The sequence below is a fragment of the Leguminivora glycinivorella genome, chromosome 22 (assembly GCF_023078275.1).
Source record: "Leguminivora glycinivorella isolate SPB_JAAS2020 chromosome 22, LegGlyc_1.1, whole genome shotgun sequence".
Lineage (NCBI taxonomy): Eukaryota > Metazoa > Arthropoda > Insecta > Lepidoptera > Tortricidae > Leguminivora > Leguminivora glycinivorella.
In genome coordinates, this window is record NC_062992.1 from 4,499,362 (window position 1) to 4,643,540 (window position 144,179).

The following is a 144,179-nucleotide window of genomic DNA, read 5'->3' on the forward strand; positions in this document are numbered from 1 at the left end:
AAAATAAAGAAATATGTCATTTGTTATTATAAAAAATAAAAACACGCATAAATACGCTGCGAAACAGCGCCATCTAGTTCTTAGCCTAAAAATCATTTCAGTGGTACAAGCTTGTTACGCGTTCACCTACACGAGCTTAAATAGAATGTGTGTTAGGAACGCGCCTCTTTCATACTATAAGTATTCGATCGCCAGTGTCCGAGATGATTCTGTACCAGATCAAAAGCACAAACAAAATAAAAACAAAAAGATAGCTGTCAGGATCGAACCTGAGAACATCGGCATACGAAGCCAGCCCACTACCACAGGACTACGTCTTGACTTGCTTAGTTCGACGAAATTATGGTATAAACTACGAAGTTACTAAGTATTCTGATAAATTCTCGTTCTCGAGAACATTCTCAGAAGTTACCGAAAATTCTCATGAGGAATGTTCTGCAACTTTGGAAACTTCTCGACCGTGCATTGCTAGTACCAGACTGCATTTCAGTCACCACGTAGCGGCAAGGATTGTCTCATCGGCTCGGTCGTGCCAAGACGTGCGAAGTGAAGCTCAAGGGCTCTGAATATTTACAGGCCTTCTCTCGAATCGTTTCTTCGTTTTTTGAACGCTCACAACTTGGATTCTTGACATGATAAACAAAAATACTTTAGAATCTCGTTACGCTAATTCAATTACGAATTCAATTATAGAATCTTTTTCTTCGTTCAGGATTCAATCAATAATTTAACTCCTTTGTTTTGTTTTATCCTTATTGAACTCGATTCTCCACTTTGTAAAACGTTTGAAGACTCGTTTCTGTGACTTTAACCTATGTGAAAGACCGTAGCGTATCCAATACTAATATAATAAATGGGAAAGCGTGTGTCTCTTTGCTTGTCCGTCTTTCAGCAAAACGGAGCGACGAATAGACGTGATTTTTTAAGTGGAGATAGTTGAAGGGGTGGAGAGTAACATAGGCTACTTTTTGTCTCTTTCTAACCCCCTGCATCCCTAAAATGGGGGGAGGAAATTTGAATTTAATACAAGCGAAGCGAATTTAATACAAGGTGGACTGATGACCTGGTGAAGGTCGCAGGAGTCCGCTGGATGCGGGTGGCGCAGGATACGTCGTTGTGGCAATCTTTGGGGGAGGCCTATGTCCAGCAGTTGACGTCTTTCGCCTGATATGATAACGTTGATGACAAGCGAAGCCGCGGGTAAAAGCTAGTAATAGATAAAACTAACTACACATGAAAGGCACTCGCGGCAAACCTCACTTAAATTGCCTCGTCTAGACTCGACGCGGCGTGCCGACACTCGCAACTTAGTTCCGCCACTATGCTCCGGTAACTTTGTACCTTAATGTTTGATATTAATTAGTAACGAAACAGGTTCATTTAATTAAGATACTATTTGTATTTAGCTTTGCTACACTATGACTTTATCACGTGTAAACCGTGGCGACCGGTCTGGCGTAGTTGGTAGTGGCTCGATAACGGCAATTATTTGTGTGATAAACACAGATGTTTGTCCCTGAGTCATGGATGTTTTCTATGTACGTACGTATAAGCAATCTTAATAAAACATCTAGACACGCGGTAGCGTGTCAAGCCAAGTTCAAGGTAAAAGAACAAAACACACCAATTACACACTTACAAACTAACACAAAACTACACAAAGCAAACAAAAAAAACCTACAATCTACTCATATAAGCCTATTAACTTTGCGTGAGGCATTGTTCTCAGGACAATTCAGTATGTATTTATCTATATAAGTATGTATATCGTCGCCTAACTAGAACCCATAGTACAAGCTTTGCTTAGTTTGGGGCTAGGTTGATCTGTGTAAGGTGTCCCCCGATATTTATTAAGCAAATGTTTGAGCTATTCCCTAATACTGTTTCTCTTTCTTTACAGATTAACGTGTGATGAGTACAGTGATCCAGTGGTAAATAATGGCTGTGAACAGCCCCGGTGGTTACCCCCCCATCTCCCCCAAGCCCCACACTCCTAAAAGTCCCCGTCACTTTGTCTTCCCCCAAAAGAGCCCCTCGGTCGCATCAAGCACTTCCTCTTCTGGTTATTACACCCCCCAGTCTGGATGCAGCTACGACAAGCACAATCAGCCCCCAAAGTCGCCGCTAGCGCATGGACATCGCAGCCCTATGAGCCCTAGACACTTCAATTTCCCCCAAAAGTCTCCATCAGGACGCTCGAGCCCTTGCAACCCCAGCTTCGACAGGCAAAGCCTACACTACTCTGCATCTTTGAAGCACTGTCGCCGTGAGAAATCCCGGTCGCCGAAACCGCCGCCTGTCCATATACACACTAACCCTGGCTATGTCTCTCCCAATCGCACGAGAAAATTGTACGGCTCGACATCCACTGTCGGTTCTCCTAGGCTAGTGACGTCACCCAGCATTGTCTCCAGTCATACTGACGATTCGATGGATGCCATGCCTGGCACGCCTTCCGCAATGCTTAACGACGCTGATGACGAAGCGACAACAACTTCCTCGAGGATCTGCCGCAAATCTACTTCAGACCTCACAGATATAACTGATGAGACACCTCAGACCAGATCCACCAGTATTAGTAGGCCCTGCTCACCTATGCGGAGAGGCTCCATGAAGGGCGGTCTTGCGTATCTAGCCAGTAGAAGGGGCTCAAGGGAGTCGACGATGTCAAATTGTGATTCGGTCGAGGATATCGGGCCTTTAAATTTCCAAAATACGATGCGTGGTAGACAACGGCGGACTTCGAATTTCTTAGAATTGCCAGGTGAGTTGAGTATAATTATGCAACCCATCTTACAAGAAAGGTACAAAAACAACATTTCAAAGTTTTTCCAAAAAAAGTAGGTATATATACAGTTTTATTCAAGATTGGGATCAGAAAAATTATAAATAGGTACAAAAAAGTTAGTAACATCACATGTCATTTTTATAATTGATTTCAAACTCAGATCAGACTACATCTGTAAAACACAATTGTATTATTTTTATTGCATACAATTGTATTTTACAGAAGGTAATAGGTTAAATATTTTTTACAGTAGGTACTCTTCAGCTCTTCAATTTGACTATGGTTTAAATGTCATCAATGTCATGAAAATAAGTACATGATCCACTATACTAGAATTCAAAATTAGAGTTGTACATTTAACTAGCATAAATTGAAACACTTAGTCGATTACAGTTAAAGTAATTAAACAGATTCCTCTCCTCTCGAATCACGCCAATCAACATTTTAATCGAGTTTAATATTCCTGTGTGTACGTATCCTGTTGTTGTTGACTTTGACTTGATTGGAATGATTTAACATTGATTCTAAAAGTTGTTCAAAAGGTGGCCTTATTCAACTCGCATTAACTGTCAAAGTAGCATCATTGTAAAATCAACATGTTGATTCGATTTATACCAATAAAACTATTTATTTAAGAAATAATGTAAAGAGAAACCAAGTACTTACTTTTGTTTTATTTCTACTTTACGGTTTATAATACTTTGGTTTGGCTGTCACTCACCGTCACCTATCTGTCTAATTTTGACAGGTGAATGTACCTATTTGAAAGTTTGCGATTTTATCCACATCAACGGGAAATCAACACGAAATGTCAAACTATAAACAATCAAACAAATCTAGCTTGCCACTAAAACTCGGCAAATTTTAAAAATGTAAGGGCGAATGTTTATCTTCTCATTGAAAATATGAATTTTGCGCCTTTTTGGTATTAAGATTTTTTTTAATGCCTGTAGCATACTACGTCACGTTCGGTTAAACACATTATTATCCTAGATTTACCTATAATTTTTTTCTCATTTAGTGGCACTATATTTTAATTAGAATTAGAATTATTAATTGTAATTCCAAATGTAATGTTGACATTAAGTGCCCCTGCGGTCTATATGCTGAATGTTTTTTTTTTTTTTTATTGGCACCACTGAGTTAGTTGCGTTTCGATCGCCACGTAGTCATAGATTGTCACTTCATGACAGTTTTGGCAAGTATAATAAGGTTCCATTAAATTGGTAGCTATAAGTTCATAACACTGGCGGCAACTTTTCTCATCATTTAACGAAGTTCTCGAACCTAATGCGAGAACTTTTTTAACTACTTGTCCGTTACTCTCAATATGAGTAATTTTGTGAGATTTCGTAGTTCCCTGCGCCATAATGAAGCTTTTAGATTTCGCAAGTTACTTTTAGTTTAACTTTTATAATTAGCTGAATGGCGAACTTAACTGTAGGTACTTAAAATAAAATATTTTTTCTACTCCCGAACTGTTATTCATCATTTCAGCAATTCCCGTCAACTTTGTACAATGACACGTCAGCAAATTTTAATTGATCCTATTTTGTTACCAACATTTAGTAATATAATTCGACTTTCGTAAGATATATACAGGATAATTGTTATAATTAAGAAAATATAGATACTAGAGAACCTTAATGACGAAATAAAACTTAATAAAATCTCAATTCATCAACAAAATCTTGGTAACAAAATAGGAATTAATAAAAACAAATTTAACTTTTCCCTTAATTTTTGTACAAACTTTTCGAGAACTGCTGATTTACAGGGTTGTGCATAGATCTTTAAAACCCTACATAAAAGTCTATTCCCCAAAGCCAGCGTCCGCCGGCTTTCCGCGCATGCGCGCAGTACCGAAAAAACTGAAAACCCATTGTTTGGCTCTGTAACTGTAACCATGGCAACGCATTGTTATATCGATACTGCGCACGTGAGCGTGAAGGCGTTGGGCAGCTGAGCTGACAGTGCAAACCTTTGCGTCAAAATATAAGAAAACTATTAAAAACTAAGTGCATGGTCGTAGAAAAACTATTGTAGTCAAAAAATACTCGTGGCGTCTTAATAACAATTCCTCCTTTAGACGCCAGTTGCATAAAATACTATTGTACCTTGAACGAAATAAAGTTTCATAATTATAATTTTGAAAAAATATGGACAGTAGTAGTTTATAAATCCAATTTTTATTTTAATAAGACTGATAGCAATATGTAAAGTAAATGAGTTGAGCGTAAGTGCGCTTTCCCATTATCCGATCCGATATCGGATGTCGGACCGATATCCCATATATTTACGCCACCATCTTTGATTTTCTTTCCTTTGAAATCATTCCTACTTCCGATATCGGATCGGATCATGTGGAAAAGCTCTAACGTCACTCAACTCGAATTCATATAACCTAGTTCCATAGCAAATAGGTTTCATTTTCGCTTTGATAGTTCTTAAAATGAAGCTGATCCGACTAGAAAGAAAGTACGGATTTTATATTTTTCAGTTCATAGTGGGGCTAAGAATTACGTCATTGAAGCTCCGCCAGTCAGGTTTAAGTATGTTTTGAAGCGTACATTTTCATATTTTTAACTGTTTGCGCTAAAATTCGAATTATTATTAGTATTAGATGTAATATTTTTCTCTCAAATTCAGGATTTGAATCGATTCCTGAGAAAAGCTTCAAAGTTACAAATTATTATGGCAGCCATATCCAAAAAGCGCTACGAATTAAAATATATTCATTTTTATAGCCTGACTTTCAAAATGAAGAGACCTGTCTGTCTGTCTGAATTTAATTGAGTTACAGATTTAAGTAGGTATTTATGCGATGTAGGTCAATATACATGCTGGCCTTTTTTCTCCGCAGCCATTAGCACAAATGAGCGTCAAGGATTTAATTAATTTTTCTTCATCCACATAAAACAAAAGGTCGTAAGTTCAAATATTATGTACCGGGCTGTCCCATAAGTAATGTCGGTTTGTACATGTCGTGACTTGTACTCAGGTATTTCATACTAGACTAACACTTATTTGAGTTGTGTGGCAGTAAACTACTTGTGCTGCTAGCGTCTTTAATTTTATCTAAAAAAAGTTTAAGAAGCTTTTATAACTTAAGTATAAACTAATTACAATGAGTTCGGAGAAAAGTGCAATTCGTGTGCTATTACGTCATTACTGGAAACAAAAATACGCAGCAGCCGCAGCAGCCAGAAAAATATGCGAAATAGAAGGGGAAGGATTGGTAAATGAACGTACAGCACAGCGTTGGTTTAAACGGTTTTCTAGTGGAAATTTAAGTCTTGAAGACGAAGAGCGTCCTGGGCGGCCGACGGTGTGGGATATCGTGGAAACAAAAAATGCTGTCGAGAGCGAATCGGGTACTAGTACACGTCAGTTATCGAACACTCTTGGCCCTTCAAAATCCACAGTACATCGTCATCTTATCACCTTGGGAAAAATATATAAAAGTTGCAGAGTTGTACCCCATGACTTGAGTGAGGAACAAGCGCAGCGTCGGTTTGAAGTGTGTCGGCAGTTGCTTAATCTTCCCAAAGATCATCGCTTTTTAAAAAATATCATTACCTGCGATGAAAAGTGGATCTATTTACATAATCCTAATATGAAAAAGCAATGGTTGCCTAAACCAGTGCCTAAAAGAGAACGCTTCGAAAAAAGGTTATGTTATGTGTTTGGTGGAATTTTGAGGGCCTAATTTATTATGAGCTGATTCCTGATGGTCGCACGATTAATGCCGACATATACTGTGAACAATTAGAAAAAGTTTATGAAATTTTAAAACAAAAATACCCCTCACTTATAAACCGGAAGACAGCAGTGCTGCAACAAGATAACGCCCGGCCTCATACCGCAAGAAAGACCATGGAAAAAATTAAAGAACTCGAAGCATTTGAACTGCTACCACACCCTGCGTTTAGTCCCGACCTAGCACCTTCGGATTATTACCTTTTTCGATCGATGGCACAATTCTTTCGAGGGAGAAATTTTCAAAGTATGGAAGAAGTCGAAACCGGGGTTACTGAATTTTTCGCATCCAAAAATAAGGACTGGTTCTATCAAGGTTTCCGAGAATTAGCTGACAGGTGGACTAAGGTTATAGAACATCGAGGATTATATTTTGAGTATTAAAAGACTTTTCCTTATTTTGTTTTTTATTGAATATATTTTTGTTAACTAACCGACATTATTTATGGGACAGCCTCTGTATTTCAACACTTGATGGTTATTGGTTAGGTTTAATAATTCAAGTTAGGCAAGAAGCATTGACATTGGGTCGTTTCCGACTGATCAAAATTCGTTCATAAACTCATTAAAATTAGTAAAATTAGTAGGTCGGTCAACTTAATGATTACAGGGTTTTAAACAAGTTGAAACTTTAAAAACTGGCAATATTTTCTGAATATTATGAGTTATGAGAAAAGCGCTTTGTGTATATTCAAGGACTTTAATTGTTGCGCAAAATTGATGTTACTTGCGCAGATTTTTAAGACAAACTATTAGTTTTAGTAAGGCAAGTAAATTATATGTTATTATTCGTTATATTTCAACGAACATAGCCGTACTCGATACACGATTTAATGAAATCGGCTCGATAGAAAAAAATTGCAAAGATTGGTCTCGAGTTCGTCGTTAAACGGTTCTATGTCGTTCAATTATTCACTTAGTTGTCTTTAATTAAAACTACAATAACAAAAATATACATATCTAAAACACTAACGTAACATATTGCACAAATAATGCATATTTCTATTTTATTTTAATATTTTTCCGTACTTTTCGTACCTAGCCGCCCTCTTTTAGTGACATCGCGATCTCACTTACTCCCATACGAATAGACAGTGTACGCTAGCGTCAAGGTCATTGGGTGTTGTCAGCGTCTTAAGGCCCCAACAATTTTGTTATGTCATAGTTAAGCTATGACTGTCCAGTATAAAATGAGCTAGAAGTGGATCAACAATCAAAGTCCGTGGCCGTGCGAATATAGTTCATGTAAATTAAAGAAAATAATGAGTAATATAAAAACATAGTTTTACTGTTTTAGTTTCTGCATCAATTACTTACATGAAAACGACCTAACCTGTTACCGGTTATAAAATTTACACATTGTGTAGGTTAAGAATTGAGCGTATCTTCGTTTCTTTGATTCGATGGAATCCACAACTTACAAAAGTTTATTCTTGCAGTGGTGGAACATTCCCGACCGCGCGTCTGCTCGCTACCAGAGAAGCCGTACAACCCTCGCATATCAGACGACCTGTACCGGCTCAGGACCTTCTCCATCACCACCAAGGGTGGCGTGGTGAACTGTGGTGATTCCATCTGCAACCGCCGCTCGCGGTCTAACACCTCCGTCAATTCTACCAATAGCAGGCAAGTGTACCTGATGACCTGGACCCAAGAGTAGAATCATTGACGCTCAATATGCAACTGGTTCTATGAGGAGATAACTATGGTACGCTGTGGAGCGTCAAAGATTGTACCCTTGGTTAGAAGACCTGTACCGGCTGCAGACTCCATCACCACTGAGAGTGGTGTGGTAAATTGTGGTGACTCCATCTGTAACCGCCGCTTGCGGTTCAATACCTCCGTCAATTCTACTAATAGCAGGCAAGTAGACAACCCTAGAGTTCTGGAAGACCTGGGACTCAAGCCAAATAGTACAATCGTTGAAGTTCCGTGGGCACCTGGTTCTGTTGCGCCAATACGGAAGAACTAGAGATAACTGTTATAGGCCACGGACCGTCAAAGATACCTACCCTTGGTTAGAAGACCTGTATTGGCTGAGAACCTCCATCACCACCAAGGGTAACTTGGTGAACTGTTGTGACTCCATTCGCGGTCCAACATCTCCGTCAATTCTACCATTAGCAGGCAAGTCTACCCTTGAATATCTGATGACCAGGGGCCCGTTTCTCGAAAGGTACAAGCCTTGTATTACAAGTGCGCGAACTGTCAAATCGTATGGGTTGTCATGGAAACACACTTGTAATACAAGGCTACTGGGGCCCATTTCTCGAAGCTTCATGTTACAATTTTACAAGCGGTAGTCAATGTCTAATATGACAAGTTGGAAAGAGACTTCCACTTCTAACTTGTAACTTTTAGTTTTGGGAAATGGGCCCTTGGAATGGACCTGTAATAGAGAGTAGAATCTTTGAGGCTTAGTAGCGAACGATGCGTAACTGGGTATGTCGCACCAAATGCACAAGAGCTATAGAAATATTACTAAGATATGCTGTAGAGCGTCAAAGATTCTACCCTTGGTTAGAAGACCTATACGCTGCGGATCTTTTCTATCACCACCAAGGGTGGAGTGGTGGCGAAACGCCGCAGAAATGTAGTGCTCTGTCGCTCCAATACACAAGAGCGATAGAGATAGATAGCTACGAAAGAGTATCGTAAGCATTTGTGCATTCGAGTAAGCACACAATTCCCCCAGATGTAAACAGAGCCATATAGACAATGATCTGTAAAATATTATTAGCTCAACAGTCCCTAAGTCACTTTCCTAATTCAACTTCCCCAAGAAATAAACAGAGCCATAGACAATGATCTGACACAGCACAGTCAACTAATCAGATTAGGGTAGATTTGTGAGCGATGTCCGACTCGCGTGACGCTCTGACCCACATACCAAGATGAATGAAGCCGTTAGTAGCACCTCGAAGGAAAATGTCTCCGCATTTACATTAAGAAATGCTTCAGCGAAAAACAGCTTTAGGAAGTAGTCGTGAAGTCGAAAGTTTTAATGCAGTGTTATGTGGGTTGGGCTGGGGGTAATTTGAGGTGAAACGTAATTTTGTCGTTACAACCCTGTAGGTTGGCCCAAAATGTTGACATAATTATCAATAATATCTTTGTAATCTTCTACAGTCGAAACTGTACAAATACAGTGTTATGTTGGTTTGGCTGTAGATTGACGGAGTCATTTGAGGTAAAAAGTGATTTCGTCATTACAAGCTCTTACAGGGTGGCTCTAAAATTCCTTGACAATGTCTTTGTAGCCGCCCACAAACTATACTATTTATAAGTAGGTATATGCAATAAAAACAATATGAGACAATATCAATATTTGCCTATATAAATAAATTGTTGTCTTTACAAACACTTTATAAACAGTTTGGAGTTCTTATAATGTCTATTTTTTATGTTTAGACGACAGGTCAGGTTCTAAAGATTGATAATAACATTAAATCCACAGATGTAAGTACCTCCTTTAGATTAAGTTGAGTAAGCTGAATGTGTTTGTTGTACATAAATCTTAAAAAAAAGTGCCACTTTTATTGAACTAGATACAGTATCTTTTGAAAAAAAAAAGCGCTGGTAGCCTAGTGGTAAGAGCGTGCGACTTTCGATCCGGAGGTCACGGGTTCGAATCCCGGCTCGTACCAATGAGTTTTTCGGAACTTATGTTCGAAATTTCATTTATACTTGCCAGTCGCTTTTCGGTGAAGGAAAACATCCTGAAAAACCGAACTAATTCCAATAAGGCCTAGTTACCCTTCGGGTTGGAAGGTCAGATGGCAGTCGCTTTCGTAAAACTAGTACCTACGCCAAATCTTGGGATTAGTTGTCAAAGCGGACCCCAGGCTTCCATGAGCCGTTGCAAATGCCGGGATAACGCAAGGATGATGATGATGATGATACAATATCTTGTGAAATGAAGACTACAGCCGAAATATTCACGGAGGTTGCAAAAAACATCCAAGTTCCTACAGACTTAATGAACATAATTTCAGTATAAGGTACTTTGATTAATTTCGTTATTTTACTATTTATGTCAACGTATTATGGGCCACCCTGTAGTAGAATGATAATCTGGCGGCCTAGCCTAAATGACAACAGTTGTGACGCTAGACACCGATCAAACAAAACGCAGTCTGGCTCTATCGCGCCAATACGGAAGGGCGACAGAGATAGCTACAATATCGATATTATCGTGAGCGTCTGTGCATTTTGGCTACGTACCGTGAATATCGTTATGCGTGGCTACTCAAAGCTTATATCGGGATTTTTGATTAAATGAATTCCTTACATTGTTCTGTTCAAAGACACTTGTGTAAAAAATGATATTCAAACATATCGCATACGCGGGTCAAAGTGAAAACATTATACACCCTGTTTTTATTGATTTCCGTTTAAGGTTAGAGGAGTATAATTCTCTCTCTTAGCTCTGACTGTTATCACACCTCGGACACTGGCGATCAAATATATGAAAGAGGCGCGTTCCTAGCACACAGTCTAAGCTCGTGTAGGTGAACGCGTACTATGTTTGTATGAGTGAAATTTGACAGTTCGAATTTTGACAGGCGGTAACTGTGAGGTAACCGAGAGGGGGTGGGCATCACTTTCAGCGGGGAGCGGGAGTGGCCATACTGTACGATAGTATTCTTTATTATACTGTGCTGTTATTGAGTTATTTAAAAAACCCTCCCCCCTCCTTAGAACTTGTACACTCCTTTTTGCTGTGTACTTAACACGGCAAAGGTGAGTGTACTTCGGTGACCGCTTTCCATCAGGCGGACCGTATGCTTATTTGCCACCGACGTAGTATTAAAAAAAAAGGTATTTTCACAACTTTTTTATTTAATTATTAAATAGATAATCCTGTATATATGTTAAATATGTGTAATTCATTAATCGACATCGTACATTTTCTAGCACTTTTGGTACTGTATTATCGCAATAAAAGCAAACGTATGTTCGAATCTTAGTATAAGTAATAGTTAATTAGGATACAATATTATAAATGGGAAAGTGTATGTATGTGTGTTTGATTGTCCGTCTTTCAAGGCAAAACGGAGTGAGGAATTGTGTGATTTTGGAGATAAAGTCTCTTCGGAAAGTCAAGAGACCGAAGAGACTAGTTGAAGGAATGGGGAGTGTCATACGCTATTTTTTGTCTTTTTCTAACCCCCCACTTCCCTATAATGGGGGGTGGAAATTTGTATGCAGCATTCTGCGATTTACAAACTTAACGCAAGTGAAGCCGTGGACTAAATATTTTTTTTTAAGCTTTGTATTAACCTAAATTCATCATCTACCTTCTAAGGGCCTACGCTAGCTTACGCGGATTACCCGCAACGGACGCCCGCCTCAAAGAAATTGTATAGACACCGCTAACTGGTGCGGGCGCGTGCGACGGACGTTCATCCGCGCGGCGGGCGGCGGGTGTCCGCTCCGTGCGCACGCGGCGGGCACACGATCGCGGACTTGTTTCTTGAATTCAGTCGAGCGCCGCATCGTGCCGCGGATACACGCGCCGGACAGTACAGTTGAGACAATATAATGATCGACACGGAGCGCGTAATATTAGAAGTGCAAGCTCGACCAGTATTATGGAATATGAGAAATGAATTATATAAAGACAGACATGACCGAAACTCATAAGCACACTAAGCAACAATCCATACTGAATCCACACATGTGCAGTAGTAATTATCAATTTCGTTTATTTTACTTGGTTACCAAAACCTTTATGTGCTTGGAAGTACATGTGTATTTATTTTTGGGGACAAAATCACAAATGTGTTTAGTTAAAACATGATCCAAGGAGAATTTGCGTATGCTGGTTTTTGCATTAAACGTGAAATACAATTTTAAAGGCAAATCTGCAAAAAACGAAAAATCGAAAAAATGCACATAACGGAATTGGCAATCTCAACGACGAGATATGCATTCACTCGGGCTCCAACTCTTACTCTATCTGTAAAATGCTTTCTCATCTTCTCTCAAAAGCGAAAATTTGGTTACAAATTCACTATTCAGCAACCTATTTTTCAGGAACACGGAGATCTGTCGACGTTTCTGTTTCTGCCGACGTTTTTTCGCCAAATATTAAATTATTAAAAAATCCATTATCTAGCGGACACGTCTGTACACACTGCGAACCAAAATTATACTGGTAGCGCTAAGTTAGGCGTGCACCCGTCGCGGGCGCCCGTCGCGGCCTCGCTGGCCCGCGGCGGGTGTCCGGAGCGGGACCCGCGAGCGTGCGCACGCAGCGGGCGTCCGCGTAAGCTAGCGTAGGCCCTAAACGTTTGTATTATGTTACGTATTGACTTATTTCTACCATGCTGCTCCGAAATTGCTAGAAAATTTTCTGTCTGTTAGTTATAAATAAATAAATATTATACGACATTCTTACACAGATCGACTGAGTCCCACGGTAACCTCAAGAAGGCTTGTGTTGTGGGTACTCAGACAACGATTTAATATACAAATACTTATATACTTACATAGAAAACATCCATGACTCAGGAACAAATATCTGTGCTCATCACACAAATAAATTCCCTTACCGGGATTCGAACCCGGGACCGCGGCTTAGCAGGTAGGGTCACCACCCGCTAGGAAAGACCGGTCGTCAGTTACAGGGTAACCTAATGAAAACGTGTTGTCGTGTGTAAACTTCGGTATTTAACCCCCGACGCAAAAACGACGGGGTGTTATAAGTTTGACGTGTGTGTATGTCTGTCTGTTTGCCTGCCTGTGTGTATCTGTCTGTGGAATCGTAGCTCCTGAAAGGATGAATTATTTAGATTTCGTTTTTTTGTTAAAGCTGAGTTAGTCTGTGTTCTTAACCATGTTTTATGAAAATCGGCCCACTATGTGGGGTTTTTTATTTTTTTATAGGAAGTGTCTCTTCTGTGCGTAAATTTTATTCCGTGGTAGAAGCTCCTAAGTTGTTTACAAATTCAGGAGTGGTGCGAAAGTTTATTTCATTTCGGGACAATCAGTCAACGTCAGATGTTTCGGTTTTAATAAAAGAGCACTATTTGGCTGCCTCTGTATGTAAATTTGAGTTTTTGTTCAAGTTCGCGACAAAAGCGCCGGGGGTATTTCTGCTAATAAATTTACATATGGTATGAATTTTTCATTAAGGTGTCGAGTCAAATGTGCTATTAAGTTTAATAATGAATGGTTTCATGGTGACATTTTCTATTGAAATTAATTTGCGATTCATTCCTTCTCCCGTTCTTCAGTATGGTAAGGGCATTTATTTGTGCGATGAGCACAGATATTTTTTCCTGACTCATGGATGTTGTCTATGTACATAAGTATATATTTATCTATATAAGTAAGTATATCGTCGCCTAGCACCCATAGTACAAGTTTTGCTTAGTTTGGGGCTGGGTTGATCTGTGTAAGGTGTCCACCAATATTTATTTTATTTATTTTTATTCTACATATATTCACAATATAGGTATACTGGTACAGTCACCAGCAATAACATCGTACAAAAAGAAGGCTGCAAAGGCTAAATATCTGACACACTTTAATGGCTAGAAATGAGATTGTGTCAGATATTTTTGCGGCCTACCTTTTGTACTATGTTATTACCGGTGACTATACTTTTGAGAAAGAATAATGACAATCTTGTATTAAATTATTCAAGTTTCAGTTTTTTATGACATCATTAAGGTTTATACCATAGTCAAGTGGAAAAGGCGATGGAAGATCTTTTCTCAGCAGTGGGGCACTTAAAAAAATAGTCCAATAATAGTATTTTATGCAACTGGTGGTTAAAAGAGGTCAAAAAAGGTGAGTGACGTGGGTAACAATTTGAGGCGAAGCCGAAAATTGTTAATAAAGACGCCACGAGCATTTTTTGACTCAGTTAAACACCGTTGCATACAATACTTTTTCTACGACCAAGCACTTATTTTGAAAGAAAATTATAAATTCAACAAATACCTACTTTCAGTCATCTTAGTTATCTAGGTGGACCGCCTACCATTTTGAATATGCAGTTTGAGTGCAAACATGAAAATAAAACTGTCTATGGTATGGTTCTTTGAAGCCTAGCCACTAAGACGAATCGAGCCGAGTTGAATCGAGTTCTCATACATTTGAATGCGATTCGACGCGTCGCCAATGAACGCAGCAGAAAACGAAGCAGTCTCGACTCTGCGAATTGGTTTGTTAAGTTGGTAGCAATGTATTTACTGAACTGTAACAGCTATATCGTGCTACTTCTACTAAATGTTTTCAGGGTATAGACTAGATAGACTTGTCCTGACATCTTTTATGTAGGGTTTTTAAGTTCTATGCACGACCTTGTAACTCACGAATAACAGTACGGGAGTAGAAAAAATATATTTTAACATCAGGAAATACCTGTTGAAAATTTCAATAAAATGTAATAGCTAGCTTAAATCTAAAAAATTAGGCATTGTACCATGGATGCTGGCGAGGAAATATCGCTGTAGGTATCATCACATACTTATGTACATTTTTAACCCCCGACGCAAAAACGACGGGGTGTTATAAGTTTGACGTGTCTGTCTGTCTGTCTGTTTGTCTGTCTGTGTGTGTGTCTGTCTGTGGCATCGTAGCTCCCGAACGGATGAACCGATTTCGAGTTTTTTTTATTTTAAAGCTGTGTTAGTCGGGAGTGTTCTTAGCCATGTTTCATGAAAATCGGTCCACTAGGTCGCGGTCGGGGGTTTTTTCAAAATTTTAATTTTTATTATATAAACTTTTCCAGCATAATAACAAGCTCAGTTACAAAAAAAAATATCCATTTATAAACGAATCTGAATAAAAGCCGTGTAAATTTAACAAAGCACATCAAAATATTAATAAAGGGAAATTTCACAATTTTATTACAGTATATTAGGCACCTAATAAGCTTTATGAGATTTAATTTGAATAAATAAAATGAATGTGGTCAGAAAATCTTTGTAACAAGATTTACTTTCATTTTACTTTGAAAACATTCATTTTAGTCGCCTTTTAATAGGGAACATTCCGGCAAAAACCATAGAGTAAATTATGCATTTTATGTCTCAAATATAATATCGTTAATTTCGTTAATTAGGAGTGACAGGGGATAATACGTTTCGTAATAGTCCAACAGATTGTACCTTGGTTTACTTATTATAGATATGAATAAATAAATAGTAGAGGATATTCTTACACAGATTCATATTTTAGTCCCACAGTAAGATTTTTTCGCCAATTTTTTTTGTGTATTTTATTTTAGTTTTATTGGATGTATTTTCACATTGGGTAAAAGTAAATTTTATTCCTAAAACTGCCACATAAAACGATCATTTTCAATTTTTTTCTAAAAAAAGACTTTTTTACAATGAGTCACTAGTTACTTTTTATAAATACGAGGATAGTTAGATTATGCGGCATCATTGCCATCAGAACAGCGTTTTGTTCTGTAAAAATAAGAAATTGTTAATTTTTTAATGTAACTCTGAAAGTAGGCAAAATCCAGAAATGTTTATATGACATTTTACTCTTCTAATAGGGATCATCCACATATTACGTCACACCAAATTTCAGGTTTTTGGACCCCCCCCCCCCCTATGTCACGCTTTTTTGTATCCCTTTAACAGGGATTGTCACATTTAGTATGACCCCCCCCCCCCCTTACACTGTGACGTAATATATGGATGACGCCTATGATGAGGAAAACGCTGTTAAAATTATTCAGTGTCCTCATGCTACACCGCGTACTTAGTACTATTTTTTTGCTACACGCACGTTCTACAAGTATGCAAATGGTATAAGGCACTGGTCCCACCGCGAGCTAGCAAGCTATGAGCTATCGGCTATAAAAACGAACAAAAGATAATCACTCCCGTGTCAAAGAGACACGGCGATGTGTATAGCTACTCGCCCAGCGGTGAGCTATTAATATCGCCATGTCTCTTTTACTTACACGGGAGTGCTCATCTTTTGTTCGTTTTTATAGCCGATAGCTCATAGCTTACTAGCTCGCGGTGGGACGAGTGCCTAAAATCTGTCAGAAAAATAGAAACCCTAGATTTTTTCCTCTATAATTAACCCATTACCTGCGACCATATCGTGACTCCGCTAATGACAATTTAATTATATTACTCATAATGTGACGCATTACAGAGCAGCATAAAAATGAGTGGCAGAACTAATTAATATTAATTACCTATACAAAACCGACCTTTTAAGCAGAAACGTCTGCGAGTGAAACTATATAAGGCACAGCGGGGCAAATCTCGACTGGGGGGCAATTGTAAATGATCCATTTTTACAAGCTTTTATTCAACTTGCCTTGTTGGTATGTTAGTGTGCGTCAAAACGTTAGAAATAATAGTGACTAAAAAGTTACTATAATAGTGTCTAAAAAGTGAAGCGCCGTGCCGGACACCCAACGCTGAGCTTCAAAACCCGGCGAAGGTCGAAGGCCGATCTCCGCGTACGGCCGAAGGCCCGGAGCGTCTCTGAGCTGAGAGGCTCCCAAGCACGCCAGGCCGCAGGCCGAGCTGCGGATAGACAGTGCTCCATCGTAGAACAATAGAAGAATCATAGATAACCTAACCACAAAATTAAAATTTTGAAAAAACCCCCGACTGCGACATAGTAGACCGATTTTCATGAAACATGGCTAAGAACACTCCCGACCAACTCAGCTTTCAGGCAAAAAAAACTAACTCAAAATCGGTTCACCCGTCCGGGAGCTACGATGCCACAGACAGACACACACACAGACAGACAGACAGACAGACAGACAGACAGACAGACAGACAGACAGACAGACAGACACGTCAAACTTATAACACCCCGTCGTTTTTGCGTCGGGGGTTAAAAATAGCTTGACAGACTTTATCTCTCTTTACACCGTGTTTTTATTGAATTCCGAACTTTAAGGTAAGATTCTTTAGTTCAAATACAATCAATTTCTCTAAGAAATTAGCGTCTTAACTCTTACGGTTATCGAATTATTAAAAAAATAAATTTAGTTACTGAACACGTGTGTGGCATCCCTTACCACTTCCTAATGTTATTTTCTTTTGACATGTGCCGTCAAACACTTGACAATGACTTTAATGTTATGATTAAGGTCCTCTCACACTAATTAATCCATTTATTATGTATGGAAACGAAAAACATTATTTTTTCAGATTTAACAAAAAGCGATATACAGGATGGTTCCTGATGATGAACCTAACTGCGTGTCGAATTTAACGGAAAACAAAAAAAAACGCGGTGTATAGCTCGTCCGTATTAGTGCGACAGTGGCAGTCGTGTATCGTTTGCCACGAAGCGTTAACGATAGTATTCTTGGCTACACACCCTGTGCCATTACTCATTAAATCGATATCCATTATGGCGCACCTGACCAAGGCTTAATCATTATTGGAAACTGTATATGGCATATTAATATGCGTTTTAGTTATTGGTTATAAAAGGTATTTCATGTAAGTAATTGTGTACTGATTTATTAAAACGGGAGTTTCTGAAATCATGGATTTCCTGTAGTGTACCTAGAGGCACATATAATAGAAAACATTATAAATAAGTAAATACTTTATTGTATTACCACCAAAACAAACATTTTATACAGCAGAAAGAAGATGGTGAACTACCTTTTGTAAAGGCAAACTTATTGCATTTAAAAATATTTTCTTTTAAATGTTTAGCTACTTACCTAAACTATTTTTTCCAACTTTATGAGCGTTTATTTTTTAAACTAGCCGAAAAAACCTCGCGTGATTTATGCATGAGCCCTAAGGAGCGAGGCCTTACCTAAACTCATGAAACATTTTTCTTTTTTGCCTCAGAAATGCACTGTTTAAATATTTCGGGTTTCTTCTGTTACACAGTGTAGGTATTTAAAACCGCGTAATTAACTTTATTAATATTGAATAAGCGAGGTATCCATTGTAAAAGGTGTTAACTGAGATTTTTATTTTCAGTTTATTACTTTTAGTAAAAAGCCGCTTTCCGAACACTTTTTAAAATTTTCAATTTATAATTTTATTAAAAAACTGCTGTCTAATAACAGTTTGTTAATTTTTTCGCCTTTTGTTGACTATGCCACAGCTGAACCCTTTATCCTAAATATCTACAAATTTAATGGATATTCTGTGGAACGGATTCAGTCATAATGGTTGGCTTTATGACGACCTTAATCCTGACTAATATAGCTTAAACCGAGCAGCGTTTTGCCCGATTCAAAATGAGTAATAATACAAATTAAGCGATAGCTTGTACCTACAATTTATAATAGCTAATATTATAATACCATCTGTGTATAATACAGACCGATAAAAGAAAATAAATATCACGCGGTAACTGGTGCCGTAACCGAATGGTATTTCTGCGACACGAAACGAAAACGAAACGCCGCGAAAGATAGTCCCTGGCTCTGTCGCGCCAATACGCAAGAGCGATAGATATCTACGAGCGTTTCGTTTCGCAAGCGTTTGTGGCTATTCAGCTACGTACCCTGGTTGGAAATTTCACCCTTCACCACCACATCCGACCATGGTAAGCGCTGGTGGCCTAGCGGTAAGAGCGCGCGACTTTCAATCCGGATGACGCGTGTTCGAACTCCGGCTCGCACCAATGAATTTTTGGAACTTATGTGCGAAATGTCATTTGACATTTGCCAGTCGCTTTTTGGTGAAGGAAAACATCGTGAGGAAACCGGAATAATCCCAATAAGGCCTAGTTACCGTTCGGGTTGGAAGGTCAGATGGCAGTCGCTATCGTAAAACTAGTGCCTACGCCAAAATTTTTGGGATTAGTTCTCAAAGAGGAACTCAGGCTCGAACTAAGCCTTGTCAAATGATCACGGATCATGATGATCCTACCACGGGTAACATAGAAGTCATCTGTGGGATAATTATGGGTTCAATTGTGATAAGGTAATGAGTTTCTTTATTTATTTACAACTAGCTTTTGCCCGCGGCTTCGCTCGCGTTAAAAAGAGATAGATAGTAGCCTATGTCACTCTCCATCCCTTTAAGTATCTCCACTTAAAAAATCACGACAATTCGTCGACCCGTTTTGCCGTGAAAGACGGACAAACAAACAAATACACACACTTTCCCATTTATAATATTACTAGCGACCCGCCCCGGCTTCGCACGGGTACTATACCTACATGTAAACCTTCCTCTAGAATCACTCTATCTATTAAAAAAAACCGCATCAAAATCCGTTGCGTAGTTTAAAGATTTAAGCATACATAGGGACAGAGAAAGCGACTTTGTTTTATACTATGTAATAATAATTATAATTATACCTCTACTATGTAATGATAATGATAATGAAGTATGGAATAATCCTCGAAATCGTTTTTTTTTTTATGTGGTTTAATCAACGAAACAGAGATGAATAGATGTCTATATCAGAGTTAATCAAAGATGGCCGACTTGGTCGGTACAAATTGAATGAGCTTTGGTCTGATTGGGGGTCGAAACTAGACATGTGTCTTCCATGAGTCTACAGCTACACGATGACAAGGTATCAATGAGAGATACAAGTTGCAGAACATTCTTAAAATTCTAATGAACACAAGTCAAATTATATTCTATTGAAAATATTTCAACTTGTGCTATCTTAAAGTAGTCACACTACCATATATATAAATTAAAACCGAAATAAATTAAACATATGAAAGAAAAAGTGACCAAGGCCTCAAAGGCCTCGTTCTACCCTAGGGATGGTCAGAGGGCGCTACGAATCCTTGTATAGATTTGTTTTTTTATCATGCAGAAACTTCTGCCAGCGATATTACATATTTTTAAATTAAAGGAAAAATTGAAAATTCACACCTCCGGCAGGACTCGAACCTGCGATCTCTGGCTTTGCCGGAGCCAGCCTCTCTCCCAACTGCGCCACGGACTCCACAGAAGCGGGGGAGTTGGGAGCGGAGCTGGCTCCGGCAAAGTCAGAGATCGCAGGTTCGAGTTCTGCCGGAGGTGTGAATTTTTCAATTTTTCCTTTAATTTAAAAATATGTAATATCGCTGGCAGAAGTTTCTGCATGATAAAAAAAAAACAAATTTAAAAATAGCTTAGTTATCCTTACATAAATAAACATTAGCAAATTAAGCAAGCATCAAAATCAATATTATCCTCTCACCAGAACGTTGTCAAAATATTTACTTAAACGATAAATTAATATTCCTCGTGTAATGACATTTATATTCCTCGTGTACACAGTAGCTGTATTTCGGTAATTTTCCTTCTCAAATTATGTATCGGCCTCATTCGAATTTTAATATACTTACCTGGAAAATTAGGTAGCTAATGGACGCAACACCCATGCGCGGATCCAGGGGGGGGGTCATGGGGGTCATGACCCCCCTGGAGCCTAAGTCGGCCATACAAATAGACCACGTGACCCCTCCTGGGGCCCCGGACCTTTACCACGTGACCCCCCCCCCCCCCTGGGGCACGAAGCTGGATCCGCGCTTGGCAACACCGCCACCAACGCCGGCGTGCGAGCGCCGCTGCGTCGCATATGCGACACTTACAATAAGAGTCTCGTCTCGGTCGGCATCTTTAACACAACCAAGATTTAGTACAAAAAGCAAATCCTTTAAATAATCCCAGAGGAATGAAATGGACGATCAGACTACTTTTGTTAGTTTTTTGTTTGTTCTATTTTACTTCTTTTGCTAATGACAAAATTACCTGGGTGCGTAGCCGAATGGCACAAACGCTCACGAAACGAAACGCTAGTAGATATCTATCCCTATCGCTCTTGCGTATTGGCGCGACAGAGCCGGACTACGTTTCGTTTTCGTTTGGCGTCGGAGAAATGCCATTCGGCTACGGGGCCTGAACTAACTACACTTAGATAATTCACTCACCATAACCTTTACTTAAGTCATTAATGTTATTCTCTAAGCCCTTTGTCATTTTCTTCATATTGTGGACAATTATATACCTATATTATGCTGTAGGTCACATAATGTTTACTTTACTATTCGGCTACTTGCCAAACACTAATGTAATTGTTTAACTATAACATAATAGTCAACGCGTATCATTTTATACGTAAACTCAATGTATCAATGTATGTCTCGGTGAGAACTGTTGTGGAGGTAAATGCATGTTTACCATACAGTTAAGTTAGTTTTTATACAAAATTATGTACATTTAACTCTGTTTGTTCTCCTAATAAATAAATAAGGCAACACCACATAATTGACACAATTTCAATAAAATAGATATTGTCTTTCAAAGGTTTGTCAATGACTAAAATCTAGGGATGTACCGACTAGTGATTTGGCCGACTAGGCCGACTACCGACTAGTCGGCGTTTGGGTGGCCGATTAGTCGGCCGACTAGTCGGCTAGTCGGCCAGAACATAATTTTCGACTAAATTCACCAGAATTTTTGAATGACATTTTTGGTTCTTTCGCGTTTTCATTTTTTTTTCCAGGTTCAAAGGTCGATGAGAATAATTATACACATTTTCCATTTTTTAGCTTAAAATAAATTACGGTACAGTACCCGTCGATAATGTGTGCACATCGGTTTTTCGTCTTCGTAGAGCGTTGTCTCTTTCTTATGTGACGTGTATCTTGCAGATGTGAATTATACACATTTTCCATTTTTTAGCTTAAAATAAATTACGGTACAGTACCCGTCGATAATGTGTGCACATCGGTTTTTCGTCTTCGTAGAGCGTTGTCTCTTTCTTATGTGACGTGTATCTTGCAGATGTGAATTATACACATTTTCCATTTTTTAGCTTAAAATAAATTACGGTACAGTACCCGTCGATAATGTGTGCACATCGGTTTTTCGTCTTCGTAGAGCGTTGTCTCTTTCTTATGTGACGTGTATCTTGCAGATGTGACGTTAATTGTCTCTTTCCAAAGACCGATGTGCATTCTTTATAGCTGTTCATTGTAGGACATTTAGAATACGTACATAATACGACCATAAATCACCCCTTATTTTATTTTTGTACCTAGTTACCTACTGTTTTCCTATCACTTATCAAGTGCCGACTAATCGGCCTACTTTGCCGACTAGTCGCCGACTAATCGCCGACTACAAATATGGCCGGATAGTCGGCTTTCCCGACTAGTCGGTACATCCCTACTAAAATCCTCCTTTCATGGCACCTTAGCAGCAGCAAGCGCCTTATGAATGTTGTACACTGCGACATTTTTTACATCGTTCCACAATCACTTCAATATCTGAATTAATTCCTGACACCTCTCGCTATTTTGGAATATGTACGCGCCCACGCAATCTAAGTAATACTTTTTATTTGATTTTTTTTCACATGTAGCTGTACGATTTTGGCGGCCCCCTTACCATTTGGCGCCTAGAGCAGTCGCTATACTTGCTCTACGCTTAATCAGCTACACATTCTTTCACCTTAACCCATTGCAAATTAGTTGAAAAAAATGTACACATATTTATGATTTCGATTGTACCTACTATTAACGACTTAACGAAACATACATTTTTTTTTCACATTTGAACATAATATTTAGGTACGTATTATTTAATTGTATTTTACAACACACTGATTTATTCACTGCATGTAATTACTGCATATGTAACCTTGCAATCGTATATATTGATATGGGATTACAAAGTTACTTATGCGGTTGGTGATGTAGGAAAACTGATTGTTTGAAAATTTCGTTTACACAGATATGTATTCCCAAACAGGGTAGGCAGAGCACACGAAACTACACTTTTCAGTGCCACCGTTGGCAAATTATTAAAGGGTTGTCAGCCTATTCGCACACACCACAATGGAATCCATATCCCATAGTTGACTTCTACGACTTCCATGTGAGGAAATGGGGTTGTTAGATTTTTAACCCATCACCACACCGGGCATCTGTATAAATTTATTATTTTACATAGACAGGTACACCGATTTAGGTATTCACTGCAAATCAACTGCAAATATAACTTGGTAATCCTATATATTGATATGAGATTACAAAGTTATTTATGCAGTTGATGTATCTAAAAAACTGGAATGAAATTGCAACATTTCATAATTTTTGTGTGATCTATACACTAAACACTTACTGTATTCTAAATTTAAAGCTTCCAAGTGTACTAGAAGTGTTTTATTATCATTGATGATCGTGTGTCAGTCAGCCAGTGAGTGACAAAACTAAGAAACTTTGGCTAGTAATTATTCCTAAACGATTGGTTCAAATTTAATGAAATTTGGAATATACCGTGTTTATACAATGACTACTTGGGTGCTTAAAATTGATGCTTCTAGTTTTATCCAGAACGGAGTAACAGGGGGTTGAAAATGGTCTGAAATGCTTCGAGAAAAGGATGGTACGGCCGTGCCTCTTTTTGCTCGACTTGGCGGGGGCACTGCCGTGCCCCCAGATAAATAAATAAAATGGTGACAGAATGATGGCCGCTTTCGGATGTAAGAAGCGCCTGGCATCCGTTGGCTCGTTGAGTGGACGACATTCGAAAAACTACAGGGAACTACTACCTCTGGATCGGGATAAGTGGCGTACACGAAGCCTATGCTCAACAGCGGGCGACTATAGGGGGCCTATGCTCAGCAGTGGGCGACTATAGGGGGCCTATGCTCAACAGCGGGCGACTATAGGGGGCCTATGCTCAGCAGTGGGCGATTAACAGCTGATGATGATTTAAGATTTAAGAAGTTTTTTTTTTTTTTATATAATCTGGCCAGTGATTGACCTTAGTCGCACCTGATGGAAAGTTAAGACAACGCCGAAGTTGTAGCTCACTGGTTCAGTAATAGCCTATTCACTCTTGACTTGAATACACCCAGATTGTATTCGGCCGGGAATGCAATGAATGCGATAACTAGTATTTAAAAACTAAGTTTGTCACGCTATGGTGTTAGCTGTAAGTTGCAAATGGAATTCTGACAAATAAAATAAAATGTATGATGGTAAATCAACTGTAAATACGATTTTGATACTAGCTACAGATTCTAGTGTCTTACACATAAACTCATAATTCACGCCAATACTCCCAAAAGGGTTAGGCAGAGCACATGAACTGATCAAGCTTCAGTGCTACTCTTACGCCGTGGCTTGCGTGGGCGACGGTCGCGCGATGGTCGCGCGACGGCGATGCGACGCATACGAAATCAAACCTTATCGATATGGAAGTATGAGACGCGACGGCGACGGTCGCGCGACGGTCGCGCGACCGTCGCCCATGCAAGACACGGCGTTAGCAATGAGGAGGTTGAAAGAAAACAAAATTGTTATATTGTACTGACTTGTTAAACCCCTTTTATAATATATCCGACGACCGGTCTGGCTCAGTCGGTAGTCACCCTGCCTGCTGAGCCGCGGTCCGGGGTTCGAATCCCGGTAAGGGCATTTATTTGTGTGATGAGGACAATTTGTTCCTGAGTCATGGATGTTTTCTATGTATATAAGTATGTATTTATCTATTTAGGTATGTATATCATCGCCTAGCACCCATAGCACATCTCTGATACTGGCGATCAAATATATGAAAGCACATAAGCTCGTGTGGGTAAACGCGTACCATGCTTGTATGAGTGAGATATGAGAGGTCGAATGTTTGCGTTATTGACAGGCGGTAACTGTGAGGTAACCGAGAGGGGGTGGACGCCACTTTCAGCGGGGAGCGAGAGTGGCCATACTGTACGATAGTACTATTTATTATACTGTGCCCATAGTACAAGCTTTGATTAGTTTGGGGCTAAATTGTTCTGTGTAAGGTGTCCCCAATATTTATTTATTTTATTTATATATGTATGGATACCTGATACCGATAGTGTAGTACCGATAGTGATGGCAAGCGGACAAAATTGCGGAATGGTGGCTTACAGATGTAAGAAGCGTTTGGCATCCGTTGCCTGGACGACATCCAGCGGAGTACGCTGGTTCGATTCCAGCTCGGAGCACTGGAGGCTTTGGTCACTTTTTCTTTGTATATGACATTTATTTAATGTTTAGAACATAATAGTAGTGTTACTACTTAAAAATAACAAGTTAAAATATTATCTATGAAAGTAATTTAATTTGTTCTTAGAGTGACATCCAGAAAATTGCGGGTCACAACTGGATGAGACGATGAGACTAGCTCAGGACCGGGACAAGTGGCGTGCTAGAAGAGAGGCCTATGCTCAGCAGTGGGCGATAAAAGGGCTGATATGATGATGATGATGATGACCTAATATGTCACTTACATATTACGTATCATTTAAGTAATACCAAAGACATATGTAACTCCGTATAGACAGTCAAAGAAAAAAACGTACCATAAAACCATACAGAAAAGGGTACGGAGACCTAGATGGCGATACACCTTTGAGGAACGCTCGGCTAGATGGCGCTAATATTAATATTTGACATTTTAACACATATCAAACTAAGAATATGCTCCAAATTGTCAAAACTGAGGTTCAAAACTTTTAAGCCTGTGTCGAGAGATGGCAGTCTATGCACTGTGATTACACAGTAACTCTCTATAATACTCGATCCTTTTTGGTAGTAACTAAATAAACCATTCAGGATCAAACATTGTTCTGTGACCTTTTGCGGAATTCAAATTATTCCATCTGCCTTTGAAACGCTTCACGATTACTATTGTTATCCACATTTAGGATCCCAGGAAAGGTCAATTCCGGGCCTCTTAGGCCGGCTCAGGACCGATTTGCCCACTCCCATTTTGTCACTGAGCTTAGAATAAAGCGGAACAATTACTGAGTTGGAAACTTGAACCATAACCTTATCTGTGTTTGAACCAAAGATATATGTAACTCTGTATAGACAGATAAAGTCAAAGAAAAAAACGTACCACAAAACCATACAGAAAAAGGTACGGTGACCTAGATGGCGTTACACATTTGGGGAACGCTCGGCTAGATGGCGCTAATATTAATATTTGACATCTTAACACAATGTCATGCTAAGTATATGGGCCAAATTGTCAAACCTGACGTTTAAAAGGTTTTGTTTTTGTCGAGAGATGGCAGTCTATGCACTGTGATTACATATTTTACTTTGACAGTAACTCTCTATAATACTCGATCCTCTTTGGTTTGAACTCAGGGTCTTTTGTTTCAACTATATAAACAACTCAGGGAAAACGCAATAAATGTGTACCTACCGATAAATACCTATTTGCAGACAATACTTTAGAAAATATGTGCAAAACTAAACATTCGTCGCCTATGACCTTGCAAACTGAAAAAAAACTTCACTATCCTCATCATCGTCCTTACGTTATCACGGCATTTGCCACGGCTCATGAGAGCCTGGGGTCCGCTTTGACGACTAATCCCAAGATTTGGCGTAAACACTAGTTTTACGAAAGCGACTGCCATCTGACCTTCCAACCCGAAGGGCAACTATCCGAAGGGTATCCTAGCAAGATCGATCGCCATGTAATAACAAAGTTAAGTTATCACAGATGTGGATGGGCAGAGTCACGGTATGAGGTGTAGTCAAATGATAGACACGCGTAGTAGGTAAAGCGTGAACCTTTATTTAACTTATCTATGGCTTACTTATTTATACACCCTGTTTTTATTGAACTCCGTTAACTTTAAGGAAAGATTCTTTAGTTAAAATACAATCAATTTATCTAAGAAACTAGCCTCTTATCTCTTACGGTTATCGAATTATTAAAAAAAAATACTGTACACGTGTGTGGCATCCTTTACCACTTCCTAATGTTATTTGTTTCGTTACGTGCCGTCAAACACCTTGACAGGTCCTCTCACACTAAGTAATCCATTTATTATGTAATAAACATAATTTTTTTCCGAATTTAACAAAAACTGATACACAGGGTGGTTTCTGATGTTGGACCTGCGTGTCGAAGTTAACGGAAAACAAAAAAAACACGGTGTATATCGCGACTGGCGAATATCAATGGACATTCGCACATAAGTTCCGGAAAAACTCATTGGTACGATTCGGGGTTCGAACCCGTTACCTCCGGATTGAAAGTCGCACACACTAAACGCTACGCCATCAGCGCTCATGCACGCTTGAAGACATAGCATAGTGGACGAAAAAAATGTGACGAAATAGAACTATGGACAAATGGGTCCAGGCCCCGTAGCCGAATGGCATTTCTCCGACGCCAAACGAAAGCGATACGCCGCTGGCTCTGTCGCGCCAATACGCAAGCGCGATAGAGATAGATATCTACTAGCGCTTCGTTTCGTGAGCGTTTCGTGAGCGATTGTGCCATTCGGCTAGCCACCCTGAGCCATCCGGGTCCCTTTTGTCTCCTTTTGTGGTGGCAGTGGTATCAAATAGGATCAAATATTATAGAGAGTTACTGTCAAATTAAAGTACGTAATCACAGTGTATAAACTGCCTATCTCTCGACACAAACTTAACACTGTTAAACCTCACTTTTGACAATTTGGCCCATATTCTTAGCTCGATATGAAAATGAAAATGAAATATTTATTTTTCAAGTAGGCATATTACAATGCGCATATGAATGTCAACGATATGTGTTAAAATGTCAAATATTAATATTAGCGCTATCTAGCCGAGCGTTTTCCAAAGGTGTAGTACCATCTAGGCCACCATACCTTTTTCTCTATGGCTTCGAGGTACGTTTTTTCTTAGACTTTATCCGTCTATACGGAGTTACATACCTATGACTTTGATGCTATCAAAGTGCACGGCGCAATATCATTGTTGTCAGTTATTTGAATTCGCCGTGTAAAGGCAGATAGTTTTCAATCTATGATTTGTTTTGGGTAGTGGAGTCAGATAAATATACACCATGTATTTATTAAATTCCGTTAACTTTAAACGAAGGTTCTTTAGGTCAAATACAATTGACATCTTTAAGAAACTAATAGCGTAACACGGTTATCGGATAATGAAAAAAGTTCTGACATGTGCCGTGCTCGAGGACTACTTAAATATCTATGTATTGATTTGAAATTTAAAATAGTTACTATACAATTAAAAGTATTTTTTTTATGTGTCCGCTCTTCCTCAGGGCATCAGACCGGTCTCCGTTCGACGGCTCGTGCTGCTCCGGCTACCGGCCCGTGGACTCGGCTAGCTTGGACACCCCTGACGAGGATGAAATGGAACCGGTGAGAATACACCAAGATAATTGCAGATATATGATAGTATGGATTCCATCAATTATTGGCATCTCTACTAGATTAAGAACATTGAAATTCATAAGGTACTGATAACCTAAATTATATTAATTTATTAATGGCTATAATGTAATTTAAAGTTTCAGTGCTACTCTAGGCAATTAAGGGGTTGAAAGCAAACGAAATTGTGACATTGCAGTAACAGGTTGCTAGCCTCTCGTCTACGTCACAGTTAACACATATCCCACAGTAGACTTCCAAATCACCCACGGGAAGAAAGAGGGGGTGAAATTTTTAATTCCTTATAGATTCAATGTGCTTTGCCTCTTCCTTTATGGGATACAGGCGTGATTGTATGTATGTATGTGTAGATACAATGAAATTTTCTGACTATTCAAATTTTCTTTGTTATTCATAATTCTTAATGTAAGGTAAATTTCGAATTATACACCGTGTTTTTTTTTTGTTTTCCGTTAAATTCGACATGTCGTTAGGTTCGTTATCGGGACCCATCTTGTATAACACATTTATAGTTAAATTCGCAAAAAAATAAAGTTTCATCGTTTTCATAGATAATTAATGAATTAATTAGTGTGAGAGACCCTTAAGAATAATATTCAAGCTAGTGTCAAGTGATTGACGGCACATGTCAAAACAAATAACATTGAGAAGTGGTAAAGGCTGTCACACACGTGCTCAGTAATTAGTTTTATTTGTTTAATTAACTCGATAACCGTAAGAGTTAAGACGCTAGTTTCTTAGATAAATTAATTGAATTTTTTTTTTTTTTTTTTAGTATAGATAGGTAGAGACGTTTGACCACGATCACACCTGATGGTAAGTGATGATGCGGTCTACGGTGGAGCACGCTTACCTATGAGATACCTATTTACTCTTGCTTTAAAGAGACCTGGATTGTACTCGTGCGGAAACACAGACTTAGGCAGGGCATTCCACTCCTTGGCGGTTCGCAAAAGAAATGTTGAAGCGAAACGCTTAGTGCGTATTTTTGGAATACTGACCATGAAGCGATGCCGCATTGCCGATTGTCTAGTGGTCCTATGGTGAAATGGGGACGGAGGAACAAGGTTATACAGTTCCTCAGCGCACTCTCCGAAATGTATCCTGTAAAATACCGATAAACTGGCAACCTTCCGAGGATGCTCCAGGCTATGTAGTCGAGAATTGGTCAGCTCGTCGTCATTGATGATCTTCTTGGCATTTGGTCTAAAGAACCATCCCTTCAAGTTAACGGGATTCAATAAAAACAGGGTATATTACTTGTAGTTTTGACAACAATATTAATTTCAAAAACTATCATTATTAACCTTACAATTCATTTCAGATACCCAAATACAGAGTGGTTCTGCTCGGCGACGCAGGCGTCGGTAAAACTGCCCTCGTCTCCCAATTCATGACGTCAGAGTACATGAACACATACGACGCGAGTTTGGGTAAGCAGTACTTCGAAAATAGAACACACGGTTAACCTTTTAACCGCTTAGTATTTTTCATCAAACCGTACATACGGTTAACCTTTTAACCGCTTAGTATTTTTCATCTTGCTGTACACACAGTTCACCTTTTAACCGCTTAGTATTTTTCATCTTGCTGTACACACAGTTCACCTTTTAACCGCTTAGTATTTTTCGTCGAGTACATACGGTTGACCTTAAAACCGCTTAGTATTATTCAAGCATGCTTCTACTGCGGCAGGTTCGTTACACTGAAGTTTGTCTTATCAGCAAGACCCGGAAAAACGCCCGTTATTTTAAAATTATAATCACTATTTTGGATCCATTTATGCGATATTGTTTATGTCAGTCTAGAGCCGTTTACAGCGTTGAATTTGGAACTGTCTTTAATCCGATTGTAGTTCAAAATTCATTGTTTTAAGGAACTTGGGACTTAGCATGTTAATAGTTGTCGTAGGTAATAAAAAAAGTTTTTGTACGGAGCAGGGTGATTTTTTTTAAATGACGGGCATCTTTTCTAGCTTTGCTTCAACTTGCGGCAAAATGAGCTGTATATTGAGTCAAACTAGGTGGTGAAAAGGTTAAAAAATCGATGAATAAGCTTCGACATTATCATCACACATAACACAATATTGCGTGCCTAGCATGCGCCGCAATCCGCTTCGGCTTATTTATTCATCTTTATAAATGCATGCTTTTCATTTTTCCTATTTATCTTTACCATCATGCATGGGTAGTATAACTAATACCTACTTAGAATTTTTTCTCCTGCTTTTTGTTATTACGTAAATTACCATTGTTTAAAGTTTTATCATTTTTTCGAAAATAAACAAAACACACATTATTAAATTATTATAAACTGTACCCATCACACGTGTTCTAAAGAAAAACGAAATAACATATCTTCACATTCACATTTTGTATACATAATGCGTATAATATTTCCGTTATTTACCCAAGAAATAAATCTCTTCAGAAATGTACCACTAAGTGAATGAAAATGGAGTTGTGAATAGGCTTTTATTGACCGGGATATAGGCCGTGAATACCTTTTACCCCTGTTACCCTTGATCATGACGTGTGGTGTGTGTCGAAATATCTCGGGACCTCGACAAAAAACAAAAAATAAAAAGGTAATCACGGCCAGGGGGCGTAGCCGAATGGCATTTCTGCGACGCGAAACGAAATCGAAACGCCGCGCCGCAGAAATGTAGTGTCAGACATGTACTCTGTCGCGCCAATACGCAAGAGCGATAGAGATAGATAACTACGAAAGGGATATTATCATGAGCGTTTGTGCATTCGGCTACGCACACAGGTCAGTTTGAGTTGTTTCAACGCCGTATTTAGGCACGCCACAGACAGTCTTAAAAATTCATAATCTTAAAAAACATTTGTGTGTAACCTGTCAGTTCAACTGACAGAATTTTAAGATTAAACTGACAGATTGTATACAAGTCTTTTTTTAAGATTATGAATTTTTACGACTGTCTGCTTTAGGTATAAAAAATATTTTCGCAGAAATTGCGAAGCATCTGCTAGATGTTACTGGTAACAGAAGAGCTGGCAACTTCCTCGTATAACGTATCAGCATTGCGATACAGTGAGCTAATGTTGCCAGCATCCTTAATACAATGCCTCAAGGGCCTAGGGCGAGATATAAGTTATTAGCTATGTTTTATGTTCAGCTTTAGTTTATTATCTAAGTATGTTAATAATAAATAAAAGCCTTATATTTATTACAAATTAGAGAACAAAAACATACAGCTTAAACTTTATGTCTACCTATAACATAATCTAATCGAATACTAATCTTTTACATTACAATTTACTGTTTTTTGTACAAGAACCCTTCGCTACTCGAAGATGAAGGCCTCCTCTAGTGATATCCAAGTGTCTCTATTGTTTGCTTTATGCATCCATTGATCACCAGCTACTTTTCGTCAGTTCAGGGCTTTGGGTTTGCTTTGATGTCTTGTACCTGATGGTTCCTTCCAGGTGGTCAGTCTATGAGTCCATCTACAGATGTCATATATACCTACCATAGATCAAACAAGCGTATCTACTTAGCGTGTCAAATGAACTCAGTAAAATCCACTGAGTTGTCCGTCTTAAATCGCAGATTGCAGCTTTCGGGCGTAAATTCTTGTAAGTTGAAGTCAACAAAAACATTAAAAATTACCCGTTACGTGATATTTAATTGCAACAACACAAAAGTTATGAACACTCAAGGGCCTGAGACATATTTAAAACTAGCTTTTGCCCGCGGCTTCGCTCGCGTTAAAAAGAGACAAAAGTAGCCTATTTCACTCTCCTCCCTTCAACTATCTTCACTTAAAAAATCTCGTCAACTCGTCACTCCGTTTTGCCGTGAAAGACGGACAAACAAACAGACACACACACTTTCCCATTTATAATATTAAGTATGGATCACAGGCAAGTAACAACTTCAGTACAAAATCTGACACACTCGGCCCTTATACAAATAGATGAATTTGTTCCTTCTATCTGTGGGTCCATCGGTCGTCTGTCATTCTAGCGACGACGTAATAGAAGACTAATCCCCTTATTCATAAACGTACACTGAAGTTATCAAGCCGATAAACATCGTTTGTCCCTTTCCGACGTATTAGTGTGATAGAAAGGGACAAAGGAACTTTATCGGCTTGATAACTTTAGTATACGTTTATGAATAAAGGGGTAGGTGATTAATGTTTTCACTCTCCCTCCGCAAATAAATCACTTTCCATAAAATTTTGCTCATTTGGAGATTAAATTGTAACATAATATTACACCGTCTGAAAAATTAAGCCCGATTTGTCTAACAACAAATAGCATTCATAAATCTGTTTAACTCCCCTAATTGATTAAATATCCAAGGCTTTAAATGAGACATGATTAAACCAGTAATATTCGTTCGCCGACGAAATTAATAAACCTAGTCTCCGTCGCTTATAAAACCCAATTTATACCGTAATTTGTAATTACCGCCGGCGTCTTTATAAGTACGGTTTGTAATTAAAATACTTGATTTTCGGTGTTGAGAATTAAGACAGTGGGCATACATTTAGACGAGCATTGTAACTTTAACATTCATATTGAAAATGTCTGTAAAACATCAACAGTTTTAAGAACAAATTAGACAAACATAATAATATGAGATAAACCTAGAAAAAGATACCAGGATACAGGCCATATCAGTTGTTTTTTCAACTGCCTGCCTGAATTATATAAATAATAAATAATAATAATAAAAAATTTAATACATTTATTTTTCCACTCCGAAAGTTACGAGAATCGGTAACACGTGAGGCAGCCCTTGTAGCATACCATGACAACGTAATGTCTGTTCTCCGATATGGAATTACCATATGGGGTAACTCCCCTGATATTCAAAAAGCTTTTGTTAAACAAAAAAAATGTATCAGAGCTATATTTTCACTTAAGCCACTTGACCCTTATAAACCCATATTTGAACATCACAAACTTTTGTCTTTGCCTTCGTTATATACATACGAAACAGCTGTATTTGTGCATAGCAATCAAAAATATTTTAATAAAAACTATGAGGTGTTGTACTACCTATTGAGTGTACCTAAAGCCCGCTTGAAACAAACAATGCTTAGTCCATATTTTATGTGTATAAAAATATATAATAAGCTTCCTATAAACATAAAAAAATCAACATCTGAATCAGTTCAAAACTGGTTATGCGATCACAATATTTGTTCAATTAATGAATTTTTAAATCTTTAATGTAATTATTAATAATATGCATGTTTGGCTAAAACTTGTAAATAGGCTAGGTCTTTGTATTTGGTAGACGGATTAATATCAATCCACCAGAAATAAATAAAATTTGCATGCTTGTTTAAGTAGAATATGGAGAACTTGTCATTATATTATACCAACCCTTATGTAACCCGTATTCCGCAAATAAATTAATTTCATTTCATTTCATAGTTAAAGGGATGGAGAGTGACATAGGCTACTTTTTGTCTCTTTCTAACGCGAGCGAAGCCGCGGGCAAAAGCTACTATGCTAAAGCTTCTATGTATATACGTATGTATCTATTTAAGTATGTACACCGTGTCCAATAAGTCCGAATACTCACATTTTACCTCAGTTCTAAAGATATAGGGATCACAGGCCATCAAATTCTTATTTAAACTGAAGAGTATATTCCTTTTAATAAAATACAAGCACAAAGTTCATGAAAGTGTCTAAGAAAAACAAAGAGGTAAAAGTGCCAACAAAATACTTGCTCGGCACGCAGGTGACGAGTTATTTTTTATAAGCAGAATCTGTATGTGATAAAACAGACGCCACGTGTCCAAAATAAACTATTATGGGTACCGAGGATAGATAACGTTCCGGGCAACTAGAAAAATGTGCCTAGGTTCCAGAGCTCACCATCGGCCCAGGTGTGGGATGCAGTATGTAAGCGAGGTAAACTACCTTCAGTACTTACAGATAAAAGCGTTAAAATCAACGTTTTTTTCTTTAAAACCAAGGTTTTGGAGAAAAAAATGCCTTAAAGTTAAAAAGGATGCTTGGGAATGAGTATCATGTGTCCCAACAAGACGCACCTCCAGCACATTCGGCAAATGGTATTCTAGCGTAGTTTCAGACTAATTTGGCAGTTTTTTATCCGAAACATGAGTGGCCACCCAGGCCTCCAGGTTTAGGCGTATTAGACTACTTTGTATGGTCATACATGCTTTGAAGACTAAATTTTTATAAAATCATAAACCTAGATCATTTCAAAAAGATTATTGAGAGTATTTGGGATGAAATGTGAAGAAAACGGTGCGTGCCGCGTGTGATCCGTTTGAGAAGCGTTTGAGGCTGGTAAACAAGTTAATGCTGGAGTTATTCCAAAACATTTGTTGTGGATGTAGTAAATAAGAGTGCCATTCATAAAATATAATAATAATGTAGTAACTATTTGTTCATTTTGTTTTATTGGCTATTTGTGCTGTATTCAAACTTATTGGACACGGTGTATATCGTCGCTTAGCACCTATAGTACAAGCTTTGCCTAGTTTGGGGCTAAGTTGATCTGTGTAAGGTGTCCCCAATTGTAGGTGATCGAGCCGCCAACGGTAAATATAACACTAAAAACTTTATATGTACAATTTATATACACCATATTATTACATAAACGAAAAAAGCACTGGATATTTACAAAACAACATATTATTTAAAAAAGATGTGTAAAATAAAACATTCGTAGCCCATTGACATGACAGAACAGAACAGACAAAGAAAAAATATACATAAAACAAAAGACGACACAACAACCAGAGACTGCCAGGGCGCAGCACGGATGTTGGTAGTTACGTCGCCTACCACCAATATCTATTTATTTGAATTTTCTGCCTTTTTTGAGCCAAGATTTGGTTGGCCATCTACACGTCCGAATAAAAGTCTTCAATATCTATTGTATTTGCAGTACTCTGAAGTATTTCGATTCAGAAATTCCTACAACCGGCTATGTAGTTACGAAGCAACACGGCAGACTAGCATAAATGCATATCGTACGTGCATCGAATGCAATACGAGCAAACCGAGCACTAGAACAAATTGTCCCAAGGTATCTAGCCAACGTTACAGTCGTTTACGTTCTAGTGTAACGCCGTGTCTTGCGTGGGCGACGGTCGCGCGACCGTCACGCGACCGTCGCCGTCACGTCTCACGCCGTGTCTTGCGTGGGCGACGGTCGCGCGACCGTCGCCCACGCAAGCCAAGCGTAAGGCTTTAGTGGACAAATGGATATTCGATTGGCGACGCGTGCAACGGGGGGCGAGTGTGCGGCGTTGACTCAAGACACCTAATATGAGCATATGTTTCTTTAGCTTCATAAGTGAGAACCTGTATTTGGCTTTGTAATTTTATTTTGGATTGTATTGATAACTTCAGCTGTTGGTTTTCCAGGTATGTAATAAAAAAAATATTGTTTGACATGCACGCCGCACGCCAGGCCAAATATGAACGTGCACCCAAGCCTTACGGTCCTGTTACACTGGCAACACAATCGCCAGCAATTCAAATATCATTGCCGCGCTTGTTCAATACGCACCAACTAACTATGGAGCAAACGTGGCAATGGTATGTGAATAGCTGGCAATAGGGATGACGATTACATAAAAAATGGCATTCTGTTTAGTTTAAAAATACTGTCGTCGTCTAAAAATACTGAACATAATATATATTTCGCTTTATCTAATGAATAAAAAAATACAAAGCTACAGGGCATCAAAGTTCCGAAGTGGGGGTTTGGCTCTATTTCCATCTGGATATGTTTATATTTCCATGAAAAGATGTGTCGCTCCGTGGGCGCATTTTCATACAAGCCAACAGCTCGATGTTGTCAGAGACGTATCGCTCCTGTGTAGTGGCGCGACAGAGCCAAACTGCGTTTCGATCGAGCGATTGTCGCTTTGGCTAGGCTGGCCGTACCGATTTCAGATAACGTTTCTGCAGTACGTGCAAATATGCACTGCATTTTGAGTGGACGAGGTTGGAAATCGTATAACGTTTGCTGGTAAAATATTGTATGATTCGCTGTCGAGCCAGTGCCATTTCAATAATTGGTGTCTGTTGCGTTTTATTTTTGTACGCCCATGTTTTGATCGTGAATGGGATATAGGCGATTAAAATAATAATTATTAAATGATCTTTGAATATCTATTTAACTGGAAAACTTATCTAGGTTCCATAGGTAAGATCCTAGGACCTAAGAATCGATTTTTTTATAAATAGATTCAAAAGGGAGGGTTATGTAAGTATTTATCCATACTATTTTTTAATATTATAAATGGGAAAGTGTGTGTGTCTGTTTGTTTGTCCGTCTTTCACGGTAAAACGGAGCGACGAATTGACGTGATTTCTTTAAGTGGAGATAGTTAAAGGGGTGGAGAGTGACATAGGCTACTTTTTGTCTCTTTTTAACGCGAGCGAAATTGCGGGCAAAAGCTCAAAAACTGGTATCTTTATATGTATAATACGCGTCGTTTCAGGGGCGGGTCGCTAGTAAAAGTCATAAATCCGTATCCAAAGTTAATACAGGGTACCCACACTGTGCGTGCAAAAACACCACAATATTGCGCGCGTACACCCTTGTCACAACTGAACTAAGGATTAATACACAATCTAATATTATAAATGGGAAAGTGTGTGTGCCTGTTTGTTTGTCCGTCTTTCACGGCAAAACGGATTTTAAGTGGAGATAGTTGAAAGGATGGATAATGACATAGGCTACTTTTTGTCTTTTCTAACCCCCACTTCCCTAAAATGGGGGGGTGGAAGTTTGTAATGCGAGCGAAACCGCGGGCAAAAGCTAGTAATTAATGAATATATTAGACGGGATACTACACGAGGATAATTTCATCCCGTGTAGCGCGGGTTCAAAATTCCACTACCCCCTTTCTTCCCAAGGGTACCGTGGAAGTCGACTGTGCGATATAGGTACAATTTTATTGAGAGCGATGGGATAGCAACTTGCCACTGTTGTCACACACTGAGAGAAATTTGCATTGTGAATTTAACAAGTTCGACTTGTTGCGGTTTATCCGTTTGAATCAGCCAAACCTATGTTTAAAACAATTATGTGTCAGGTTGTTTTTATAAAATCGACTTGTTGATTCAAATATATTGCCGATTCAAATGACAAGTAGCTTGTTGTTTGAACCAAAGAGCACGTAGGCGCTATTTTAACCAAAAAACTTGTTGAACGAACATGAAAACTGGTTGTATTTTCTCTCAATGCAATTTTTTTTCAACCCCTTTTTAGTGCTCTGCCTAAGCCAGGCATTGGGAATTTTGGGTATACCTTTGGGAATAAGGATGTAAGTATATGTATGTATAATTTCATTAACAACCCACAGACTCTAAGGAATTCGGTCACCATTAAAAAGGCCGGAAACGAATAATTAATTTTCACGAGTTTTAAGGAGATAATTTTGGACATTTCCGTGACTTATTTCCGCAAGGAGGTGCTTTACGTGCGGGTCAAAAAATGGTCTTATCATTGGTCCATCCATCATAGCCAGAATATAATGCCGTTTATAAAAATTATATTACCCATAGGCCGGTTTCACACTACGAGCCCCAATGCAAATGATATCGTCTAGTATGAAAAAAATATTATGTCCTAACTTCGACGTCAAAATTCAGGATGAATTAGATGATTAGTAGAACATGTAACATAAAAACAAGAGAGCTTATAATGCATATTTTATTTATTCAAAACATAAATTAACAATTTTCCTCACTAGTAAACAAAAAAACATAATTTCACCAAATGTAACACTCGCAAAAATGTTCGTCTTCAGCGTAGCCGATGCAGAAAAGAACAACCACCACTTGGTGGCGTCACCTTTTGCATCTAAAACGGCCTTAATTCTGAGCGGCATTGTATCTACCAACTGTCTATACTCCTCAGGGGTTATTCCATTCCAGACACCCACAAGTTTCTCCTTAAAATCAGCTTTGGATTTAGAAGGATCTTTTCGCAACTTTTTCTTCATTTACCACTACAAAGTTTTTATGGAAGACAAGTCTGGACTGCTGGATGGCCATGATATGGTAGGAATTTGTTTTTGTTTCAGCCACTCCATCGTTGTCTTGCCAGTATGATATAAGGCACCATCTTGTTGAAAAGTAAATCCATTTATATACTTAAACTTTCTTATAGACGGTAGTGAACTCTATTCCAAGATGCTTTTGTATTTCTCTGCATTGACGGTTCCATCTATAAATTGCAGACATCCCACACCCTGTGCCGACATACAGCCCCAAATCATTTAAAGATGCTGGAAACTACACCTTGCGTTCAAGACAGTCTTTGTGAAATGCATATCCTTTTTCTTGAATGACTTTACTTCGTTCATCGCCAACTATGACCTCAAATTTGGATTTGTCGCTCCATATTATTTTTCGCCACTGATCGGCAGTCCAGTTTCTGTACTTTTGTGCAAATTTCAACCTGTTAGTTTTCTGCTTTTGAGTAAGTAATGGTTTCTGTTTAGCGGTGTGAAAACCGAAGCCCATTATTTTCATTACTGTCTTTCAGGTATCGACTGAAATGTTTATTTTGATCGCGTCATGCCATAGTTAGATAAGTTCTCCTGCTCTTGCATGACGATTTTTCCTGATGATGCTCCTCAAAATCCTGTTTTCTCTTTGGCAGTTATTCTTCGACGGCCAGATTTATTTAAACAGGAGACGATTCCGTGTTTTAGTTGATGCTGGATGATTGTATGCGCCGTAGATCTTGGCAAAAAAAGGTCTTTGGATATTTTGGAACGTAGATTTGCCGCTATTGTTACTGGAAATTATAATTTTCCTCACTGATTCAGGCACCGACTTACCTCTTGCTATTTTGATATAAAGATGTTGTAGAATAATTATATTTTTTACAGAATTTACCTTTTTATGTAGCCGTATATCATATCAGACGACTTATAATATTATTAATTCAATTTAAAATATTATTGTATAATATAAATCTTACTAAACTATTTTTATTTAAAATAGACGACCTATTATGCCTCAAATATGAACTAGGCGTATTTTTTTGCTTTAGATATGTTATTTTTATGATATGATTATATTAAAACATATAACATTAGGGCATTTTGTACGGCGCAAGATTAAACTAGTTTTAATGGCTTAGTGTGTCGTGTATTCCATTTATCATCAAAGTCAATCTGGGTTTAAACACCAGTTTCGGAAATAAATATCGCACGTTGAAGTGTGACTAGACGATATCATTTGCATTGGGGCTCGTATTACGCCCGATCCAAACCCGAGGAAATATGAAATATGGTCCATAGTAACCGTATAGTTCTATGGCAGCCATTCTCAAAGTGTGCTCCGCGGACTCCTCGCGGAGCCTCTCTGGGGGCTCCGTGTGAATTTTGGGTACCTAATATGCAACTTCAACTCTCTTCCATAAAACCAAATATTCAATTGTTGAAAAATAAAAAACAGATTCATGTAATACCTCATATTAGAATCTAGTGATTAGATTTTACTATCATGATTGCTTACTAAAATAAAGATTGCAATAAAAAAAAAATTTAATTTAAGAGTTCCGTCAGATGTGTCCACTGTTCCCTATTTGTTACCTCTGTGACACTATGCTCCTCGTAACACTGCCCTGTTCGCGCGATTATCGCACTAAGCAGGGACCGGACAACCCCTTCCGCGCTACAAGCCTTTCATTGGGAATCCCTAACGTAAGGACGACCCAATCGAGAGACTCTCCCTTTCGAACTGCAAGCCCATTCATTTGACTAGCCCTTACAAAAAACTAAGCAAAACAATAAAGCTAGCCCTGTGCATTGGCTTAGCGCTATCCGATACGGCTTGCAAGCCTTTAATAAGGGTTACCCTTATTTTAAGCGCTATTTATAAGGCTTTCCCTTTTGTTAAAGCGTAGTCGAGCCTTGCGTAAAAGAGACAGGATTATGAATCTAAGCTATTGTAAGAACAGGAAGGAAAATGCGCTGTTGCCACTCCGCACTATGCGCCCCATTTTTAATTTTGCAACGAAACATGTTTTCGTTGGATAAAAGTAGAACACGGCTAGAAATTATTTTTTCTCAAACATGCAATGAAATATTGTCTTTACGTTCCTTAAAATGGGCTGGGAAGTATCGCTTTTTGGGCGCAACAACTCGAGAGGACTGTAAAGGGATTTCATATTATTTTTTAGGCCTAGGCCTGCAAAGTAACTTTTTTTTATAAAATATTGTCCTTTAGAGCATTTTTTTTTATTTCATTGTATGTTTGAGAAAAGCACTATACATGCCTCGGCGTGAAAACGGATTCCCGGCCTCGTATCCCTATCCGGCCTCGCTCGCACGCTCGCTCGGCCGTATATACCCACTTGGCCAGAAATCCTCATTTTCCCGGCCTCTGATGTAATGTACTATTAATGAACTGGGAGACAAGGAAGTGATGGATCGCCTGATGGTAAATGATCATCGCCGCCCATAGATCAGTATGTACGTTCGTACGTATGAATGTATGTAGGTATGTATGAATGTATGTAGGTATGTATGTATGAATATAATTATGTAAATATGTATGTATGCATGTAAATAATATACAGTGTTGGCCGAAAATCAATACAATTAACCATTAACATTACACATTGAAAACGTTAATTGCCAACATAAAAACAAGCCGTTTTCGTCATCCAACTCGCCTTGATGAGTTAATTGGGTGAGCAGTTCCTAAGATAGAGCTGATGCTGAACCCTGGCTTTTCCCAGGGGAACGCGGGTTTGGTTTAACATAGGCAAGCGCTGTTTTCGTCATCGGACTTGTTTTGACGAGTACTTGAGTGAGCAGTAACCAAGGTAGAGCTGATGCTGAACCCTGGCTATTCCTAAGGGAACGCGGGTTTGGAGTAACATAGGCAAGCGCTGTTTTCGTCATCGGACTTGTCTTGATGAGTACTTGTGTGAGCAGTAACCAAGGTAGAGCTGATGCTGAACCCTGGCTACTCCTAAGGGAACTCGGGTTTCGTGCAACACAGGCAAACGCTGTTTTCTTCATCGGACTTGTATTGATGAGTACTTGAGTGAGCAGTAACCAAGGTAGAGCTGATGCTGAACCCTGGCTTTTCCCAGGGGAACGCGGGTTTGGAGTAACATAGGCAAGCGCTGTTTTCTTCACCGGACTTGTCTTGGTGAGTACTTGTGTGAGCAGTAACCAAGGTAGAGCTGATGCTGAACCCTGGCTATTCCTAGGGGAACGCGGGTTTGGAGTAACATAGGCAAGCGCTGTTTTCGTCATCGGACTTGTCTTGGTGAGTACTTGAGTGAGCAGTAACCAAGGTAGAGCTGATGCTGAACCCTGGCTTTTCCCAGGGGAACGCGGGTTTGGAGTAACATAGGCAAGCGCTGTTTTCTTCACCGGACTTGTCTTGGTGAGTACTTGAGTGAGCAGTAACCAAGGTAGAGCTGATGCTGAACCCTGGTTTTTCCAGGGGAACGCGGGTTTGGAGTAACATAGGCAAGCGCTGTTTTCTTCACCGGACTTGTCTTGGTGAGTACTTGTGTGAGCAGTAACCAAGGTAGAGCTGATGCTGAACCCTGGCTATTCCTAGGGGAACGCGGGTTTGGTTTAACATAGGCAAGCGCTGTTTTAGTCATCGGACTTGTTTTGATGAGTACTTGAGTGAGCAGTAACCAAGGTAGAGCTGATGCTGAACCCTGGCTATTCCTAGGGGAACGCGGGTTTGGAGTAACATAGGCAAGCGCTGTTTTCGTCATCGGACTTGTCTTGATGAGTACTTGTGTGAGCAGTAACCAAGGTAGAGCTGATGCTGAACCCTGGCTACTCCTAAGGGAACTCGGGTTTCGTGCAACACAGGCAAACGCTGTTTTCTTCATCGGACTTGTATTGATGAGTACTTGAGTGAGCAGTAACCAAGGTAGAGCTGATGCTGAACCCTGGCTTTTCCCAGGGGAACGCGGGTTTGGAGTAACATAGGCAAGCGCTGTTTTCTTCACCGGACTTGTCTTGGTGAGTACTTGAGTGAGCAGTAACCAAGGTAGAGCTGATGCTGAACCCTGGCTTTTCCCAGGGGAACGCGGGTTTGGAGTAACATAGGCAAGCGCTGTTTTCTTCACCGGACTTGTCTTGGTGAGTACTTGTGTGAGCAGTAACCAAGGTAGAGCTGATGCTGAACCCTGGCTATTCCTAGGGGAACGCGGGTTTGGAGTAACATAGGCAAGCGCTGTTTTCGTCATCGGACTTGTCTTGATGAGTACTTGAGTGAGCAGTAACCAAGGTAGAGCTGATGCTGAACCCTGGCTATTCCTAAGGGAACTCGGGTTTCGTGCAACATAGGCAAACGCTGTTTTCGTCATCGGACTTGTCTTGATGAGTACTTGAGTGAGCAGTAACCAAGGTAGAGCTGATGCTGAACCCTGGCTTTTCCCAGGGGAACGCGTGTTTGGTGTAACATAGGCAAGCGCTGTTTTCGTCATCGGACTTGTTTTGATGAGTACTTGAGTGAGCAATAACCAGGGTAGAGCTGATGCTGAACCCTGGCTATTCCTAGGGGAACTCGGGTTTCGTGCAACATAGGCAAACGCTGTTTTCGTCATCGGATTTGTCTTGATGAGTACTTGAGTGAGCAGTAACCAAGGTAGAGCTGATGCTGAACCCTGGCTATTCCTAGGGGAACTCGGGTTTCGTGCAACATAGGTAAACGCTGTTTTTGTCAGCGGACTTGTCTTGATGAGTACTGGTAAAGCTGATATTGAACTCTGGCTGTACCTAGGGGAACTTAGGTTTGGTGCAACATAGACAAACCCGGTTTCCGTTATAGGCCCTGCTTTTATGAGGACTTGGGTGCGCAGTACCCAAGCCACTGCTGTAGCTGAGACCTGGTGGTACCTAGGGGAACTCAGGTTCGGTGCAATATAAATAAACGCTGTTTTCTGTTCATAGTATGTTTCGTGTGAAATATCTTAGACTCGTCTTTATGACTGGTACTTGGTTGAGTTGAGTAGTACCATAGAATCTGTCAAACTATTTCCGTTGATTGTTGTGAATTCTATGAAGATCGTTTGAAACAGAAATACTTTTCTGGTGGCAATCAAGCATACAGCCCGTCTGATAGTAAATAGTTACCGCAGTCTATGGACGCTTGGAACTCCAGTATTCTCTTTATTCCCTGTGTTACTATTAGTGAAATCGACTGTACTTAATTTTGATATTCAAAGGGATATACATACGTATTTTTTTAGACATAAATAAAGTGTTTTATGTGTGGCAAATCAATAAATTTGTTCTAACTACTTGATGTTAATATTCACTTCTGGTAGGATTTTTGTTCAGTTAATATTATGTTTTATGCCTAACTTGACATTGCATGAAATATTTCTATATTATAATGCACCGAAACCAGAGTTGCCCTAGATACCGCCAGGGCTCAGCTACAACGCTGTCTTGGCTATTGCGCACCCAAGTCCTCGTCAAGACAAGTCCGATGACGCAAACAGAGTTTGCCTATGTTACACCAAACCCGAGTTCCCCTAGGTACAGCCAGGTTTCAGCATCAGCTCTATCTCGGGTACAGCTCACCCAAATACTCATTAAGACAAGTCCAATGACGAAAACAGCGTTTGCCTGTGTTACACTAAACCCAAGTTCCCCTAGGTGCAAACAGAGTTCAGCATCAGCTACACTTCGGGTACTGCTCACTCAAGTACTCATCAAGACAAGTCCGATGACGAAAACAGCGTTTGCCTGTGTTACACTAAACCCGAGTTCCCCTACGTGCAGCCAGAGTTCAGCAACAGCTGGACTTTGGGTACTGCTTGCTCGAGTACTCATCAAGACAAGTCCGATGACGAAAACAGCGGTTGCCTGGGTTACACTAAACCCGAGTTCCCCTAGGTGCAGCCAGGGTTCAGCATCAGCTGGATTTCGGGTACTGCTCACTTGAGTACTCATCAAGACAAGTCCGATGACGAAAACAGCGTTTGCCTGTGTTACACTAAACCCGATTTCCCCTAGGTGCAGCCAGGGTTCAGCATCAACTGGACTTCGGGTACTGCTCACTCGAGTACTCATCAAGACAAGTCCGATGACGAAAACAGCGTTTGCCTGTTTTACACTAAACCCGAGTTCCCATAGGTGCAGCCAGGGTTCAGCATCAGCTGGAATTTGGGTACTGCTCACTCGAGTACTCATCAAGACAAGTCCGATGACGAAAACAGCGTTTGCCTGTGTTACACTAAACCCGAGTTCCCCTAGATGCAGCCAGGGTTCAGCATCAGCTGGACTTCGGGTACTGCTCACTCGAGTACTCATCAAGACAAGTCCGATGACGAAAACAGCGGTTGCCTGGGTTACACTAAACCCGAGTTCCCCTAGGTGCAGCCAGGGTTCAGCATCAGCTGGATTTCGGGTACTGCTCACTCGAGTACTCATCAAGACAAGTCCGATGACGAAAACAGCGTTTGCCTATGTTACACTAAACCCGATTTCCCCTAGGTGCAGCCAGGGTTCAGCATCAACTGGACTTCGGGTACTGCTCACTCGAGTACTCATCAAGACAAGTCCGATGACGAAAACAGCGTTTGCCTGTGTTACACTAAACCCGAGTTCCCATAGGTGCAGCCAGGGTTCAGCATCAGCTGGAATTTGGGTACTGCTCACTCGAGTACTCATCAAGACAAGTCCGATGACGAAAACAGCGTTTGCCTGTGTTACACTAAACCCGAGTTCCCCTAGATGCAGCCAGGGTTCATCATCAGCTGGACTTCGGGTACTGCTCACTCGAGTACTCATCAAGACAAGTCCAATGACGAAAACAGCGTTTGCCTGTGTTTCACTAAACCCGAGTTCCCCTAGGTGCAGCCAAGGTTCAGCATCAGCTGGAATTCGGGTACTGCTCACTCGAGTACTCATCAAGACAAGTCCGATGACGAAAACAGCGTTTGCCTGTGTTACACTAAACCCGAGTTCCCCTAGGTGCATCCAGGGTTCAGCATCAGCTGGACTTCGGGTACTGCTCACTCGAGTACTCATCAAGACAAGTCCGATGTCGAAACCAGCGTTTGCCTGTGTTACACTAAACCCGAGTTCCCCTAGGTACAGCCAGGGTTCAGCATCAGCTGGACTTCGGGTACTGCTCACTCGAGTACTCATCAAGACAAGTCCGATGACGAAAACAGCGTTTGCCTGTATTACACTAAACCCGAGTTCCCCTAGGTGCAGCCAGGGTTCAGCATCAGCTGGATTTCGGGTACTGCTCACTCGAGTACTCATCAAGACAAGTCCGATGTCGAAACCAGCGTTTGCCTGTGTTACACTAAACCCGAGTTCCCCTAGGTACAGCCAGGGTTCAGCATCAGCTGGACTTCGGGTACTGCTCACTCGAGTACTCATCAAGACAAGTCCGATGACGAAAACAGCGTTTGCCTGTATTACACTAAACCCGAGTTCCCCTAGGTGCAGCCAGGGTTCAGCATCAGCTAGACTTCGGGTACTCATCAAGACAAGTCCGATAAAAAAAACCGGCCAAGAGCGTGTCGGGCCACGCTCAGTGTAGGGTTCCGAAGTTTTCCATGTTTCTCAAAAACTACTGAACCTATCAAGTTCAAAACAATTTTCCTAGAAAGTCTTTACAAAGTTCTACTTTTGTGATTTTTTTCATATTTTTTAAACTTGTGGTTCAAAAGTTAGAGGGGCGGGGGGCGCACTTTTTTTTCCTTTAGGAGCGATTATTTCCGAAAATATTAATATTATCAAAAAGCAATCTTAGTAAACCCTTTATTCATTCTTAAATACCTATCCAACAATATATCACACGTTGGGGTTGGAATGAAAAATATTATCAGCCCCATTTTACATGTAGGGGGGGTACCCTAATAATTTTTTTTTCCATTTTTTATTTTTACACTCTGTTGGCGTGATTGATATACATATTGGGACCAAATTTCAGCTTTCTAGTGCTAACGGTTACTGAGATTATCCGCGGACGGACGGACGGACGGACAGACAGACATGGCGAAATTATAAGGGTTCCTAGTTGACTACGGAACCCTAAAAAGCAGCGTTTGCCTGTGTTACACCTGAGCAAAGAAGGAGCCTATCATAACTATAAGTATTTGGTATTGAAAATTGAACCTTATTTTATCTACAGCCGTTTCCATCAAACAGAAACGCGCAAATATCACACACAGTGCCGCCGTAGGTAACGATCGTATGTTATTTCGTTCGGAGTAATGTGTGCTTTATGAGCGAGGTACAGGATTTAAACTCGCACGATATGCTATAAGGGAAAGCAAATAAAACCCAGTATAAGGCTTACCCTTATGGCGTTAGGCTGAGCCGATGATAAGGGTTTTGAAAGGGTATTGGGCTATTTTAGGTAAGCGCTTTCGTTAGGGCTTTAAAAGCAAAATGAAAGGGTATCGCGTCAAAAGGGTAGGGTAAGTTAAGCCTAACGAAATACCCATACAAAACCCCGTATAAGGGATAGCGGGCCGGTCCCTGGCACTAAGGTTGCTGCCGACCCTTTGAGTCGCGCCAAAAAAACCGACAAAATAGGGAGCGGTGGGCATGACGAGGAGCATGACGAGCGGTATGACGAGTAGCGCGGGCACACTATGCCTCTGCCTACTTCCCTCGCTACTTCCCACGCCGCTCGCCGAGTGTGTGGCAGAGACGGTTTTTTGGCGCGAGTCGGGCCGGCAACAAGCTAGTGCGATTAACAGGGAGCGTACTTTTCATGCCGATGACATTAATCTGACGTCACGCTCCGTATAGGGTGATCCCAAATAGTTTTATTGTAAATTATTAATCATTAATCGTCAATCATTTTAATCGTGTACAAATTACTTCAAATACAGTTAGTCCATTTACATGTGGCATAAATAATACCTACTTGAAATGTGAAACGTGAATAAAATTATTTGATTTGTTTTTATAAATAAATTTAATTAAATAGTATTTATTAACCACACATTACAATAAATACGTAGAAAAGAGAATTTATCTCTAACGTAAAGCACAGCATCCTTCTTGCATTCATTACCATGCAAAGAAATTCATAACTTAAAATGATTGATGACTAATAATTAACAATTTACAATAAAACAATTTGTGATCACCCTATATGGAGCGTGACGTCAAATTGATGTCATCGGCACGAAAAGTACGCTCCCTGGCGATTAATCGCGCGAGTAGGGCAGTGTGTGACCGGAGAAGGTAACATCGTGGCAGCGCGAAGGGCATAGTTTGGCCGAGGTAATATACCTACTGCATAGGTATTCGCATTATTCGTGGAATTCGCTACACGTGATTCATCTCCGCCCGTAGGCGTATGTCCTGTGGAATGAAAATCGATATGCTCCTAGAACTGCAGAATTCCATTTTGATTTAACAAATTACGGTTTTGAATTTACACTGAGAGAAATTTGCATTGTGAATTTAACAAGTTCGACTTGTTGCGGTTTATCCGTTTGAATCAGCCAAACCTATGTTTAAAACAATATGTGTCAGGTTGTTTTTATAAAATCGACTTGTTGATTCATAGTTATTTGTTATACAAGGGGGCAAAGTTGTATTTTAACGCCGAGTGTGGAATTGAAAAACGAGCAAGTGAAAGGATTCTATAGTTGAACCACGAGCGAAGCGAGTGGTTCGAGAATAGAATCCTGAACTTGCGAGTTTTTTAACACACGAGAAGTAAAATACATTTGCACCCGAGTGTAACACAAAACTTTTCCCCTCACTGTAGCGAGGAAACTACAACGCGAAAAATGCGTTTATCACTGCTTCCAACAGTTCCACAGGTGGTAAATCATCTTTATTACTAGATTCACCTACTTTTAGTCATTTTAAAGCAGTTAATTTGACTTTATTCAAGGTCAAATTACTTTACCCACTAGTGGATAAAATGCGTTTTTACCCGCTGATATTGAAGGACAAAACACGTGTTTCCGAGCTAGTGAGGGGAAAAATATATTGCCGATTCAAATGACAAGTAGCTTGTTGTTTGAACCAAAGAGCACGTAGGCGCTATTTTAACCAAAAAACTTGTTGAACGAACATGAAAACTGGTTGTATTTTCTCTCAGTGTACTTTGACACAACCAGTGACACAATATTCAAAAATAAACTAAAACTTTTTTTAATAAAGATGGCTTACTACTCGATTGACGAAGACATACCAGGAATTCATTGATCCACATAAGTTTAGATATATAAATACATAAATATAATAATAATAATGTAATCACTGTACCTTCTGATACATAATAACGATATAATTTTGTAAGTATTTATTAATATGTACCTTTTCTAAGATGTTGACATGTAAAATTGTTTTACCAATAAATATTCTGATTCTGATTCCGATTCAAACACTTTGAAGATCACAGGGACAGTAAAGAAATATGTTCTACCAAGGACATTTTCATGAAAAATATTGCTAAGACCAAACCAATAAGTTTTTCCTTAAAAAATTGTCAGATCTCATTAAAGCCCCTGTCACACATGAGCCTTTTGAGCAACTAAATTGTGATACGGGATCGACAGGTCACCAAGTCCATCGCCCACACCACAATGGAACCCGTATCCTACAGTCGATTTCTACGACACTAGAGGAAAGAAGGTGGTGAAATTCTTAACCGTCTCTACACGGGACTACATGGCCATATTTTTATTTTGTTGTCGATTTCACTTTTTTTTCTGGATATTTTTGCACTTTTTCTACTCAGAATCATGAGGTCTGTCGATTCTAATAGGAGACAAAAATTGTCCCAATATTTCCATACTTTCATTTTTTTTTACCTTGGGTCGAACCCCGGCTCGCACCAATGAGTTTTTCGGAATTTATGTACGAAATGTCATTTGATATTTGCCAATCGCTTTTCGGTGAAGGAAAACACCGTGAGGAAACCGGACTAATTCCAATAAGGTCTAGTTACCCTTCGGGTTGGAAGGTCAGATGGCAGTCGCTTTCGTAAAACTAGTGCCTACGCCAAATCTTGGGATTAGTTGTCAAAGCGGACCCCAGGCTCCCACGAGCCGTGGCAAATGCCGGGATAACGCAAGGAGGATGATGAGATTTTTTTGCCTTCATCTGAGTTACGATCAAACAAGTTGTATGGGACCAATATTTATGTAAAACAAAGGGATTCGGATTTCATACTGTTCTGAAGTAAATACACAACAACTCTTACCCAAGTTATAAGGAAACGGTTTCGATCCAATATGCAAGTTTACAAACAAAATTCAAGGCAGTTTCCTCCTCGATATAAACTACAGATATAGGCACTGGTCCCACCGCGAGCTAGTAAACTATGAGCTATCGGCTATAAAAACGAACAAAAGATGATCACTCCGGTGTAAATAAAAGAGACACGGCGATGTTTATAGTTACTCGCCCAGCGGTGAGCTATCAATATCGCCGAGTCTCATTAATTATTTGCACGGGAGTGCTTATCTTTTGTTCGTTTTCCCCTCACTAGCTCGGAAACACGTGTTTTATCCTTTAATACCAGCGGGTAAAAACGTATTTTATCCACTAGTGGGTAAAGTAATTTGACGTTGAATAAAGTCAAATTAACTGCTTTAAAATTGATAAAAGTAGGTGAATCTAGTAATAAAGATGATTTACCACCTGTGGAACTACTGGAAGCAGTGATAATAGTTATTTGTTATACAAGGGGGCAAAGTTGTATTTTAACGCCGAGTGTGGAATTGAAAAACGAGCAAGTGAAAGGATTCTATAGTTGAACCACGAGCGAAGCGAGTGGTTCGAGAATAGAATCCTGAACTTGCGAGTTTTTTAACACACGAGAAGTAAAATACATTTGCACCCGAGTGTAACACAAAACTTTTCCCCTCACTATAGCGAGGAAACTACAACGCAAAAAATGCGTTTATCACTGCTTCCAGTAGTTCCACAGGTGGTAAATCATCTTTATTACTAGATTCACCTACTTCTATCAATTTTAAAGCAGTTAATTTGACTTTATTCAAGGTCAAATTACTTTACCCACTAGTGGATAAAATGCGTTTTTACCCGCTGGTATTAAAGGACAAAACACGTGTTTCCGAGCTAGTGAGGGGAAAACGCATTTTTTGCGTTGTAGTTTAGTGTGGGGAAAAGTTTTGTGTTACACTCGGGTGCAAATGTATTTTACTTCTCGTGTGTTAAAAAACTCGCAAGTTCAGGATTCTATTCTAGAACCACTCGCTTCGCTCGTGGTTCAACTATAGAATCCTTTCACTTGCTCGTTTTTCAATTCCACACTCGACGTTAAAATACAACTTTGCCCCCTTGTATAACAAATAACTATTTTATAGCCGATAGCTCATAGCTTACTAGCTCGCGGTGGGACCAGTGCCATAGGAAGGAAGGAGATCGGGCATACCGGGCGATTTATAGTAAACTAGCTTTTTCCCGTGGCTTCGCCCGCGTACTAAAAGTAATCTTATTCAAACGTTGAACTTTGGACCCCCATTTTACCCCCTTAGGATGTGAATTTTAAAAAATCCTTTCTTAGTGCTTCTCTTCACCTTGTAAGGAAACTACGTGCCAAATTTGGAATCTCTAGGACTAGGTTTCGGCTGTGCGTTGATATGTCAGTCAGTCAGTTTCTTCTTTTATTTAGATCGGGCAGTTTTTTCTTTTATTTTTTTATTTAAATGGGCCATTTTTTTTTCAAAGTTGTCCGCTCCACTTTTTTGTAACATGGGAATTTTTTACGCGATTCATACTCCGAATCGCGAGTTCTTTCGATTCTGATAGGAGTTCCATGTCCCAAGATTTCCATACATTTTTCAAACCTTCCATTCCGTTACCGCCATACAAAATGTATGAAAAAATGGTAATGGAATGGGAAAAACCTTGGGACACTTTTTTTCTCCTATTAGAATTCAAAAAAGGAGTGTACAAGTTTTTAATGGGTCGGCAACGCGCATGTGACAGGAAGTTGCGGGCGTCCATAGGTTGCGGTGACCGCTTTCCATCAGGCGGGCCGTATACCTGTTTGCCACCGACGTGGTATAAAAAAGAGCTTGCCATCCTGAGTGGAAACCATACAAAAATGTCCAAATCCAAAAAAAAAGTGGGGTTGACATCTTTGAAGAATGGCCAAGATACGCCTGTCGCAGGTTCTTGAACCCACACACTTGTAGATGGACGCTCCTATTGGGCTATTGCGCAATACATGAGCATCATTGCTATGTCTGTGTCCATGCAAACGACAAGCGAGTCGTGTCATCACGCACACACACAGCGACATCTGTATTAGACTTATATTGACCGGGATATAGACCGTGATTACCTTTTTGATTTTTGTCGAGCTCCCGATATTTCGACGCAGTTGCATGCATCATGATCACGGAAAACTGACGAAGGCGGGTGGATGTTAAAGTTGCATAGACACTAGATAGTAGTGACACTGTGAGTGTAGTGTGTTTGGACAGACCATCGAGTGTGAATGCGACCAGTGGTAACGCTGAAAGTGAACGCAGCCGACGCGCGCGAAAGAGGGTAGATCGCGCGCTGTCTATGCAACTTTAACATCCACCCGCCTTCGTCAGTTTTCCGTGATCATGATGCATGCAACTGCGTCGAAAAATCGGGAGCTCGACAAAAATCAAAAAGGTAATCACGGTCTATATCCCGGTCAATATAAGTCTAATGAAAATAACCGTGAATCATTCAAAACTCTGACATCTGTATTCTCAATGAGCTAACCACAATGACAGGTCCGCCAGCGACTTGTCCGCTCTCTAGTACTATATGCTCTGAGATACAAACTTTCAACTGAATATTGTCATGATTTAAAAAACATTAATACTTTTGTGCTTGGCAACACTGACATCGTGCTCCCTTCTGTATGATCGATAAATAAAAATATAAAATAAGTGGGTACTTCGAAAAAAATGACTAGACTAAGACGGGCGGAACGGAATGTGGGGTTGATTGAGCGAGTGGTAAGATGGCGGATGGAGTTTATGAAATATAAGGTGTATTTGTGATTTGTGATTAATAAGTGGAACTTGTACCGAGTAAACTAATATCAAAGCAAGTGGTGAGTTTCATTTCAACTCAGAAGTGGTGGATCCCACGTAAAAGGAACAAAGAGGTATGTACAATGGATCTTTATCTTAGTATGAATGATAAATTTCACAATCATGCATGTAAATTTTGATTGATAGCCAAAAGATAGGAACGCTTAAGAAAAATAAATCTATTTATTGCATTTAAAGTGACTATTTAGAATTGGTGGTACGTACACTACGTACACACCTACATAGCATAATTGTGAAAATAAAAGAAAACCGTTATGAACGGTTGTATTAAATTATTTGAATGTGATATTTTAAGATTGATCAATTCTAAGGTTATAATAACAAATAAAATGGCCAAAGGCTAAATTGGTACGGAGAAATAGTACATTACATCAGAGGCCGGGAAAATGAGGATTTCCGGCCAAGTGGGTATATACGGCCGAGCGAGCGTGCGAGCGAGGCCGGATAGGGATACGAGGCCGGGAATCCGTTTTCACGCCGAGGCATGTATAGTGCTTTTCTCAAACATACAATGAAATAAAAAAAAATGCTCTAAAGGACAATATTTTATAAAAAAAAGTTACTTTGCAGGCCTAGGCCTGAAAAATAATATGAAATCCCTTTACAGTCCTCTCGAGTTGTTGCGCCCAAAAAGCGATACTTCCCAGCCCATTTTAAGGAACGTAAAGACAATATTTCATTGCATGTTTGAGAAAAGATAATTACACAAATTCATGTAAGGTACCTAAGTAGTAGTATTGTTTTTACTCATGTACCATCGGCAACACTGTTGACTGTACGTTTGTAATCCTTATTACTAGGGCATAAAGTCCACCGATAGTTAGGATAGTGTTGCTGTTAGTACGATGAATTTAGTAGTGTCGTAAAGAATATTAATTTTACCACGTTCGTCCTTGATTTGATCGGACCTTGTGTCACAGAGGCATGGGTTTATTTTGACACAAATGTTTAGTCACCGGGGCCGAACGTATGATGATGATGATGATGATGATGATGATGATGATGATGATGATGATGATGATGATGATGATGATGATGATGATGATGATGATGATGATGATGATGATGATGATGATGATGATGATGATGATGATGATGATGATGATGATGATGATGATGATGATGATGATGATGATGATGATGATGATGATGATGATGATGATGATGATGATGATGATGATGATGATGATGATGATGATGATGATGATGATGATGATGATGATGATGATGATGATGATGATGATGATGATGATGATGATGATGATGATGATGATGATGATGATGATGATGATGATGATGATGATGATGATGATGATGATGATGATGATGATGATGATGATGATGATGATGATGATGATGATGATGATGATGATGATGATGATGATGATGATGATGATGATGATGATGATGATGATGATGATGATGATGATGATGATGATGATGATGATGATGATGATGATGATGATGATGATGATGATGATGATGATGATGATGATGATGATGATGATGATGATGATGATGATGATGATGATGATGATGATGATGATGATGATGATGATGATGATGATGATGATGATGATGATGATGATGATGATGATGATGATGATGATGATGATGATGATGATGATGATGATGATGATGATGATGATGATGATGATGATGATGATGATGATGATGATGATGATGATGATGATGATGATGATGATGATGATGATGATGATGATGATGATGATGATGATGATGATGATGATGATGATGATGATGATGATGATGATGATGATGATGATGATGATGATGATGATGATGATGATGATGATGATGATGATGATGATGATGATGATGATGATGATGATGATGATGATGATGATGATGATGATGATGATGATGATGATGATGATGATGATGATGATGATGATGATGATGATGATGATGATGATGATGATGATGATGATGATGATGATGATGATGATGATGATGATGATGATGATGATGATGATGATGATGATGATGATGATGATGATGATGATGATGATGATGATGATGATGATGATGATGATGATGATGATGATGATGATGATGATGATGATGATGATGATGATGATGATGATGATGATGATGATGATGATGATGATGATGATGATGATGATGATGATGATGATGATGATGATGATATATTCGGATTTGGATAGGAATTCCGAGAGGTATTCGGGTTTGGATATGAATTCCGAGAGGTATTCGGATTTGGACATGAATTCCGAAAGGTATTCGGATTTGGATATTTATTCCGAGAGGTATTCGGATTTGGATATGAATTCCGAGAGGTATTCGGATTTGGATATTCCGAATGTAGGGATAATATCGGGACTTGATTTTAATAGAATTTTTGTTTAATGCAGGATTTTACGTACAATGGTCACCGAAGATGAAGGCACCCCACAAGGCACACCACCAAGTACGCCCCCTAGGCGGCGACGGTCGAGAAAGAAAGTCAAGCGAAGGAGGAGTCCATCTTCTTCTCCCAGCTCATCCCCTGATCGCGTTCAAAGGAAGCAGCGCAAAAGTAAGCGAAGGAGATCAAGGTCTTCATCGGGTTCGTCTGATTATCGCGCACAGGCAAAACAACGGAAGATGTCTAGTAGATTGACAACAGAGAAGGTATTGGATATGTTACTTACTTGGAAGACAGACAAACCTCTTGGGAATAGTAATATGAATAATGTGGTCCCGGAGTTCAACCCTTCTAACAGGGCTCAAACCATTGACTGCTGGCTACGGAAAGTCAATGAATGTTCACAGATATACAATTGGGATGAGAGGCAAATTATCCACTTCTCTCTCCAGAAGCTCGCTGGCTTAGCAAAGAAATGGTTTGAGGCCCTGCCCACGGTTGTCTACACTTGGGAAGAATGGCAATGTAAATTGAGGAAAGCTTTCCCAAGTGAAGAAAACTATGGTAGGCTTTTGGAAGAGATGTTAGGTCGGACTTCACGTAACGACGAAAATTTGCGAGAATACTTTTATGACAAGCTTAGTCTGATTACTCGTTGTGAGATCCAAGGTAAAAAGGCAGTAGAATGCATTATATATGGCATTACTGATAAATCAATTCGGAATGGTGCTCAAGCGCTAAACTGCTCTGAGCCCGAAGACTTACTCAATTACTTGAGTTCACAAAAGACGCAAACATATAATCAACCATCCACTAGCAAAATTCGAGACAATATTGTACAAAAGGATAACACAGCGAGTAATTCTAAATCTGGTAAATTCTCTAGCACGATCACGTGCTTTAATTGTAAATCACAAGGTCACCCCTACTTCAAGTGTACAAAGCCGCAAGTAAGGTGCAAGCGTTGTAACAGGGTGGGGCATGATCTTGATAATTGTAAACTGGATCCAATTAATGTAAATGCTAACGTGAAACGATCTGACAATACAGCTCAAAAGAAAATTTTGAAAATTAATGTTACGTCTCAGCCAAATGAAAAATTTTACAAGACTATTTTGTGTAACGAACAGAGCCTGGTAGCGTACATTGATTTTTGTAGCGAGTGTACAATAATGAGAAATAGCGACGCAGAAAGTTTGGGACTGTCAAAGAGTTTTGATAATGTACCAGTAATAAATGGATTCGGTCCCAATGCAGTAGTGCCTCGTTATAAGTCACGAGTTAGTTTAAAGGTCGATGAAATCGAGGCATCGGTCGAAGTCTTAGTCGTAGACGACGAATGGATGAATACCCCTGTGATTGTAGGGCAAACTTTTACGGAACTGCCGGGCCTTACCGCTCTTAAGGACTATAAAAGTCTAGTCTTCTATATAACGCCTAATGAAAATCCCTTTGATAGTGGCAGCGAGACCTTGAAGTTGTTCGTGACTAATTCGGTCGAAGTCTCTAAAACATCTTCGGTGCCAGTTCACGTAGGGTCTAACTTTACCGGAGATATTTACGTTGAGGGATACACAACCTGTGAACCTGGTAAGGAGTATAGATTATTACAAGGAGCTTACCACCTTCGTGACGGAAAAGGTGAGGTAGTAATCACGAACTTAGCCCAAAAGTCTATTAAATTAGAACAAAACACGGTTATTTCTAGATCAATTCCTTTTATTGAACGAGAAACTTGCCAGGTTAACAGGATTACGGTTGACGCTTCCCAATTGGTACCATTAAATAAATCGGATATTAAGGTAGGGCCTGAGCTTGATGACGCGCAAAGGGACAGACTCTATTCAATGTTACAAGACTATCGTGATTGTTTCGCTTCCAGCTTGAGTGAGATCGGCTGTGCAGTTGATATGGAGATGAAGATAGAACTAACAGATAATAAACCAATCATATATCGTCCCTACCGCCTATCTCACTCCGAGCGAGAACAGGTCAGGGAGACTATAAATGAACTTTTGCAAAACGACATTATTGAGGATTCTAATTCTGATTACTCGAGCCCTATCCTAATGGTGAAGAAGAAGACAGGGGAACAAAGGCTCTGTGTTGATTTTAGGGCCCTTAACAACAAAACTGTGAAGGACCGTTTCCCCTTGCCCGTCATCGATGATCAGATATCGAATCTTAGTGGCAATAAATATTTCACGACCCTTGACCTAGCATCAGGTTACTACCAAGTCCCTATGGCTGATTGTAGTAAACATCTTACCGGATTCGTCACTCCAGACGGCCATTACCAGTTCAAAAGAATGCCTTTTGGGTTGGCAAATGCACCCGCTGTTTTCCAAAGAATGATTAATAAGATCTTGGGGAACAAGCGGTTTGAATATGCATTGGCTTACCTTGACGATGTTCTTATACCATCTAAGAGCACTGAAGAGATGTTGGAGCGGTTGGAAGAGGTTTTGAAGCTTTTGCGGCAGTTTGGCTTGACGTTAAAGCTTTCAAAATGTCGTTTCTTCGACACTCAAGTCAGCTATCTCGGATATGACATTACCGCGGAAGGGATACAGCCCGGCGAAGCCAAGGTGTTGGCGGTAAAAGAGTTCCCTAAGCCCTGCAATGTACACGAAATTCGTCAATTCCTTGGTTTAACCGGTTATTTTCGGAAATTTATAAAGGGATATGGCGAAATTGCTCGCCCTTTAACTATGTTGTTGCGAAAAGAGGCCACGTGGCAGTGGTCAGATTTAGAGCAAAAAGCATTTTGTACACTGAAGGAAATGCTTGTGAGTAGACCGATCTTAGCACTTTATGACCCAAAACTCGAAACCGAGTTACATACCGACGCCAGTGCTCTGGGAATTGGAGGTATTCTAATGCAGTGGCAGAATGATACTCGCACCCTGAAGCCTGTCGCTTATTTTAGTCGACAGACTACCCAGGAGGAGAAGCATCTGCACTCCTATGAACTAGAGACATTGGCTGTCGTCTGTTCGTTAAAAAAATTTAGAGTGTACCTGCTGGGTATCCACTTTAAGATTTATACTGATTGTGCTGCTTTACGGACCACCTTAACCAAGAGGGATCTAATCCCTCGGATAGCTAGGTGGTGGTTGCAAATAAGCGAGTACAATTTCGACATTGAATATCGCCCAGGTGTTCAGATGTCCCATGTGGACGCTTTAAGCCGCAACACGAACCTACCATCGGAACCAGAGGACAATCCTTGCGTCAATATATACAAAATAACGCAAGAAAATTGGTTATTATCCTTACAAATAGCTGACCCAGATATATCCCGAATACTAAAAATTCTGAAACCTGAAGACGATCAAGAATGTAAAGACGTCCGTAAAAATTACGTGGTTAAAAATCATGCTGTATATCGAAAGTTAGATGATCAGCTACTGTTAGTTGTCCCACGTAGCGCACGATGGCAGATATGTCGTGCTAATCACGACGATATAGGTCATCTGGGCTATGTTAAGACGCTCGAAAAGATTAAATCCCAGTATTGGTTTCCAAAGTTACGGAAATTCGTTAAGAAATATGTCTCGGCGTGCATCGAGTGCGCGTACAATAAAGACTCGGCATCAAAACAAAAATCGGGTCATTTGCATCCGATTGAAAAGGTTCCGGTGCCATTTCATACATTGCACATGGACCATGTTGGTCCATTTGTAAAGAGCAAGGACGGTAATTCCTACATATTAACGATAGTTGACGCATTTACTAAATACGTTTTTGTACGGGCAGTTAGAGACGTCAAAACTAAAACCACCGTCAGAACACTAGACAAATTGTTCTATGACTTTAATCCACCGGCAAGAATAATAACCGACAGAGGTTGTTCTTTTACATCAGCTGCGTTCAAAACGTATTGCGATGGACTTGGAATAAAGCACATTTTAAACGCGGTTGCTTGTCCCAGAGCTAATGGCCAAGCAGAAAGATTTAACCAAACAATTCTGAATTCTTTAGCTGCACAGAACTGTTTTGGCCATGAGCGTGACTGGGACAAGTGCCTAGGAAAAATTCAATGGGGCATTAATAACACGATTAATGCGTCCACACAAAAATCCCCAGCTGAAGCAATGTTTGGCTTAAAAATGCGGGACATTTTGACAAACAAACTTGATATACAAAACGAAGTAGACCGTTCAGATTTAGTTGAAGTCAGAAGTTCTATTAGTAGTAATATTGAGAGAGGACAAACTAAAATGAAATTGAGATATGATAAAAACCGGTTGCCTGCAACTAGCTATGCCGTAGGAGACTTAGTAAAGATCTCGCGAAATAATTTCGACAATAATGGTAAAAGCACAAAATTGTTGTCTAAATTTGTAGGCCCTTACAAAATTACAGAAACACTTGGCAATGATCGATATAGGATAACAGACGTTCCGGGGTTTACAAAAAAGGGAAACTCTATAAGACTGTCATAGCAGCTGACAGGATTAGACCTTGGATACATATCAAAACTCTTGAATTACATGACAGTGATGAAAGCCAAGATAACAGTAGTAGCGGTAGTAACTAATCATTAACATTGTAAACTCCTTACGAATACAAATATGTCGTTGATATGTGTAATTAAGTAGTAATTTAATATGTAAGTAACTTTGAGAGTTCTTATGAACATAGGTATTATTGTTTGTTTCTTTTTTTTCTTTTTCTGTTTTGTGACAATAATAATCTAAAGCAGAGTGTCATGATTTTTGGTAAATATGATGTCGTGCGCCAGGAGGCAGCACGGTGCCGGATGGCCGAGTGTCATGATTTAAAAAACATTAATACTTTTGTGCTTGGCAACACTGACATCGTGCTCCCTTCTGTATGATCGATAAATAAAAATATAAAATAAGTGGGTACTTCGAAAAAAATGACTAGACTAAGACGGGCGGAACGGAATGTGGGGTTGATTGAGCGAGTGGTAAGATGGCGGATGGAGTTTATGAAATATAAGGTGTATTTGTGATTTGTGATTAATAAGTGGAACTTGTACCGAGTAAACTAATATCAAAGCAAGTGGTGAGTTTCATTTCAATATTGAGTCGTTCATAAAGCTATTCAGAGGTGACATGATTGGTAGACATTTTCGTCCCTTTGACGAAAGGCTTTCATGCGTCTATGTACAATATTAATCTCTGTTACATCCTGTTCTTATTCATCCATCCTCCTTGCGTTATCCCGGCATGTGCCACGGCTCATGGGAGCCTGGGGTCCGTTTTGACAACTAATCCCAAGATTTGGCGTATGCACTAGTTTTACGAAAGCGACTGCCATCTGACCTTCCAACCCGAAGGGTAACTAGACCTTATTGGGATTAGTCCGGTTTCCTCACGATGTTTTCCTTCGCCGAAAAGCGACTGGCAAAAATCAAATGACATTTCGTACAACGTAACGTAACGTAGGGTAAACTCGCCGCATTCGGTGACACGCCTAATTCGGTGATACAAGTTTTGAAGCACTATTCCGAAAGCCTCCGCCTGTGTGGTGACGGGTTAAGAATTTCACCACCCCCTTTCTTCCCGTGGGTGTCGTAGAAGGCGACTATGGGATATGGGTTAAATTGTGGCGTAGGCGAGAGGCTGGCAACCTGTCACTGCAATGCCACAGTTTCGTTTTCTTTTAACCCCTTATTTGCCAAGAGTGGCCCTGAAGCTTTAGTAGTTTCATGTGCTCTGCCTACCCCTTTATGGGATACAGGCGTGATTGTATGTATGTATGTATGTATTCCGAAAGACGATTTTTGGTTGTTTCACCGAATTAGGCGTGTTACCGAATAAGGCAAGTTTACCCTAAGTTCCGAAAAACTCATTGGTACGAGCTGGGGCTCGAAATAATCCTGTTATTATTAATTTCCGTTGATTATAAGGGAAGTTTCATTAAGTCATATACCATGAATAGTTATTGAGCTATTAAAAAGAATAGGTACATTATTTAATGAACAAGTTTATGACACGTATGAAAGAAAACCACCAGAGGCCTTGCGGTCACTTTTTTTTCCATATGTGTAATTTATTTCGGTTTTAATTTATATATATAGTGGTGTGACCACTTTAAGATAGCACAAGTTGAAATATTTCCAATAGATTATAATTTAACTTGTGTTAATTAGAATTTTTTTTATTTTTTTATTTTTATTATAAATGGGCTTACTCTTGACCACAGACTAGCCAAAGGCAAAGACGTGGCCTACGATGGCCTAATTAGAACAAATTTATCATATTAAAATTGCCAATCAATGTAAATATGTATATCAAAACAACATACACACATATTCACACCTGTATTTTCAAAATAGTCGCCGGTCGGTTCTCATTTTGACAGTTATCACTGGCCTGGCTTGGGCGAACGTATGTTATTAGTCGAAAAAATATAAGTTTAAATATAGAAGAGTAATGAAAGTCAGCAACAGTGGCTACCTGTCACAGCAATGTCACAATTTCGTTTTCTTTCAACCCTTTACTTGCCAAGCGTGGCACTGACACTTGAGTGGCTTTATGTGCTCTGCCTACCTCTTTATAAGATACAGACGTATTTGTATGTATGTATCAGTGGCGGAGCGTCGATACAACTCGATTCCCAACGGGTTCCCTAAAATTATCTAATATATGTAGAAGTCCATACAAAACAGATTCCGAAAACCCCTCCGGCTTTACCAACGAAAATTTTCACGCCCCTCTACTGGTACGTATATCAATATCTAGTCCTCAAAATATGTAAACAGATACGCTGTTTCTATATAACTCGTTAATTTAACAAGCTGTCTTTTAAGACACCAAAGAAGTCGCGTCGAGCCTTTGATCGCTAAACGACATCATTAAGGCGACAAAAGTAACGAAGCTCTATATCAAACGGGCGTGGTGATTTTTAGCAGGGGCGGCTCACTCCGCGATTCTATCACCGCGCTACAAGTACATCCTGGCGGCCGCGAGTTCGCGGCCTACTCAGGGGTGGCGCGCGTTCTCACGGAATGAACGTTCGCACTTTCTATTGTTACTTTACGTCGTGAGGTTTTTGGAAGCGATGTCCACGTGTGGAATGCTAATAATATTTAGTTAAATAGACATATTGAACAAAATAAATACCATAGGACTTTCTTACACAGATCTACTACTGATTAAGCCCCACGGAAAAGTTCAATAAGGCTTGTGATGTTGGAACTTGAACAAAAATATATAAATACAGCATATATACCTAGAAAGTACCCAAGACTTGAATATAATAGTATGTTGGAGGCTTGAATAAAGCCTCAATAAAGAAATATACCAAAAATATTTTAAAGAATGCAGCGCAGTTGACCGCGACCCACATTGCGTAACCCGCAATGCGCTTCATTGGCTAACCACCAACGGGAAACTCACGGCACACAGCCCACATTGCGTAACCCGCAATGCGCTTCATTGGCTAACCACCAACGGGAAACTCACGGCACACAGCCCACATTGCGTAACCCGCAATGCGCTTCATTGGCTAACCACCAACGGGAAACTCACGGCACACAGCCCACATTGCGTAACCCGCAATGCGCTTCATTGGCTAACCACCAACGGGAAACTCACAAAAATGTATGTATGAAATGAAGGTACAGGAACATTATTGAAGTACTCATTGCGAACTTGATTCAGCCTATGCTTCATCAGTATCGTCACCATCTAGATTAGTTGGATGTGGTATTATGTGTCATTTTAAACTAATGTAGGGGATGTTATTGTTGGTAAACCGATTGCCAATTAATGGTACTAATGTGTTCTATCACTTTTGTCTTCCGTTGTTACTAGGTACTAGGCACTCAAAAGGCATTTATTCGAAACGATGCACGGTAGCACGGCTCAGCTGTTCTACAGCATACTATATACGGTCCGGTCCACCATTGTACCTACCCCGCAACATGATGTACATAAAGGTATCTAATTGACCGGTAATATACATCCTCTGGGTTCCATTTCAAATTAAATCCGTTTCGCATCAAGTCGTATTTTCATATCTCGTTTAACCAATGCTGTTATTCAACCAATCATATGCAACCAATCATCTTTCACGAACGCTTTTTGTTATGTAATACTGGTCAGTATTTTACACTTGACGACGTGAACTTTATGATATCATCCATCGTAATATTTGAACGGAATAGAAATGCGATTTAAAAGTACAGTGAGCACATCAATACTTGCATTAATTAACTATTTAATATGATCATTATTTTCTTCTCATAAGATCGGAAGTGATTCTGAGTTAACAAGGAGAGAGATAGAGAGAAATACTGGAAACCTAAAATGAAATTTGAAAGTATAACTTTTAATATAAATTTCTTAACACCTTCGTTGCGGCAATTAAAGTATGTATACTTCGTAAGAAGTCTAAAGACCCCCTACTGCAGTGAAAGTGTTAATCCATCCTTCCATTAAAAATGTGAATAGTGAACATTTTTTCTTAGTAGATACATGGCTTTTATCTTCTATGCTGTTCCTGAAATGAAGACTATTGATTGTGTACTGAATTGAGTATTTTCATTTATCCGCATACTCTACTGTGATAAATGTCACCTTATTAAACACAACTTAAATATGGCAAATGTGCTTAATCGCATTCTCGTCGCGGTTCAGGACCTAGTAATAAAGGAGCCAGGATTTCTTCGATTTCCTTTGTTTTAGTAAGTGTATACCTATGCTAGAATAGCTATTTAAAAACTAACGTTGTCATTTTATATCTCATTGTCATCGCTGGGCATTTTAAATAAATAGAAAACAAATAATAATTGTAATTGACAACGTTGTTATTTGACTTTCTTGATTTGATTTCCATTCATCCTACCCCTTGTGAGAGAAGAAAAAAATCGAATGAAGGTAGTCTTATAACCCGCTGCATTTTAAGCCGTTGTACGCCGCGCTGCACACATGTGACCGTTTTTTGTATGCGAAAATTAAGAGCGTGAAGACGTGCGAACGAAGCGTTTAAGCAGAAAAAATTCAGCAATGAGATTAAACGTTCGACACTTGCATTCAGTGTCCAAACTTCTATAAGTATTGCCAAGATTCAAGCCCAAGAAAATATCAATCACGCAATTCAGGAGGTAAGTACATTTAATCGTCAAGTAATTATACTATAACCGTAGAATTACGCATTTAAATGTTAAGTTAAACACACTTCATTTTTTTATGGACTGGCATCAAGACGGTTCTAATAAATTTAAACATATGTAAACTATGTATATCGCTTGAAAGAAACGTTATAATACGGAGTCGATCGGGTATTATAATACCTAATCTAGGCTTTAGTAATTTCTGGATAAACTCATATCTGAATCCGTAAAACTAATAATGTTAGCTTTACACATTAAACACATTAGCTTCAATCGCTTTAGTGCCAATTCACGTAAACAAACTACGTATTTTTTTGTTTTTAAACGTTATGAAGAGTGAACGGCTCTATTTAAATTTTTGTTTATCAATGTCGAGCAATCATCTCAATTAAGAGTATGTCATGTCATATTCATCAATCTTACCAAAAGATAAACAATTTTTTGTGTTAGAGGCGTCAATGTCGCAAATATCGTTCAAAGATAATGGATAGAGAGGATTTTTGTCAGAGCAAAATGTGTAGCCAAGTTTTGCACAATCCGTCATACCCCGTAACAGGGTCGAATCAAGGCTTAACTCGTAGTTATGGTTCCGAGGTATGTTTTTTTTTACTTTTCTTTTATCTTTATTGTCGTCGTCTGATCAAGTGATCACCATGAACAAAGGCATTTAAAGTTGTCGTGCCCGCCGCAGTTAGCGCAAAAACAACTTTAATACATCAAATGCAGAAATGAAGAGAAAGAAGATACAGTTTCGCTGTCAGCACGGTACCTAGCCAACGTCACAATCGCTCACGCTTCGCAAGCGCATCGCAGTCAGCCCTCTCCATCGCTCCTCTGCAGCGGCGCGACAGAACCAGACTGATGCGTTTCGATTGCCGCGCAGCGCTCACGACTGACACTTCGGCTAAATGAAATGAAATTGTTTATTTCGAGTAACTAATGACTCATACAATTTGTTAGTCCCGCAACACTTTTAAGATGTTTTTTTTTTGTAGTATGTGATTTTATTGCAATTTATAGCAAAAGAGCGTAAAGCCAGGTGCAGTAAGGCAGTTTACTGCTTTGGTTGTAACGAATTCAAATATATGAAAAACAAAGGTTGATAAATTCCTTCTTCAATAGTCGTACCAAAATTAGCCAATGTACTAATTCCGATCGAATTAAAAGAGCGCATTATTCTCATTTTTTTTTCATACTAGCCATTAATATTGTCTGCGTGTTAACTAAAACATTTTTGCTATCAAAAAGTCACCAACATGAAAACGGCTCACCAAATCTGTCAGGTGCAATGCATCGTCAGCAGGACAGGAGCGTTCCTTCAACCAAGTCTCCACACCAACACCAACCGGACACGAAGTTAAACAGTTTAAGCGGCGTGCAGCATGCAGCTAAAGTAATAGTAGCGGCAGCAGATCTTCTGTTTACCATAGCAAGACTTTCCTGGAATTGTGTTTATATGGTATGAATACTAAGCAGTCATTTGTTTTCTAAGGATGTGTGTGGTACGGCGCACCTACCAGCAGAATTTTGACCACATCTCAACAATCATAAAAATATTAAAGTGCAAATAATATTGGTTGGAAAACAAACTAGGTAGTTAATATTTTCATGGCGTTGACTTCAACCTCGTAATTTTAGATATTGTATGATTTTAAACCTCGCTTATTCTTCTCTAACAATATCATTAATTTGAAAATTCCATTTCAACAACGTTTTTCTGGTACCTACTGGCCAATGGGACAGATTCAAGCCTCTGAACTGTTTAATCAGCAGCGGCAAGATATTTGACATCATATGTAAAATGTAAATTAACACATCTCTTCTATGAAAAATACAGTTTAAAATTGAATGAGTAAGTCAAACGTCAAAATGGTTAAAGGGTTCATTTTGAACGTAAATTCATACATACTTTAAAATGGAGTTGATAATCGTGATGTGTTAAAGTCAGCGCGAAACCATATTCACGCGAGTAGTATGAGCAAGCAAGTAACCAAGCGAGGCATGCATAGACTTTACTGTTGAGGGTTGCGCTATTATCGTGGGAAAAACTAAATTTACTTATGCCTTAATGTAGAAATCAACAGCAATAGTATTTTGTTGCTGCACATGAAGCGAAGCTCACAAAATAGCAACAATTGTTGTAAGTATAGTTCTATGCATAGTTTACGGCGAAATATCGGTCAGAATTTTGTGATGCCGTAACTTCCTGCAAAGCTGTCGTCAGTGTACCCCTAAATACACGTAAAAGTAGAACGAAACCTTCCCTTAATTACACTTCAAGAAGACGGACAGGTCTACGTGCGCTCATACATTTGCTTGGTTCGTGGGTCGCCGTGTCTGTCTGATATACATCCAGGTGAATCCCGTGAAGGTCCGGGCTGCCGGAGGACACTACGCTCAAGTAGGTTCACCTGTAATGTTAATTTTCATCCGAGCATGACAAGTTTTAGATGTAAGCACCAACACAGTTTGTAATGTCATGGATCATACCTGAACTGTAATTAAAATCTTAATTTGTTAACTTTTCTATTTAAAATATAATCTATTTATGTTTTGACAGTTGTTTACCAACATAACAGTTGCTAGGCAACTAAGTTTGTAATCATGATTTGTCATGATGTACATGAAGGAAAAGGTTCGTAACTTTTTTAACAATAATAGGTCTATAATGTACTAAATTATCGGAAGTCATGGAAAATAAAAACCCTATGGTAAGAGTTTGACTTTAGGGACAATAAACAGACGACTTTCGTATGTACTTGCTCGTATCACATGCACATTTTTAGGAAGTCTCTGGTATCCTTCACCACCGTGGTAACCACCAAGAAGATGAGAAATGGAACTCAGTCAATTAATATTCTCTATATAAAACATGCGAGCATGCTAGAACTCACCGGATGGATTTTCATAAAATAGCTGATCCGTACATTTAGATGTAGCCTTACCATTACCAAAATATGCACAATGGTCCGTGCGTGAAACAACTTATTTTTAAATGATTCTGTGGGAACAGGTCCAAGGGAGAGGTCTGGCAGATCGTGGTGCCTTGCCTCCGCCTTTTAACGACCACTTCTGATGTTGGAGGCTTGAATAAAGCCTCAATAAAGAAATATACCAAAAATATTTTAAAGAATGCAGCGCAGTTGACCGCGACACTTTCCAATTCAAATCTAACTGACCGTTCCTCTCAGGATCCAACTCAACACGGCTGTCTTAATGACAGTGGTCATCTTAACCAGCCAGGAACTAATCCATTTAACAGCTGTTCGGGTCATATAAATAACAGACACTGTATCGCAGTCAAACACACTCAAGCATAGACTATTTCCATAGACTATATCTTGACATTCCAACATCCGCAGCCGTCATGCTGCGACAAGTATAACATTTTATGTGAGTATTAATTCGTTTGAATCCATTGGTAACCCTATCGCCGGGCGCCGCACACGTGCGGCTCGTTTCTTTGTAAGAATTTTGTAGGTATTTAAAAAGGCGGCATTTCGTGAACATCAAAGCAGTGGGCCTTCTGTACTTATACTATTATATATTCTGTGTTTTTAGCTGCGCGCCGTCATCCGTCAAGGGGCCTTATCGTCACTATTAAAAAATCTCGTAACTCACGCTGCTACTCAAAGTTAAAAAGCAGTAAGTCTATATGCATTCCATACATACTTACTACAATTTTCTTTTCATTGATAAACGAAGATACAAGTTTTTTTTAAAGTAGTGACGTTATTCCACTCTCATCAACTGTCAAAGTAGTATATTTTACAATCTACTGTGGATAATATCGCATGTTGATTCCATTAGTGGCCCATTTTTCTAAGCTACAAAATTACGTGGTATTTTCTTTCTAATATGACAAGTTAAAAAAAAGCCTTTAGCTTGTAACCATATAGGTATTAGAGCAATGGGCCACAGGTCTTGTCTTGATTTGATCTGTATAACTAAAACGTATTAATTGAAAAAAAAAAATGTAACATAAAGTAGGTTTTGTTACTAGCTATACTTACGACTTTTAATAAACCAAATGAGTTTTTCGGAATATATATGCAAAATGTGATTTGACATTTGCCAGTCGCTTTTCGGTGAAGGAAAACATTGTGATGTGAGGAAACCGGACTAATCCCAATAAGGCCTAGTTACCTTTCGGGTTGGAAGGTCCGATGGCAGTCGCTTTCGTAAAACTAGTGTCACGCCAAATCTTGGAATTAGTTGTCAAAGCGGACTCTCACGAGCCGTGGCGAATGCCGGGATAAGGCAAGTAGGATGATGACTTAGTGCGTTTTCACATTATCCGAGCCGATATCGGATGTCGGACCGATGTCCCATACATTACAAGCGCCATCTTGGATTTTTTCTATTGAAATCCTTCCGACATCCGATATTGAATCGGATAATGTGAAAATGGACACGGCTTTTAATAGTTTCGTTATGGTTGTGACACTTTTCACCGAAACGAGGATTGCAAAACTTGCAAATGTTTAATTTTGGCAAGTGATTTGTAAAAGTATCAATGCTCAATGCGCTAATGCACATTTATTGACATTTGGAAAGTGGCAGACTGAGTCACTGTCGAGCACTGGTTTTATTACCTTACCTATTCGACATCAACGGAGAATCTACATTAAGCGTCAGTTTTATCAAATTGAATAAGGCTGAAGGGGTGTTTGCCCGCCGCCTGCCGGCTGTCAACCCGATTTGATAAGTTTAGGAGTGTAGTGTGGATCGGATATAAATATGTATCACGAGCTTAGTCATTTTCTGCTTTGTGTATTCAAAATTAACAAAGTTTGCGACATGGTTAAAAGTATTTTTAACCCCCGACGCAAAAAGGACGGGGTGTTATAAGTTTGACGTGTCTGTCTGTCTGTCTGTCTGTCTGTCTGTCTATCTGTCTGTGTGTGTGTCTGTCTGTGGCATCGTAGTTCCCGAACGAATGAACCGTTTAGTTTTTTTTTGTTTGAAAGCTGAGTAGTCGGGAGTGTTCTTAGACATGTGTCATAAAAATCGGTCTGTTATGTCGCGGTCAGGGGTTTTTACAAAATTTTATGTGGTTAAGTTATTTATTAAACATAATTGTATGTCTTAACATAATTTTAAGAATGTCTGACAGTGTTTTATCAATGCCGATAAATATGTCGTTATCTCTTTCTTAAAACTGTAGCTACTCGTATTGTAGTCGGTTATATTCCAAAAATAATATCGAAAAGTTTCAATTTAATTTTGTCAGGTTCTCTGCACGTCGTCAGACCTTTTTAACCCCCGACGCAAAAACGACGGGGTGTTATAAGTTTGACGTGTCTGTCTGTCTGTCTGTCTGTCTGTCTGTTTGTCTGTCTGTGTGTGTCTGTCTGTAGCACCGTAGCTCCCGAACGGGTGAACCGATTTCGATTTATTTATTTTTTTGTTTGAAAGCTGAGTTAGTCGGGAGTGTTCTTAGCCATGTTTCATGAAAATCGGTCCACTATGTCGCGGTCGGGGGTTTTTTCATTTTTTTTTTTTTTTTTTTTTTTTTTTTTTTTTTGTTATTATCGCGGTTAGTTTTGCTTTCTTTATGGAATAGACCGTGAATAGTATTTTTTTTTGTTTTACCCTCCTTTGTCTATTTAATTACACATATTAATATACTAGCTTTTGCCCGCGGGTTCGCTCGCGCTAGAAAGAGACAAAAAGTAGCCTATGTCACTCTCCATCCCTTTAACTATCTCCACTTAAAAAATCACGTCTATTCGTCGCTCCGTTTTGCCGTGAAAGACGGACAAACAAACAGACACACACTTTCCCATTTATAATATTAAGTATGGATTACTTATAAGTACCTTAACTTACGAATGGTTGCTATGTAAGTTATTTATCACAGGACATAGAAATATTACTTTGACTCATTGTTACCTTTTAATTCTTTCCGTCACTTGTGAATTAAATATTCCATTTGCGAAAAGGGCCCTGATGGAAAGATTAGCATGACCGAAGCGCGAAGAAAGGTCGACAACCGTTCTAAGGGCCTTTGCACACTTGCGATTTGCGAGCGAGTTGAAAGCGAAGCGAGCGCGCAGCGAGTTCGACGCGAGCACGTTAACCAATGAGGAGGCATACTCAAAGATTATGACAGATGGCGCCACCCTATTAGTCCATACGTGAGAGCGAGAAGATGATACGTTTTTTCTCTCTCTCACATATGAATGACAGTGAGATGCCTAGACACTTGCACAGGCGCCACCTGGCGGGATAAACTGTCAGTGTGCGTCCTCATTCGCCGCGAGTGCGTCACGATTTCGCCACCAGCGATGAATACGCTGCGTACTCGCATGAAAATCGTATAATGTGCAGCATGCCGCCTCAACTCTACACCGTGTTTTTTCTGTTTTCCGTTAACTTCGACACGCACTTAGGTTTATCATCAGAAACCATCCTGTATATCAGTTTTTGTTAAATTCGATTTTTTTTATTTCCATACATAATAAATGGCTTAATTAGTGTGAGAAGATTTCATAACATTAAAGTCATTGTCCCGACTAACTCAACTTTCTGACAAAAAAAACTAAATCTAAATCGGTTCATCCGTTCGAGAGCTACGATGCCACAAACAGACACACATGCACACAGACAGACACACATGCACACAGACAGACAAACAGACAGATAGACAGACAGACTGACAAACACACAGACAGACACGTCAAACTTATAATACCCCTTCGTTTTTGCGTCGGGGGCTAAAAAACAGGGTGTATACGCGGCGAACTGCCTGCGCACTCGCGGCGAAATAGTTACGCACTCACGACGAAATTTAGTTAGCGTAAATAGCAGGGTTGTAATTTTTCCGACAAAATTATGACCAATAAGATAACTAATCTGAATTATATATAAAGAAATATTCGTAATTTCCATAACTTGGAGCAATTTTTTGTGCAAAGTAGGCATTAATGTATATTAATTTGTAATGGAAAATGTATATAATGTAAATAGTTAGATTTAAGATTAATATTTGCATGCCGCCCTTGGCTAAATATGTGATACCGACTGCTGATTTATATTTTGTCCAACTTAATGTACCATATTTAAGCAAATAAATTATATTCTATTCTATTCTATTCACGTAAGAACGTGTTGGGTGCGAACTCGCTCTGCCGTCCGATCACTAAAACCCCTCTAAGCTGCATATTACCAGTTTTCATTTGGATAAATATTCTTAAATAGGAAAGAATTCCCCATCGACTGGTCTTGGAATCATATTTTTATCATTTTTAGTTACCGAGATACAGAGTCGACATACCTCGCTAAGTGCACTATTTTATAACCCTTTTCAATAGTATAAAACCGCAAACCCACATTTGTCTTCTATAACTTATATTAAAGCGCTTAGCAGTTGTTTATCTTCATAGTTTTATCACACGATACATAACTATAACAACGTTACTTGACATAAGCTTCATAAATTCCCATTAAAGCCGTTTAATTGCGTTATTACATTTTATAACATTCACTTTTTTAAATAAAATACTACGCTTAAACACGGCTAAAGTCCTTTAACCGTGTATTTAAAGACTTTCATTGTAATTTCGGTTACAAATACATCACTAAAACCTAGTTACTGCGCTTTACGGTGAATTTATAACTAAAAAATATTCCTAATGCCACACTGAAACAGGACAAACCAGCAAAGCTACGCTAAAACCCCGCTAGTTGTAAAAGTATACCTTCCAAAGTTATTGCGCCAGTCCGACAGTCGGCCGAGCGGCTCGCGCGCAGAAGGTTGTGCGAAGGCTGTAGTGACCGGTGAATGAACATTTTCTCCTTAAAATGTTAAGAAACCGAAGATCAGGTAAGTGTTAAATATCTTTTTTTTAAGGTTTTTTTCAAGCACAACTTGCGTTTTGCTAACGTATTATCACACGTTTGCCGCGACAAGTAAATACCTAACTCATAAGTTATTCGATCAAGAGCCCAGTTAAAACAATTGTGTACAAATAAAGCGTAAACAAAAAAGTCAAGAAATTACATTGTACCATCCTATTGCTATGTAGGCATTGCCATAGCCACATACATTTTGTAAGCATTTATTTACCTTACAATGTTTTAGTACCTATGTAGGTATGGATTACTTGCGCAACATTATATTACCGTCAAGCTGATTTAATAATGCAGTCAAAAATCAAATTAATTAATGTTATTTCTTTTAGGCTTGTTACGAACTTCAGGATACAAATGATAACAGAGATCTGCGAATAAAATGAATACCGAAAAACCGACCACAAGTCATCACACCAGCAGTAAGTTTAGTAAATGTAGAACAGAAGGGGATTGCTCAACTCGATCTTTACCAAGGAACATTCTATCGTTGTGTATTGTTTCAAGAATTTTTGAGATTGATACCTCAGAATTCTTTGCCTAACTTAGCCATGTCGAACGTTTCTGCTTTAATTTTCAATGCTGACGAAAATACATCAATTTTAAAACTCCCTTTTACTGGTCCAAGCTAAAACCGTTGCTGACGATCATCGAATTTGGGTTTATCCTTCGTTGTAACAAAATCGAACAACGTTTACTTCTTTAATCATTCGTAAAATGCTTCTCATCTTGATATAAGGAAAGAAGGTTTTTGACTATTCCGTCGCAGACGCATTGAAACTACAAGTGATGACTCGAAAGAAGAAGAACTCTATACCTAGCATGTAAAAATTGTAAAATGACAACATATGTATCATCCAAAATGAAGCTTTATCTTGATTTATCCGCTCCAATTCATACAAACAACAGAGAAACAGACTTAAATTTAACCTAGTTAATACAATTTTAAGCAATGATGCACCTGATTTTACCAGAAATTGTTAACAAAGATCTCTATATTGATTCTAGTTTAAAGAAAAAAAAAGTATGATATATAAGTATTCTGCTGTACCAATTCATTCAGACCCTTCAAATCCAGAAGTTTTACATACAGAAAAGGAGGACTGACCTACACATAAGTACATATAACCATTTATCGATGTAGAACCACCGTCGATATAGAGCACTACACTCGTAATATTAATATTAATAATACAACTGTCGAAAACCAAACGCACAAAAAAAGAAAAATAAATTTTAAGAAGAACGGAATCAAGCGGAAAGAGAGAAAATTATTATGTCAAACAATCCTAAATGTATTTTGAATTTTTGAAGTATTAAATAAATCAAACACAGAAAAAGAAACACGGATTTCATTTATTATTCGCCAAGCAAGTGAAAATAGCAATCTTTAAGTATTAAATAAATAAAGATTGCTATTTTCACTTGCTTGGCGAATAATAAATGAAATCCGTGTTTCTTTTTGTAAGAACTGCCAATGTCAACCGTTTTTAACTAGGGCTCCCGGTCGCGTCCGTGTTTCGTGTACCCGTTGCCGGGTATCCGTTCCCGTGTTACACGAATCCGGATTTCTGGCCCGTTTGGAACGGGTAATTAGGGACCGTGTAATTAAGGTCCGGGTACCCGTGTAGTCCGTGTGTCCGGATCGACGGACTCTAAAAACCCGCGGGTCCGATCCGTTCTCGACGTATAGTGATGCTTGATGATCGTTCGCATTCTAGGTTCAAGCGAATATAAAAATCAGTTTAAAGAACCAAAAATGATAAAACCTTAATAACTAAAACGAGAAAGGGACAGCGGAGCAATTGTGACTGGGGGACAAATTTTAACTACTCGATTTTTTTCCATGTTTTACATTTTAGGTATTATTATATAGGGCACGCGTTTTCAGTGGCCTAAATTATTATGATGTCAGAAAGCATGAAACTTGGTATGCACATAGCTTTGACGTTCATAAGAATAAATAGAAGTAGAAACACGCCGAGGAGTCAATCTCTTCCCCCCACTTTATATCCCATTTTTAGCATTTTAAAATTTTCACAAAAACTATTAATTAAAGGTTTTGATAAGTAAATATTACGAGTAGGTACTTACCAGAAATATGTCTAGGAGAAGTACCATGAAATTCTCTACAATATTTCCATTTTAAGTATATTACTAACAGTCGGTAGTGCTACCCCTACTCATCCCACTAGTAGTTAAACACAAATACATATTATGCGGGGGACTTAAGCATAATTTGAAAATGATGAGTTAAAGCTATATACCTTAAAAGACAGTATTGTAGAAAATTTTTATGGAGAATATACTTTTCCTAAATATCGTGATTATAGCTATCACGGTTTTCATGACAATATAAAAAAAAACTGAAGATAATGATATAAAAATGAGGGAAAAGAGGGGAAACATTGACACTTCGGCGTCTGCGTACTTTTATTTTTTTCTGTTAAGTGTTTGTAAGTTATCGATATACATGTCAAGTCTCATGCTTTTTGTCACACCCTATCCGACTAGCTCAAGTTAAGAACCAGGACTATGGATACATATTCACTTCAAAGTGGTTCCCTCCAAAATAACAAAAAAATACCATTCTTAACTAGGTATTTGTAAAACAGCGCGGCTACATCTAGAACTTTTCAAACAAAAGGTTTGTCCATGTCAAAGGGAAGCCGAGTGTGAGGTTTGAGTGTCATTATTATCAGTAAAAATCACCACGGTTATTGGTTATTGTGCCGCCCACAAGTCATTATTATTACCTTTGTCTTCTCATGCGACGTTAATTCTACTAACTTCTTAGATAAAAACTAATAACTCGATAGTTCATATACATTTCCTTAATTTGAAAGATATTTATGAAATAAAACTATGGAAACGGATTAAATCGCGTATAATGAATTTTTTAATTTTTTCCTCAGTCACCCGTTGACCACGAACGCTGTAAAGAGTTCGAAACGTCGGGATGTATTTTAATTCATTATACGCGATTTAATCCGTTTCCATAGTTTTATTTCATGAGTAACTATCGCGGTAACCGAAGACAATATTTTGAAAGATATTTATGAAATAAAACTGTGGAAACTGAGTGTCACCCGTTGACCAAGGACGCTGTAAAGTGTTCGGAACGTCGGGATGAATAGTAAATTCAGGATACGCGATATAATCCGTTTCCATAGTTATGTATTTATCTATTTAAGTCTGTATATCGTCGCTTAGCACCCGTAGTACAAGCTTTGCTTAGTTTGACAACTATGAGACATAGATATAACTATAGTATAGGTGGTATGGTCCCTATAGTAAGGCACCATGAACATTATAAAACAATCAAGTGATAGAACTAATATAGTATTTTTCACACAAACCAATACCCTGTTTAGACTTCTATTAGTTAACCTAGAGACAAATAAAGTCCATTAAACTCTACTTTTCGCAATTGTCTTAAGCAACTTTATTGAAAAAAAAAACCAGTAGACTAGTGTGCCTGGCGAATTATGGTATGGACCTATAGGAATAGGAATACGTTTGTAATATTTGTATTGTATATCACCATATTATCTAATCTGTACGAGTAGCCTACAACGTAACGGGAACAAGTACAAAAAATATAGTTAACACGTTATTGATCAAAATAAAACGAGTATGTATAAAACCAATTCGTATTCGTTCGCTAAATTAATATAAATTTTAAATATCACCTATTTTTTAAATACAAACCGGCACGGCAATAAGTCGATCGGTCCGCCGGCCGCCTCGTGTGTTCAATACCCGAACGGTGCCGAAGTCCGTGCGTCCGGCCGTCCGGCCCCGAACGCCGATTCGGCACTACACGCGCGAACGGCACTACACGGGAACGGACTTCGGCGGGTTCGGGTAGTTCGGACGCTTAGCACCGCCGGGGCTAAGGGGCCGGGCGCACGGATCGGCGGGTAGTAACGAATATCCAGAGCCCTATTTCTATATAATATTAATTAATATTATATATAGCTGCAACCCGACTGATTTCTCATATATATGTTTTATTTGGAAACGGCTGGGAAAGGGTTAAAATTGAAGACTGATATGAATAGAGGTCAAAAATTGTAGGTCCAGAAAAATATGGATTTTCGTCTCCGACTCCTGGGTCAAAAAATGTTGGACGGCCTGGCTAAACGGGGGGAGATAGGTGGGGGGTGCTCGACCAAATGTCATAGAGGACCCTGGGCAGTTTTGGAGGCCGCCATTTTTTTTTCAAAATGGCCGACTTTTTTTTTGACCAAATTTCAAATTCATCCTAGAGATTTAAAATTTTGGTCAAAGAATCTCTGGAGGGCCCTGATTTCAAAAATAAAAAAAATTTTTGAAAAATGCTACAAATGCGAAAAATTTGGCCACTTTTTTTTTGTATGGCAACTCCTAAACCGTAAGAGATAGCTATAGGGTGCTCGACCAAATGTCATACAGGAGCCCGAGTAGAAAAAGTTGCATCCAAAAAAAATCAAAATGGCCGACTTTTTTTTTTTTTTTTTTTTTTTTTCAAGTTGGTCCGAGCGCGCTCAAATTTGGCATGCCGAGAGGTATGGGCCCCCAGATTACGAATGTCAAAAAATTTTTTTCGAAAATCCAAGATGGCCGCCGTTATGGCAAAATCAATTTTTCAAGTAATTTCGCGAGCCCGAAGGGCGAGCTTCAGGGTGGGAGGCCGAAGGCCGACCCCGCGGAGGGCCGCAGGCCCGGAGCTCGACTTTAGGCTCCCACCCGGGCCAAATCCAAGTAATTTCAGGCGAGGCCGAAGGCCTCGCCGCGGGCAGAAAGTGCTCCCATACAATTTCCTTACAAAAGTGTCTAAACAAGCGTAGCCGGCGGGCCGAAGGCCCGACGGCGGAGCTTCGGAGCCGAGCGAAGGCCGAAGGCCGAGCTCCGCGTAGGGCCGAAGGCCCGGAGCGTCCCTGATCGGCTCGCCGGCGGTCCGGGAAGTTGGAGGTTACACACGACCCAATAGTAAAAGTGTCTTAGAGAAGCGAAACGACGGGCCGGAGGCCGCAGGCCGCAGGCCCGTCGTGAGCTTCTCAAGACACTTTTACTATTGGGTCGTGTGTAACCTCCAACTTCCCTACAACCCCCACAGTAACTACGCGGAGGGCCGAAGGCCGGGAGCGTGTACGAGAGGCCCCCAAGCACGCGAAGGCCGCAGGCCGAGCTGCGGGTAGAGAGTGCTCCCAAGCAAAACAAAAAGTATATAAATAAGCGAAGCGGCGGGCCGAAGGCCCGACGCGGAGCTTCGAAACCCTGCGAAGGCCGAAGGCCGAGCTCCGCGTAGGGCCGAAGGCCCGGAGCGTCCCTGAGTGGGGCCGGCACGTGAGCCCGGCGGGCCGCAAGGCCCGCGGGGCGAACCCACGCGGTCAAACTGCTTACCCCAAGTGTCTTAATAAGCGTAGCGGCGGGCCGAAGGCCCGACGCGGAGCTTCGGATTCGAGCGAAGGCCGAAGGCCGAGCTCCGCGTAGGGCCGAAGGCCCGGAGCGTCCCTGATCGGCTCGCCGGCGGACCGGGAAGTTGGAGCTTAAACACGACCCAATAGTAAAAGTGTCTTAGAGAAGCGAAACGACGGGCCGGAGGCCGCAGGCCGCAGGCCCGTCGTTTCGCTTCTCAAGACACTTTTACTATTGGGTCGTGTTTAAGCTCCAACTTCCCTACAACCCCCACAGAAACTACGCGGAGGGCCGAAGGCCCGGAGCGTGTCTGAGAGGCTCCCAAGCACGCGAAGGCCGCAGGCCGAGCTGCGGGCAGAGTGCTCCCAAGCACGCGAAGGCCGCAGGCCGAGCTGCGTACAGACTGTGCTCCCAAGCAGAACAATAATTAAAAGTGTCACATAGTAAGCGTAGCGGCGGGCCGAAGGCCCGACGCGGAGCTTCGAAACCCAGCGAAGGCCGAAGGCCGAGCTCCGCGTAGGGCCGAAGGCCCGGAGCGTCCCTGATCGGCTCGCCGGCGGACCGGGAAGTTGGAGCTTAAACACGACCCAATAGTAAAAGTGTCTTAGAGAAGCGAAACGACGGGCCGGAGGCCGCAGGCCGCAGGCCCGTCGTGAGCTTCTCAAGACACTTTTACTATTGGGTCGTGTTTAAGCTCCAACTTCCCTCAACCCCCACAGTAACTACGCGGAGGGCCGAAGGCCCGGAGCGTGCCTGAGAGGCTCCCAAGCACGCGAAGGCCGCAGGCCGAGCTGCGGGCAGAGTGCTCCCAAGCACGCGAAGGCCGCAGGCCGAGCTGCGTACAGACTGTGCTCCCAAGCAAAACAATAACAAAAAGTATCTTAACAAGCGAAGCGGCGGGCCGAAGGCCCGACGCGGAGCTTCGGAGCCGAGCGAAGGCCGAAGGCCGAGCTCCGCGTAGGGCCGAAGGCCCGGAGCGTCCCTGATCGGCTCGCCGGCGGACCGGGAAGTTGGAGCTTAAACACGACCCAATAGTAAAAGTGTCTTAGAGAAGCGAAACGACGGGCCGGAGGCCGCAGGCCGTAGGCCCGTCGTGAGCTTCTCAAGACACTTTTACTATTGGGTCGTGTTTAAGCTCCAACTTCCCTACAAGCCCCACAGTAACTAACCACAGTGTCTGACAGGCTCCCAAGCACGCGAGGCCGCAGGCCGAGCTGCGGGCAGAGAGTGCTCCCAAGCACGCAAAGGCTAAAGCAAAAAAGCAAACAAGCATAGCTCAAAAACAAAAAGCATAAGCATAACTCAAAAACAAAAAGCAAAAGCAAAAGCAAAAAACAAAAAGCAAAAGCAAAAAAACAATAAAGCAAAACAAAAAAAGAACACCGCGGGGCCCTCGGGCCCCGCGCACCTTTAAAAAACTAGTTAATATTATATATAGCTGCAACCCCACTGATTTCTAATATAGATGTTTTATTTGGAAACGGGGGGGTTAGGTGGGGGGTCGATACGGGGTTGTATAGAGACGGTCGACGCGTGGTCCGGAAAAATATGGATTTTCGTCTCCGACTCCTGGGTCAAAAAATGTTGGACAGCCTGGCCAAACGGTGGGGGTTAGGTGGGGGGTGCTCGACCAAATGTCATAGAGGACCCTGGGCAGTTTTGGAGGCCGCCATTTTTTTTTCAAAATGGCCGACTTTTTTTTTTTTTTGACCAAATTTCAAATTCATCCTAGAGATTTGAAATTTTGGTCAAAGAATCTCTGGGGGGCCCTGATTTCAAAAATAAAAAAAAATTTTGAAAAATGCTACAAATGCGGAAAATTTGGCCACTTTTTTTTTGTATGGCAACTCTTAAACGGTAAGAGATAGCTATAAGGTGCTCGACCAAATGTCATACAGTAGCCCGAGTAGAAAAAAGTTGCATCAAAAAAAATTCAAAATGGCCGACTTTTTTTTTTTTTTTTTTCAAGTTGGTCCGAGCGCGCTCAAATTTGGCATGCGGAGAGGTATGGGCCCCCAGATTACAAATGTCAAAAAATTTTTTTCGAAAATCCAAGATGGCCGCCGTTATGGCAAAATCAATTTTCCAAGTAATTTCGCGAGCCCGAAGGGCGAGCTTCAGGGTGGGAGGCCGAAGGCCGACCCCGCGGAGGGCCGCAGGCCCGGAGCTCGACTTTGGGCTCCCACCCGGGCCAATTTCAAGTAATTTCAGGCGAGGCCGAAGGCCTCGCCGCGGGCAGAAAGTGCTCCCATACAATTTCCTTACAAAAGTGTCTAAACAAGCGTAGCCGGCGGGCCGAAGGCCCGACGGCGGAGCTTCGAGCCGAGCGAAGGCCGAAGGCCGAGCTCCGCGTAGGGCCGAAGGCCCGGAGCGTCCCTGATCGGCTCGCCGGCGGTCCGGGAAGTTGGAGGTTACACACGACCCAATAGTAAAAGTGTCTTAGAGAAGCGAAACGACGGGCCGGAGGCCGCAGGCCGCAGGCCCGTCGTGAGCTTCTCAAGACACTTTTACTATTGGATCGTGTGTAACCTCCAACTTCCCTACAACCCCCACAGTAACTACGCGGAGGGCCGAAGGCCCGGAGCGTGTACGAGAGGCCCCCAAGCACGCGAAGGCCGCAGGCCGAGCTGCGGGTAGAGAGTGCTCCCAAGCAAAACAAAAAGTATATAAATAAGCGAAGCGGCGGGCCGAAGGCCCGACGCGGAGCTCGAAACCCTGCGAAGGCCGAAGGCCGAGCTCCGCGTAGGGCCGAAGGCCCGGAGCGTCCCTGAGAGGGGCCGGCACGTGAGCCCGGCGGGCCGCAAGGCCCGCGGGGCGAACCCACGCGGTCAAACTGCTTACCCCAAGTGTCTTAATAAGCGTAGCGGCGGGCCGAAGGCCCGACGCGGAGCTTCGGATTCGAGCGAAGGCCGAAGGCCGAGCTCCGCGTAGGGCCGAAGGCCCGGAGCGTCCCTGATCGGCTCGCCGGCGGACCGGGAAGTTGGAGCTTAAACACGACCCAATAGTAAAAGTGTCTTAGAGAAGCGAAACGACGGGCCGGAGGCCGCAGGCCGCAGGCCCGTCGTGAGCTTCTCAAGACACTTTTACTATTGGGTCGTGTTTAAGCTCCAACTTCCCCACAACCCCCACAGTAACTACGCGGAGGGCCGAAGGCCCGGAGCGTGTCTTAGAGACTCCCAAGCACGCGAAGGCCGCAGGCCGAGCTGCGGGCCGAGTGCTCCCAAGCACGCGAAGGCCGCAGGCCGAGCTGCGTACAGACTGTGCTCCCAAGCAAAACAATAACAAAAAGTATCTTAACAAGCGAAGCGGCGGGCCGAAGGCCCGACGCGGAGCTTCGAAACCCAGCGAAGGCCGAAGGCCGAGCTCCGCGTAGGGCCGAAGGCCCGGAGCGTCCCTGATCGACTCGCCGGCGGACCGGGAAGTTGGAGCTTAAACACGACCCAATAGTAAAAGTGTCTTAGAGAAGCGAAACGACGGGCCGGAGGCCGCAGGCCGTAGGCCCGTCGTGAGCTTCTCAAGACACTTTTACTATTGGGTCGTGTTTAAGCTCCAACTTCCCTACAACCCCCACAGTAACTACGCGGAGGGCCGAAGGCCCGGAGCGTGTCTGACAGGCTCCCAAGCACGCGAGGCCGCAGGCCGAGCTGCGGGCAGAGAGTGCTCCCAAGCACGCAAAGGCTAAAGCAAAAAAGCAAACAAGCATAGCTCAAAAACAAAAAGCATAAGCATAGCTCTAAAACAAAAAGCAAAAGCAAAAGCAAAAGCAAAAAAACAATAAAGCAAAACAAAAAAAGAACACCGCGGGGCCCTCGGGCCCCGCGCACCTTTAAAAAACTAGTTAATAATATATATAGCTGCAAAACCACTGATTTCTCATGTATATGTTTTATTTGGAAACGGCTGGGAGAGGGTTAAAATTGAAGACTGATATGAATAGAGGTCAAAATTTGTAGGTCCAGAAAAATATGGATTTTCGTCTCCGACTCTTGGGTCAAAAAATGTTGGACGGCCTGGCCAAACGGTGGGGGTTAGGTGGGGGGTGCTCGACCAAATGTCATAGAGAACCCTGGGCAGTTTTGGAGGCCGCCATTTTTTTTTCAAAATGGCCGACTTTTTTTTTTGACCAAATTTCAAATTCATCCTAGAGATTTGAAATTTTGGTCAAAGCATCTCTGGGGGGCCCTGATTTCAAAAATAAAAAAAAAATTTGAAAAATGCTACAAATGCGGAAAATTTGGCCACTTTTTTTTTGTATGGCAACTTCTAAACCGTAAGAGATAGCTATAGGGTGTTCGACCAAATGTCATACAGGAGCCCGAGTAGAAAAAAGTTGCATCAAAAAAAATTCAAAATGGCCGACTTTTTTTTTTTTTTTTTCAAGTTGGTCCGAGCGCGCTCAAATTTGGCATGCGGAGAGGTATGGGCCCCCAGATTACAAATGTCAAAAAAATTTTTTTTAAAATCCAAGATGGCCGCCGTTAGGGCAAAATCAATTTTTCAAGTAATTTCGCGAGCCCGAAGGGCGAGCTTCAGGGTGGGAGGCCGAAGGCCGACCCCGCGGAGGGCCGCAGGCCCGGAGCTCGACTTTAGGCTCCCACCCGGGCCAAATCCAAGTAATTTCAGGCGAGGCCGAAGGCCTCGCCGCGGGTAGAAAGTGCTCCCATACAATTTCCTTACAAAAGTGTCTAAACAAGCGTAGCCGGCGGGCCGAAGGCCCGACGGCGGAGCTTCGAGCTGAGCGAAGGCCGAAGGCCGAGCTCCGCGTAGGGCCGAAGGCCCGGAGCGTCCCTGATCGGCTCGCCGGCGGTCCGGGAAGTTGGAGGTTACACACGACCCAATAGTAAAAGTGTCTTAGAGAAGCGAAACGACGGGCCGGAGGCCGCAGGCCGCAGGCCCGTCGTGAGCTTCTCAAGACACTTTTACTATTGGGTCGTGTGTAACCTCCAACTTCCCTACAACCCCCACAGTAACTAAGCGGAGGGCCGAAGGCCCGGAGCGTGACGGAGAGGCTCCCAAGCACGCGAAGGCCGCAGGCCGAGCTGCGGGTAGAGAGTGCTCCCAAGCAAAACAAAAACAAAAAGTATCTAAATAAGCGAAGCGGCGGGCCGAAGGCCCGACGCGGAGCTTGGAAACCCAGCGAAGGCCGAAGGCCGAGCTCCGCGTAGGGCCGAAGGCCCGGAGCGTCCCTGAGAGGGGCCGGCACGTGAGCCCGGCGGGCCGCAAGGCCCGCGGGGCGAACCCACGCGGTCAAACTGCTCACCCCAAGTGTCTTAATAAGCGTAGCGGCGGGCCGAAGGCCCGACGCGGAGCTTCGAAACCGAGCGAAGGCCGAAGGCCGAGCTCCGCGTAGGGCCGAAGGCCCGGAGCGTCCCTGATCGGCTCGCCGGCGGACCGGGAAGTTGGAGCTTAAACACGACCCAATAGTAAAAGTGTCTTAGAGAAGCGAAACGACGGGCCGGAGGCCGCAGGCCGCAGGCCCGTCGTGAGCTTCTCAAGACACTTTTACTATTGGGTCGTGTTTAAGCTCCAACTTCCCTACAACCCCCACAGTAACTACGCGGAGGGCCGAAGGCCCGGAGCGTGTCTGAGAGGCTCCCAAGCACGCGAAGGCCGCAGGCCGAGCTGCGGGCAGAGTGCTCCCGAGCATGCGAAGGCCGCAGGCCGAGCTGCGTACAGACTGTGCTCCCAAGCAAAACAATAATTAAAAGTATTTAAATAAGCGAAGCGGCGGGCCGAAGGCCCGACGCGGAGCTTCGAAACCGAGCGAAGGCCGAAGGCCGAGCTCCGCGTAGGGCCGAAGGCCCGGAGCGTCCCTGATCGGCTCGCCGGCGGACCGGGAAGTTGGAGCTTAAACACGACCCAATAGTAAAAGTGTCTTAGAGAAGCGAAACGACGGGCCGGAGGCCGCAGGCCGTAGGCCCGTCGTGAGCTTCTCAAGACACTTTTACTATTGGGTCGTGTTTAAGCTCCAACTTCCCTACAATCCCCACAGTAACTACGCGGAGGGCCGAAGGCCCGGAGCGTGTCTGAGAGGCTCCCAAGCACGCGAAGGCCGCAGGCCGAGCTGCGGGCAGAGTGCTCCCGAGCACGCGAAGGCCGCAGGCCGAGCTGCGTACAGACTGTGCTCCCAAACAAAACAATAACAAAAAGTATCTTAATAAGCGAAGCGGCGGGCCGAAGGCCCGACGCGGAGCTTCGAAACCAAGCGAAGGCCGAAGGCCGAGCTCCGCGTAGGGCCGAAGGCCCGGAGCGTCCCTGATCGGCTCGCCGGCGGACCGGGAAGTTGGAGCTTAAACACGACCCAATAGTAAAAGTGTCTTAGAGAAGCGAAACGACGGGCCGGAGGCCGCAGGCCGTAGGCCCGTCGTGAGCTTCTCAAGACACTTTTACTATTGGGTCGTGTTTAAGCTCCAACTTCCCCACAACCCCCACAGTAACTACGCGGAGGGCCGAAGGCCCGGAGCGTGTCTGAGAGGCTCCCAAGCACGCGAAGGCCGCAGGCCGAGCTGCGGGCAGAATGCTCCCAAGCACGCGAAGGCCGCAGGCCGAGCTGCGTACAGACTGTGCTCCCAAGCAAAACAATAACAAAAAGTATCTTAACAAGCGAAGCGGCGGGCCGAAGGCCCGACGCGGAGCTTCGAAACCGAGCGAAGGCCGAAGGCCGAGCTCCGCGTAGGGCCGAAGGCCCGGAGCGTCCCTGATCGGCTCGCCGGCGGACCGGGAAGTTGGAGCTTAAACACGACCCAATAGTAAAAGTGTCTTAGAGAAGCGAAACGACGGGCCGGAGGCCGCAGGCCGCAGGCCCGTCGTGAGCTTCTCAAGACACTTTTACTATTGGGTCGTGTTTAAGCTCCAACTTCCCTACAACCCGCACAGTAACTACGCGGAGGGCCGAAGGCCCGGAGCGTTTACGAGAGGCTCCCAAGCACGCGAAGGCCGCAGGCCGAGCTGCGGGCAGAGTGCTCCCAAGCACGCGAAGGCCGCAGGCCGAGCTGCGTACAGACTGTGCTCCCAAGCAAAACAATAACAAAAAGTATCTTCATAAGCGAAGCGGCGGGCCGAAGGCCCGACGCGGAGCTTCGAAACCCAGCGAAGGCCGAAGGCCGAGCTCCGCGTAGGGCCGAAGGCCCGGAGCGTCCCTGATCGGCTCGCCGGCGGACCGGGAAGTTGGAGCTTAAACACGACCCAATAGTAAAAGTGTCTTAGAGAAGCGAAACGACGGGCCGGAGGCCGCAGGCCGCAGGCCCGTCGTGAGCTTCTCAAGACACTTTTAGTATTGGGTCGTGTTTAAGCTCCAACTTCCCTACAACCCCCACAGTAACTACGCGGAGGGCCGAAGGCCCGGAGCGTGTCTGACAGGCTCCCAAGCACGCGAGGCCGCAGGCCGAGCTGCGGGCAGAGAGTGCTCCCAAGCACGCAAAGGCTAAAGCAAAAAAGCAAACAAGCATAGCTCAAAAACAAAAAGCATAAGCATAGCTCTAAAACAAAAAGCAAAAGCATAAGCAAAACACAAAAACAAAAAGCAAAAGCATAAGCAAAGCACAAAAGCAAAACAAAAAAAGAACACCGCGGGGCCCTCGGGCCCCGCGCACCTTTAAAAAACTAGTTTCTATATAATATAAAGCTACAACCCGACTGACATTTTTCAAAAAATGGGCAGAAGGGGGATTTGAAGGTGGCAGTGTTTGGTGTGGTCGTATAGAGTTTGGTCCTGCGACCCCGGATAGATCAGACCGTCGGTCTACCGGTTCCGGGTAAAAAAATGTCGGACGGCCTGGCCAAACGGCTGGAGTTAGCCGGGGAGTGTTCGACCAAATGTCATAGAGGACCCTGGGCAGTTTTTGACGCCGCCATTTTTTTTTCAAAATGGCCGACTTTTTTTTTTGACGATTTTTCAAGTTTGTCGTAGAGAGCTCAAATTTTGGTCATAGAATCTCCAAGCGGCCTTGATTCTAATGAAATAAAAAAAAATTTAAAAATGCTACAAATGTGGGAAAACTGGCCACTTTTATTTTGTATGGCAACTTTTAAACCGTAAGAGATAGCCGGGGGGTGCTCGACCAAATGTCATACAGGTCTCGGAGTAGAAAAAGGTTGCATTAAAAAAAATTCAAAATGGCCGACTTTTTTTTTTGAAAAATTTCAAAATGGTCTTAGCGCGCTGAAATTTGGCACATGGGTGGAAGGTCGTCCCAAGATTTGTATTCAAAAAGAAAATTTTGAAAAATTCAAAATGGCGGCCTTTGAGGGCCAATTGAAATTTGAATGGAGGTTTTTCTTTTAATTACCATAGCTCCGTAACGGTACAAAGAAGTGAAAAGTGCTCAAACAAATGTTATACAGTCACCCGAGGTCCATCGAATGGCATTAAAAAAAAATCAAAATGGCCGACTTTTTTTTTTTGAAAAATTTCAAAATGGTCCGAGCGCGCTGAAATTTTGCACACGGGTAGACAGCCACCCCAAGATGAGTATACAAAAAGAAAATTTTGAAAAATTCAAAATGGCGCCCTTTGAAGGCCAATTGAAATTTGTATGGAGGTCTTTTTTTTTAATCCCCATAGCTCCGTAACGGTAGAGAAAAGGTTCAAAGTGCTTGAACTAATGTTGTACAGTTATCTGAGGTCCATCGAATGGCATTTACATAATTTCAAAATGGCCGACTTTGAAATTTTTTTTTTTTTATTTTCGGTCCGAGCGCGTTCAAATTTGGCACGTGGTAAGAACGGGGGCCAAAAATAGAAATGAGAAAAAAAAAATTTGGAAAAGTCAAAAACGGTGGCGAGAGGGGACAAAGTCAAATTTCCCTACCAGTTTGTATGGAGGTTTTTTTTTAAATCCCCATAGCTCCGTAACGGTAGGAAAAAGGTTAATAGTGCTTAAACTAATGTTGTACAGTTATTTGTGGTCCATCGAATGGCATTTACAAAATTTCAAAATGCCCGACTTTGAAATTTTTTTTTTTATTTTCGGTCCGAGCGCGTTCAAATTTGGCACGTGGTAAGAGCGGGGGCCAAAAATAGAAATGAGAAAAAAATTTTGGAAAAGTCAAAAACGGCGGCGAGAGGGGACAAAGTCAAATTTCCCTACCAGCCTGAGGGAGCGTTCTACAGCCCGACGGTCATTGCTCCGGTCCAAGTTCCGAGCTGCGTACAGACAGTGCTCCCAAGCAAGAAAATATAAGTAAAAGTGTCTAAAAAGCGACGCGGCGGGCCGGAGGCCGCAGGCCGGAGGTCCAACTTCCCTACAAATCCTGCAATCCCAACAGTAACTACGCGGAGGGCCGAAGGCCCGGAGCGTGTCTGACAGGCTCCCAAGTACGCGAAGGCCGCAGGCCGAGCTGCGGGCAGAGTGCTCCCAAGCACGCGAAGGCCGCAGGCCGAGCTGCGTGCAGACTGTGCTCCCAAGGAAACAATAACAAAAAGTATCTAAATAAGCGAAGCGGCGTGCCAAAGGCCCGACGCGGAGCTTCGAAACCCAGCGAAGGCCGAAGGCCGAGCTCCGCGTAGGGCCGAAGGCCCGGAGCGTCCCTGATCGGCTCGCCGGCGGACCGGGAAGTTGGAGTTTAAACACGACCCAATAGTAAAAGTGTCTTAGAGAAGCGAAACGACGTCGTGAGCTTCTCAAGACACTTTTAATATTGGGTCGTGTTTAAGCTCCTACTTACCTACAAATCTCACAGTAACTACGCGGAGCGTGCCTGAGAGGCTCCCAAGCACGCGAAGGCCGCAGGCCGAGCTGCGGGCAGAGTGCTCCCAAGCACGCGAAGGCCGCAGGCCGAGCTGCGTACAGACTGTGCTCCCAAGCAAAACAATAACAAAAGGTATCTAAATAAGCGAAGCGGCGGGCCGAAGGCCCGACGCGGAGCTTCGAAACCAAGCGAAGGCCGAAGGCCGAGCTCCGCGTAGGGCCGAAGGCCCGGAGCGTCCCTGATCGGCTCGCCGGCGGACCGGGAAGTTGGAGCTTAAACACGACCCAATAGTAAAAGTGTCTTAGAGAAGCGAAACGACGGGCCGGAGGCCGCAGGCCGCAGGCCCGTCGTGAGCTTCTCAAGACACTTTTACTATTGGGTCGTGTTTAAGCTGCAACTTCCCTACAACACCCACAGTAACTACGCGGAGGGCCGAAGGCCCGGAGCGTGTCTGTCAGGCTCCCAAGCACGCGAGGCCGCAGGCCGAGCTGCGGGCAGAGAGTGCTCCCAAGCACGCAAAGGCTAAAGCAAAAAAGCAAACAAGCAAAGCAATAAATCAAACAAGCAAAGGACAAAAACAAAAAAGCATAGCTCAAAACCAAAAACAAAAAGCAAAAGCATAAGCAAAGCACAAAAGCAAAACAAAAAAAGAACACCGCGGGGCCCTCGGGCCCCGCGCACCTTTAAAAAACTAGTTTAACCTTATATAACTCGGTAATAAAAACATTATTTTAATAGTGTATTATAGTAATAATACGAATAACTTTGGATATCCAAGAGCGACACCTTTCGCCGTGTCGGTATAGCAAATTGATTTGTTGCAATGTAAAAAGCGAATTTTATTGTTTCATATTAATGTTATGTTAGTTTTCACTAATGTTAGAATATTATATTAAGTTTAAATATGTTAATTTGTAACATAACTTATAACGAGGTTTTTTATGCATGCAAATAAATGGTTACAATATCATACAGTTGTCTTTTATTCATTTAACAAATTGAATTGCTCTTGAAACTTAGTGCAGGTACTGCAGGTAAACGGGACATGCTAAAATGATAAACTCCTTTTAAAAAGAATGACAATGCTAAAACCTAGTAATCGTCGCTGGTTTGTCATATAGCGGGCTTTTAGATTAGGAATGCATACAAATTATTTCGATGTTAGTAGTCATTGCATAGCTTAAAAACGGTTACAGCATTTTTTTAGAGCATATACGATAGTATAAAATTGTTTAGTGTCTTTGCGGTTATTAAGCTATGTTTTTAGATTATTATGCATTGCTCAGTTACGATTACTATAAACACGTAAATTTACTTTGCCGTTATTAAGCCATGTTTTATGTATTATTCAATCCTAAAAAACGGCTAAAGTATACTTAACCGTGTTTTAACAGTAAAATCATACATATTTTAGGAATTATTTGCATAACTTAAACACAAAATGGCGAATTTCTAATAAATTAAACAATATTTAATTAAATTGATTTTAAATAATGTTAGCGTGAATTTAGTTTTAATTTAAGAATAAAAGAAATCTGGACTAAATCGACACATTTCCTAGAGATATGGGTTTTTATGTTTTTTGCCCATATCTCAAAACTATCATTTGTGGGTTAGATGGGTTTTAGTGATAGGACGGCAGCGCTGCGCGCTCGCTTCGCTTTCAACTCGCTCGTAAATGGCAAGTGTGTTAAGGCCCTAAGGCATGAAGATTGATAGTTCGGCTGGTCACTCGGGCCCATTCCTTTGGGAGTTTATTAAACTTAATATACTTACATACAGTGTGTAAATTTAATACGGGCAAACCTCTTACCGGTGGTTAGTTTAGGATATGAAATGTTTATATAATTTTTACTTAGAATTGAAATTGAAATTGTATCCATACAAAATAATTGGGCCTCAATGTAATGCAAACACACTCGCGTCAAACGCTCGTTGACAGGTGTCATTAATTTTCATCGCAACTATGTTTACAGTAGGTACCAATGTACCTACGATGGCTGTGAAAATAAAAAAAAAATATTATAGGGTGAAAATCAAGAGTAACTTAAAAACACCTCTTAATTAATGATAACACTAAAGCTGAGTTTAGACGAGCAAGTTATTTCTGCAAGTTTTGAGACAGAATTATATGCAAGAAAGAGGTGAAGATATTTGCCACTCACTCTTACCTATAGTTGCGTTTCAAAACTTGCAGCAATAACTTGCTCGTCTAAACTCAGCTTAATAATTATGACGGCCTGGGGCCCAATCCTCAAAACTGAAAGTTACAAGTTACAAGCCCCTGGCCCAATGGGCCCCTGGGGCGCATTTCTCGAAGCTACAAGTTACAATTTACAAGTGGTAGTCAATGTCTAATATGACAAGTTGGAAAGAGACTTCCGCTTGAAACTTTCAGTTTTGAGAAATGGGCCCCAGTCTGGTGTAGTCGGTAGTGACCCTGCCCTGCTAAGCCGCGGTCCTGGGTTCAAATCCCGGTAAGGGTATTTATTTGTGTGATGAGCACAAATATTTGTTTTCTGTATATAAGTACTTGTATATTATATATATTATATCGTGGTCTGGTGCCCACAAGACAAGCCTTCTTAAGCTTACCATGGGACTCAGTCAATCTGTAAGAATGTCCTATAACATTTTTCAACTTTTTTATTTACTAATAAATTCAATTCATCGCCCGTATAAGGTTTACACACCGTATAAATTCTTACTAAATCTAAGCGTTGCGAATTATTTTAGGCAGTAAAAATCAGGTCCTCATTCTCCGTTTGGTGACGGGTTAAGAATTTCACCGCCCCCTTTCCTCCCGTGGGTGCCGTAGACTGTGGGATATGGATTCAATTGTGGTGTGGGGCTGTGGGCAATGGGGTGGCCACCTGTCACTGTAAGTAATATCACAATTTCGTTTTCTTTCTACACTTTAATTCTTACAAGTGGCTCAGAATCTTGATCAGTTTCATGTGCTCTGTCATCCCCCTTTAGGATTACAGGGTACGTAGCCGAATGGCACAAACGCTCACTGAACGAAAGGCTCGTAGATATCTATCTCTATCGCTCTTGCGTATTGGCGCGACAGAGCCAGACCACCTTTCGCGGCGTTTCGTTTTCGTTTCGCGTCGCAGAAATACCATTCGACACCATGTATCTTACTGATAATAATTATAATCATTATATTTACATTACATATAAACCTTTAGGTACTCAATCTATTAAGCGTTTGAGTCACTAGGCAGTGGAAATAAAGATACAATACAATACAATACACTCTACACAATACAATACTCTTTATTGCACACCTTGCTAAAATACAACAATACAAACAAGGAAGCAACACGAACAAAGGTAAACAACAGGCGGTCTTATCGCTAAAGAGCGATTTCTTCCAGACAACCTTAAGGTAGCGGAAATTGATAAATTTACATTATTATGTCAGTAGGTATCAACAAATTTGAAGAAATAATTTATCGCACAATACAGACTAAAAAATATAAAATACATAAACATACATACATACATGAAGATAAATAACTATTATGCATAAATATACAAATAAAATATAAATAAATAAATACACATATAACAGCACCAGGTATTTAGAAGGAGTAATCAGATAAAAATATTACGGAGAAGATAAAAAATGGAAGGAGGACGAAATTGAATGGAATGGAGTGCACAAGAGTGCAAAGTAATTTCATACAAATTTTAACTTGATGTCTTAAGCTGGCTGGTAGAATTTACCTATAAATGATGATTTTGAATCATAAATATTGAATAAATTGATGGATTCTATTTAATTTGATGTTTTATAGTTAGTATTTTGTTTCGTGTTAGTGTGGTGAAAAATTTTGTGTTTCACTCGGTGGCAAAGTTTGTTTAACCTTCGTGCCTTGAAACCCTCGCAACGCTCAAGATTCCACTTTTTGAACCACTCGCTACGCTCGCGGTTCAATACTGGAATCTTTCGCTCGCTTGGGTATCAATATCGGCACGTGCGGTTAAACAACAACTTTGCCCCCTTGTAAAACAAATAACTATTGATTTGCTTCTTAGTTCCATAAACTGCTGGTTTGCGGTATCTGGCTATTTTCGGATAGGACTTTCCTACAGGTTGCCATTAAAAACTTCTGTTTTTACTTCGCCAGCGTATTTATAACCTCAACTATAAAATGTTTTACTCGCCCAGTAATAAATATCAAATCCCCGAGGGCGCCGAAACAGATTGTTAACTGCTCGAGCGGGCCCAAGCCCCGAGGGAAGTACACAGACTAACACACAGCTAGACACCGCATTAAGCTAAGTTCACATTTGTCTGTCGTGTCGTGTTGTGATGCTCTCTGTCGTGATGGCTACTGTTCACATTACTATGACGTGTTATGACGCATTCTGACGCAATTTTTTATCAGTTCGTTCTCAGCACTCGGATAGCTCACACGTTCGCAATGTTTTTTCAAGAATCATCCGATTCAGTTTCCGATTTTGAAGATGAATTGCAATTGTTGGCGCTGGCTACGCTTCTTACAAAAGAAAAAAAGAGAAGGAGGTATTGGATTCATCCAGTAAATAGAAAAAGAGAGAGTAAAGATTATGACGCGTTTACAAGCGCGTGGCCACCAGACATGTGTACAATTTTACAATTTTAAAGCAATGCACGAAATAAAAATATTGTGTCGTGCAAATTGCTGACTAATTCTGTTAAGTATTTTTGTTTCGTCAGCATATATTAAGTAACACGATTTGCATTCATAATTTTAGAAGTAAACGGAACTTAATCGCGTAATCACTTACATTTATATTTTGTCCTGACGTTTCGAACATCACATAATATTCGTGGTCACGGGTAGACTGGCGAGGAATTGTATCAACATCTTATAGCCGCTCGAGTTTTTCGAACTACTCACACTTCTTGATTATTCTTGGTTTTAAATTTTATCTATACTAATATTACCTCTATAAATGGGCAAGTTTGTGTGTCCGTTTGTTTGTCCGTCTTTCACGGTCAAACGGAGCGACGAATCGACGCGATTTTTTAAGTGGAGATAGTTGAAGGGATGGCAAGTTAGTGACATAGGCTACTTTTTGTCTCTTTCTAACGCGTGCCAAGTCGCGGGAAAAAGATAGTAATCAATAAATGTTGGTTCGCGTCCATGCTTGCGCCCCAGTGTGTGATACCATAACTTAGCCAGGAATTTGCGTAGGAATTATATGCTGACAAAGCTGTTTCGAAGATAGTATTTGCTTTAAAAATGCTAAGAGCGTAGATAAATGCATGTTTGTTGAAGCAAACGTTTGTAAAAGTTAAAACTATCTACGAAATTTGTGTGAATTTATTATATAGGAAAATGTAATGGTGTAAGATTACTGAATTAGCTTACTCGGAATAAAAATTGACACCAGTTTTGAACTCAAAAGCCTACGTAAAAAGCATAAAAACGATATTATCTCGTTTTCTTATAAGTGTAAAGTAGAATGACTTCGTCTAGATTGCATTACTTTTTAGAGATAAACATTCGAAATGACTAAGGGAATACGGTACACACTTTTAGAGACTTTGATTTGAATGCTCCGTCTAGTAATAGAGGTGGTCTGTGGCTGCACAATCGATTGATATTATCTTATTATGACTGAGTCACTTGTTGATTCTGTTGAAACGAAGAAATTTTATAATCGGTGCGCTGACAAAATTTGAAGGCTGTTTTAGCGTTTTTTGTTTTCACATTATCCGATATCGAATGTAGGAAGGATGTAAAAGATAGCGCCTGTAATATACACCGTGTTTTTTTTGTTTTCCTTTAAATTCGACACGCATTTAGGTTCATCTTCAGGAACCACCCTGTATATCGCTTTTTGTTAAATTCGAAAAAAATATTTTTTTTTCGTTTCCATACATAATAAATGGTTTAATTAGTGTGAGACACAGAACACCCCACTAGAAGCCAAATGCAAGCGATATTGTTCGAGACGCAAATCACCAATCCTTGCGGGGTGAGGCGGGCGCGCACGGTGCTGCCATTGGTCGTTTCAAATAATGGCGCGCCTTTATGATTAGCAGTAGGGATGGGAATGGGACATGTCTATTATAGACAATGGTACCGGTACCAGTACTGTGGTGAATTTGTTTTGCAACAAATTATAATAATTAAATTATAATAAGGCCTAGTTACCCTTCGGGTTGGAAGGTCAGATGGCAGTCGCTTTCATAAAACTAGTGCCTACGCCAAATCTTGGTAGTAGTTTCCAAAGCGGACCCCAGGCTCCCATGAGCCGTGGCGAATGCCGATGCCGGGATAACGCAAGGAGGATGATAATTGTGATAGCATCTCAATAAAAATCATTCTAGTAACTAATAACTAAACTGTGCATTTTTACTTACGTTTACTAAGTTAAATAACCAACTAAATATTCTAAACTAATCAATGAACTAAATACCACTACAGACTCTACAGATTCTAGATAATTATTCACTATTACAAATCTGCTTTCTTTTATATTTCATAAAATGGTAGCACATGGTACGAACGGCAGTACGAAGTTCCCGCAACAGACATAAACTAACATGGCCCCATGCCTAGTCGTTTACGTGAAAGGGATAGCATATCACATTGTTAACTCGGTAAAGAGGGATGGACGCGCCTCGGCGCCGCTCAGCACAACCATATTGACCAGTATAAATGAACTCCGCGGACAATAAACAATATTCAACAAAATAATTAATTTGACTTAACTGTGGAATGTTGTTCCATCTTTTTTACATGTAGAAGTGTTAGAAGACTTGCCACACCACTTTATGTTGTAAGAGACCATTGTTTGCAACCAAAATTGATTATTTAAGATTTTTTCCCGAGCGGACACGGACACTGTTAGCGGGTCGTACACTTGGGCGCTACTGATCGGTGTCGCACGCGTTCAAACTTTTATAAACCTGATTTGTCGTATGCTTGGTGACCGCGAGTCGCCCTGTAAGGGCCATCTTGTTGTATTGATCTGTGGTGTGAGAGGACCTTAATCATAACATTAAAGTCATTGTCAAGTGTTTGACGGCAAATGTCAAAACAAATAACATTAGGAAGTGGTAAGGGATGCCACACACGTGTTCAGTAATTAATTTTTTTTTTTAATAATTCGTTCACCGTAAGAGTTAACAGGCTAGTTTCTTAAAGAAAAAAACAGGGTGTATAGGATATTCAATCTTACATCCGATATCAGATCGGATAATGTGAAAACGCTGTGAAGTGTAAGGGTTTTTAAGTTAACTCGAGTGTGGGATATGCCATTGTGCTGTAGATGATGGGCTGGCAACCTGTCACTGCAACATCATAGGGTCCCCCCACATCTAGCGTCTCGCGAGCGTAGCGTCGGGCCAACTGTATGAAAAAAGACGTCGCGCCGACGCAGCGTCAGCGACGCTAGATGTGGGGGGACCCATAATGTCGTTTTCCTTCAACTGCATAATTGCTAAAAGCGGCTTTGAAACTTGCGTTTCATTTGCTGTGACTATCTTTTTCTAGAAATACAGGCGTGACTATGTATGTAGATCCACATCTATCAACATAATTCGTGCCGCATATTATTACTCGGAAACAGCTCGGAATAGACGAAATTGCTCGCTATTAGGCACCGGCCACATCAGAGTGTCGCGTGTCTCGGGGCGCGCAACGGACGTCGGCGCCACGCCACCTGAGTGTAATTCAAAAAGCGTCTACGTCTCCTCGGTACATTTTGTATAGGAAGGACGTAAGGCGCGCCGCCAAGCGGCGCGGCGCGCGCCACGCCGCCGCCGCCACGCCACCTGGGGCGCGTCTTACTACGTCCTTCCTATACAAAATGTACTGAGAAGACGTTTTTTGAATTACACTGAGGCGGCGTGGCGCGGACGTCCGTTGCGCGCCCCGAGACACGCGACGCTCTGGTGTGGCCGGTCACTTATGAAGACACGTATACATTAGGTACTTATTGTTTACAGGTTGTCGATGCATGTAGAAGGCTAATCTTTATTTATATGAACATATTTACATAATTATATAAGAAACTAAGACTAAACTTAAAAGCTAAGCTGGCTAATGTCTAAAATAGGTCCTCGCGGCATTGTACCCAGGATACTGGCGACTTTTCCTCGCTGTATCACAATGCTGATACGTTCTCTTCGGTCACCAGGTGCCGTAGCCGAATGGCATTTCTGCGACGCGAAACGAAAACGAAACGCCGCGAAAGGTAGTTTGGCTCTGTCGCGCTAATACGCAAGAGCGATAGAGATAGATATCTACGATCGTTTCGTTTCGTGATCGTTTGTGCCATTCGGCTGCGTACCCAGTTACCTGAAACACACGCTTCGCGATTTCTGTGAAAAACTTGTTCATGCTGGGACCACATGGACCTATAGTTTCTACTTTCTACACCAAAAGGTACAAATAGTTATTTGTTATACAAGGGGGCAAAGTTGTATTTTAACGCCGAGTGTGGAATTGAAAAACGAGCAAGTGAAAGGATTCTATAGTTGAACCACGAGCGAAGCGAGTGGTTCGAGAATAGAATCCTGAACTTGCGAGTTTTTTAACACACGAGAAGTAAAATACATTTGCACCCGAGTGTAACACAAAACTTTTCCCCTCACTATAGCGAGGAAACTACAACGCAAAAAATGCGTTTATCACTGCTTCCAGTAGTTCCACAGGTGGTAAATTATTTTTATTAATAGATTCACCTACTTTTATCAATTTTAAAGCAGTTAATTTGACTTTATTCAAGGTCAAATTACTTAACCCACTAGTGGATAAAATGCGTTTTTACCCGCTGGTATTAAAGGACAAAACACGTGTTTCCGAGCTAGTGAGGGGAAAAAGATATTATTTGTCAATACTTTTGTATTTATTACGTTTGCGTAAATATATATTAAGAACGAGTGATTTCTTAGTCATGAAATATGGGTGCGGTTAATATTATTGATTCCACTCTTAATTAAATCATTTCATCGCTTAGTTGCCAACATACGTTATGATGAACATTCACTCCCTTAGTAATTGCATATTATTACGTGGTTATATATTTTCACCTAATTATAAAATGTTCTTATTAGATAATATCACTGGGTAAATCTCGACTCGGTGGTAAATGTAACTTGTCCATTTTTTTCATGTTCTACAATGTTTGCATTATTAAATAGAATGTCCACCGGTTATATATGGTATTCGTGTTCAGTGGATACATGTAGAACTCAACATCATACTGTAATAATGGAAAAAATGGATCAGTTGTACCTTACTGTATTTAAGCTGCTTCTACTCCTTAATTTTAATTTGCATGTTCTAGACCATATGTAAGTTATTATCACATCAATTTATGTTCAATTCTCTAATTTTCATGATTTTACAAATATCATTTCACTGTATGTAATAGTATTAATGTATTGAAACACTGCATGTTAGGAGTATCCAATTAATTTTAAGAAAAAATCTATATTTATTCATGTCATGTTTACATTCAGACAAAGAAGTTTGGCGATTTTGACAGTACAATCTTTCCAAAATTAAACGTCATAATTTACTTTTAATAAGTACAAGTTTAAAATAACACTTGCACAGTCTTTCAAAATCGTTGCCAATCAGTTTGGATAATAAATATCGTCACTACTTTAAAAAAATCTCGTATCTCATGCTTCTCCTCAAAGTTAAAACGCAGTAAGTCTATATGCATTCCATACATACTTGCTACAATTTTCTTTTCATTGACAAACGAAGATACAAGTTTTTTTTTAAAGTAGTGACGATATGCAACATGTTGTAGTTTTCATTTATTTCAAGTTAAAATCCCCCTCGGTAGTTAGATTTTTATCTATTGGTAGAATAAATAGATATAACATTACAAGCTACTCATTTTTAGTGCTCCTGCTCAACTTAATATATTATTACAATAATATAGCCAGTCAAACAAGTTAGTCACCAGAAAAAGGCGCGGAATTCAAATTTTCTATGCGACGATAAACATTCGCACCAAAATTTTGTAATTTTGCCGCTTCTTTTTAATGACCAAAGCTGCTTGACAAACTATCCCCGTTATTCATTAACGTTCACTAAAGTTATCAAGCCGATAAAATTCGTTTGTCCCTTTCTATCACACCAATACGTCGGAAAGGGACAAACTAACTTTATCGGCTTGATAACTTTAGTGATGTTTCTGGGGTATATATTTATTTATTTTAAAACCAAGCGATTGAAAAATGAGTGGTTTAATCCTAGTAGTTTAGATATAGCTTTGCTGCTGTTACAGGTGATGGCCATAGAACATAGAACGGAGCGTGGGCGGGAGCTGATACTATTACAAACCTCATAAATTACAAATTTGAATTGACAAGCTTTGATTTTAAAATAAGCTTAAAGTATCAACTATTAATACGTGAGACACTACACGTAAAATCGGGTAACTCACGTCAAATTGTCGAAGATCGCTCGACGTGCTTCGCTCCGTAACGAGGAGCATTTTCATTGAGCACGCGATAATATCGATGGTATCCCGACGCAGACTGCGGGCCGCAGCTCGCTGCGACCGTTCACTCGGCGCGGGGGTCGGCGGCGGCAGGGCGGTGCGAAACTACCCTCACTTTCGGCATAATTGTCATTTTTTGGGCTGCCGATCTTCGACAATTTGACGTGAGTTACCCGATTTTACATGTTTAATATTTGTAAAACGGTCACTTGTAATACAAAATTGTAAAACAGGACACAGCATTATGACTATGACCACCCTGTCAAAAGTGATGCGCAGAAGAAATATCAACTATAGGTATATCAAGTTGTCAGGATGACATCGAAAAATTGTAAATAGCTATTTTGTCATGTTTACTTTCCGTACCAAAGGTTCGTTGACCCTCTTCCGGATAATGTTCCATATATGGCCGTTATAAATTCTACTTTACTGACAACTACTTGAGTCCAAATTCAAACAAATTATCTAAATTTAATATGCGGTAAAAGGTTAATAGCATCTCATATTATTATCAACAATGTTACCTACAGATTTATTTATTTTTTATTATTATTTTTTATTCAAATAAGTTAAATAAGTTACACAGCATAACAGTAAAAACTAAGGCACGGTGAAACTAACTAACTATCGTAACTTAAAAAACAATACATCATCTATCATCATGATAGATTAAATCTTCCTCTACCCTGTTTTTATTGAATTCCTTTAACTTCGGCATATAGAGGTCCATTATAGGAAACAGAATGGCATAGTTGTTTTCTTATATTTGTATTTTTTTCTAAAAAAAACCATACACCTGCGATAGATGTTACTTCAATTGCTGTTGAGAAACGGGTTTTACAATTAACTCACACTAAAAGTGTCAAAACTATGACATGTCAATCGCATATCGAACACAAAAAGCCCGTTTCTTAACAGCGATTGATGTAACATCTATCGCAGGTGTATGAGATTTTTCAGAAAAAAGTTACGAATTAAAAAAACTAACTATGTTATTCTGTTTCCAATAATGGAACTAACTATAATATAGAACTAACATATTATGCCGAAGTTAACGGAATTCAATAAAAACAGGGTGTATATTTTGACGATGTGCGTAATAACGAAACGCATATGTATTATAAATATAATATATGTCTTAATACCACAAAAAGAGCTTCTTACAAATCTGTACCTATTATTTCTTATAGTAATGACATCCACTTTACCTTACTCAAAGCCATTTACGAAGGTGGCCGGATGTCCCATTAGTCGACTTCATCGATAATATTAAATTCCAATATATTTACCCGAAGTGGACTTTCATTTTCATTATATTAGGACAGCTGTCAGTTTGTGAAAATGAGGTTATTGTTTCAATGGGAATTGAAATTAATTTATTGACAGTTCATTTATTTCAGTGTTCTATTTTTTGATGCAGTTGACAATCTAAATACAAATGTGTTTTTAATTTTTCAATTCGGGCCGGATATCATTAAATTAACGGTTTTTATTTGCATACGAGGAAAATAGCAGTAAAAACTTGGTAATTGACAAACCACAATAAAATAAGAATTAAATTTTAAATTTAAGTAATAATATTACATTTAATTGGACCGACATGGGACATGGGGTTCTATGGGATATGGGTTAAATTGTGGCGTAGGCGAGAGGCTGGCAACCTGTCACTGCAATGTCACAGTTTCGTTTTCTTTCAACCCCTTATTTGCCAAGAGTGGCACTGAAGCTTTAGTAGTTTCATGTGTTCTGCCTACCCCTTTATGGGATACAGGCGTGATTGTATGTATGTATGTATGTAATTGGACCGACAAAGAAATTATTAATTCCTATGATTTACCAGATTGAGTTAAAATCTGATCCCAAAATTGCTCTAGAATCGGTTGAGAATTGCGAACTGTAGAGGAGTACATCCGGACACACAAAAAGCAAATCGAGGGAAACCTCATACTTACGCCATCTCTCCGGTCAATCGAAATGTTACAAATGAGGAGGCACACTCAAGCGTTATGACAGATGGCGCCACCCTATTAGTCCATACGTGAGAGCGAGAAGATGGTATATGTTTGTACACTTGCACAGGCGCCGCCTGGCGGGATAAAATGGCAGTGTGCCTCCTCATTGTCAAACTAAAAACCATGCTAAAACTATAAAACTAGAGTTAAACGTATTAATCGATTAGGTACTTGATTGTCGCTCCCGCTCCCGCCCGCGCCCGTGGCCGCAACCTTAGCTCTAATTCTGGCTGACTGTTGCTAACTTTTTGTAAATAACACAACTTCTTTTTACTTGCTCACTTTGGCGAAGCTAAACGCGGTAAGTTCCCGACACCCGCCCTTAACATCCTTGACAACCTTTTATCACAAGGTACTACCACACCAAGGACCTTTACCACATTTATTTCTGTCTTTGAAGTGTATTTATGAAATGTTAAAAGTTTGTGTTAAAAATGTTAAAGAAATTTTAAGTAGAAAATAATACAAAAATTAATAAAATGCTTTATTTTGATTTTATTTTTTATTTTTGTGGGTAGACCGATTTTGGTGGCGACCATATCACTGAAATCGTAATATCTCTAAAACTACTAATTATAATGAAAGGTAATTGCTACATAACATTGGTAATAATTAGTTAAGTAACATCAATACATAATTTCAACAAAAAAAAATCCACCAAAATTAGGCAAATTTCGAGTAAGTATGTTGAAATTCACCCAAAAAGGATCCGTTTACACGGAATTTCAGATTACCTAGCCAAGCCGATGTGACAATCGTTGACGCAACGCGGCGGTCGGAATGCAGTCTGACTCTGTCAAGACTACAAAAGAGCTATAGGGAAAGCTACGATACGTTAAGACGCACCAGGAGGGGTAAATTTTCCATATAAACACTCTCGACTATTTCCTCCCTGGTTTTTGAAGCTAGAGCAATGATTTTTTCAACACGGATTACTATTATTTTTATCTGTGTCGGACCGTTTTGATTTTTTTGATATTTTGATTTTTAACGACGCTAATCCCCCTTCGCCAATCGCTTTATCCCCCATAATAAAGCCCATCAAAATTGTCTAAAAATGTCTTTATCATTATGGGCAAAAAAGGTGTGATAAATCTAGTTAATAACGCGAGTATATTTAACTAAAACTCCCAAATTGAAAGTGTTGCATCTTAATGCAGCGTAGGCGATTGTCTCATTGGCTCGTTGGCTGGGTGAAAACGTCCTTTTACCATAAGGGTTCATTTACTGTTAAAGACTGTTGAGCAGCTGATCAGTTGATCAGCTGACTTAACCGAATTGACAATCGTTGACGCTACGTGGCAATCGAAACGCAATCTGTCTCTGTCGCGCCACTACAGAATAACGATAGTAACAGCTAGCTGAGCCATTTTTTTTTTAAAGTTGTCCACCCCTCTTTTTGTAACATGGGTATTTTTGACGCGATTCATACTCAGAATCGCGAGGTCTTTCGACCCTGATAGGAGAAAAAAAAATGTCCCAAGATATCCATAAATTTTTCAAACATTCCATTCCGTTACCGCCATACAAAATGTATGAAAAAATGGTAACGGAATGGTAAAAAACCTTGGGACACTTTTTTTTTCTCTCTATTAGGATTGAAAGAGCTCGCGATTCTAAGTGGAAACTACATAAAAATTTCCAAATCCAAAAAAAAGTGGGGACATCTTTGAAAGAAAAATGGCTGAGCTACGATACGCTTACGAATCGCTAGCGATTGTGACTTGGGCTACCTCCTTTTACCATAAGGGCCCATTTACTGTTGTGGACTGTTGAGGTTACATACAATTTAGTACACTATCAAATACCGCAATGTTACTCGCATTGTGAGTTCTCGCATCGTGTAAATTGGCCTTAATATCGTTGAATAGGTTTGACACTTGTCGAAAAATGTTGGATCACAGGGTATTAAAATAAAAGGGTATTTTCACACGGACTTTGAGTAATCATAATCATAATCTTTATTATATAAGTTTGATACAGTTTTACTCATGTAGAAATTCAAGTTTAATCTAGAGCAGAGCCCAACTGGGGTAGTACCTCCACCTTACAGAAGACCGCAGCCAAATAGCACTAGACCCTACTCATAGTGTTGTGTTCCTGCCGGTGAGTAAGGCTGCCAGAGCTCAACGAGGGTGCGGTGTGCTGATGACGGGAGGACTTACGGAACTAACTTGTTCAGTCTATTGTCCTTTGAGTCGTCGGCAACCCGAACCCTCCTTAGAGCTTATGCACTCCTTTTTGCTGTGTACTTAACACAGCGAAAGGGAATGTACAAGTTTCTAATGGGGTGGCAACGCGCATGTGGCACTGTTTGAGTTGCAGGCGTCCATAGGTTGCGGTGACCGCTTTACATCAGGCGGGCCGTATGCTTGTTTGCCACCGACGTAGTATAAAAAAAAACTTTCATTATTATTTAGAGCTATTGAAATATTTCCCTCGGGAAGAAATATTTATATCTAGGGTCTGTTCCATAAATTGTTAATGAATGCCTATTTTAAGTAGACCGCCATTAACTTTATTAAATCATAAATGTTTAATGAGTTTCTTACTTACCTTAAAGGGCAACACTTATTATACAGACATTACTGAAGTTAATTAAGTAATAACGGAAGCTATCCAATACTCGTACTTTATTTGAAGTTCGACCAGGGAGAATAGATTATGTGGGCCATTTTATTTTCAAAGTTGTCCACCCCACTTTTTTTGTAACATGGATATTTTTTTCGCGATTCATACTCAGAATCGAGAGCTCTTTCGATCCTGATACGTAGGAGAAAAAAAAATGTCCCAAGATTTCCATACATTTTTTCGAACCTTCCATTCCGTTACCGCCGTACAAAATATATGAAAAAATGGTAACGGAATGGGAAAAAAACTTTGGGACACTTTTTTTCTCCTATTAGGATTGAAAGAGCTCGCGATTCTGAGTGGAAAACACATAAAAATTTCCAAATCCAAAAAAAAGTGGGGGCGACAACTTTGAAAAAAATGGCCCATGTGACACTTTATTGTTTTACTATGTCATTTTAGGGTTCCGGTATCTGAAAGGTCTGAAAGGAACCCTTATAGTGCGACTCTGTCCGTCTGTCTATAAGTCTATCACATTTCTATCTCGAGATCTAAGTATTTGGATTTAAAAATTTAAACCACAGCTATGAACATTAATGTTTTACACAAAAAAAGTCTTTATTGTTTTTAAAGCATGATAACCCTTTTACGTCGGAAAGCCACATACAAATCCCAATGGTTAGGAAATTGAATCAACTTTGCGTGCTAGGCATACTCGTAAACACACGTGTACACGTGTACACGTATTACGCTTTCATCCTCTTACGATGATGAGGGCAGAATGATATTGGGTCAAATTAGGTACAGATTATATTGCGTAACAAAATGTTTTTATGAGAAAAATTGTACTGGGGTGGAAAGTGCGTCATACCACAGAATATATAATAGTACAAGTACAGAAGGCCCACTGCTTTGATATTCACGAAATGCCGCCTTTTAAATACCTACAAAATTCTTACAAAGAAACGAGCCGCACGTGCGTGGCGTCCCGTGATAGGGTTACCAATGGATTCAAACGAATTAATACTTACATAAAATGTTATACTTTATATTCAAGTCTTGGGTACTTTCTAGGTATATATACAGTATTTATATATTTTTGTTCAAGTTCTAACATCACAAGCCTTATTGAACTTTTCCGTGGGACTTAATCAGTAGTAGATCTGTGTAAGAATACTAAGAATGTCCTATGGTATTTATTTTATTCAATATGTCTATTTAACTAAATATTATTAGTATTTCACACGCGGACATCGCTTGCAAAAACCTCGCGACGTAAAGTAACAATAGAAAGTTCGAACGTGCATTCCGTGAGAACGCGCGCTACCCCTGAGTAGGCCGCGAACTCGCGGCCGCCAGGATGTACTTGTAGCGCGGCGATAGAATCGCGGAGTGAGCCGCCCCTGGTCATACTATGTATAGTCTGTATTTTTAGGTAAGTATGTATACCCTGTAACAAAAGCAAAAAATTAAACTGTAGTAGATAGACAGACCGTCTACTAACTGTGTACAAGAACGATTTAACACTAAACTGACAAAACCCATATGAAAAGCGCACCCACATTTTGAAAAAAAAAAAAAATTGTAGGCATCATCAGTCTAGTTATGATAGTATTTAATAGGTGGCGCTAAAAAATCGAGGGTATGAAGTATGTAAATCCAATATAAATAATTCTTGCTGTGTATCAACAAATAGCCCGGTTGTTTAGACTCGCTGATGTACCGAAAATACACAGATCCACCGTGTCAGCAAGACCATGAAGTGTTAGAAAACAAACACGTCTTTATTTAGTTTTCGTAAAGTAAACAATGCTACTCGTGTGTCAAATGTAGTTAACTCGATAATCATTAGGTATAGGTACAGTCACCGGCATAAATGGGCCATTTTTTTCAAAGTTGTCCACCCCACTTTTTTTTTTCGAAATTTTTATGTCGTTTCCACTCAGAATCGCGAGCTCTTTCAATTCTAATAGGAGAAAAAAGTGTCCCAAGGTTTTTTTCTCATTCCGTTACCATTGTTTCATACATTTTGTATGGCGGTAACGGAATGGAAGGTTCGAAAAAATGTATGGAATTCTTGGGACATTTTTTTTCTCCTATCAGGATCGAAAGAGCTCGTGATTCTGAGTATTAATCGCGTAAAAAATAACCATGTTACAAAAAAAGTGGGGTGGACAACTTTGAAAAAAAATGGCCCAAATATGTGATGATTTTTATTACCTTGTCACACTAACGTCTTATTTGAAATGTCATACGAAATTGTCAAACGATTAAAAGCGACAAGGTACAGAAATCATCACTTATTTCTGCCGGTGACTATACTTATGAACGTTAAACCGTATACTTCCCATAAACATTATTGCTTCCCATAAATAATAAAATCTGACTTCAAAAGGTTCCTTAGCCTCTCTTCTTAACACAGGCGTGTTTGATAAGAGTCCTAACATAAGGTCTTGGACTTTAAAACAAAATATGTCAAAATAAATTATGTACTTTTTTTTTTAAAGAAACAGACGACGGGTTAAGCCACTTGGGGCCTCTTGCACCAACGAAAATGGAAAATCAACCTGAGGGTTAACCCACCATTTTATATGGAATTTGACAGATGACAGCCCACTAACCCTGAGTTAAGTGGTTGGTGCAAGTGGGCCTTAAGGGTAAACGAAAACATTATTATATGACTAAATATGGCCGCTTAGTGTCAGATCCGCTTGGTTTTGTATTTGATTAGTTAATCGACAAAATATTGTAACTACTCGAAAACATACAAATTACCTATTTTTAACACTTCATTAGGCACCTACATTGTTATTTACATAATTTTTCTAATCTGGGCAACCGAGCTTCGCTCGGTTCTGTTTCGTATCCTTGACATGTGTCGCCATCTAGTTCAAAAATGAATAGTACCTACATCGAGCGTAAGAATTCTCAGCCTTAACAACACAACTACTCCACACGAGATGGCGCGCATTTCGCCACAAAAACTCAAATAGTGTATTTTCTATTCGTTTTAGCCTTGACCTGTGTCGCCATCTAGTGTTTGCGATAAATAGTACTTACATCGACCGAAAGAATTCTGTCTTAACAGTACAACTACTGCACACGAGATGGCGCGCGAAGAAAAACGCATGAAAATTCGAAAATTCGCGTTTTCCGGGACCTAAGGATAAGTTAGACCGATTTTTCACCCCAAAAACCCCCACATAACAAATTTCTGCGAAATCGTTAGAGCGGTTTCCGAGATCGTCAGTGTAAATAAATATATATATAAATAAATAAATAAATAAATAAATAAATATACAAGAATTGCTCGTTTAAAAGTATAAGATAAACCCACATCTAAAATACTATAAATTTTCTATAAAAAAATAGTTTCAGCTCAGGGTCCTTCCCATAATATCCTGATGATCCAAATACCCTATCAAATATGACGTTCTCAATTAAAAGGTACCACGTTGTCGCTACACAGCTAGACTGCATTTCTGTCGGCGTCTGGCGTCGCAGTAAATGCCATTCGGCTAGCAGGGGGGTTACCATGACGTGCTAAAGCCGTTCAGTTTAGGTTGAGAGAGAGGGACGGAGCTATGTAACTGCTATAGCTGTGTCCCTTTCTCTCAACCTAAACTGAACGTCTTTAGTACATATGGTAACCCCCCAGGCCTAAAGAGTGATAGGGAGAGCTAACCCCGAAACGTAGGCCATTGCGACGTTGGCTAGGTTCAGTAACCTGCAAAAAAATCTGACACGATATGAGATCAATAAGAGCGTGCATATGTGACACGTAATATGTATATTATTGCAGGGGGCTGTACCCTGTTGGATCATATTTAAGGGCATTTTCAAAAATTGGAACCCAAAATTAGTGACAGTTGTTGACAAAAATTAACTCGATGTCAGTTTCATGACGACAATTAAAAAAAATGTCTGAAAACCAACTTTTGTCATGTTATAAATGTAGATTATTGCTTATAGTTTATGTAATTAAGAGAAAAGCAATATTTTTATTTAAATTTCATGCTTAACTGTCGTCACTAAACTGACATCGAGTAAATTTTTGTTGTTACTAATTTTGCGTCCCAATTTTCGAAAATGCCCTTAAGCTTAAGCGACAAGGTGGTGTATTTTGACAGAGAACGCCACATTAAATTAAAGCTTTAGTATTATAAAACTCCATTCACTCATAAATGTTATTATATTAATTTTTATTAAGCAGAAACGTCTGCTAACGATTCTAAACAATTTTATATTAAAGGAAAAAATGGAAATGGATTTTTTCCTGTAATATAAAATTGTTTAGAATCGTTAGCAGACGTTTCTGCTTAATAAAACTTAATTTAGTATGGGTTAGCACATTGTTACTGGTGAATTCTCAATATAACTTGAGACTCCAGTGCCGTTACAAGATGTAATAGTCTGTCGGTAGATGGCGCTAGACGTCACCCCAAGACGTGTGTACAAAAAGGAAAGGCATGGAAAGATTTGCGAGGTCCGGCGTGGCTTCCGTAGCTCAATTGGTAAGAGCATTGCACGGATTGCAAAAATGGTGCGGGTTCAAGTCCCGCCGGAAGCGTAATTTTTTCCATTTTTTCCTTTAATATAAAATTGTAATTATATTGTTATTGAAATATTGTTTCAGATGACGAATTCGGCGAGAAGTCAGTGTCAGTACTTTTGGACGGGGAAGAGTCTGAGCTTATATTTATCGACCATCCCAGTACCGAAATGTCGGTTAGTACCTAATCCAAATAGTTACTACACCATGCGCGGATCCAGGGGGGGGGGTCATGGGGGTCATGACTCCCCCCTGGAGCCTAAGTTGGCCATACAAATAGACCACGTGACCCCCTGGGGCCCCGGGCCTTTACCACGTGACCCCCCCCTGGGCACGAAGCTGGATCCGCGCTTGTACTACACTGTGTATTTACATTCAAAAACTTGACGTTAAGTCATAAGGGAAGGTGTGTCTGGCCTTCACATTTGGCCTGTTCAAACAATCATCATCATCCTCCTTGCGTTATCCTAGAATTTTCCACGGCTCATGGGAGCCTGGGGTCCGCTTTGACAACTAATCCCAAGATTTGGCGTAGGCACTAGTTTTTACGAAAGCGACTGCCATCTGGACCTTCCAACCCGAAGGGTAAACTAGACCTTATTGGAATTAGTCCGGTTTCCTCACGATGTTTTCCTTCACGGAAAAGCGACTGGTACACTAATCGTGAGTAGCAAGTAGCAAAAGTATGAACTCGCAAAACCTGTGACAATGAGTAAAAAGGCCAGATATGGTAGATGTCACTAGGAGCCTCCATAAAGTACGCAGTTGGAGAACAATGACAGAAAAATATTTGCTCCCAAGGGTTACCAATGAGAGAGCAATGGGGTACTGATGTAAATTCGCGAAGTTGACTCAGTCAAGACGATGAATTATTCTCCACTAGTAATATATTTCCAAAAAAAATACATATTTTACAAGTTTTCATTCAACTTGCCTTGTTAGTATGTTAGTGTGCGTCAAAACGTAGAAGCTAAATTTAACCCACTTCCCGGTTTCCGATTGAGCTGAAATCTTGCACACATATCTAAATCGCGTGACAATGAAATATTGTGGGATCATGGAGCTGATCTGATGATGGCGCAGAAAGGTGGTAATAGGAGCTCAGGCCCCGTAGCCGAATGGCATTTCTCCGACGCCAAACGAAAGCGATACGCCGCTGGCTCTGTCGCGCCAATACGCAAGCGCGATAGAGATAGATATCTACTAGCGCTTCGTTTCGTGAGCGTTTCGTGAGCGATTGTGCCATTCGGCTAGCCACCCTGTCATGAAACGTCGTATCCCCATCGAGTAAGGGGTTTTAGAATCGTCTCGGAGAGCAGTAGATGACTGTTGAAAGAAAGGTACAGTCGGCGATAAAAGCTTGTGCCAAAAATGTAACTTATTTAGAAACTAAATTCATTTTTCTTTATTCAGGTGGAAAACTGCTTATCAACGTACGAGCCACACGCCTGCGTTGTGATATACTCTGTGGTGGCGAGGAGTTCGTTCACTCGGGCTGGCGAGATTCTTGCGTACCTCGCCAGAGAGCTGTTCACAGTTGAGAGAACCGTAGTGCTCGTTGGCAACAAGGCGGACTTGGCGAGGGCGAGACAAGTTACTACTAATGGTAAGAGATTTTACCTGGGACCTCGCCTGTGTGGCAAAATACTCGCCTAGGTAGTCGGTGCTGGCGAAGAGTTCGTTCACCCGGGCTGGCGAGATTCTTGCGTACCTCGCCAGAGATTTGTTCACAGTTGAGGGAACCGCTAGACTAGTTTTCAACAAAGCGGATTTGGCGAGGGCGAGACAAGTTACTACTAATGTTAAGAGACTTCCTAGGAACTCGCCTGTGTGGCGATATACTCGCCTACTCGATGGTAAAGAGTTCGTTTACTTGAGTTGGTGAGATGCTGGCGTTCCTCGCCAGAGAGCTGTTCACAGTGGAGAGAACCGTGGTGCTCGTTGGCAACAAAGCGGACTTAGCGAGGGCGAGACAAGTTGCTACTAATGGTAAGAGACTTCCTAGGAACTCGCCTGTGTGGCAATATACTCGCCTACTCGATGGAAAGAGTTCGTTTACTTGACTTGGTGAGATGTTGGCGTACCTCGCTAGAGAGCTGTTTGCAGTGAATAAAACCGTGGTAGCCAGACGCTTTAATGCTTTAAAATTGTGTGTAAGGCGACTATGGGATATGGGTTAAATTATGGTGTAGGCGAGAGGCTGGCAACCTGTTACTGCAATGCCACAGTTTCGTTTTCTTTTAACCCCTTATTTGCCAAGAGTGGCCCTGAAGCTTCAGTAGTTTCATGTTCTCTGCCTACCCCTTTATGAGATACAGGCGTGATTGTATGTATGTATGTATGTATGTAAAATTGTGAACCAAAAATGTCACATGAGTGATTATTTATACGTGAAATAAAACTGTAATGTCATATTTAATAAGAAGCTCTGAGTTAGTTATTGGTCCACTGACATCAGTGTAGTACGAATCTTCTGAGATGGTTTTTGGCTTTTGCCGTAATCTGTTAAGCCTTTGTTTCTATTAAGTATAAATAAATGTATACCTATATAAATTTACGAATTGTTCTGTGATTGTAATTATAATATGTAAGCTTGACCTGTAATTGATATTATTAATAAATATGAGTATGAGTATGAGTATGAGTATTTACAGCTGCTAGCTCCCGTCTTCACGGCACGCGCTAAAGTATCAGTGTAGTTAAAAATCAACTATCATGATAGCAATAAGGTTCAAATTTATGGAACAGTTTGCAGTATGCAGGTAACTTTTTTGAAGATGACAGAACGTGTTATCTCCGAAAGGGCTTTTTATGGATTTGAACCTTATTACTATCACGATAGTTGCTTTTTAACTACACTGAGACTATAGCGGGTGCCGTGGTGACGGGAGATAGCCGCCGTGAATAATAGAAACAAAGATTTGTTCAACAGATTACGGCAAAGGCCAAAAAATCATCTCAGAAAATTCATACTATACCTAGATCTGACATTGTACCGATATGAAATAAACTATAAAAGTATTTCAAAACATCTATATTCTTCAATGCCTGTAAATTGTATTACCCAACATACCCGAGCAATATCAGGCCCCGTAGCCGAATGGCATTTCTCCGACGCCAAACGAAAGCGATACGCCGCTGGCTCTGTCGCGCCAATACGCAAGCGCGATAGAGATAGATATCTACTAGCGCTTCGTTTCGTGAGCGTTTCGTGAGCGATTGTGCCATTCGGCTAGCCACCCTGTTCAGATAGCTCGAGTTTTGAGCAAACAGGCCTGAGTCAATATAGTAATGGAAGGCCCTGAGTGCGGTTCAATCGCGAACACCGCATATAAAACATTCGCACATAGAGATGGGCGCTGACGGGTAAATACCGGGAAAATACCCATATCTACCCAATCTACCCGGTATTTACCCGTATCTACCCAAATGAGCGGGTATAAAAAATAATCTATGAAATTAAAGATTATTCTTAATTTACATGACTGAAATATATTTTTCTACTAAAATAAATATATATATTTGACTAACTAATATTAAAATGTTAACAGAGATTCCAAATATTCCATATATCATGTGTAATTTACCACATTCAATTAAAAAGTTGTATTCCCCAGATGTTTTAGGCCCACTAAGTATTCAAATAACTTACTTAACTTAAACACGGTGGACAGACAAATTCAAATTCATTAGCCAATGAGGTCACAGCTTTGCAAAACGCCAGGTAGGTGCATCCGTATTGAAAGGGTGCAATAAGTCACTTGACCGGTCAGTTACTTTTTTTTATTTTTATTTATGGGATACTTATACTTTAGTTTGTACTTAGGTAAACAAGCGCCACGTCCATGTGTGATTTTAATTAACACTTGCTTTGAATTCGGACTGTAATAATGCCTTCTATGTGACTTCGGCTAGATACTGGACTTCGGCTAGATAGTAGGCTTTACCAAACAAACAGCAAGTAACATTTTGGTTTTCGACGCTAAAAGCTACTATAGATGTCGTATAAAGGTTTTCGGCGTGACCGCCTGTCATATAAAAGCCTCCAGTAACACCTTTTAGCTCTATAAGCTTGTACCGCTAAAAGGTGTTATTAGAAAGTGATGTAAACGTTTATATCACCATTTTATAGAGCCGCTATAGGCCTGGTCTATAACAGGATCAAATATGACTACTATAGGTCTATATTATTATTGTATAATAGTGTTAGGAATCACTGCTATGCAATCAATTTGCGCTATTAAGGTTCCCGACCAGCCGCTATAGTTGTTGCGTTATACAGCTAAAAGGTGTTATTAGGAAGTGATGTAAACGTTTATATCACCATTTTATAGAGCCGCTATAGGCCTGGTCTATAACAGGATCAAATATGACTATTATAGAACAATATTACTGTATAATGGTGTTAGAAATCACTGTTATGCAATCAATTTGCGCTATTAAGGTTCCCGACAAGCCGCTATAGTTGTTGTGTTATACAGCTAAAAGGTGTTATTAGGAAGTGATATAAACGTTTATATCACCATTTTATAGAGCCGCTATAGGCCTGGTCTATAACAGGATCAAATAAGAACAATATTATTGTATAATAGTGTTAGGAATCACTGTTATGCTATCAATTTGCGCTATTAAGGTTACCAACAAGCCGCTTATAGTATTTTTAGTAGTTGTGTTTTAACAGATTTAAAACCTAACTATACCACTATTTTGGGATATAGTGGCTTTGGAAAACACTGCTATAGTATTTAACACTGTATAGTAGTGATATGAATACCATTATAGAGCTATTTTGCTGTATAATGAAGTTTTCAGGATACGTTTATATAGCTTTGAAAAGGTTATAGTCGTTTTCTAATGCCTTTTATATCTCATCGCCGTATACGCCACAATGACTCTTTAAATATCACAGACCTGTTGAATAATGGTTTCGGTATCTCTTTTAAAACACAATAGCGTTATAGCTGAGTTTACTATATGTTTTATAAACCAAATCAGATATATAAGAGTAGAAAACGATTACTTTTAAAGACCAAAAATGCGGTATCTGGTTCCGTACAGTGTTTTTCTAGAAATTAACTTTAAAAATACACATAGCGACCAATTGTAGTTTAGATTTGTCATACTAAAAAGAAAACAACATTTATTAATACTGTTTAAAAGATCTTTCTATAGTAAAACATTGAAAACAAGTATTGTTTTCTATATAAAGAACTTATAAGTTAAACTGGATCATAGTTAAATTCTCATGCAACCCTAATTGAATCCACGGTGGCGGGCTTATGGCAGTGAATGCGTATGATAAGTGATATAGTCGAACTATAAAAGCGTATGTTTTACTTCTTGGATCCATAGTAGAAACTATGATGCCAATAATTTTATTGTATTAAATTATATTTATTTATTTTATTCAAAACATGTATAAATCGAGGGCGCATTTAAAATACTCCATTAAACTAATATTCTTTTAACGGTAAAATTTCCATCGCATACCTTTTTGCAGTAATGATGGAAGTATACGAAATCCAAATTATGTTAATTGACACTAAACTTCACAAGTTCACACGCCACTTTTCGTTAAGTTCCTCGTTTAGAACAGTTTTTAGGGTTCCGTAGTCAACTAGGAACCCTTATAGTTTCGCCATGTCTGTCTGTCCGTCCGTCCGTCTGTCCGTCCGTCCGTCCGCGGATAATCTCAGTAACCGTTAGCACTAGAAAGCTGAAATTTGGTACCAATATGTATATCAATCACGCCAACAAAGTGCAAAAATAAAAAAATGAAAAAAAATGTTTTATTAGGGTACCCCCCCCTACATGTAAAGTGGGGGCTGATATTTTTTTTCATTCCAACCCCAACGTGTGATATATTGTTGGATAGGTATTAAAAAATTAATAAGGGTTTGCTAAGATCGTTTTTTGATAATATTAATATTTTCGGAAATAATCGCTCCTAAAGGAAAAAAAAGTGTGTCCCCCCCTCTAACTTTTGAACCATATGTTTAAAAAATATAAAAAAAAATCACAGAAGTAGAACTTTATAAATACTTTCTAGGAAAATTATTTTGAACTCGATAGGTTCAGTGGTTTTTGAGAAAAATACGGAAAACTACGGAACCCTACACTGAGCGTGGCCCGACACGCTCTTGGCCGGTTTTTGTTAAATATTACACACATTAAATTATTTTAGAAATTTCGCATTAAAAGGGACGGCAACTGCTATTATAGAACAAAATAACCTGTATAACGGAATCTCAAATGCTACTATAGCATAAATTGATACTATAATAGCGTTACTGTGTCCTCTATGTCAACAAATTAGCACAATAGTCATCATTACATCACCATTATAGACCTTAAACGTCACGGATGTTACTGCTATAGGCCTATTATATCACTAAATGGCTGCATAATTGCGCCAAATCGGCTTACAGTACAAATATAGTCTATTTATAGGACCATTTAGTGTGATTTAATTTGATGTCCTCGACCACTATAGGACCAGAAATTGTTACTTGAGAGGAACTATAATAAGCACACAAAATTTCATCCCCATCGGTTCAGCCGTTTAGGAGGAGGAGGTAACAAACACACAAGCATGTCAATGATATTTAACAAATTCCTTATTCAATACAAATACTTCGATATATGTTTATAGAACTATATTAATAAAATATAAATATAATATACAATACCAAGAAAACATTTTTTCACGATTAAATTCAATTTATGACCCATTTTATAACAATATTTATTTATACCCACCCATTAGGGTAGAAAAGGTAAATATCGGGTAGATTGGGTAAATACCCGGTAAATACCCGATATCTACCCCGGGTATTTTCCCGCCGCCCATCTCTATTCGCACATGCTACTGGGGCCTCATTCGACTTACAATAACCGTCAAACGCGCATCATTTTAAAATCGGAACAGTTTGAACAAGTGGGTTGCAATCTTTTCAATACATTCCGTAGAAGATTTATCTTCAAAACATGCATTTACCACAAATGTCACTACAACACAAATTAATTATTAATATAAATAGATACGATCAAATTTCGTCCTAAAGCCTGTTGTCGAGTATAGTTATGTGCTCAATTTTTATGTCATATTCTTTTTATAGACGTTAAACGTTCGTGAAACATGTTCAAATATTTACCTAATAAATATAAGTACTGTTGTACTCACATTAAACTTATATTGACCGGAATATAGACCGTGATTACCTTTTTGATTTTTGTCGAGCTCTCGATATTCTATATCCCGGTCCCGGTCCCGGTAAATATAAGTCTAATGTAAATAATCGTGAATCATTCAAAACTCTTATTGTACTCACGTTATTATACCTCTGTTATGTGTCGTTTAGGAGACCCGTCATCAGGCGTGAGTGCTCGTGGTGGTTAGACTCCGATGAAGTACAACAGTATATTCATTACACATTTACTTGAAAATGTCAATCCTACTTGACATTATTTTATTATCTGTGGCAGAGGGCAAAGCGCTAGCGACGTCCCGCGACTGCAAATTCATTGAGACTTCATCCGGCATTCAGCACAACGTGGATGAGCTGCTGGTCGGTATCCTCAAGCAGATCCGCCTCAAGGAGACACGGGAGAAAAAACAGGCCAAGAAAGTTGGGAAGGTAAATGACTCTTCATCCTTATACTCGTGCCAGGGATCATCAGAGCCTGAAGGCCGCTTTGAAATCGGATCCCATTGACGTAGACACTATGAAAGCGATGCTGATCGGCTTCAAGGAGATACGGGAGAACATACAGGCCAAGAGTTGGAAAGGTATTGTATCTTTTTTTAGATATCCAGGCATTTTGCCACGTCATCTAATTTTAAAAAGTGGTACTGGTCGACATTCTCAAAATGAATTGCTAGAAGAAAGAAGCAAAGAAAGTCGAAAAAGCAATATCTTTTCTTCCTTGCATCAGCCATTTTACTAGGTTCATAAGAGCGTTGGGTCTACTTAGGGTCACTTGCACCAACGAAAATGGAGGATTAACCCGAGGTTAACCCACCATTTTATATGGAATTTGACAGATGACAGCCCACTAACCCTGAGTTAAGTGGTTGGTGCAAGTGGGCCTTAGAGAGTTAAGCGCCAGAGACTGTAGTTCATCGAGACATCGTCGGGTATCCACACACGTGGACGAGCTGCTGGTCGGCATCCTCAAGCAGATCCGCCTCAAGGAGACACGGGAAAAGAAACAGCCCAAGAAAGTTGGGAAGGTAAAGTATATTCATCCTTGCAATATAAAAAATAAAAAAAATAACCACGGCTATCTAACCTTCCAACCCAGAGAACAAACTAAATCCTCCAGCAGATCCGCCTCAAGGAGAAACGGGATAAAGAAACGGCCCAAGAAAGTTGGGAAGGTAAAGTATATTCATCCTTGCAATATCTAACCTTCTAACTATCTAACCTTCTAACCCAGAGTACAAACTAAATCCTCAAGCAGATCCGCCTCAACTCCTTGAGCCTCAACTCTTTGTCTCCACACGAGAGAAGAAACAGGCCAAAAAAGCCGGGAAGGTGAATTATATATATATATATACATCTCAATATCCAGGCATTTTGCCACGGCTATCTAACCTTCCAACCCAGAGAACAAACTAAATCCGAAACAGGCCAAAAAAGTCGGGAAGGTAAAGTAAAGTGTGTGAAGAAAGTTGGAGAGGTAATGGATCTTCCTTCCATTATCCTGGTATTTTGGAACAACTTATATAGAGAGTCCTTTTTGTCGAATCCCATTGGCGAAGACATTCTCAAGGAGTTAGAAGAAACATGCCAAGAAAGTCGGACGGTAATTTACTTCTTCCTTGCGTTATCCAGGCATTTGTCACGGCTCATGAGAGCCTGAACTCCACTTGGTCAACACATTTTTTTTTGCGTAAACTCAAGTTTTATGAAAGCGACTGCCATCTGATCGTCAGATGGGGAGATCTTGTACTGGAAACCAAAGTCATTTTGGGTTTTCACACCAACCAAGTAATTATCTGATAATTTCACCAACAAGTTTAGTGGTCTAGCAAAATATGAAATAGCATTTCGTACGTCAGTTCCAAAAAACATGAAGGACCCAGCAACCTCCGAATTGAAAGTCGCACGCTATTCAAGCTAGGCCACCACCATCTTAGATGAATAAAATGTCCTAATACAATCAGTAACCTATGCTTCAAAAAAAAATAGTAATATTACTTAAGACTTGTAGTGTTGCACAATAAAAGATAAATTATATTTAAATGTTAATGATATAAATAAGAGGATCGCCGCTAATATATATATATATATATTGTCGGGGACAGGTCAGGATTGGCACCATTTTCAGACATCGGGGCGTTGCTGGGTCATCGAGGATTGAGACAAAGACGATAGTAATCAACGATTTATTTTACACACTTTAAATTTTACAATAACTGATAGGTAAACAACTTGGTTTAGAACAATTATAGCGTGGACAGTTCCGAGGAGGCTCTAAGACTTCTTGTCTCTAGCGTGGTCCGCCAGAGAGTGCTGGGTCTCAGGTATCCCGGCTCCGTCCTAGCGCACGAAGTGGGGACAACAACTGGTTGGGTGGACAACTGGTTGGTTGTGACGTCAGCTGTCCAGCTGCAACTCTTCGCGCGCTGCGCTATAATTGACTGTCCGTGCCAATATCCGGTCTGTCTCCGACATATATATATATATATATATATATATTTGGTTTTATCTTCATTCTTAGTATTGGAAGAATTATGCATTATGAATTTCAACTTAAGCTTACTTATTGGCTTCAAACGAAGTAATTTAAAACGAAAATCGAATGTCAAATTCTCTGTTAACGAATTTCAAGCCCCAAGGCAATAAAAGAAATATTAATCCCAGAGATTAAAAGAAAATCCAATTTACACAACTCACAAATCAGCGAACAGAAGTAATCAGAACCAAAAATCAATTAAGATTTTTCGTTTGAATAAATCAGCGGGCCGACCGGCTCAAAGGCTCAAAGCCAACCATCAGAATTATTGACATAATTAATGACTGTTCCAAAGAAATGGTCGGAAAATTTTCGCTTTCAATAATTAGAGATTTTAATGGAAATTAAAATACCAAGTATAAGTATGATTTTAATCTATTTGTAAATGCGATGACCTTTAGGTACGGACGAGGGGAAAAATGGAATTACGCATACCACTTGGAACGGACCCAAGTGGTTATGTGGGACTCCTTGTTAAGGGCTAATGAGGCCCCAAGTCTACCCACTAAACCACTAAACGACCCTCGCCATCTGCCGCCATTGTGCTGTAGCGGTGGGCTGCAGGAACACTTGCGCTTTTCGTCTACAGTAGCGAGCCTCGCCCTAGATCGACCCTTGATTTTTTTTTGAGAGGTGAAACGCATCACCCAGATGCGTGGATGGGCCTGAACCTATGTGGGACTCCCTAGACTAATGAGACCCATGGTTAACGCCGAAGTACTTACTGTTCGGTAACCTCCCCAGGCAACTGGCCGGACTCTGACCCGACTTCTAGAGAGACCACCCCACCACCTCTTCAATGGGCTCTAGATTATATGGATCCAACAGATCTTCTTGGCAACTCAACGGGGCAAAGTTGCCTGACACTTGCCTAAACTTGTTTGCAGTTGCACTTGCCTAAGGCATTTGCTTAAGATCGACAAAGTATTTTGCGGAATAAGGGCCAGTTGCATCAAACATAGTCGTTAATAGGCACATCAACGTCACGCAGCAAAGGTCTATGGACCTTCCTATACATAACAAAATTGTGAACGTTTTACAGTAACAGACGGTTTGGTGCAACCGTCCCTAAATGTATATGATGAAAAAGGGTGTACCTACCTGATTTACAAAGTAAACATTTTTCCCCAGGAATCCAAGCCTTCGAAGCTGGCCAGCTCCAGGACCCACATCTCCCTCAGCATCGCCAGGGAACTGCTGCAGAAGATCTGCATCAACGACATATCCAAGTCCAAGTCGTGTGAGAACCTACATGTCCTTTAAATGCCTAACAAATATAGGAAAGAGATCGGACATGTCAGGCAATTTGTATTGAATACGCCTGTCGTGTGAACCCACACACACTTGTAAATACGAGTAGACGCTCCTATTGGACTATTGCCATAGACTATAGAGGAATAAGTAAGGGAAGAATGGTAACTTCACACATCAGTAAATGCGGGTTATTTGTATAGGCATAGTTGTGACATCTAGCGACAATCACGCGTCAAATAGCGTAAATTATCAGTACTGCCACTTGTCAATAGATGTCGCAACGAACGAAAAGTCTAATGCTCACCAATTTTTAGCTAATATACGATAGTATTAATCAGTATTCTGTTTTCAATTCCTTTTGCTTTTAATATAAGTTGTAAACTGTTCTAATATTAAATTTTTGGCAGACGAGACATAGTTGCCACCTAGTATCGAGTAGTGGTACTGATAATTCACGCTATTTGACGCGTGATTGTCGCTAGATGTCACTTAACTATGCCTACACAAATAACCCGAATTTACTGATGAGTTACAACTCTTCCCTTACTTATTCCTCTATGCTATTGCGCAATACACGCGCACTTTCCATGTGTGTGTACATGCAAATGACCAGCGAGTCGTGTCATCGCGCACGCACACAACGACAACCTCTGTGCTCAATGACATTGAGCTAACAAGCGCGACACGGCCGGCGGCGGCTTGTCCGCTCTCTAGAATAAGGATGACGACTATTTAAAAAAAATGGCATTCTATTTAGTCCGTCAGTTAGATCGTCCAAAAAGACTGAACACATATTTTTCGTTTTTTCTAATTAATGAAAAAATACAAAGATATACACCCTGCTTTAATTGAATTCCGGTAACTTTAAGGGAAGATTCTTTAGTTCAAATACAATTAATTTCTCTAAGAAACTGGCCTCTTAATTCTTACGGTTATCGAATTATTAAAAAAAAATTACTGAACAGGTGTGTGGCATCCTTTACCACTTCCTAATGTTATTTGTTTTGACATGTGCCGTCAAACACTTGACAATGACTTTAATGTTATGATTAAGGTACTCTCACACTAATTAATCCATTTATTATGTATGAAAACTAAAAAAATATTTTTTTTTTCGAATTTAACAAAAAGCTATATACAGGATGGTTCCTGATGATGAACCTAACTGCGTGTCAAATTTAACGGAAAACAAGAAAACACGGTGTAGCGCATCAAAGTTCCAGAGTGGGGGCTTGTGACGTCACTTCAACGCACTGTACCGTCATCATTTTTCGGTTACGAGAAAAAAGATAAAATACGTGTCTAAAATTTTTTGATAATCTAACTGACGGACTAATTAGTTTTTTTAGTCGTCTCGTCTATTGTATGCTCTGAGGGTTGCTTGGATCAAGGGTCCACTAAGAGGTACTGAGGTTGCACGGCTCTTTCTGTTCAACTCTTATGACCAGCCAACGCATGAAACACGTAAAGTGGTGCAAAATATGACTTTTCCATCAAAACTTACCATGTTGTTGATCGATAAGATCGATTTCACAATTAAACTATGGAAGAACTCACTTACTTTTGATTGAGAATACCTACAGGATGGTCCAAACCTGCCGTCAAAATTTTTTTTTATATTCCTCACATGAGCTATCCGAATATAAGTAAAGTACCCCATGTACTATATTGGCCGATTTTTTTTTGTAGTTTTCGAGTTACGATTTTTTTTTATTTTCTTCCTTCTGGACCATCCTGTATAGTATGTAGAGGGTGCATGACTCTATGCAAATTTTTATCCTGCGTCAATATCCATTTTCCACACATTATATGGCCACCTATAGCCTGGAAAATGGAGTAGAGTATTAATAGGGGCGCCACCGTCTAAGATGTAAGCCGTTTTGCATGTGGCAACTATTGAGTGACCTACGACACCCACGGGAAGAAAGGGGGTGGTGAAATTCTTATTTAATCAAGAGTGAACAGGCATCTTCTGGGCGAGCCCACTCCATCGTAGGCGTCTTTGCCTTTGCCTAGTCTGTGGCCAAGAGTAAGCCCATTTATAATTTAAAAAAAAACCGTCACTAGACGGGACGAGTCGACCGTGGGATATGGGTTAAATTGTGGCGTAGGCGAAAGGCTGGCAACCTGTCACTGCAATGTCACAATTTGGATTTCTTACATTCCCTTTTTGCGAAGAGTGGCACTGAAACTATAGTTTATGTGCTCTGCCTACCCCTTTATCGGATACAGGCGTGATTATATGTATGTATGTATGTATGTAACTATTGAGTGAGTCACTTTTGTATGAGGAAAATAAGTGTTGCTGTGATAAAATAGTGTGATTTCTACTCTTTATTGGCAAGCTATTTGATAGGTGAAATTTATATTTTGCACCACTTTTCGCGATGGAGATTTACTTTCTTTGTCATATCAAAGATAACTAGTTTATCCTTGAATTAATGAGATTTGTGTAATATTTGTGTAATAATAGTTAATGAATGTAATAAAAATGGTCAAAGGACTCAATGGCATTTAATCTCTTGTTGATCTTATGGATCATTTTTAGAATTTGGGACCCATCAATTAGCGTAAGTTGTTAACAAAAATTAACTCACTGTCAGTTTTGTGACGATAATTAAATTTCTATAAAAATATTGTTTTTGTGTTAATTAAATAAACTTTAAGTGATAATCTACATTCAGAATGTGAAAAAAGTAAATTTTTAGACCGGTTTTATGCTTAATTGTCGTCACAAAACTGACAGCGAGTTAATTTTTGTTAACATCTTACGCCAATTAGGGGGTCCCAAATTCTGAAAATGTCCTTATAACAAAATGAAAATTGTCAAAGACAGAGTATTTTCGTATTAATAAATTGATGTTACCTTTAGAAAATGTTTAGAAATCTATCAATGACAATAGGAGCGCAGTCGAAGTGACAATCGTTGACGCTAGGTGGCGATCGAAACGCAGTCTGTCTCTGTCGCGCCACTACAGAAGAGCGAGAGGGAGAGCTAGCTGAGCCATTTTTTTTTTTTCAAAGTTGTCCACCCCACTTTTTTGTAACATGGGTATTTTTCACGCGATTCATACTCAGAATCTTTCGATACTGATAGGAGAAAAAAAATGTCTCAATACTTCCATACATTTTTCAATCCTTCCATTCCGTTACCGACATACAAAATGTATAAAAAAATGGTAATGGAATGGGAAAAAAACCTTGGGACACTTTTTTTGCTACTTATGAGGATTGAAAGAGCTCGCGATTCTCAGTGGAAACCACATAAAAATTTCCAAATAAAAAAAATGTGTGGGGAGGGGGCAACTGATTTTGATGAATATTCGTGTCAAATAATGTCTGATTTTATTTACCTATATTTATTTAGGTTACTGGTATATCTGACACCTGAAGTTCATTTGGGCCTCATTGGACTCGCATTAACAGTATTAAAGTCGAATATTTTTTAAATCAACAGTGGGTTTTGATACTTTTGATCATCGCATCTTGTTGTTTCATTAATTTCTCGATTCAACCAACTGCACAACTTTTTTTTACTTTTTTTTAAATACTTTTATACGGTTAATAATCATTTGACTTGGGTTTCACACTTCTCACCTAGCTGTGGATCGTAAATAATAAATTTTGGTAGGAGAATCAACATTAAACGTCAGTTTTGGCAAGTCAAATGAGGCTCCTTAAGCGTTTTAAGTTTTGTATCTATTCTTCCTAATAAAGGATAATAAGTTGATCGATGTAAACATATTTTACCTACAGTTATCAATAACGACTTAAGGTACAGCGGGGCAAATCTCGACTGGGGGGCAATTGTAACTGATCCATTTTTCTTATTATTACACTATGATGTTGAGTTCTACATGTATCCGCTGAACATGCCTACCATATATAACCGGTGGACACTCTATTTAATAATGCAAACATTGTAAAACATGAAAAAAATGGACCACTTACATTTGCCCCCCAGTCGAGATTTGCCCCGCTGTACCTTACTATGTTTTACATAGTAGGTACCCCAAGTATTCTACTCCGCCAAATAAAAATAACTATGTATAACTTTAAAATATTAATTCTCGTATTTCTGATAATTTTATTCAAAATCAAATTCTTCCATATTCATACACAAACCTTTTGAATACTTGTCATACTATTTTGCAGAACACATATGTATATAACGATAATCTGTTAAATGTGGTAAACTCAGTATTTGATGGTATACAACATAAGCTATACAAGATGTTGATTGTCCGTATGTTAGCATCGTTTCTTTGAGTAAGAATGTAGTCACCGGCAATAGCATCATACAAAAAGAGGGCTGCATAAATATCTCACATGCAATATATAATAATAGCTTTTGCCCGCGACTTCGCTCGCGTTAGAAAGAGACAAAATGTAGCCTATGTCATTCTCCATCCCTTCAACTATCTCCACTTAAAAAATCACGTCAATTCGTCGCTCCGTTTTGCCGTGAAAGACGGACAAACAAACAGACACACACTTTCCCATTTATAATATTAGTATGGTCGGTTACCGCGATAGTTATGAAACAAAACTATGGAAATGGATTATATCGTGTATAATGAATTTACAATTCATCCCGACGTTTCGAACACTCGTGGTCAACGGGTGACCCGCTAACCCGTAACATTATAATAGTTTTACTTCATGCTATTTATAATTATTTCTAATTTAGTGATTTATATGTTCATATGTGTAATAATATAATCAGTTTGGTCTTATTAATTTCATCTTAAATCTTTAATTTAAATGTAGTATGTAGTATTATTTCTAATTTTAAGCTAATGTCACAGTATAATAAAGAGTACTGTCGTACAGTATGGTCACTCCCGCTCCCCGCTGAAAGTGCCGCCCATGCACCTCTCGGTTATCTCACAGTTACCGCCTGCCAAAAACGCGAACACACTCATACAATCATGGTACGCGTTCATCTACACGAGCTTAGACTGTGTGTTAGGAACGCGCCTCTTTCATATATTTGAACGCCATTGTCCGAGGGTGTGTTAATGTTCAACATAATATTTTGTTATGAATGAATGAATAAAGAATGCTCTAGAAATAAAATAGTGTCAGATATTTTTGTGCCTTTTTTGAGCGATGTTATTGCCGGCTACTGTACACTGACTGTATATAAATACTTCCATTCAACAATATGTAATTGTAGATGGGCCATTTTTTCAAAATTGTCCACCCCACTTTTTTTTATTTGCAAATTATTGTGTTTTCCACTCAGAATCGCGAACTCTTTCAATCCCAATAGGACATAAAAGTGTCTCAAGATTTTTTCCCATTCCGTTACCATTTTTTCATACATTTTGTATAGCGGTAACGGAATGGAAGGTTTGAAAAATGTATAGAAATCTTGGGACTCTCTTTTTCTCCTATCAGGATTGAAAGAGCTCGCGATTATGAGTATGGTTCGCATAAAAAATACCCATGTTACAAAAAAAGTGGGGTGGACAACTTTGAAAAAAATTGCCTCTATATCACAAGTGATTTTAATGTTTAGTACTTAATCATTAATTCAATTACATCAATGTAATTTGTTGGCTACCTGAATTACTTTGCATTTTTAAGTTATAAGTAATTATTTTTAGTCTTAAAATAAGTAAATGTCAGTATTAAGATTAAGTCCTAGAATAAGTAATACTTCATACGCTTGTTTAGAAAATGTTATGAGATGTAATCATTATGACTTAAATATAGGTGTTAACTATTAGACTCTTATTATATTTTTCTATCTAAAAATACTTTTTACAAATTTTACATTTTACGAACATGTTTTGAACTTTTACCTGTGTTACTAAGTACTGTTAAATAAATGTACACTTCCCATATCTACTTCATGTGAAATAACAGTTTTTTCGAAAAAAAAAACGTTTTTTATTTGAAACTTGCCCCGGCTTCGCACGGGTATTATCACAGATTTCATAAACACGGTGAAATTTTATTGGTAATCAGGAACCATTTTTTCTTATTCAGTGATCGATGGCGATTACATTTATATATGGCACTTTAAAACCTACCTAATTTTAAAAAAGTTTAATTAAATAATTGAAATTTATTGTCACCTTGCCAGCGATGTAGTTTAGTGAGTTCAAAACCTCTTTCGCAAGTAAGTAATAACAATAAAATGTAATCATTAATGGCTGAAAACTGTCAATTTGTCATTGTCAACTTCATAAAGCAGACACACGTCTGGTCTGTCAAATTCTCCGAGGGTGTCTAACTGTCCATGTATCCAGTGGTTATTTTACCTAATTTAAATGATATCATTAACTGTTATTAATTATTATGGTGAAGTAAATTCGATGAAACCTATAATAATTAATATTTTTCGACTCTAATCAAGCGACCAAATTTCACCGTATATATACAGTCAACAAACGTGTGTATATGCCAAGCATTTGTATACACACCTTAATGTACAGGTAATAAAAGTTCTGTATACATATTTTTGGCACTTTGTCTGTATTCACAGCTGTGTTGTTGACTGTACCTTAAGCATCTACTTAGCGTGCCCAAAATTGACGCGCGGCAGCTTTGAGTAGGGCAGTTCGCCCCTATTCACAGCTATCGCGCGTCAATTTTTAAGACGCTACAGGAGTGAAAATGCTAAAATAGAAAGGAATCCCCCTTTCAATTTGGGAATTTTAGTTAAATGTACTAGTGTTATTCTGCCGTGCCATGACAAAACACTGTAACTCGAGTTACAGTGTTTTGTGGTAATACCGTCCAATAGGCTTTTCTGACCCTATTCTATATATACATGTTAAGAGAATAGTGATTTTTTATCAAAAACATAGAAAACCTTCATTGTGATATGCACTGTAACTCTTAAAACCTAAGGTCGTGGTTTGACCAAACACTGCATCTCTCGATACAGTGATTTGTCAAAACAAAACTCCCCATTTCTTCAATCGGTGTCTAAAGTTACAGTGTTTTGTCATAACAATCCGACGAGAAATTTTGACTGAGTGTTTTGGTTTAGGTAATTGTTTAGTATGAATCAGGACTTCTCCAAGTTAGTTAGGTGCAGGCTGCTCGTGATTATAATTAGTTTGTGTGGATATATTATCAATTGACCAGTAAAATGAGTAAAGAACGGAATAAATTAACATTAAAACTATCGAAATATAACAATAGAGAGTGTCATTTAAATGTGTCTTCTAATTTTGCAAGCTTGAACAGTTTTTTAGAAAGTAAAAGTGAACCTGTACCTGTTTCCTCCAAACCTAATAAGGAAAGTATTGATGATTATGCTATATCAAACAAGATAACCTGCTCAACAATGGCCGATCAAACAAGTAAGGATATTGAGTACTCTATATCTTTGCCTCATCAAGCACAATCAGTGAAGTTAGACGAAAATATGAACCAACCTTTAGTTATTCCTATTCAACAAGTTTGTGTTTTGCCATCATCACCTGCAAGAACGGACGATATTGATTACTTCATGCCCACGCCTAATCGTGCTCAACTCGTGTCCCACGTAGAAGAAAACATTGACTGCTCCGTACCGAAAGATTTAACAGAATTGGTATCATCTGCGGCAGCTTTGAATGAATCTACATGTGTTTTAATACAACCACCAGTAATTATGGATGAAACTTTTAGACCACAAAGCCCGTTGCCTGCGCAACATGATTTAAATACTTCTGCGTCAGCTGCTGTAGCCTCATCACCTGCTTTTTCTGACTTCACCATAAATCAATTACCCGCGGAAGTAGTTGATAACACAGATACGGACATAGTAATGTCATTAGTCACCAACAGTCAGATTCAACCCATCTCAGAAAAAACTGAAATTATCGCACAATCGTTGCCACGTCACAATACAGATCAACCACGGTCAGCCGTAACTGAAAATCTTGAACCACCGATATCAAATACTGCGCCTGAAGTGCCCGAGTCTCAGGCTGAAGCTGTGCCTAAAAAAAAAGAGAGAACACAGTCCCACAAAAATATTAGAGCAACAGAAGCTGAAGCATCCCTTATTACCAACCTGTAACTGTAAAGTTTATAAATGTTCCGAGAAGTTTGGCGAAGATGCGTGAAATACGATATGGGAAAGTTTTTGGTGTATGGATCGCCAAAGAAGAAGAGATTTCATTTCCAGAAATGTCACTAAAATCGACATCATATCCAAAACTGTTAAGAAATCGCGCAGAGAAAATACTTTGAAATGGCAATTGGATAATAAGTCAGTTTGCAAGAAATTCTTTTTAGCTACTATTGGTTACACTAATGATGAAGCTGTGCGATCAGTTTTATTAGCAAACCTTAAAACAAATAACGAAGCTTCATGCGTTCAAGCGGCACCAGATGCTAGAGGACATCATACTCCTAAGCATGCTTTTCCAGAGGACTATGAAGGTAATGTCATAAAATTCATTGAACAATATAAGCCGCTCAAGTCACATTATAATGTAGAACACGCCCCTAATAGACGTTATTTGCCTACATCTATGACATTTACTAAGATCCATCAAGATTTCTTGCAGCACTGTGCAGATAAAAATATTAGGAAATGTTCTTGGACGTATTTTAATAACATTTGTAAAAAAATGAACTTGTCTACAGCAGAACCGTCTCAAGATAGTTGCGATGTTTGTTCTAAACACAGACAAAATCACCCGGAAAATGAAATCGACCCTCATGACTGCAATAGCTGCAGCATCAGCGCCTGTGATGTATGTAGCACATTTCCACAGCATATACATAATAAGAACAAGTCACGACAGCACTTGAAAGAGATTGAAGCCTTGTGTGAAAATGCTCCTGATAAAGCCTTATTTACAGCCGATATGCAAAAAGTACTCTGTATGCCTCAGCTTTATGCAAAATCTTACTATTTCTCGAGAAAACTTGTACTATTCAACGAAACGTTTGCCCAGCCTGGAAAAAACAAATTTTCTGTTTGTGTTTTATGGCATGAAGGTGAGAGTGGACGAAAAGCTTGCATTGCAAGTGCTTATGTAAATTTTATCCTGCAGTATTGCAGAGACCTGAAGGAAATTTATTTTTTTGTGGATAAGTAACTGCAACGCACAAAACAAGAATAGGGTATTGTTTTCATCTTTGGTGAAAGTGGTTAACGATCCCTCAAATTCAATTGAAAACATTAATATTGAATACCTCGAGCCAGGTCATACATATATGGCTGCACATCAAGTGCACGCAAGCATAACAAATAAACTGAACAGATCAAATTCATTTCAACAAAAAATTAAAGACTCCAAGAAAAATAACGAAACATTGGTTTTATCTCACAATGATATGTATTTATTTAAAAATGAGAGCAAAACCAGATATCCAGCTGGGTTTAATATCCAAAAATTCAAAATTCTTCAGTTCAAGAGAGGCTACCTCTCCTTATTTGTAAAAACAGAGTATGATGATACCAGATACAGAGAAATATTTTTTTTAAAGAAAGAAGCGGAATCAGCTCTAAAAGAACAATTGTGTCAACAAAATAAAAAAAGCTTGTTAAGTGAGGTTGAAAAACAAGAAAATTCAAGAGGTGTTTGTGATGAAAAAAAGAAAGATCTCGAGAAATTTTGTCAGTTCATGCCACATTCTAGAAGGTTTTTTTTTGAAGGACTAGTGGTGTCTGATGTTCCTGATTTAGCATCTGAACGAGATATTGACTTTTGATTTAAAAATAGGTCTGATTCAAAAATGTAAGTCAGTAAATATGCGAAATAAATAACACTGATTATTTTTGCTTGTTTCCTTTACCTACATAATTATATTATTTATAAACTGAAATAGATGTCACATAACTATTAGGTACCTACTAGTATAAAATCACTTTTTTCATAAGAAGGTATATGACAACTTTTTCAGTTTTAATTAATATTACACATAGTACACATCTGAAATTCGCATATGAGTATATGGGATACATACACATACATACAATCACGCCTGTATCCCATAAAGGGTAGGCAGAGCACATGAAACTACTAAAGTCTCAGTGCCACTCTTGGTAGTATATGGGATGATATGACAAAACACTGTAATTCATGCGTTACAGTGTTTTGTCAATGCAACTCGCACATATTACTGATAAGTTATATTACGACATAACACGTTTATGCTCTAAAATGCATGAAAGAAGTATAATTGTTGCAATATTTTTAAATGGTCACTAAAAGTAACATATCATCTGTAAAATGTCCAAATACAATCGGATGAAAAGTGCCGACTCTGTGGCCAATTAAAGAAAAAAAAAAGTTTTTTGCGATTTCTGGAAAATAGATGTTTTTTAGATACAGTGTCTTGTCATGGCACGGCAGTATTAACTAGATTTATCGAAAAAAAATTGTCCATTCAGAACAACTCATTTAAAATATATTGCGAAAAAATCTTTAAAATCGAGGTTCTGATCTCGGCTGTTTCCTCCTTCAAAACTTAATCAATCGTAACGAAACTTGAGAATCTAAATAACAATGAAATAATCTATTTCGAAAAGTTTAGTTTTTTTGGATAATTGTTATGAATTTGGAATACCACACCTTTTTTTGCGCCATAATCAATAAAGCCGTTTTTGGAAATCTTTGATGGGCTCTAGAGTTTTTAAAAATAAGAATATCAAAAAAATCAAAACGGTCCGACAGAGATAGAAATAATAATAGTATGTGTTGAAAAAATCTTCAAAAACCAGGGAGGAAATAGTCGAGAGAATTTGTATGGAGAATTGACCCCTCCTGTATCGTCTTAAACGTGGAAGACAATGAAAACAAAATGCCTCTTTCGGCGACCGGTCTAGCCCCGTAGCCAAATGGCATTTCTGCGACGCCATATCGCCAATACGCAATAGTGACAGAGAAAGATTGTATTTCTGCGGCATTTGGCGTCGACGAAATGCCATTCGGCTACGGAGCCTGGCGTAGTCGGTAGTGACGATGTCTGCTAAGCCGATGGTCCTGTGTTCGAATTCCGCAACTTTATTTTATTACCATGTAGTGACAAGGAAATAAGAGGTTGCTCGTGCGTACTTATAATGCCTTCGAAAGAAATGTTGTTTAGACAACATACTACACTCCTTAAAGGATTATTCCTCCTTTGCATATAATAATACGAGTATTTCTCTGTAAAACGTGATGTACAACTTCCAAGTAGTCTTAGTGCGTTTTCACATTATCCGATCCGATATCGGATGTCGGACCGATATTCCATACATTGAAGCCGCCATCTTTGATTTTTGCCTTTGATATCCTTCCGATTCCGACATCCGATATCGGATCGGATAATGTGAAAACGCACTTACTCGGAAGTGGTTTCTAAAAGCTTACCAAAATGTGTCTTTGCCATTTTAACAACTCTTAGAATCTACGTAAATATTGACATAGATTAAATATAAGATCATACCATCCCATACATTATAATGCGACCGCCTAAGAACGCGCATAAACTAATACACCACACATAGATGGCCTTGCCTTGTTGCCATCGATTATTTGTAGATTTGCGTTAAGTGTCACAAGTCAAAAGTGACACAACGCCATCTACAAGTATAATCGAAAGCTACAAGACATTTTTTGTGGCGCCATCTGTGTGGTGTAGTGTATGCGCGTTCTTAGGCGGTCTCATTTTAATGTATGGGATGGTATGATCTTCTTATATTTCTTATATTTTCTTATTTTTTTGACGACCGGCCTGGCGCAGTCGGTAGTGATCCTGCCAGCTGCACCGCGGTCCCGGGTTCGAATCCCGGTAAGGGCATTTATTTGTGTAATGAGCACAGATATTTGTTTCTGAGTCATGGATGTTTTCTATGTATATAAGTATTTATATATTATATATATCGTTGTCTGAGTACCCACAACACAAGCCTTCTTGAGCTTATCGTGGGACTCAGTCAATCTTTGTAAGAATGTCCTTATAATATTTATTTATTTATTATTTATCTATGAGGCCGTATTTCCAACATCGATGTTACTTTTTTTTTCAGTTCAGCTATCAATCAACTGACCCCTCTCGCGATTGACACAGGGCGTAACCTTGTTGTTTCCAGCTCACCAGACAAGGTATTTTCATATCAAACGCGCTGACATCTGTCGAAGTAACACTCTTATATTAAAAGCCCTTATCGCCCCGCGACTGCTAAAAGGCCATATCTCAAAAAAAAACATTTCGAAAAATCGCGTGTCAAAGTTTTGACACATTGGGGCTTGGTTTGTTCATCAAAATATTCTGTTTCAATCTGTAGTGTCACATGATAAAATTTCGTTAATATAGGAAACTAGCTTTTGCCCGCAGCTTCGCTCGCGTTAAATTCGAAAGTTGCGGAATTCTCTCTCTATTTTTTTTACTGGCATCTATTTAATACGATTTATGGTGCAATGTCCGTTAGACATCGCTTTTTGTAACATAGGTCATATTTTCCTACATACTATGAGGACATAACACAACTCAAAAAGTTTGTGCTACAGCAACAAGTTTGTGCTAAAGCTACAGCTAAAATTCAAAGATGATTCATCATCCTCCTTGCGTTATCCCAGCATTTGCCACGGCTCATGGGAGCCTGGGGTCCGCTTTGACAACTAATCCCAAGATTTGGCGTAGGCACTAATTTTACGAAAGCGACTGCCTTGGTGCGAGCCGGGGTTCGAACCCGCGACCTGCGGAACGAAAGTCGCTTGTACTTACCGCTAGGCTACCAGCGCTTCAAAATTCAAAGATGATTATCATAAATTTATAACGAGATATTTTATTTGAATTTGTGGCTGTGTTGGCGATTTTTGTGAAGACGTGACCATATTCATTTCAAAAAGGCTTTAAAGGAGACTTTATTTTTCTCGAAATAAGGTCGTAGGTAATTTGAATGATTCTAAACCCGAATCTGCAATAATCTCAAAATCTAAAATTTTGAGATGTCGCCGTTTACCAGGCACGGCATATTATAGCCCTTTCAATGGATCTGTTTAAAGGGATGGTCGACCGAACTGCTTTATTGCCAAAACCTTCTGATGTTAGGTGTTTAATGTTTTAACTTTATTCCCCTTTTCTAACATTTGGCCCGTAATAACACTTTTACGTAACGCTTTGTACAATCAGTTAAATGTTGAGTTTTTGAAGTCATAATTCCAATTTTAATTGCAATAACTGCACTATCATCGTCATCATTCATCATTATCAGCCTATCCTCGTCCACTTCTGGACATAGGCCTCTCCCAATGCACGCCACTGCTCCCGATCTTCAGCTAATCTCATCCAGCCTGCACCAGCCAACTTGCGGATGTCTTCACTCCATCTGGTCACAGGGCTTCCTACACAGTGTTGCCAGGGCTCTGGACTCACAAGTCACGTTTCGTTTCCCTAAAAGTCACCATTTTACTGCCCAAGTCACCTTTTTAGTCACCAAAATTTACTGAAAATCGTAAGTAACTCCCATGTCACCAAGAAGGGCCAAAAGTCACCCAAAATGGTGACTTTTGGGACCGTGTGGCAACACGGGTCCAACACACGTTTGCCAAGTCGCGGTCTCCACTCAAGAACCTTTCGGCTCCACCAACCGTCTGGTCTGCGACTAACGTGACCAGCCCACTGCCACTTCAATTTTGCTAATTGCGTGAGCTATGTCGGTAACTGCTATAACTGCTGAAATTTCATGAGATATTGAGGCAAACAGGCCGTCTGAAATGAAATCCATCAATCGCAACCCATACAACCATTTCAGTCGCAAAATCTTCAAATCAGTAACTAACTGTCAAATGTGACATAACGCGTGGTAACGGCGTGCAAACAATGCGACCGTATTGATACAATAACAAAATGTAGTCGTCGTGTGCACTCGTTACGGTAACAAAATGTGTACGAATTTGTGGCTGTCAATGTCACTGTCAGAATGACTTTTAACGACACTTTATTAGTCGACGTTTGCACACATAACGGTAACAACATGTGGACGAATTTGTGGCTGTCATTGTCACTGTCAGAACGGTTTCTGACAGTGACATTGACAGAATTTGTACACACATGTGTAGGTCTGATTACCGAACTGCTCCTAAACCACTGTATCCGCAAATGACAATCTGAAATACGAAGGTTTCTCAAACTGTCTTGTGAAGTTGTGGACTGGTTGCTTTGAATCATTTAAATATGAGCGAATTAAATAATAATAAACGACGACGACCATTTAAGCACTCTTCGACATTTTATAGAAATGTGGGAAAGTTAAGAAAAGTGCAGAATGATAATACAAATAGATAAGCACTTTATAGTTACTTAATGTATTAAATATATAATTTTTAATTCTTATTGATAAAAATGAAGTGTAGTGTTGCTTTACACAATAAAAGTAGGAATCAAATGAAATAGAGGATTTACTGTGATATTAATAGAATTTCTGTTGCGCAATGATAGTTTTTTTCAGTACAGATGCTGCTTTTTTAACGCAGTAGTGCGAGCAAATCAAGCAATGATTCATTTCTTGTCTGGTCGAAACTCTTAGCTTAGATTTAGGTACTGAAAATCGTCGTACGATACACGTGCGAAAAGGACATTCACAACTCGTGTCGATTTAAAACACTCCCTTCGTTCGTGTATTAATTTATTGCTACTCGTATCGATTTTCCTCTTTTCCGCACTCGTATCTACAAGTATTTTGTTTGGGTTACAAAAAAAACACATTATTTACTCTACTACGTTTTATTTATGTCTCTTTAACATTACAAATTTGTAGACACTTATCTATACAAAAATCTTGACAAAAGAAGTACAGATCGCTGAAATGAATGTTGATAGTAATATTAATGAAGACTACTTCAACAAGTGTCAATTGTGAAATGCCGCACAATACTAGTTGCTCTATAGAAGACCATAATAATATGATCCCCGATCCTTTACAACCCAGCAGCTCGGTACGCACGTTACAATTTTTTTTAATCTTCTTTAGTGAGGGCAACTGAGTACGACGGCATATTTAATTGTTTATAAAGTTTGAGGATACCTGAAAAAAATGAATACAAGAAGCCATTCTGCTTTCGGTCACGCGTGTACGCTGCGACCATTTTGCGACCGTTTGTTGACCGTTTGGTGACCGTTTGGCGACTGTTTTTTACATGGAATATTACCGTCTTAATCCATATTTTAACAACTTTATTGGTTTTCTAGGCATTATTTTTATTATTTCAGTATAGTATATGCACCAGAGCACTAAAACTTCACCAATCAAAATACATAACACGCAAACACCGAGTAGTCAATAATATTATTACTGGTTAAACTGAGGTAAATTGATGGCGCGTTGATAAATTTAGACTTATTTTATGAAATCACTCGAGCAATTTAATTGGCCATGGTAATTAGCCCACATTATATTACAAATGCAAACAATATTTATCTTTAACAAATTCTTACGCCATTACATTTTAATGTCAAATGATTTTATTTCTTTTTTACTTTGACGTCTCTGACAGTCGCCATTTGAAAAGAATGAAATGAACGAATGATTTTGGGAAAGTAGTCGCCAAACGGTAACAATGTGTGCACGCGTAGTGCACACTTCTGTCACTTCTGTGACCATTTGTGCCTGTTACCAATCGTCCCCATTTGGGTCGCCGCGACTAAACGTCGACCGTACTGCGACTAAGCATTGAGACCCGAAGACCTGTGTGTACACAAAATAGGAGGATTTGCGTAGGAACGGCGACCGATTATGGTTATATGGGAAACGTTGTCTCCTAGTTAAAAATTTACAGTAATTTTATGAGTAATACTTACTTTATTTATTCAAGGTAACACGATCTCAATTTCATTAAAACTTAGTAATTAATTTATCCCACCGTCTCATGTTTGTATGAAAGCTCTTTGACACTTGCCTTTTGAATAAATTTCCATACATTTGCATATTGTAATACCAATCTTTGCACTCGATCAGGCAAGGTCTCCGGGCCTTCTATACAGGATGTCCCAAGGCTATGGGACATGAAGGAAAAGTACCTTCAATAAAGCAGATAGGGTATAAGATAGATAGATAGATAGATAGATATTCGTTTATTTGTTTGTCACAATACACACAGAATACACGAAAAAAGTTACAAAAAAGAATTAAAATACATAATAAGCAAATTGGAAAACAGGAAATTGCACAGATTTTTACAATAGTTTATTATAATACTGTGCGCGTCGCAACAAGACACAAGGGTTCCGACTCAGTATTACGCTACGCCCTGAGGCAGCAGCACTGATATTCTGCCGGAACTAGATCAGATCACGCCAACACATAATTGAATATAAATAAATATTACCAAAGACATATGTAACTCCGTATAGACCGATAAAGTCTAAGAGAAAAAGGTACGGTGACCTAGATGGCGCTAATATTAATATTTGACATTTTAATACATAATATCAAGCTAAGAATATGGGCCAAATTGTCAAAACTGAGGTTCAAAAGTTTTAAGCCTGTGTCGAGAGGGCAGTGCACTGTGATTACACATTTGACTTTGACAGTAACTCTCTATAATACTTGATCCTCTTTGATATTACTCAAACATTTTACGTTGTTCCTTTGTTAGACTTGACCGGGATATAGACCGTGATTACCTTTTTGATTTTTGTCGAGCTCCCCATATTTCGACGCAGTTGCATGCATCATGATCACGGAAAACTGACGAAGGCGGGTGGATGTTAAAGTTACATAGACAGCGCGCGATCTACCCTCCTTCGCGCGCGTCGGCTGCGTTCACTTTCAGCGTTACCACTGGTCGCATTCACACTCGATGGTCTGTCCAAACACACTACACTCACAGTGTCACTACGTTTGTTCAATTCTGACTTCACCGGTTTTTTACACAAACAAATCACTGGATTCCATACATTAGATAGTTTGAAGCCATCCTCACGATTGAAATTTTTATATTTGTGAATCTCAATGGCTTCTCTTACCAATCTCGGTATGTAGTGGCGTTCCGTCGAAATTACCTTAGGACTATGCAGCTCGATCCAATGATTTGCAGTGACATCTCATTGAGTCGGGTGCAAATTTTGCACCCGACTCAATGAGATGTTGAGCAATAGCAGACTTGCGAGTATCGTTCTTTTTGACTGCAGCAATGTGGTCAATATAAGTCTAATGAAAATAACCGTGAATCATTCAAAACTCTTATTGTTCCATTGTTTTCAAATATTATAATGTTACTTCAGAAGAATTATTACTGTTTGTCCATTCTTTCAATCGACATCATAATATTATTGATGATTTTTTTTTTTACATTAAGTTGGTTCGATTCCCAGACGAAACAAGTACAGATGTAGTGCGAAAAGGGTTTCCTTCGGAAATGTTCGTATTTGTCATGCTAGTTCAGTCAGTGTCAGTACATCTTGTATTGACACTGACTGAAATAGCAGGATGTATATCTAGATTCCTAAAGTTTTTTCTTCGATTTTTAGATCGCCTAATATTTTTTGGCATAATGATCATTTGGCCTAATTTAAATGTCCTAATATTGTTTCGCCTAACGCCGTTAAAACCCACTTTTTTAGAAGCGATTCGGATTTGTGTGAGGTCACGGCTCTAACCTAACCTAAACCTACCTTTCTAACAGCGAATCGGTTCTGGGTAATGTCATTTTTGAGGCAAAATTTAAATTATGCCAAATGATCGTTAGGCCAAAAGAGCGTTAGGCATTTCATAATTCGGCCAAATGAGTTAGGCCAAGTGATTTTCGAACAAACGTTATTAGGAATGTAGAGGTAGTCCCAAATAGCATGACACGTTCGTACGTTTCCGTAACAATTTTAAGGCAAATCTTTTCGCACTAATCTATATAAGTAGTAGTAGTATTACTAACGTTTAAAAATAACATGAACTCTTTTTCATCTCAGTCTTGGAACGCCCTGTATATTTAGTAGGCGTCAAAGTCGTGAAACTGATTACTTGTATGGGCGGACTGTATTAAGATGTGTTTGACATGAGTTTTTAATACGTTACTAATATTACTTATATTCAATTAATATAACTTATGTATCGATTTATTTAGTCCCTAGGATACTTTCCACGTTTGCAGCGCTGGTGGCCTAGCGGTAAGAGCGTGCGACTTTCGATCCGGAGGTCGCGGGTTCGAACCCGGCTCGTACCAATGAGTTTTTCTGAACTTATATACGAAATGTCATTTGATATTTGCCAGTCGCTTTTCGATGAAGGAAAACATCTTGAGGAAACTGGACTAATTCCAATAAGGCCTAGTTACCCTTCGGGATGGAAGGTCAGATGGCAGTCGCTTTCGTAAAAACTAGTGCCTACGCCAAATCTTGGGATTAGTTGTCAAAGCGGACCCAAGGCTCCCATGAGCCGCGGCAAATGCCGGGATAACACAAGGATGTTGATGATGATACTTGCCGTGTTTCCCCTCTGTACGGCTAGGGTCAGCCGTTGCGCAAGAAAATCACCCGGGCGCCCGTTTCCAACCAGCTCTCGTGCAATTTTGGAATATTTATTAAAAAAAAATAGGGCGTGAACCTGGACTTTTATACACCGTGTTTTTATTGATTTCCGTTAACTTCGGCATATAGTTAGATCCATTATAGGAAACTAACTATGCTAGTTTTCTTAAATTATCGCAAATTATTGACCCCACACAAACTTGTAGATGGACGCTCCTATAGATAAGGATAAGATAAGATAATCTTTATTGGTAACATACAGGTACACGTCAATACAGTAGGTATAGGGCTTTTGATTGCGCAATACACACGCGCATCATTTCTATGTAGGTACAAGCGAACGGCCAGTTATTCCAGCGAGTCCTGTCATCAGCATCACGCTTGCACACAACGACAACCATGTACCTTCAATAGGGACTGAGCTCACACTTTTTTGCCATACTAAATTGAACCTTATCACGGGTCCAGAAAAGCGTTAGTGTCCGACTAGTAAAAGTGTGTCCACATGAGAGGGTCAAAGTTGGGGCTGGTTATCTCGCACGTGTGACCAGTGTTAAAGAGCTTACTATAGTAGTAGTATTTTACCTGTATGATAACTAAGTTTATAAACTTCTTAAATTATTTTTGTACTATATCGAGGCAAGGGTATTAATACATTATAACCATGTAAATTAACCATGTTAATTAGTACGTAAGGTTTAACTGTTAGTGCTAATTATTGTAATAAATAAATAAATTGTAACGAATTGGTAAGTCATTATTATGAAGCCATAAAACCAAAGATTTGCGCAATAAAAAAAATCTTTAATTGGGTATTAGTAGATTTGGTATATTATAGTAACTTTGAATATTGACTGGTATCCCCAAATAATAACAGTGATGACGTCATTCAAATGATTTTGACAGGGGCAATAAGTGCGAGAGAGACACCAGCCCCAACTTTACCCTCTCATGTGGACACACTTTTTGGCCTAACTACTCAATCTAGCTTAATATCTCTAAATCTATGACGACAACTGTATGCTCAATGAGCTAACAACTGTGACGCTTCCGCCGGCGGCGTGTCCGTTCCCTAGTATTTATGCTCTGACAGGCAATTATGGTCGCGCGATAAATGATAAAACATCTGCCCGTCCCTATCGCACTTACTAATAGTGCGATAGGGACGGCCTGATATTTTATCGTCTATCGCGCGACCATGCTACCCATTCAGCCGGCGTATTATGCTGCCAATTTTATCACTTATCCACGTGGATAAAGCATCCGTCACGCTTTAGCAAGTATGTCAGTGTGAGAGTGACAGATGTCTTATCCACGTGGATAAGTGATAAAATTGGCAGCATGATACGCCGGCTGAGGTAGGTATAAATCGTGTTCAAACCACAAAAATAATAATAAACAAAAATACCTTTCTCCTATGAAATCCCCAAGATTTCAAGAGCTCAGACTACTCTATGCCGTCTTTGTTATTTCGGTTAAATTGAAATTGAAATAAAATTATATTATTTTCTCATCGTGTTTCCCCTTTGTAAACTAGAACAATTCGACGTCGGACACAGGGAAACATTTTTGTGATGAATTGAATGTTTGGGAGCACGGATTTTAACCGATTTCAAAGAAGTACCTATTACGATGATGGAATTCATCGATCGGTCGTTTGTGTCGTTTCAAATATCGAACGTTACAATTTATTTTTTAACCCCCGACGCAAAAACGACGGGGTGTTATAAGTTTGACGTGTCTGTCTGTCTGTCTGTCTGTCTGTCTGTCTGTGTGTGTGTGTGTCCGATTTAGATTTAGTTTTTTTTTCTCTGAAAGCTGAGTTATTCGGGAGTGTTCTTAGCTATGTTTCATTAAAATCGGTCCATTATTTCGCGGTCGAGGTTTTTTTTTTTAATTTTTTACCTTGTTATTGAAATGAGTTTAGTGTGTTTTTTACACAGGAAAAGTAGGTACATTGTACAGTCGAGTTCATAAATGATGTGTACAATTTGTTCATGACTTAGCAGGCAGGGACACTACCGACTCGGTCGTCGTCGGTGATAATAAATACGGATCGAGTATTATAGAAAGTTACTGTCAAAGTAAAATTTGTAATCACATTGCATAGACTGCCATCTCTCGACACAAGCTTAAAACTTTTGAACCTCAAATTAGATTAGATTAGATTTCTTTATTTCATGATAAAAATTACACTATAATCTTGTTACATGCCAAAGTTATGTTTATCTTCTCATCATGATCGTCAAAAATTACATTATGAATTGAAAATAATAAAATGAATAGTTTTGGCAATTTGGCCCATATTGTTAACTTGATATGTGTTAAAATGTCAAATATATTAATACTAGCGCCATCTAGCCGAGCGTTCCCTAAAGGTGTAACGCCATCTAAGCCACCACCGTACCTTTTTCTCTAGGGCTTTGAGGTATGTTTTTTTTAGACTTTATCCGTCTATACGGAGTTACATATGTCTTTGTAAATGGGGGCTTTGTAAATACTAATATGGATCGAAAGTTATTGGCGAGGAGATTCTCAAGGGACCAGTTTTACTTATGAGTTGAAACTGTGAGTTTATCGTGACTTATGGCTTTGCTATCGGGGCATAAAGACAGGACAAAATACGTTATTATTTTTTCTTATTTGCTTGTCTATCGAGTACTTCTTATAACTTTTCTAATAAACGTGAATTTGAAGTGATTCCTTTTCCGTCGACAAATTCCGTTTGTTCCCTTAAATATCTCTCCAAGACGAGTATAGTATGAATTTTCTGAGATGAACGTTTCGCTTTTGCCGTAATCTGTTAAACAAAGGCATTTGTTTCTATTATTCACGGCGGCTAGCTCCCGTTTCCACAGCACGTGCTAAAGTCTCAGTGTAGTTAAAAAGCAACTATCATGATAGCAATAAGGTTCAAATTTATTAAACAGTTTGCAGTATGCAGGTAACTTTTTTTGAAGATGACAAAACGTGTTATCTCCGAAAGGGCTTTTTATGGATTTGAACCTTATTACTATCATGATAGTTGCTTTTTAACTACACTGAGATTATAGCACGTGCCGTTTAAACGGGAGCTAGCCGCCGTGAATAATAGACACAAAGGCCTTTGTTTAACAGATTACGGCTAAAGCGAAAAGTTCATCTCAGAAAATTCATGCTATACTTATTCCCAAAAAAAATTTGGTAAATAGCAACAAATATAACGTGATTAGGCTTATAATATAACGCCAAACCTTGGGATAACGCAAGGAGGATGATGATTAAGGTGGTTAGGCTTCACAAAAATAAGAAGGTAAATAATTTTGGTGCGATCTTGGAATTTGGCAATTTTTTTATGAAATATGGTAAGAAATCACTGCCGCCCATGGACACCCGAAACACCAGCCCCGGCAGCCGAATGGCATTTCTGCGATGCGAAACGTCGGACTAGTCTAGACTAGTAGGCTGACTTTGTCGCGCCAATACGCAAGTATGATAGTGATAGATAGCTACGAAAGAGACATTATCGTTAGCGTTTTTGCATTCGGGTACGCACACAGAAATGTTGGAGGTGCGTTGCCGGCCTTTAAGATGTGCGGGTGTGCGCTCTTTTCTTCAAGGTCAATAATAAAGCAGGAATAGTTAATTACTCATCAACGGTAACTAATCGAATCTACCTAAAAAATGTCTGTGTACCTAATAGTAGATTATGTGACTGCTACATAATGAATGTCATTAAAAGCTCGTGTGGGTTTAAGAAACGAACATACTGAGTTTTATTCCTAATGATGTACAGTTAGGTACTTACATACACTAAGAAGAGAAAACTTCTTATTTACATACATACATACAATCACGCCTGTATCCCATAAAGAGGTAGGCAGAACACATGAAACTACTAAAGCTTCAGTGGCACTCTTGGCAAATAAGGGGTTGAAAGAAAACGAAACTGTGACATTGCAGTGACAGGTTGCCAGCCTCTCGCCTACGCCTCAATTTAACCCAAACTTCTTATTTCTAACGAAATTACTAAAAAACCTACGATGTCTTCTAAGTATCAAACTACACAGCAATAAGTAATAATAAGTACCAACGCCGTGTCTTGCATGGGCGACGGTCGCGCGACCGTCGCCGTCGCGTCTCATACTTCCATATCGATAAGTTTGATTTCGTACGCGTCGCATCGCCGTCGCGCGATCATCGCGCGACCGTCGCCCACGCAAGCCACAGCGTAAGAGGATAGACTAAATTTCGCAACAATCGATTGCCAAGTAAGACCTTTATTGTAAGACTAGGGGTTGGAAACCGGATTTGTTTTCAATCCGGCCGGATATGGCCGGATTTTGACCGAAAACGGCGGTTTAGCGGTTTTCGCTCGCTGTTCCGGTGTAAAAAATAGTATAGGTAGTAGTATAAGTGTTTTTAGAAAAATAAATAAAAAAAATATATATTCACTGAGAGTTTTAAATTCGAAAAAAAATTGGTTTCAACACAATGAAATGTCAGGTTTTTCTAGCTTTTGCATTTACAATGATAAAATGAAACTTTGCAGTGTTTAGGTAAAAAGTTTTAACACAATGTCTATTTAAATTTTTGTTTTATTTTCCGCACCAATTGTAAGTTTCTGTTTGGTCCAATGGTTGACTGGTAGAGAATGCCTTAAGGCATTAAGTTCGCCATTTGTACTTTATGTTGTGCAATAAAGGTTAAATAAATAAATAAATAAATGTCAATTTTCTGTAAAAATAGAATATTAAATCCAAATCTTTTATTATATATTATGATCGCAATCAATATTTTTTATACATATATGTAACTTTTTCATTCGTCGTTATCATCCCAATCAACTCTTTATCAGATTTTATCGTCACCTTTTCGTCATTCATACTTCAAGTTTAGGTAACATATTATAATTATTTTACCGCATCCAGTAGCGCTCAAAAGTACCGGATCCGGCGGGATTACCGGGTTCTCCGAACCGGATTGCAGTCCCTATGTAAGACAATACCCACTTCCGCGAAGACTGTAACGGCTCAGCCACGACATTGGTCTAAGCGCGACAGAGTGAGCGGCAGCCATACGTGCGAATGAAAAGTCCCATCTCTGTGTCTCGCTCCAATGTATGGCCGCCGCTCACCGCTGTCGCGCTTAGACCAATGTCGTGGCTGGGCCGTAATGTCCGGACCTGTTGTTAAAGAACAAAGGATGGCACAGGTGAGGGGTTATCATTAGAAATGAGAAAATAATAAGTGCCAAGGAAGAAAGAAGTGTAAAAAGAACAACGAACATTTTTTTAATGGCATGTAGATACTTTACTCGTATGTTATTTTAATTTTTAGGGTTCCACACCAAAAATGAACCCTTATGGTGCGACTCTGGCCTTCTGTATGTCTGTCTGTCACATCAGCCGGCCGACTCCCGGCCGATTAGGTCAATAAAATTTGAAATTTGAATAATATCCAAATTGTAATGACGTAATCAGTCTGATACTCGAGAAGTGAAAAATGCTATCGCTGTGAAATTTGAAATGCTTATGAACCTCTACAAATTGAAAGTATTTTTTTTTAGTGCAGTTTTATTAGCTGTTAATTTTAGGTAGGTACCTTAAAACTAAATTAACTATGTATCTTAACTATAAAACTCCCGTGAGACAGACATATTTAAGGGGGTTTTACGTCGATTAAGTCGATATAACGCTCGACATATTTCACTCCATTTCCGAAGGGCTTTTGCGTTTTTAAATATAAGTATATACCTATCTATCTAAAATATTTTTTTTGTAGTTTTTGCCAGTTACAGAAATTATTAGATATTCTGGACCTTTGGGAGGCGTGCCCGGAACCAAAGCCAACACGTAGACCTTTTTGACAGTTTATTGAAATGTAAGGGACACACCGAGCGGAAGCTGCCCTTGCCCATGCCATGGGACGAACGAAGGTACGAACTATTTATTTTGTAATTATTATTGTTCTCAAAATGTATAAGAATTTTTTTTTCGTGAAACAAAAGAAAAATTTAACTGATTGTTTAGAAAAAAAAACCAGTGAAAAATACCAAAAAACCAGTAAAAACTTAGCACATTCTGCGGCGTTTCGGCGGCGTTTCGCGTCGCACAAATGCCATTCGGCTGCGGCACCTGTTTCGAATCTCGCAATTTTCAAGGCGCATATTCGTGGAGTCCCAAGAGCCCCAAGAGATCCCTAAACCTTGATTTGCAGTTAACAAGTTACTTTTCCGCGCTTTGACATCAAAGGCTGTTTAGACTTATGTTTTTGAAGGGAAAATAATGAGAAAAAAATTAGAAAATAAGTATTTAATTTCAGTAGCTGAATAAATATTTATAGGCTATTAATTATCAACAAATCTGTTTTGATTTGAATTCCATAAACAATAATATTTGTACCTACTTAAAACGGGGCAAATCTCGACTGGGGGGCAAATGTAACTGGTCCATTTTTTCCACGTTTTAGAAGGTGTGCATTATTAAATAGAGTGTCCACCGGTTATAAATACAGAGTGGGGCCTGTAACAAAGGCGAAGAATTGAACTCTAGGCTATTCTCCTTATACACCGTGTTTCACTTAACACTAAAAACCTGAAAACCGTTTGTTCAGAATCGAGAGTAGAATCGATGTAGCTATATCTTGATGGGGGTAATATTTTTATTTAAATTAGTATTATTCGTTATTTTTTATGTGCCTATTCTATTGTATTCGTAATACAACATTGTGTATATCGCATTGCTAGAGGTTGTTTACCTTTTTCAGTATTTGGGGGTATTAATACTGGCTGGTTACTTAGACGATAATTTTTTCCGCTACGAGTTTGACGTTGTTTGTCAGTTTAATCTTAATGTTTATCATAAGTCATAACAAATTGAACTCGTACCTAATTACAACCTTGTCATTTTGAATATTGGGTTTAAATTTGCTTACTGCGATTACCTGTCCAATTTGAAGTTTACTGTGACAAAGCTTTAAAGTGTTTTACAGTGACATCTTAGCTGTCTATTGGTAAACCTTATGTCGTTGCAGTAACGTACACAAATAAATAGTTTAATGGTTGATGATGGTAGTTAGCAATTATTTTATTGAGTGTAGAGCTAAAAGTCAAGTAGAGCTGTACAGAAAATTAAAAATTCAATTAAAAAAAAAGTAACCATCAGATTAAAAGATGAATACTCTAGATGAGTTTAGAAAAATAAAAATCAGTTGGGGTGTCTGAGGTTTTGAGTGATACCGGAAACACGTTGTACTGATCAACATTTGTTCGGCGACTTTTAAAAATAACTTGTATTTTGATTTTTATCACCCTTGAAAGTTTTTTCTAAGAGGTAACGTATTGCGAATTCTGTTAAGTCTAAAGTGTGACAGACAACGTCAATGACAACAATAATGGCGTACATTGAAGCTAATATTTATTTTGTATGAAAAATTAAAAATTTAAAGACTTCATAATTTTTAAAAGTCACTGAACAAATGTTGATCAGTATAAGGAGAATAGCCTACAGTTCAATTTTTCGCCTTTGTTACAGGCCCCACTCTGTATATGGGAGGCGTGTTCAGTGGATACATGTAGAACTCAACATCATACTCGTAGTGTACCAAATAATGGAAAGACTCGATTAGTTATACGATTGCCCCCGTCGAAATTTGCCCCGCTGTACCTTATTTATAATTATCTCTACAACAAACAAGAAGCATTTCTAAATAATTATGTCATATAAAATTCAAGTGAAAGTTCTTTCGTCCATTGCTCGTATTCCAAATGAAAAGTGTAAGTATGCATAGTTTTAATTTTGATGAAACCACCCAATTCTAAATCGATTTATACACAAGAAATTGTTGAAATAAAAAAAAACAACATTGTTCTGTCTTCATATACAGGTTGTTCAATTAACTTAATACAAAACATGTTTTTCAAACTCGTCTTCCTAGTTGATAGAGCCGGAATCACTTATTTTGTATTACGTTCATTGAAACATCCTGTATAATTCTATGGATTTGAAAGGGAATCTGCTAAATCAGCTTCTTTTTTGCACTTATTAAAAATATACC

The 144,179-nt window shown here is 39.7% G+C and overlaps 1 protein-coding gene across 1 annotated transcript; it reads left to right on the forward strand.

The window, feature by feature from the left end:
• The first annotated feature begins 1,938 nt into the window (after positions 1-1,938).
• On the forward strand, positions 1,939-117,816 carry LOC125238075. The gene is made up of 8 exons (XM_048145364.1): positions 1,939-2,764; positions 7,987-8,173; positions 28,528-28,627; positions 29,982-30,090; positions 106,822-106,913; positions 108,151-108,343; positions 114,223-114,365; positions 117,628-117,816. Exons 1-8 carry the CDS (start codon positions 1,939-1,941, stop codon positions 117,739-117,741), a joined length of 1,764 nt encoding a protein of 587 aa, XP_048001321.1. The 3' UTR covers positions 117,742-117,816.
• Positions 117,817-144,179: the final 26,363 nt, after the last annotated feature.

Coding starts and splice junctions, on each gene's coding strand:
- LOC125238075 (XM_048145364.1), top strand. CDS start 1,939: ATGGCTGTGAACAGCCCCGGTGGTTACCCCCCCATCTCCCCCAAGCCC. Junction 2,765..7,986: donor GAATTTCTTAGAATTGCCAG/GTGAGTTGAGTA, acceptor TTATTCTTGCAG/TGGTGGAACATTCCCGACCG. Junction 30,091..106,821: donor CACATACGACGCGAGTTTGG/GTAAGCAGTACT, acceptor ATATTGTTTCAG/ATGACGAATTCGGCGAGAAG.